This window comes from Notolepis coatsorum (assembly GCF_963971535.1).
Source record: "Notolepis coatsorum genome assembly, chromosome: 3".
In the NCBI taxonomy this organism is placed as follows: Eukaryota; Metazoa; Chordata; class Actinopteri; order Aulopiformes; family Paralepididae; genus Notolepis; species Notolepis coatsorum.
The window spans coordinates 163,913,806-164,052,448 of NC_140167.1; positions in this window are offsets into that span (position 1 = coordinate 163,913,806).

The following is a 138,643-nucleotide window of genomic DNA, read 5'->3' on the forward strand; positions in this document are numbered from 1 at the left end:
GCCTGGTTTACCCCGAGCCTGGTTTACCCCCCGAGTCTGGTTTACCCCGGAGTCTGGTTTACCCCCGAGCCTGGTTTACCACGAGCCTGGTTTACCCCCCGAGTCTGGTTTACCCCCGAGCCTGGTTTACCCCGAGTCTGGTTTACCCTGAGCCTAGTTTACCCCGAGTCTGGTTTACCCAGAGCCTGTTTTACCCCCCGAGTCTGGTTTACCCCGAGCCTGGTTTATCCCGAGCCTGGTTTACCCCCGAGCCTGGTTTACCCCCGAGCCTGGTTTACCCCGAGCCTGGTTTACCCCGAGCCTGGTTTACCCCCGAGCCTGGTTTACCCCGAGTCTGGTTTACCCCCCGAGCCTGGTTTACCCTGAGTCTGGTTTACCCCCCGAGTCTGGTTTACCCCCGAGCCTGGTTTACCCCCAAGCCTGGTTTACCCCCCGAGCCTGGTTTACCCCGAGCCTGGTTTACCCGCCGAGTCCGGTTTACCCCCGAGCCTGGTTTACTCCTCGAGCCTGGTTTACCCCGAGTCTGGTTTACCCCGAGTCTGGTTTACCCTGAGCCTAGTTTACCCCGAGTCTGGTTTACCCCGAGCCTGGTTTACCCCGAGCCTGGTTTACCCCAAGCCTGGTTTAGCCCGAGCCTGGTTTACCCCTGAGCCTGGTTTACCCCCGAGCCTGGTTTACCCCCGAGCCTGGTTTACCCCGAGTCTGGTTTACCCCGAGCCTGGTTTACCCCCGAGCCTGGTTTACCCCGAGCCTGGTTTACCCCGAGCCTGGTTTACCCCGAGTCTGGTTTACCCTGAGTCTGGTTTACCCTGAGCCTAGTTTACCCCGAGTCTGGTTTACCCCGAGCCTGGTTTACCCCCCGAGCCTGGTTTACCCCCCGAGTCTGGTTTACCCCAAGCCTGGTTTACCCCCCGAGCCTGGTTTACCCCGAGCCTGGTTTACCCCAAGCCTGGTTTACCTCCCGGGTCTGGTTTACCCCGAGCCTGGTTTACCCCCTGAGTCTGGTTTACCCCCCGAGCCTAGTTTACCCCGAGCCTGGTTTACCCCGAGCCTGGTTTACCCCAAACCTGGTTTACCCCCCGAGTCTGGTTTACCCCCCGAGTCTGGTTTACCCCGAGCCTGGTTTATCCCGAGCCTGGTTTACCCCCGAGCCTGGTTTACCCCGAGCCTGGTTTACCCCAAGCCTGGTTTACCCCCGAGCCTGGTTTACCCCGAGTCTGGTTTACCCCCCGAGTCTGGTTTACCCCAAGCCTGGTTTACCCCCCGAGCCTGGTTTACCCCGAGCCTGGTTTACCCCAAGCCTGGTTTACCTCCCGGGTCTGGTTTACCCCGAGCCTGGTTTACCCCCTGAGTCTGGTTTACCCCCCGAGCCTAGTTTACCCCGAGCCTGGTTTACCCCGAGCCTGGTTTACCCCAAACCTGGTTTACCCCCCGAGTCTGGTTTACCCCGAGCCTGGTTTATCCCGAGCCTGGTTTACCCCCGAGCCTGGTTTACCCCCGAGCCTGGTTTACCCCGAGCCTGGTTTACCCCAAGCCTGGTTTACCCCCGAGCCTGGTTTACCCCGAGTCTGGTTTAACCCCCGAGCCTGGTTTACCCTGAGTCTGGTTTACCCCCCGAGTCTGGTTTACCCCCGAGCCTGGTTTACCCCCAAGCCTGGTTTACCCCCCGAGCCTGGTTTACCCCGAGCCTGGTTTACCCGCCGAGTCCGGTTTACCCCCGAGCCTGGTTTACTCCTCGAGCCTGGTTTACCCCGAGTCTGGTTTACCCCGAGTCTGGTTTACCCTGAGCCTAGTTTACCCCGAGTCTGGTTTACCCCGAGCCTGGTTTACCCAAGCCTGGTTTACCCCCGAGCCTGGTTTACCCCCAAGCCTGGTTTACCCCCGAGCCTGGTTTACCCAAGCCTGGTTTACCCCCGAGCCTGGTTTACCCCGAGCCTGGTTTACCCCCCGAGTCTGGTTTACCCCGAGTCTGGTTTACCCCCCGAGCCTGGTTTACCCCGAGCCTGGTTTACCCCCCCGAGTCTGGTTTACCCCGAGCCTGGTTTACCCCCCGAGCCTGGTTTACCCCGAGCCTGGTTTACCCCGAGCCTGGTTTACCCCCCGAGTCTGGTTTACCCCGGAGTCTGGTTTACCCCCGAGCCTGGTTTACCACGAGCCTGGTTTACCCCCCGAGTCTGGTTTACCCCCGAGCCTGGTTTACCCCGAGTCTGGTTTACCCTGAGCCTAGTTTACCCCGAGTCTGGTTTACCCAGAGCCTGTTTTACCCCCCGAGTCTGGTTTACCCCGAGCCTGGTTTATCCCGAGCCTGGTTTACCCCCGAGCCTGGTTTACCCCCGAGCCTGGTTTACCCCGAGCCTGGTTTACCCCGAGCCTGGTTTACCCCCGAGCCTGGTTTACCCCGAGTCTGGTTTACCCCCCGAGCCTGGTTTACCCTGAGTCTGGTTTACCCCCCGAGTCTGGTTTACCCCCGAGCCTGGTTTACCCCCAAGCCTGGTTTACCCCCCGAGCCTGGTTTACCCCGAGCCTGGTTTACCCGCCGAGTCCGGTTTACCCCCGAGCCTGGTTTACTCCTCGAGCCTGGTTTACCCCGAGTCTGGTTTACCCCGAGTCTGGTTTACCCTGAGCCTAGTTTACCCCGAGTCTGGTTTACCCCGAGCCTGGTTTACCCCGAGCCTGGTTTACCCCAAGCCTGGTTTAGCCCGAGCCTGGTTTACCCCTGAGCCTGGTTTACCCCCGAGCCTGGTTTACCCCCGAGCCTGGTTTACCCCGAGTCTGGTTTACCCCGAGCCTGGTTTACCCCCGAGCCTGGTTTACCCCGAGCCTGGTTTACCCCGAGCCTGGTTTACCCCGAGTCTGGTTTACCCTGAGTCTGGTTTACCCTGAGCCTAGTTTACCCCGAGTCTGGTTTACCCCGAGCCTGGTTTACCCCCCGAGCCTGGTTTACCCCCCGAGTCTGGTTTACCCCAAGCCTGGTTTCCCCCCGAGCCTGGTTTACCCCGAGCCTGGTTTACCCCGAGCCTGGTTTACCCCCGAGCCTGGTTTACCCCCAAGCCTGGTTTACCCCCGAGCCTGGTTTACCCAAGCCTGGTTTACCCCCCGAGCCTGGTTTACCCCCGAGCCTGGTTTACCCCGAGCCTGGTTTACCCCGAGTCTGGTTTAACCCCCGAGCCTGGTTTACCCTCAGTCTGGTTTACCCCCGAGCCTGGTTTACCCCCCGAGCCTGGTTTACCCCGAGCCTGGTTTACCCGCCGAGTCCGGTTTACCCCCGAGCCTGGTTTACTCCTCGAGCCTGGTTTACCCCGAGTCTGGTTTAACCCCCGAGCCTGGTTTACCCTGAGTCTGGTTTACCCCCCGAGTCTGGTTTACCCCCGAGCCTGGTTTACCCCGAGCCTGGTTTACCCCGAGCCTGGTTTACCCCCCGAGTCTGGTTTACCCCAAGCCTGGTTTACCCCCCGAGCCTGGTTTACCCCGAGCCTGGTTTACCCCAAGCCTGGTTTACCCCCTGAGTCTGGTTTACCCCCCGAGCCTGGTTTACCCCCAAGCCTGGTTTACCCCGAGCCTGGTTTACCCCAAACCTGGTTTACCCGCCGAGTCCGGTTTACCCCCGAGCCTGGTTTACTCCTCGAGCCTGGTTTACCCCGAGTCTGGTTTACCCCGAGTCTGGTTTACCCTGAGCCTAGTTTACCCCGAGTCTGGTTTACCCCGAGCCTGGTTTACCCCGAGCCTGGTTTACCCCAAGCCTGGTTTAGCCCGAGCCTGGTTTACCCCTGAGCCTGGTTTACCCCCGAGCCTGGTTTACCCCCGAGCCTGGTTTACCCCGAGTCTGGTTTACCCCGAGCCTGGTTTACCCCCGAGCCTGGTTTACCCCGAGCCTGGTTTACCCCGAGCCTGGTTTACCCCGAGTCTGGTTTACCCTGAGTCTGGTTTACCCTGAGCCTAGTTTACCCCGAGTCTGGTTTACCCCGAGCCTGGTTTACCCCCCGAGCCTGGTTTACCCCCCGAGTCTGGTTTACCCCAAGCCTGGTTTCCCCCCGAGCCTGGTTTACCCCGAGCCTGGTTTACCCCGAGCCTGGTTTACCCCCGAGCCTGGTTTACCCCCAAGCCTGGTTTACCCCCGAGCCTGGTTTACCTGGTTTACCCTGAGTCTGGTTTACCCCCCGAGTCTGGTTTACCCCCGAGCCTGGTTTACCCCCCGAGCCTGGTTTACCCCGAGCCTGGTTTACCCGCCGAGTCCGGTTTACCCCCGAGCCTGGTTTACTCCTCGAGCCTGGTTTACCCCGAGTCTGGTTTAACCCCCGAGCCTGGTTTACCCTGAGTCTGGTTTACCCCCCGAGTCTGGTTTACCCCCGAGCCTGGTTTACCCCGAGCCTGGTTTACCCCGAGCCTGGTTTACCCCCCGAGTCTGGTTTACCCCAAGCCTGGTTTACCCCCCGAGCCTGGTTTACCCCGAGCCTGGTTTACCCCAAGCCTGGTTTACCTCCCGGGTCTGGTTTACCCCGAGCCTGGTTTACCCCCTGAGTCTGGTTTACCCCCCGAGCCTAGTTTACCCCGAGCCTGGTTTACCCCGAGCCTGGTTTACCCCAAACCTGGTTTACCCCCCGAGTCTGGTTTACCCCCCGAGTCTGGTTTACCCCGAGCCTGGTTTATCCCGAGCCTGGTTTACCCCCGAGCCTGGTTTACCCCGAGCCTGGTTTACCCCGAGCCTGGTTTACCCCCGAGCCTGGTTTACCCCCAAGCCTGGTTTACCCCCGAGCCTGGTTTACCCAAGCCTGGTTTACCCCCCGAGCCTGGTTTACCCCCGAGCCTGGTTTACCCCGAGCCTGGTTTACCCCCCGAGTCTGGTTTACCCCGAGTCTGGTTTACCCCCCGAGCCTGGTTTACCCCGAGCCTGGTTTACCCCCCCAAGTCTGGTTTACCCCGAGCCTGGTTTACCCCCCGAGCCTGGTTTACCCCGAGCCTGGTTTACCCCGAGCCTGGTTTACCCCCCGAGTCTGGTTTACCCCGGAGTCTGGTTTACCCCCGAGCCTGGTTTACCACGAGCCTGGTTTACCCCCCGAGTCTGGTTTACCCCCGAGCCTGGTTTACCCCGAGTCTGGTTTACCCTGAGCCTAGTTTACCCCGAGTCTGGTTTACCCAGAGCCTGTTTTACCCCCCGAGTCTGGTTTACCCCGAGCCTGGTTTATCCCGAGCCTGGTTTACCCCCGAGCCTGGTTTACCCCCGAGCCTGGTTTACCCCGAGCCTGGTTTACCCCCGAGCCTGGTTTACCCCGAGTCTGGTTTACCCCCCGAGCCTGGTTTACCCCGAGCCTGGTTTACCCCCGAGCCTGGTTTACCCCGAGTCTGGTTTACCCCCCGAGTCTGGTTTACCCCCGAGCCTGGTTTACCCCCAAGCCTGGTTTACCCCCCGAGCCTGGTTTACCCCGAGCCTGGTTTACCCGCCGAGTCCGGTTTACCCCCGAGCCTGGTTTACTCCTCGAGCCTGGTTTACCCCGAGTCTGGTTTACCCCGAGTCTGGTTTACCCTGAGCCTAGTTTACCCCGAGTCTGGTTTACCCCGAGCCTGGTTTACCCCGAGCCTGGTTTACCCCAAGCCTGGTTTACCCCGAGCCTGGTTTACCCCTGAGCCTGGTTTACCCCCGAGCCTGGTTTACCCCCGAGCCTGGTTTACCCCGAGTCTGGTTTACCCCGAGCCTGGTTTACCCCCGAGCCTGGTTTACCCCGAGCCTGGTTTACCCCGAGCCTGGTTTACCCCGAGTCTGGTTTACCCTGAGTCTGGTTTACCCTGAGCCTAGTTTACCCCGAGTCTGGTTTACCCCGAGCCTGGTTTACCCCCCGAGCCTGGTTTACCCCCAGAGTCTGGTTTACCCCGGAGTCTGGTTTACCCCCCGAGCCTGGTTTACCCCGAGCCTGGTTTATCCCGAGCCTGGTTTACCCCCGAGCCTGGTTTACCCCGAGCCTGGTTTACCCCAAGCCTGGTTTACCCCCGAGCCTGGTTTACCCCGAGTCTGGTTTACCCCCCGAGTCTGGTTTACCCCAAGCCTGGTTTACCCCCCGAGCCTGGTTTACCCCGAGCCTGGTTTACCCCAAGCCTGGTTTACCTCCCGGGTCTGGTTTACCCCGAGCCTGGTTTACCCCCTGAGTCTGGTTTACCCCCCGAGCCTAGTTTACCCCGAGCCTGGTTTACCCCGAGCCTGGTTTACCCCAAACCTGGTTTACCCCCCGAGTCTGGTTTACCCCGAGCCTGGTTTATCCCGAGCCTGGTTTACCCCCGAGCCTGGTTTACCCCCGAGCCTGGTTTACCCCGAGCCTGGTTTACCCCAAGCCTGGTTTACCCCCGAGCCTGGTTTACCCCGAGTCTGGTTTAACCCCCGAGCCTGGTTTACCCTGAGTCTGGTTTACCCCCCGAGTCTGGTTTACCCCCGAGCCTGGTTTACCCCCAAGCCTGGTTTACCCCCCGAGCCTGGTTTACCCCGAGCCTGGTTTACCCGCCGAGTCCGGTTTACCCCCGAGCCTGGTTTACTCCTCGAGCCTGGTTTACCCCGAGTCTGGTTTACCCCGAGTCTGGTTTACCCTGAGCCTAGTTTACCCCGAGTCTGGTTTACCCCGAGCCTGGTTTACCCAAGCCTGGTTTACCCCCGAGCCTGGTTTACCCCCAAGCCTGGTTTACCCCCGAGCCTGGTTTACCCAAGCCTGGTTTACCCCCGAGCCTGGTTTACCCCGAGCCTGGTTTACCCCCCGAGTCTGGTTTACCCCGAGTCTGGTTTACCCCCCGAGCCTGGTTTACCCCGAGCCTGGTTTACCCCCCCGAGTCTGGTTTACCCCGAGCCTGGTTTACCCCCCGAGCCTGGTTTACCCCGAGCCTGGTTTACCCCGAGCCTGGTTTACCCCCCGAGTCTGGTTTACCCCGGAGTCTGGTTTACCCCCGAGCCTGGTTTACCACGAGCCTGGTTTACCCCCCGAGTCTGGTTTACCCCCGAGCCTGGTTTACCCCGAGTCTGGTTTACCCTGAGCCTAGTTTACCCCGAGTCTGGTTTACCCAGAGCCTGTTTTACCCCCCGAGTCTGGTTTACCCCGAGCCTGGTTTATCCCGAGCCTGGTTTACCCCCGAGCCTGGTTTACCCCCGAGCCTGGTTTACCCCGAGCCTGGTTTACCCCGAGCCTGGTTTACCCCCGAGCCTGGTTTACCCCGAGTCTGGTTTACCCCCCGAGCCTGGTTTACCCTGAGTCTGGTTTACCCCCCGAGTCTGGTTTACCCCCGAGCCTGGTTTACCCCCAAGCCTGGTTTACCCCCCGAGCCTGGTTTACCCCGAGCCTGGTTTACCCGCCGAGTCCGGTTTACCCCCGAGCCTGGTTTACTCCTCGAGCCTGGTTTACCCCGAGTCTGGTTTACCCCGAGTCTGGTTTACCCTGAGCCTAGTTTACCCCGAGTCTGGTTTACCCCGAGCCTGGTTTACCCCGAGCCTGGTTTACCCCAAGCCTGGTTTAGCCCGAGCCTGGTTTACCCCTGAGCCTGGTTTACCCCCGAGCCTGGTTTACCCCCGAGCCTGGTTTACCCCGAGTCTGGTTTACCCCGAGCCTGGTTTACCCCCGAGCCTGGTTTACCCCGAGCCTGGTTTACCCCGAGCCTGGTTTACCCCGAGTCTGGTTTACCCTGAGTCTGGTTTACCCTGAGCCTAGTTTACCCCGAGTCTGGTTTACCCCGAGCCTGGTTTACCCCCCGAGCCTGGTTTACCCCCCGAGTCTGGTTTACCCCAAGCCTGGTTTCCCCCCGAGCCTGGTTTACCCCGAGCCTGGTTTACCCCGAGCCTGGTTTCCCCCCGAGCCTGGTTTACCCCCAAGCCTGGTTTACCCCCGAGCCTGGTTTACCCAAGCCTGGTTTACCCCCCGAGCCTGGTTTACCCCCGAGCCTGGTTTACCCCGAGCCTGGTTTACCCCGAGTCTGGTTTAACCCCCGAGCCTGGTTTACCCTCAGTCTGGTTTACCCCCGAGCCTGGTTTACCCCCCGAGCCTGGTTTACCCCGAGCCTGGTTTACCCGCCGAGTCCGGTTTACCCCCGAGCCTGGTTTACTCCTCGAGCCTGGTTTACCCCGAGTCTGGTTTAACCCCCGAGCCTGGTTTACCCTGAGTCTGGTTTACCCCCCGAGTCTGGTTTACCCCCGAGCCTGGTTTACCCCGAGCCTGGTTTACCCCGAGCCTGGTTTACCCCCCGAGTCTGGTTTACCCCAAGCCTGGTTTACCCCCCGAGCCTGGTTTACCCCGAGCCTGGTTTACCCCAAGCCTGGTTTACCCCCTGAGTCTGGTTTACCCCCCGAGCCTGGTTTACCCCCAAGCCTGGTTTACCCCGAGCCTGGTTTACCCCAAACCTGGTTTACCCGCCGAGTCCGGTTTACCCCCGAGCCTGGTTTACTCCTCGAGCCTGGTTTACCCCGAGTCTGGTTTACCCCGAGTCTGGTTTACCCTGAGCCTAGTTTACCCCGAGTCTGGTTTACCCCGAGCCTGGTTTACCCCGAGCCTGGTTTACCCCAAGCCTGGTTTAGCCCGAGCCTGGTTTACCCCTGAGCCTGGTTTACCCCCGAGCCTGGTTTACCCCCGAGCCTGGTTTACCCCGAGTCTGGTTTACCCCGAGCCTGGTTTACCCCCGAGCCTGGTTTACCCCGAGCCTGGTTTACCCCGAGCCTGGTTTACCCCGAGTCTGGTTTACCCTGAGTCTGGTTTACCCTGAGCCTAGTTTACCCCGAGTCTGGTTTACCCCGAGCCTGGTTTACCCCCCGAGCCTGGTTTACCCCCCGAGTCTGGTTTACCCCAAGCCTGGTTTCCCCCCGAGTCTGGTTTACCCCCGAGCCTGGTTTACCCCCCGAGCCTGGTTTACCCCGAGCCTGGTTTACCCGCCGAGTCCGGTTTACCCCCGAGCCTGGTTTACTCCTCGAGCCTGGTTTACCCCGAGTCTGGTTTAACCCCCGAGCCTGGTTTACCCTGAGTCTGGTTTACCCCCCGAGTCTGGTTTACCCCCGAGCCTGGTTTACCCCGAGCCTGGTTTACCCCGAGCCTGGTTTACCCCCCGAGTCTGGTTTACCCCAAGCCTGGTTTACCCCCCGAGCCTGGTTTACCCCGAGCCTGGTTTACCCCAAGCCTGGTTTACCTCCCGGGTCTGGTTTACCCCGAGCCTGGTTTACCCCCTGAGTCTGGTTTACCCCCCGAGCCTAGTTTACCCCGAGCCTGGTTTACCCCGAGCCTGGTTTACCCCAAACCTGGTTTACCCCCCGAGTCTGGTTTACCCCCCGAGTCTGGTTTACCCCGAGCCTGGTTTATCCCGAGCCTGGTTTACCCCCGAGCCTGGTTTACCCCGAGCCTGGTTTACCCCGAGCCTGGTTTACCCCCGAGCCTGGTTTACCCCCAAGCCTGGTTTACCCCCGAGCCTGGTTTACCCAAGCCTGGTTTACCCCCCGAGCCTGGTTTACCCCCGAGCCTGGTTTACCCCGAGCCTGGTTTACCCCCCGAGTCTGGTTTACCCCGAGTCTGGTTTACCCCCCGAGCCTGGTTTACCCCGAGCCTGGTTTACCCCCCCAAGTCTGGTTTACCCCGAGCCTGGTTTACCCCCCGAGCCTGGTTTACCCCGAGCCTGGTTTACCCCGAGCCTGGTTTACCCCCCGAGTCTGGTTTACCCCGGAGTCTGGTTTACCCCCGAGCCTGGTTTACCACGAGCCTGGTTTACCCCCCGAGTCTGGTTTACCCCCGAGCCTGGTTTACCCCGAGTCTGGTTTACCCTGAGCCTAGTTTACCCCGAGTCTGGTTTACCCAGAGCCTGTTTTACCCCCCGAGTCTGGTTTACCCCGAGCCTGGTTTATCCCGAGCCTGGTTTACCCCCGAGCCTGGTTTACCCCCGAGCCTGGTTTACCCCGAGCCTGGTTTACCCCCGAGCCTGGTTTACCCCGAGTCTGGTTTACCCCCCGAGCCTGGTTTACCCCGAGCCTGGTTTACCCCCGAGCCTGGTTTACCCCGAGTCTGGTTTACCCCCCGAGTCTGGTTTACCCCCGAGCCTGGTTTACCCCCAAGCCTGGTTTACCCCCCGAGCCTGGTTTACCCCGAGCCTGGTTTACCCGCCGAGTCCGGTTTACCCCCGAGCCTGGTTTACTCCTCGAGCCTGGTTTACCCCGAGTCTGGTTTACCCCGAGTCTGGTTTACCCTGAGCCTAGTTTACCCCGAGTCTGGTTTACCCCGAGCCTGGTTTACCCCGAGCCTGGTTTACCCCAAGCCTGGTTTACCCCGAGCCTGGTTTACCCCTGAGCCTGGTTTACCCCCGAGCCTGGTTTACCCCCGAGCCTGGTTTACCCCGAGTCTGGTTTACCCCGAGCCTGGTTTACCCCCGAGCCTGGTTTACCCCGAGCCTGGTTTACCCCGAGCCTGGTTTACCCCGAGTCTGGTTTACCCTGAGTCTGGTTTACCCTGAGCCTAGTTTACCCCGAGTCTGGTTTACCCCGAGCCTGGTTTACCCCCCGAGCCTGGTTTACCCCCAGAGTCTGGTTTACCCCGGAGTCTGGTTTACCCCCCGAGCCTGGTTTACCCCGAGCCTGGTTTACCCCGAGCCTGGTTTACCCCCGAGCCTGGTTTACCCCAAGCCTGGTTTCCCCCCGAGCCTGGTTTACCCCGAGCCTGGTTTACCCCGAGCCTGGTTTACCCCCGAGCCTGGTTTACCGCCAAGCCTGGTTTACCCCCGAGCCTGGTTTACCCAAGCCTGGTTTACCCCCCGAGCCTGGTTTACCCCCGATCCTGGTTTACCCCCGAGCCTGGTTTACCCCCGAGCCTGGTTTACCCCCGAGCCTGGTTTACCCCCCGAGTCTGGTTTACCCCGAGTCTGGTTTACCCCGAGCCTGGTTTACCCCCCGAGTCTGGTTTACCCCCGAGCCTGGTTTACCCCCAAGCCTGGTTTACCCCCCAAGCCTGGTTTACCCCGAGCCTGGTTTACCCCGAGTCTGGTTTACCCTGAGTCTGGTTTACCCTGAGCCTAGTTTACCCCGAGTCTGGTTTACACCGAGCCTGGTTTACCCCCCGAGCCTGGTTTACCCCCCGAGCCTGGTTTACCCCCGAGCCTGGTTTACCCCCGAGCCTGGTTTACCCCCGAGCCTGGTTTACCCCCGAGCCTGGTTTACCCCCCGAGTCTGGTTTACCCCGAGTCTGGTTTACCCCGAGCCTGGTTTACCCCCCGAGTCTGGTTTACCCCAAGCCTGGTTTACCCCCCGAGCCTGGTTTACCCCGAGCCTGGTTTACCCCAAGCCTGGTTTACCTCCCGGGTCTGGTTTACCCCAAGCCTGGTTTACCCCCTGAGTCTGGTTTACCCCCCGAGCCTAGTTTACCCCGAGCCTGGTTTACCCCGAGCCTGGTTTACCCCAAACCTGGTTTACCCCCCGAGTCTGGTTTACCCCCCGAGTCTGGTTTACCCCGAGCCTGGTTTATCCCGAGCCTGGTTTACCCCCGAGTCTGGTTTAACCCCCGAGCCTGGTTTACCCTGAGTCTGGTTTACCCCCCGAGTCTGGTTTACCCCCGAGCCTGGTTTACCCCCAAGCCTGGTTTACCCCCCGAGCCTGGTTTACTCCTCGAGCCTGGTTTACCCCGAGTCTGGTTTAACCCCCGAGCCTGGTTTACCCTGAGTCTGGTTTACCCCCCGAGTCTGGTTTACCCCCGAGCCTGGTTTACCCCGAGCCTGGTTTACCCCGAGCCTGGTTTACCCCCCGAGTCTGGTTTACCCCAAGCCTGGTTTACCCCCCGAGCCTGGTTTACCCCGAGCCTGGTTTACCCCAAGCCTGGTTTACCTCCCGGGTCTGGTTTACCCCAAGCCTGGTTTACCCCCTGAGTCTGGTTTACCCCCCGAGCCTAGTTTACCCCGAGCCTGGTTTACCCCGAGCCTGGTTTACCCCAAACCTGGTTTACCCCCCGAGTCTGGTTTACCCCCCGAGTCTGGTTTACCCCGAGCCTGGTTTATCCCGAGCCTGGTTTACCCCCGAGCCTGGTTTACCCCCGAGCCTGGTTTACCCCGAGCCTGGTTTACCCCAAGCCTGGTAAACCCCGAGCCTGGTTTACCCGCCGAGTCCGGTTTACCCCCGAGCCTGGTTTACTCCTTGAGCCTGGTTTACCCCGAGCCTGGTTTACCCCGAGCCTGGTTTACCCCGAGTCTGGTTTACCCTGAGTCTGGTTTACCCTGAGCCTAGTTTACCCCGAGTCTGGTTTACCCCGAGCCTGGTTTACCCCCCGAGCCTGGTTTACCCCCGGAGTCTGGTTTACCCCGGAGTCTGGTTTACCCCCCGAGCCTGGTTTACCCCGAGCCTGGTTTACCCCGAGCCTGGTTTACCCCGAGCCTGGTTTACCCCGAGCCTGGTTTCCCCCCGAGCCTGGTTTACCCCGAGCCTGGTTTACCCCGAGCCTGGTTTACCCCGAGCCTGGTTTACCCCCGAGCCTGGTTTACCGCCAAGCCTGGTTTACCCCCGAGCCTGGTTTACTCCTCGAGCCTGGTTTACCCCGAGTCTGGTTTACCCCGAGCCTGGTTTACCCCGAGCCTGGTTTACCCCAAGCCTGGTTTAGCCCGAGCCTGGTTTACCCCTGAGCCTGGTTTACCCCCGAGCCTGGTTTACCCCCGAGCCTGGTTTACCCCGAGTCTGGTTTACCCCGAGCCTGGTTTACCCCCGAGCCTGGTTTACCCCGAGCCTGGTTTACCCCGAGCCTGGTTTACCCCGAGTCTGGTTTACCCTGAGTCTGGTTTACCCTGAGCCTAGTTTACCCCGAGTCTGGTTTGCCCCGAGCCTGGTTTACCCCCCGAGCCTGGTTTACCCCCCGAGTCTGGTTTACCCCAAGCCTGGTTTCCCCCCGAGCCTGGTTTACCCCGAGCCTGGTTTACCCCGAGCCTGGTTTACCCCCGAGCCTGGTTTACCCCCAAGCCTGGTTTACCCCCGAGCCTGGTTTACCCAAGCCTGGTTTACCCCCCGAGCCTGGTTTACCCCCGAGCCTGGTTTACCCCGAGCCTGGTTTACCCCGAGTCTGGTTTAACCCCCGAGCCTGGTTTACCCTGAGTCTGGTTTACCCCCCGAGTCTGGTTTACCCCCGAGCCTGGTTTACCCCCCGAGCCTGGTTTACCCCGAGCCTGGTTTACCCGCCGAGTCCGGTTTACCCCCGAGCCTGGTTTACTCCTCGAGCCTGGTTTACCCGGAGTCTGGTTTAACCCCCGAGCCTGGTTTACCCTGAGTCTGGTTTACCCCCCGAGTCTGGTTTACCCCCGAGCCTGGTTTACCCCGAGCCTGGTTTACCCCGAGCCTGGTTTACCCCCCGAGTCTGGTTTACCCCAAGCCTGGTTTACCCCCCGAGCCTGGTTTACCCCAAGCCTGGTTTACCCCAAGCCTGGTTTACCTCCCGGGTCTGGTTTACCCCGAGCCTGGTTTACCCCCTGAGTCTGGTTTACCCCCCGAGCCTAGTTTACCCCGAGCCTGGTTTACCCCGAGCCTGGTTTACCCCAAACCTGGTTTACCCCCCGAGTCTGGTTTACCCCCCGAGTCTGGTTTACCCCGAGCCTGGTTTATCCCGAGCCTGGTTTACCCCCGAGTCTGGTTTAACCCCCGAGCCTGGTTTACCCTGAGTCTGGTTTACCCCCCGAGTCTGGTTTACCCCCGAGCCTGGTTTACCCCCAAGCCTGGTTTACCCCCCGAGCCTGGTTTACCCCGAGCCTGGTTTACCCGCCGAGTCCGGTTTACCCCCGAGCCTGGTTTACTCCCCGAGTCTGGTTTACCCTGAGCCTAGTTTACCCCGAGTCTGGTTTACCCCGAGCCTGGTTTACCCCGAGCCTGGTTTACCCCAAGCCTGGTTTACCCCCCGAGCCTGGTTTACCCCGAGCCTGGTTTACCCGCCGAGTCCGGTTTACCCCCGAGCCTGGTTTACTCCTCGAGCCTGGTTTACCCCGAGTCTGGTTTACCCCGAGTCTGGTTTACCCTGAGCCTAGTTTACCCCGAGTCTGGTTTACCCCGAGCCTGGTTTACCCCGAGCCTGGTTTACCCCAAGCCTGGTTTACCCCGAGCCTGGTTTACCCCCGAGCCTGGTTTACCCCCAAGCCTGGTTTACCCCCGAGCCTGGTTTACCCAAGCCTGGTTTACCCCCCGAGCCTGGTTTACCCCCGAGCCTGGTTTACCCCGAGCCTGGTTTACCCCCCGAGTCTGGTTTACCCCGAGTCTGGTTTACCCCCCGAGCCTGGTTTACCCCGAGCCTGGTTTACCCCCCCAAGTCTGGTTTACCCCGAGCCTGGTTTACCCCCCGAGCCTGGTTTACCCCGAGCCTGGTTTACCCCGAGCCTGGTTTACCCCCCGAGTCTGGTTTACCCCGGAGTCTGGTTTACCCCCGAGCCTGGTTTACCACGAGCCTGGTTTACCCCCCGAGCCTGGTTTACCCCCGAGCCTGGTTTACCCCGAGCCTGGTTTACCCCGAGCCTGGTTTACCCCGAGTCTGGTTTACCCTGAGTCTGGTTTACCCTGAGCCTAGTTTACCCCGAGTCTGGTTTACCCCGAGCCTGGTTTACCCCCCGAGCCTGGTTTACCCCCCGAGTCTGGTTTACCCCAAGCCTGGTTTCCCCCCGAGCCTGGTTTACCCCGAGCCTGGTTTACCCCGAGCCTGGTTTACCCCCGAGCCTGGTTTACCCCCAAGCCTGGTTTACCCCCGAGCCTGGTTTACCCAAGCCTGGTTTACCCCCCGAGCCTGGTTTACCCCCGAGCCTGGTTTACCCCGAGCCTGGTTTACCCCGAGTCTGGTTTAACCCCCGAGCCTGGTTTACCCTGAGTCTGGTTTACCCCCCGAGTCTGGTTTACCCCCGAGCCTGGTTTACCCCCCGAGCCTGGTTTACCCCGAGCCTGGTTTACCCGCCGAGTCCGGTTTACCCCCGAGCCTGGTTTACTCCTCGAGCCTGGTTTACCCCGAGTCTGGTTTAACCCCCGAGCCTGGTTTACCCTGAGTCTGGTTTACCCCCCGAGCCTGGTTTACCCTGAGTCTGGTTTACCCCCCGAGTCTGGTTTACCCCCGAGCCTGGTTTACCCCCAAGCCTGGTTTACCCCCCGAGCCTGGTTTACCCCGAGCCTGGTTTACCCGCCGAGTCCGGTTTACCCCCGAGCCTGGTTTACTCCTCGAGCCTGGTTTACCCCGAGTCTGGTTTACCCCGAGTCTGGTTTACCCTGAGCCTAGTTTACCCCGAGTCTGGTTTACCCCGAGCCTGGTTTACCCCGAGCCTGGTTTACCCCAAGCCTGGTTTACCCCGAGCCTGGTTTACCCCCGAGCCTGGTTTACCCCCAAGCCTGGTTTACCCCCGAGCCTGGTTTACCCAAGCCTGGTTTACCCCCCGAGCCTGGTTTACCCCCGAGCCTGGTTTACCCCGAGCCTGGTTTACCCCCCGAGTCTGGTTTACCCCGAGTCTGGTTTACCCCCCGAGCCTGGTTTACCCCGAGCCTGGTTTACCCCCCCAAGTCTGGTTTACCCCGAGCCTGGTTTACCCCCCGAGCCTGGTTTACCCCGAGCCTGGTTTACCCCGAGCCTGGTTTACCCCCCGAGTCTGGTTTACCCCGGAGTCTGGTTTACCCCCGAGCCTGGTTTACCACGAGCCTGGTTTACCCCCCGAGCCTGGTTTACCCCCGAGCCTGGTTTACCCCGAGCCTGGTTTACCCCGAGCCTGGTTTACCCCGAGTCTGGTTTACCCTGAGTCTGGTTTACCCTGAGCCTAGTTTACCCCGAGTCTGGTTTACCCCGAGCCTGGTTTACCCCCCGAGCCTGGTTTACCCCCCGAGTCTGGTTTACCCCAAGCCTGGTTTCCCCCCGAGCCTGGTTTACCCCGAGCCTGGTTTACCCCGAGCCTGGTTTACCCCCGAGCCTGGTTTACCCCCAAGCCTGGTTTACCCCCGAGCCTGGTTTACCCAAGCCTGGTTTACCCCCCGAGCCTGGTTTACCCCCAAGCCTGGTTTACCCCGAGCCTGGTTTACCCCGAGTCTGGTTTAACCCCCGAGCCTGGTTTACCCTGAGTCTGGTTTACCCCCCGAGTCTGGTTTACCCCCGAGCCTGGTTTACCCCCCGAGCCTGGTTTACCCCGAGCCTGGTTTACCCGCCGAGTCCGGTTTACCCCCGAGCCTGGTTTACTCCTCGAGCCTGGTTTACCCCGAGTCTGGTTTAACCCCCGAGCCTGGTTTACCCTGAGTCTGGTTTACCCCCCGAGTCTGGTTTACCCCCCGAGTCTGGTTTACCCCGAGCCTGGTTTACCCCCCGAGTCTGGTTTACCCCGGAGTCTGGTTTACCCCCGAGCCTGGTTTACCACGAGCCTGGTTTACCCCCCGAGTCTGGTTTACCCCCGAGCCTGGTTTACCCCGAGTCTGGTTTACCCTGAGCCTAGTTTACCCCGAGTCTGGTTTACCCAGAGCCTGTTTTACCCCCCGAGTCTGGTTTACCCCGAGCCTGGTTTATCCCGAGCCTGGTTTACCCCCGAGCCTGGTTTACCCCCGAGCCTGGTTTACCCCGAGCCTGGTTTACCCCGAGCCTGGTTTACCCCCGAGCCTGGTTTACCCCGAGTCTGGTTTACCCCCCGAGCCTGGTTTACCCTGAGTCTGGTTTACCCCCCGAGTCTGGTTTACCCCCGAGCCTGGTTTACCCCCAAGCCTGGTTTACCCCCCGAGCCTGGTTTACCCCGAGCCTGGTTTACCCGCCGAGTCCGGTTTACCCCCGAGCCTGGTTTACTCCTCGAGCCTGGTTTACCCCGAGTCTGGTTTACCCCGAGTCTGGTTTACCCTGAGCCTAGTTTACCCCGAGTCTGGTTTACCCCGAGCCTGGTTTACCCCGAGCCTGGTTTACCCCAAGCCTGGTTTACCCGCCGAGTCCGGTTTACCCCCGAGCCTGGTTTACTCCTCGAGCCTGGTTTACCCCGAGTCTGGTTTAACCCCCGAGCCTGGTTTACCCTGAGTCTGGTTTACCCCCCGAGTCTGGTTTACCCCCGAGCCTGGTTTACCCCGAGCCTGGTTTACCCCGAGCCTGGTTTACCCCCCGAGTCTGGTTTACCCCAAGCCTGGTTTACCCCCCGAGCCTGGTTTACCCCGAGCCTGGTTTACCCCAAGCCTGGTTTACCCCCTGAGTCTGGTTTACCCCCCGAGCCTGGTTTACCCCCAAGCCTGGTTTACCCCGAGCCTGGTTTACCCCAAACCTGGTTTACCCGCCGAGTCCGGTTTACCCCCGAGCCTGGTTTACTCCTCGAGCCTGGTTTACCCCGAGTCTGGTTTACCCCGAGTCTGGTTTACCCTGAGCCTAGTTTACCCCGAGTCTGGTTTACCCCGAGCCTGGTTTACCCCGAGCCTGGTTTACCCCAAGCCTGGTTTAGCCCGAGCCTGGTTTACCCCTGAGCCTGGTTTACCCCCGAGCCTGGTTTACCCCCGAGCCTGGTTTACCCCGAGTCTGGTTTACCCCGAGCCTGGTTTACCCCCGAGCCTGGTTTACCCCGAGCCTGGTTTACCCCGAGCCTGGTTTACCCCGAGTCTGGTTTACCCTGAGTCTGGTTTACCCTGAGCCTAGTTTACCCCGAGTCTGGTTTACCCCGAGCCTGGTTTACCCCCGAGCCTGGTTTACCCCCCGAGTCTGGTTTACCCCAAGCCTGGTTTCCCCCCGAGCCTGGTTTACCCCGAGCCTGGTTTACCCCGAGCCTGGTTTACCCCCGAGCCTGGTTTACCCCCAAGCCTGGTTTACCCCCGAGCCTGGTTTACCCAAGCCTGGTTTACCCCCCGAGCCTGGTTTACCCCCGAGTCTGGTTTACCCCCGAGCCTGGTTTACCCCCAAGCCTGGTTTACCCCCCGAGCCTGGTTTACCCCGAGCCTGGTTTACCCGCCGAGTCCGGTTTACCCCCGAGCCTGGTTTACTCCTCGAGCCTGGTTTACCCCGAGTCTGGTTTACCCCGAGTCTGGTTTACCCTGAGCCTAGTTTACCCCGAGTCTGGTTTACCCCGAGCCTGGTTTACCCCGAGCCTGGTTTACCCCAAGCCTGGTTTACCCCGAGCCTGGTTTACCCCCGAGCCTGGTTTACCCCCAAGCCTGGTTTACCCCCGAGCCTGGTTTACCCAAGCCTGGTTTACCCCCCGAGCCTGGTTTACCCCCGAGCCTGGTTTACCCCGAGCCTGGTTTACCCCCCGAGTCTGGTTTACCCCGAGTCTGGTTTACCCCCCGAGCCTGGTTTACCCCGAGCCTGGTTTACCCCCCCAAGTCTGGTTTACCCCGAGCCTGGTTTACCCCCCGAGCCTGGTTTACCCCGAGCCTGGTTTACCCCGAGCCTGGTTTACCCCCCGAGTCTGGTTTACCCCGGAGTCTGGTTTACCCCCGAGCCTGGTTTACCACGAGCCTGGTTTACCCCCCGAGCCTGGTTTACCCCCGAGCCTGGTTTACCCCGAGCCTGGTTTACCCCGAGCCTGGTTTACCCCGAGTCTGGTTTACCCTGAGTCTGGTTTACCCTGAGCCTAGTTTACCCCGAGTCTGGTTTACCCCGAGCCTGGTTTACCCCCCGAGCCTGGTTTACCCCCCGAGTCTGGTTTACCCCAAGCCTGGTTTCCCCCCGAGCCTGGTTTACCCCGAGCCTGGTTTACCCCGAGCCTGGTTTACCCCCGAGCCTGGTTTACCCCCAAGCCTGGTTTACCCCCGAGCCTGGTTTACCCAAGCCTGGTTTACCCCCCGAGCCTGGTTTACCCCCGAGCCTGGTTTACCCCGAGCCTGGTTTACCCCGAGTCTGGTTTAACCCCCGAGCCTGGTTTACCCTGAGTCTGGTTTACCCCCCGAGTCTGGTTTACCCCCGAGCCTGGTTTACCCCCCGAGCCTGGTTTACCCCGAGCCTGGTTTACCCGCCGAGTCCGGTTTACCCCCGAGCCTGGTTTACTCCTCGAGCCTGGTTTACCCCGAGTCTGGTTTAACCCCCGAGCCTGGTTTACCCTGAGTCTGGTTTACCCCCCGAGCCTGGTTTACCCTGAGTCTGGTTTACCCCCCGAGTCTGGTTTACCCCCGAGCCTGGTTTACCCCCAAGCCTGGTTTACCCCCCGAGCCTGGTTTACCCCGAGCCTGGTTTACCCGCCGAGTCCGGTTTACCCCCGAGCCTGGTTTACTCCTCGAGCCTGGTTTACCCCGAGTCTGGTTTACCCCGAGTCTGGTTTACCCTGAGCCTAGTTTACCCCGAGTCTGGTTTACCCCGAGCCTGGTTTACCCCGAGCCTGGTTTACCCCAAGCCTGGTTTACCCCGAGCCTGGTTTACCCCCGAGCCTGGTTTACCCCCAAGCCTGGTTTACCCCCGAGCCTGGTTTACCCAAGCCTGGTTTACCCCCCGAGCCTGGTTTACCCCCGAGCCTGGTTTACCCCGAGCCTGGTTTACCCCCCGAGTCTGGTTTACCCCGAGTCTGGTTTACCCCCCGAGCCTGGTTTACCCCGAGCCTGGTTTACCCCCCCAAGTCTGGTTTACCCCGAGCCTGGTTTACCCCCCGAGCCTGGTTTACCCCGAGCCTGGTTTACCCCGAGCCTGGTTTACCCCCCGAGTCTGGTTTACCCCGGAGTCTGGTTTACCCCCGAGCCTGGTTTACCACGAGCCTGGTTTACCCCCCGAGCCTGGTTTACCCCCGAGCCTGGTTTACCCCGAGCCTGGTTTACCCCGAGCCTGGTTTACCCCGAGTCTGGTTTACCCTGAGTCTGGTTTACCCTGAGCCTAGTTTACCCCGAGTCTGGTTTACCCCGAGCCTGGTTTACCCCCCGAGCCTGGTTTACCCCCCGAGTCTGGTTTACCCCAAGCCTGGTTTCCCCCCGAGCCTGGTTTACCCCGAGCCTGGTTTACCCCGAGCCTGGTTTACCCCCGAGCCTGGTTTACCCCCAAGCCTGGTTTACCCCCGAGCCTGGTTTACCCAAGCCTGGTTTACCCCCCGAGCCTGGTTTACCCCCAAGCCTGGTTTACCCCGAGCCTGGTTTACCCCGAGTCTGGTTTAACCCCCGAGCCTGGTTTACCCTGAGTCTGGTTTACCCCCCGAGTCTGGTTTACCCCCGAGCCTGGTTTACCCCCCGAGCCTGGTTTACCCCGAGCCTGGTTTACCCGCCGAGTCCGGTTTACCCCCGAGCCTGGTTTACTCCTCGAGCCTGGTTTACCCCGAGTCTGGTTTAACCCCCGAGCCTGGTTTACCCCGAGCCTGGTTTACCCCCCGAGTCTGGTTTACCCCGAGTCTGGTTTACCCCCCGAGCCTGGTTTACCCCGAGCCTGGTTTACCCCCCCAAGTCTGGTTTACCCCGAGCCTGGTTTACCCCCCGAGCCTGGTTTACCCCGAGCCTGGTTTACCCCGAGCCTGGTTTACCCCCCGAGTCTGGTTTACCCCGGAGTCTGGTTTACCCCCGAGCCTGGTTTACCACGAGCCTGGTTTACCCCCCGAGCCTGGTTTACCCCCGAGCCTGGTTTACCCCGAGCCTGGTTTACCCCGAGCCTGGTTTACCCCGAGTCTGGTTTACCCTGAGTCTGGTTTACCCTGAGCCTAGTTTACCCCGAGTCTGGTTTACCCCGAGCCTGGTTTACCCCCCGAGCCTGGTTTACCCCCCGAGTCTGGTTTACCCCAAGCCTGGTTTCCCCCCGAGCCTGGTTTACCCCGAGCCTGGTTTACCCCGAGCCTGGTTTACCCCCGAGCCTGGTTTACCCCCAAGCCTGGTTTACCCCCGAGCCTGGTTTACCCAAGCCTGGTTTACCCCCCGAGCCTGGTTTACCCCCAAGCCTGGTTTACCCCGAGCCTGGTTTACCCCGAGTCTGGTTTAACCCCCGAGCCTGGTTTACCCTGAGTCTGGTTTACCCCCCGAGTCTGGTTTACCCCCGAGCCTGGTTTACCCCCCGAGCCTGGTTTACCCCGAGCCTGGTTTACCCGCCGAGTCCGGTTTACCCCCGAGCCTGGTTTACTCCTCGAGCCTGGTTTACCCCGAGTCTGGTTTAACCCCCGAGCCTGGTTTACCCTGAGTCTGGTTTACCCCCCGAGTCTGGTTTACCCCCGAGCCTGGTTTACCCCGAGCCTGGTTTACCCCGAGCCTGGTTTACCCCCCGAGTCTGGTTTACCCCAAGCCTGGTTTACCCCCCGAGCCTGGTTTACCCCGAGCCTGGTTTACCCCAAGCCTGGTTTACCTCCCGGGTCTGGTTTACCCCGAGCCTGGTTTACCCCCTGAGTCTGGTTTACCCCCCGAGCCTAGTTTACCCCGAGCCTGGTTTACCCCGAGCCTGGTTTACCCCAAACCTGGTTTACCCCCCGAGTCTGGTTTACCCCCCGAGTCTGGTTTACCCCGAGCCTGGTTTATCCCGAGCCTGGTTTACCCCCGAGCCTGGTTTACCCCGAGCCTGGTTTACCCCAAGCCTGGTTTACCCCCGAGCCTGGTTTACCCCGAGTCTGGTTTACCCCCCGAGTCTGGTTTACCCCAAGCCTGGTTTACCCCCCGAGCCTGGTTTACCCCGAGCCTGGTTTACCCCAAGCCTGGTTTACCTCCCGGGTCTGGTTTACCCCGAGCCTGGTTTACCCCCTGAGTCTGGTTTACCCCCCGAGCCTAGTTTACCCCGAGCCTGGTTTACCCCGAGCCTGGTTTACCCCAAACCTGGTTTACCCCCCGAGTCTGGTTTACCCCGAGCCTGGTTTATCCCGAGCCTGGTTTACCCCGAGCCTGGTTTACCCCGAGCCTGGTTTACCCCCGAGCCTGGTTTACCGCCAAGCCTGGTTTACCCCCGAGCCTGGTTTACCCAAGCCTGGTTTACCCCCCGAGCCTGGTTTACCCCGAGCCTGGTTTACCCCCGAGCCTGGTTTACCCCAAGCCTGGTTTACCTCCCGAGTCTGGTTTACCCTGAGTCTGGTTTACCCTGAGCCTAGTTTACCCTGAGTCTGGTTTACCCCGAGCCTGGTTTACCCCGAGCCTGGTTTACCCCCCGAGTCTGGTTTACCCCCGAGCCTGGTTTACCCCCAAGCCTGGTTTACCCCCCGAGCCTGGTTTACCCCGAGCCTGGTTTACCCGCCGAGTCCGGTTTACCCCGAGCCTGGTTTACTCCTCGAGCCTGGTTTACCCCGAGTCTGGTTTACCCCGAGTCTGGTTTACCCTGAGCCTAGTTTACCCCGAGTCTGGTTTACCCCGAGCCTGGTTTACCCCGAGCCTGGTTTACCCCAAGCCTGGTTTACCCCGAGCCTGGTTTACCCCCGAGCCTGGTTTACCCCCGAGCCTGGTTTACCCCCGAGCCTGGTTTACCCCCGAGCCTGGTTTACCCCCCGAGTCTGGTTTACCCCGAGTCTGGTTTACCCCGAGCCTGGTTTACCCCCCGAGCCTGGTTTACCCCGAGCCTGGTTTACCCCGAGCCTGGTTTACCCCGAGTCTGGTTTACCCTGAGTCTGGTTTACCCTGAGCCTAGTTTACCCCGAGTCTGGTTTACACCGAGCCTGGTTTACCCCCCGAGCCTGGTTTACCCCCCGAGCCTGGTTTACCCCCGAGCCTGGTTTACCCCCGAGCCTGGTTTACCCCCGAGCCTGGTTTACCCCCGAGCCTGGTTTACCCCCCGAGTCTGGTTTACCCCGAGTCTGGTTTACCCCGAGCCTGGTTTACCCCCCGAGTCTGGTTTACCCCCGAGCCTGGTTTACCCCCAAGCCTGGTTTACCCCCCGAGCCTGGTTTACCCGCCGAGTCCGGTTTACCCCCGAGCCTGGTTTACTCCTCGAGCCTGGTTTACCCCGAGTCTGGTTTACCCCGAGTCTGGTTTACCCTGAGCCTAGTTTACCCCGAGTCTGGTTTACCCCGAGCCTGGTTTACCCCGAGCCTGGTTTACCCCAAGCCTGGTTTACCCCGAGCCTGGTTTACCCCCCGAGTCTGGTTTACCCCCGAGCCTGGTTTACCCCGAGCCTGGTTTACCCCCCGAGCCTGGTTTACCCCGAGCCTGGTTTACCCCGAGCCTGGTTTACCCCGAGTCTGGTTTACCCTGAGTCTGGTTTACCCTGAGCCTAGTTTACCCCGAGTCTGGTTTACACCGAGCCTGGTTTACCCCCCGAGCCTGGTTTACCCCCCGAGTCTGGTTTACCCCGGAGTCTGGTTTACCCCCCGAGCCTGGTTTACCCCGAGCCTGGTTTACCCCGAGCCTGGTTTACCCCCGAGCCTGGTTTACCCCCCGAGTCTGGTTTACCCCGGAGTCTGGTTTACCCCCCGAGCCTGGTTTACCCCGAGCCTGGTTTACCCCGAGCCTGGTTTACCCCCGAGCCTGGTTTACCCCAAGCCTGGTTTACCTCCCGAGTCTGGTTTACCCCGAGCCTGGTTTACCCCCTGAGTCTGGTTTACCCCCCGAGCTTAGTTTACCCCGAGCCTGGTTTACCCCGAGCCTGGTTTACCCCAAACCTGGTTTACCCCCGGAGTCTGGTTTACCCCCCGAGTCTGGTTTATCCCGAGCCTGGTTTACCCCCGAGCCTGGTTTACCCCCGAGCCTGGTTTACCCCGAGCCTGGTTTACCCCAAGCCTGGTTTACCCCCGAGCCTGGTTTACCCCGAGTCTGGTTTAACCCCCGAGCCTGGTTTACCCTGAGTCTGGTTTACCCCCCGAGTCTGGTTTACCCCCGAGCCTGGTTTACCCCCAAGCCTGGTTTACCCCCCGAGCCTGGTTTACCCCGAGCCTGGTTTACCCCCCGAGTCTGGTTTACCCCGAGTCTGGTTTACCCCGAGCCTGGTTTACCCCCCGAGCCTGGTTTACCCCGAGCCTGGTTTACCCCGAGCCTGGTTTACCCCGAGTCTGGTTTACCCTGAGTCTGGTTTACCCTGAGCCTAGTTTACCCCGAGTCTGGTTTACACCGAGCCTGGTTTACCCCCCGAGCCTGGTTTACCCCCCGAGCCTGGTTTACCCCGAGCCTGGTTTACCCCGAGTCTGGTTTACCCTGAGTCTGGTTTACCCTGAGCCTAGTTTACCCCGAGTCTGGTTTACACCGAGCCTGGTTTACCCCCCGAGCCTGGTTTACCCCCCGAGCCTGGTTTACCCCCGAGCCTGGTTTACCCCCCGAGTCTGGTTTACCCCGAGTCTGGTTTACCCCGAGCCTGGTTTACCCCCCGAGTCTGGTTTACCCCCGAGCCTGGTTTACCCCCAAGCCTGGTTTACCCCGAGCCTGGTTTACCCCGAGCCTGGTTTACCCCAAGCCTGGTTTACCCCGAGCCTGGTTTACCCCCGAGCCTGGTTTACCCCCGAGCCTGGTTTACCCCCGAGCCTGGTTTACCCCCGAGCCTGGTTTACCCCCGAGCCTGGTTTACCCCCCGAGTCTGGTTTACCCCGAGTCTGGTTTACCCCGAGCCTGGTTTACCCCCCGAGCCTGGTTTACCCCGAGCCTGGTTTACCCCAAGCCTGGTTTACCCCGAGCCTGGTTTACCCCCGAGCCTGGTTTACCCCCGAGCCTGGTTTACCCCCGAGCCTGGTTTACCCCCGAGCCTGGTTTACCCCCGAGCCTGGTTTACCCCCCGAGTCTGGTTTACCCCGAGTCTGGTTTACCCCGAGCCTGGTTTACCCCCCGAGCCTGGTTTACCCCGAGCCTGGTTTACCCCGAGCCTGGTTTACCCCGAGTCTGGTTTACCCTGAGTCTGGTTTACCCTGAGCCTAGTTTACCCCGAGTCTGGTTTACACCGAGCCTGGTTTACCCCCCGAGCCTGGTTTACCCCCCGAGTCTGGTTTACCCCGGAGTCTGGTTTACCCCCCGAGCCTGGTTTACCCCGAGCCTGGTTTACCCCGAGCCTGGTTTACCCCCGAGCCTGGTTTACCCCCCGAGTCTGGTTTACCCCGGAGTCTGGTTTACCCCCCGAGCCTGGTTTACCCCGAGCCTGGTTTACCCCGAGCCTGGTTTACCCCCGAGCCTGGTTTACCCCAAGCCTGGTTTACCTCCCGAGTCTGGTTTACCCCGAGCCTGGTTTACCCCCTGAGTCTGGTTTACCCCCCGAGCTTAGTTTACCCCGAGCCTGGTTTACCCCGAGCCTGGTTTACCCCAAACCTGGTTTACCCCCGGAGTCTGGTTTACCCCCCGAGTCTGGTTTATCCCGAGCCTGGTTTACCCCCGAGCCTGGTTTACCCCCGAGCCTGGTTTACCCCAAGCCTGGTTTACCCCCCAGAGCCTGTTTTACCCCCCGAGTCTGGTTTACCCCGAACCTGGTTTACCCCGAGCCTGGTTTACCCCGAGCCTGGTTTACCCTGAGCCTAGTTTACCCCGAGTCTGGTTTACACCGAGCCTGGTTTACCCCCCGAGCCTGGTTTACCCCCCGAGCCTGGTTTACCCCGAGCCTGGTTTACCCCCCGAGCCTGGTTTACCCCGAGCCTGGTTTACCCCGAGCCTGGTTTACCCCCGAGCCTGGTTTACCCCCGAGTCTGGTTTACCCCGGAGTCTGGTTTACCCCCCGAGCCTGGTTTACCCCCGAGTCTGGTTTACCCCGAGCCTGGTTTAGCCCGAGCCTGGTTTACCCTCGAGGCTGGTTTACCCCGAGCCTGGTTTACCCCCGAGCCTGGTTTACCCTCGAGGCTGGTTTACCCCGAGCCTGGTTTACCCCCGAGCCTGGTTTACCCCCGAGCCTGGTTTACCCCGAGTCTGGTTTACCCCGAGTCTGGTTTACCCTGAGCCTAGTTTACCCCGAGTCTGGTTTACCCCGAGCCTGGTTTACCCCGAGCCTGGTTTACCCCAAGCCTGGTTTACCCCGAGCCTGGTTTACCCCTGAGCCTGGTTTACCCCCGAGCCTGGTTTACCCCCGAGCCTGGTTTACCCCGAGTCTGGTTTACCCCGAGCCTGGTTTACCCCCGAGCCTGGTTTACCCCGAGCCTGGTTTACCCCGAGCCTGGTTTACCCCGAGTCTGGTTTACCCTGAGTCTGGTTTACCCTGAGCCTAGTTTACCCCGAGTCTGGTTTCCGAGCCTGGTTTACCCCGAGCCTGGTTTACCCCCGAGCCTGGTTTACCCCCGAGCCTAGTTTACCCCGAGCCTGGTATTACCCCCCGAGCCTGGTTTACCCCGAGCCTGGTTTACCCCCGAGCCTGGTTTACCCCCCGAGTCTGGTTTACCCCCCGAGTCTGGTTCACCCCAGAGTCTGGTTTACCCCCCGAGCCTGGTTTACCCCCCGAGCCTGGTTTACTCCAAGTCTGGTTTACCCCGAGTCTGGTTTACCCCCGAGTCTGGTTTACCCAGAGCCTGGTTTACCCCAAGTCTGGTTTACCCCGAGTCTGGTTTACCCCCGAGCCTGGTTTACCCCCCGAGCCTGGTTTACCCCGAGCCTGGTTTACCCCGAGCCTGGTTTACCCCCCGAGCCTGGTTTACCCCGGAGTCTGGTTTACCCCCCGAGCCTGGTTTACCCCCCGAGCCTGGTTTACCCCCCGCGCCTGGTTTACCCCAAGTCTGGTTTACCCCGAGTCTGGTTTACCCCCGAGTCTGGTTTACCCAGAGCCTGGTTTACCCCAAGTCTGGTTTACCCCGAGTCTGGTTTACCCCGAGCCTGGTTTACCCCGAGCCTGGTTTACCCCCGAGCCTGGTTTACCCCCCGAGTCTGGTTTACCCCCCGAGCCTGGTTTACCCCGAGCCTGGTTTAGCCCGAGCCTGGTTTACCCTCGAGGCTGGTTTACCCCGAGCCTGGTTTACCCCCGAGCTTGGTTTACCCTCGAGGCTGGTTTACCCCGAGCCTGGTTTACCCCCGAGCCTGGTTTACCCCCGAGCCTGGTTTACCCCGAGCCTGGTTTACCCCCGAGTCTGGTTTACCCCCCAAGTCTGGTTTACCCCGGAGTCTGGTTTACCCCGAGCCTGGTTTACCCCCTGAGTCTGGTTACCCCGAGCCTGGTTTACCCCGAACCTGGTTTACCCCGAGCCTGGTTTACCCCGAGCCTGGTTTACCCTGAGCCTAGTTTACCCCGAGTCTGGTTTACACCGAGCCTGGTTTACCCCCCGAGCCTGGTTTACCCCCCGAGCCTGGTTTACCCCGAGCCTGGTTTACCCCCCGAGCCTGGTTTACCCCGAGCCTGGTTTACCCCCCGAGCCTGGTTTACCCCCAGAGTCTGGTTTACCCCGGAGTCTGGTTTACCCCCCGAGCCTGGTTTACCCCGAGCCTGGTTTATCCCGAGCCTGGTTTACCCCCGAGCCTGGTTTACCCCGAGCCTGGTTTACCCCAAGCCTGGTTTACCCCCGAGCCTGGTTTACCCCGAGTCTGGTTTACCCCCCGAGTCTGGTTTACCCCAAGCCTGGTTTACCCCCCGAGCCTGGTTTACCCCGAGCCTGGTTTACCCCAAGCCTGGTTTACCTCCCGGGTCTGGTTTACCCCGAGCCTGGTTTACCCCCTGAGTCTGGTTTACCCCCCGAGCCTAGTTTACCCCGAGCCTGGTTTACCCCGAGCCTGGTTTACCCCAAACCTGGTTTACCCCCCGAGTCTGGTTTACCCCGAGCCTGGTTTATCCCGAGCCTGGTTTACCCCCGAGCCTGGTTTACCCCCGAGCCTGGTTTACCCCGAGCCTGGTTTACCCCAAGCCTGGTTTACCCCCGAGCCTGGTTTACCCCGAGTCTGGTTTAACCCCCGAGCCTGGTTTACCCTGAGTCTGGTTTACCCCCCGAGTCTGGTTTACCCCCGAGCCTGGTTTACCCCCAAGCCTGGTTTACCCCCCGAGCCTGGTTTACCCCGAGCCTGGTTTACCCGCCGAGTCCGGTTTACCCCCGAGCCTGGTTTACTCCTCGAGCCTGGTTTACCCCGAGTCTGGTTTACCCCGAGTCTGGTTTACCCTGAGCCTAGTTTACCCCGAGTCTGGTTTACCCCGAGCCTGGTTTACCCAAGCCTGGTTTACCCCCGAGCCTGGTTTACCCCCAAGCCTGGTTTACCCCCGAGCCTGGTTTACCCAAGCCTGGTTTACCCCCGAGCCTGGTTTACCCCGAGCCTGGTTTACCCCCCGAGTCTGGTTTACCCCGAGTCTGGTTTACCCCCCGAGCCTGGTTTACCCCGAGCCTGGTTTACCCCCCCGAGTCTGGTTTACCCCGAGCCTGGTTTACCCCCCGAGCCTGGTTTACCCCGAGCCTGGTTTACCCCGAGCCTGGTTTACCCCCCGAGTCTGGTTTACCCCGGAGTCTGGTTTACCCCCGAGCCTGGTTTACCACGAGCCTGGTTTACCCCCCGAGTCTGGTTTACCCCCGAGCCTGGTTTACCCCGAGTCTGGTTTACCCTGAGCCTAGTTTACCCCGAGTCTGGTTTACCCAGAGCCTGTTTTACCCCCCGAGTCTGGTTTACCCCGAGCCTGGTTTATCCCGAGCCTGGTTTACCCCCGAGCCTGGTTTACCCCCGAGCCTGGTTTACCCCGAGCCTGGTTTACCCCGAGCCTGGTTTACCCCCGAGCCTGGTTTACCCCGAGTCTGGTTTACCCCCCGAGCCTGGTTTACCCTGAGTCTGGTTTACCCCCCGAGTCTGGTTTACCCCCGAGCCTGGTTTACCCCCAAGCCTGGTTTACCCCCCGAGCCTGGTTTACCCCGAGCCTGGTTTACCCGCCGAGTCCGGTTTACCCCCGAGCCTGGTTTACTCCTCGAGCCTGGTTTACCCCGAGTCTGGTTTACCCCGAGTCTGGTTTACCCTGAGCCTAGTTTACCCCGAGTCTGGTTTACCCCGAGCCTGGTTTACCCCGAGCCTGGTTTACCCCAAGCCTGGTTTAGCCCGAGCCTGGTTTACCCCTGAGCCTGGTTTACCCCCGAGCCTGGTTTACCCCCGAGCCTGGTTTACCCCGAGTCTGGTTTACCCCGAGCCTGGTTTACCCCCGAGCCTGGTTTACCCCGAGCCTGGTTTACCCCGAGCCTGGTTTACCCCGAGTCTGGTTTACCCTGAGTCTGGTTTACCCTGAGCCTAGTTTACCCCGAGTCTGGTTTACCCCGAGCCTGGTTTACCCCCCGAGCCTGGTTTACCCCCCGAGTCTGGTTTACCCCAAGCCTGGTTTCCCCCCGAGCCTGGTTTACCCCGAGCCTGGTTTACCCCGAGCCTGGTTTCCCCCCGAGCCTGGTTTACCCCCAAGCCTGGTTTACCCCCGAGCCTGGTTTACCCAAGCCTGGTTTACCCCCCGAGCCTGGTTTACCCCCGAGCCTGGTTTACCCCGAGCCTGGTTTACCCCGAGTCTGGTTTAACCCCCGAGCCTGGTTTACCCTCAGTCTGGTTTACCCCCGAGCCTGGTTTACCCCCCGAGCCTGGTTTACCCCGAGCCTGGTTTACCCGCCGAGTCCGGTTTACCCCCGAGCCTGGTTTACTCCTCGAGCCTGGTTTACCCCGAGTCTGGTTTAACCCCCGAGCCTGGTTTACCCTGAGTCTGGTTTACCCCCCGAGTCTGGTTTACCCCCGAGCCTGGTTTACCCCGAGCCTGGTTTACCCCGAGCCTGGTTTACCCCCCGAGTCTGGTTTACCCCAAGCCTGGTTTACCCCCCGAGCCTGGTTTACCCCGAGCCTGGTTTACCCCAAGCCTGGTTTACCCCCTGAGTCTGGTTTACCCCCCGAGCCTGGTTTACCCCCAAGCCTGGTTTACCCCGAGCCTGGTTTACCCCAAACCTGGTTTACCCGCCGAGTCCGGTTTACCCCCGAGCCTGGTTTACTCCTCGAGCCTGGTTTACCCCGAGTCTGGTTTACCCCGAGTCTGGTTTACCCTGAGCCTAGTTTACCCCGAGTCTGGTTTACCCCGAGCCTGGTTTACCCCGAGCCTGGTTTACCCCAAGCCTGGTTTAGCCCGAGCCTGGTTTACCCCTGAGCCTGGTTTACCCCCGAGCCTGGTTTACCCCCGAGCCTGGTTTACCCCGAGTCTGGTTTACCCCGAGCCTGGTTTACCCCCGAGCCTGGTTTACCCCGAGCCTGGTTTACCCCGAGCCTGGTTTACCCCGAGTCTGGTTTACCCTGAGTCTGGTTTACCCTGAGCCTAGTTTACCCCGAGTCTGGTTTACCCCGAGCCTGGTTTACCCCCCGAGCCTGGTTTACCCCCCGAGTCTGGTTTACCCCAAGCCTGGTTTCCCCCCGAGTCTGGTTTACCCCCGAGCCTGGTTTACCCCCCGAGCCTGGTTTACCCCGAGCCTGGTTTACCCGCCGAGTCCGGTTTACCCCCGAGCCTGGTTTACTCCTCGAGCCTGGTTTACCCCGAGTCTGGTTTAACCCCCGAGCCTGGTTTACCCTGAGTCTGGTTTACCCCCCGAGTCTGGTTTACCCCCGAGCCTGGTTTACCCCGAGCCTGGTTTACCCCGAGCCTGGTTTACCCCCCGAGTCTGGTTTACCCCAAGCCTGGTTTACCCCCCGAGCCTGGTTTACCCCGAGCCTGGTTTACCCCAAGCCTGGTTTACCTCCCGGGTCTGGTTTACCCCGAGCCTGGTTTACCCCCTGAGTCTGGTTTACCCCCCGAGCCTAGTTTACCCCGAGCCTGGTTTACCCCGAGCCTGGTTTACCCCAAACCTGGTTTACCCCCCGAGTCTGGTTTACCCCCCGAGTCTGGTTTACCCCGAGCCTGGTTTATCCCGAGCCTGGTTTACCCCCGAGCCTGGTTTACCCCGAGCCTGGTTTACCCCGAGCCTGGTTTACCCCCGAGCCTGGTTTACCCCCAAGCCTGGTTTACCCCCGAGCCTGGTTTACCCAAGCCTGGTTTACCCCCCGAGCCTGGTTTACCCCCGAGCCTGGTTTACCCCGAGCCTGGTTTACCCCCCGAGTCTGGTTTACCCCGAGTCTGGTTTACCCCCCGAGCCTGGTTTACCCCGAGCCTGGTTTACCCCCCCAAGTCTGGTTTACCCCGAGCCTGGTTTACCCCCCGAGCCTGGTTTACCCCGAGCCTGGTTTACCCCGAGCCTGGTTTACCCCCCGAGTCTGGTTTACCCCGGAGTCTGGTTTACCCCCGAGCCTGGTTTACCACGAGCCTGGTTTACCCCCCGAGTCTGGTTTACCCCCGAGCCTGGTTTACCCCGAGTCTGGTTTACCCTGAGCCTAGTTTACCCCGAGTCTGGTTTACCCAGAGCCTGTTTTACCCCCCGAGTCTGGTTTACCCCGAGCCTGGTTTATCCCGAGCCTGGTTTACCCCCGAGCCTGGTTTACCCCCGAGCCTGGTTTACCCCGAGCCTGGTTTACCCCCGAGCCTGGTTTACCCCGAGTCTGGTTTACCCCCCGAGCCTGGTTTACCCCGAGCCTGGTTTACCCCCGAGCCTGGTTTACCCCGAGTCTGGTTTACCCCCCGAGTCTGGTTTACCCCCGAGCCTGGTTTACCCCCAAGCCTGGTTTACCCCCCGAGCCTGGTTTACCCCGAGCCTGGTTTACCCGCCGAGTCCGGTTTACCCCCGAGCCTGGTTTACTCCTCGAGCCTGGTTTACCCCGAGTCTGGTTTACCCCGAGTCTGGTTTACCCTGAGCCTAGTTTACCCCGAGTCTGGTTTACCCCGAGCCTGGTTTACCCCGAGCCTGGTTTACCCCAAGCCTGGTTTACCCCGAGCCTGGTTTACCCCTGAGCCTGGTTTACCCCCGAGCCTGGTTTACCCCCGAGCCTGGTTTACCCCGAGTCTGGTTTACCCCGAGCCTGGTTTACCCCCGAGCCTGGTTTACCCCGAGCCTGGTTTACCCCGAGCCTGGTTTACCCCGAGTCTGGTTTACCCTGAGTCTGGTTTACCCTGAGCCTAGTTTACCCCGAGTCTGGTTTACCCCGAGCCTGGTTTACCCCCCGAGCCTGGTTTACCCCCAGAGTCTGGTTTACCCCGGAGTCTGGTTTACCCCCCGAGCCTGGTTTACCCCGAGCCTGGTTTACCCCGAGCCTGGTTTACCCCCGAGCCTGGTTTACCCCAAGCCTGGTTTCCCCCCGAGCCTGGTTTACCCCGAGCCTGGTTTACCCCGAGCCTGGTTTACCCCCGAGCCTGGTTTACCGCCAAGCCTGGTTTACCCCCGAGCCTGGTTTACCCAAGCCTGGTTTACCCCCCGAGCCTGGTTTACCCCCGAGCCTGGTTTACCCCCGAGCCTGGTTTACCCCCGAGCCTGGTTTACCCCCGAGCCTGGTTTACCCCCCGAGTCTGGTTTACCCCGAGTCTGGTTTACCCCGAGCCTGGTTTACCCCCCGAGTCTGGTTTACCCCCGAGCCTGGTTTACCCCCAAGCCTGGTTTACCCCCCAAGCCTGGTTTACCCCGAGCCTGGTTTACCCCGAGTCTGGTTTACCCTGAGTCTGGTTTACCCTGAGCCTAGTTTACCCCGAGTCTGGTTTACACCGAGCCTGGTTTACCCCCCGAGCCTGGTTTACCCCCCGAGCCTGGTTTACCCCCGAGCCTGGTTTACCCCCGAGCCTGGTTTACCCCCGAGCCTGGTTTACCCCCGAGCCTGGTTTACCCCCCGAGTCTGGTTTACCCCGAGTCTGGTTTACCCCGAGCCTGGTTTACCCCCCGAGTCTGGTTTACCCCAAGCCTGGTTTACCCCCCGAGCCTGGTTTACCCCGAGCCTGGTTTACCCCAAGCCTGGTTTACCTCCCGGGTCTGGTTTACCCCAAGCCTGGTTTACCCCCTGAGTCTGGTTTACCCCCCGAGCCTAGTTTACCCCGAGCCTGGTTTACCCCGAGCCTGGTTTACCCCAAACCTGGTTTACCCCCCGAGTCTGGTTTACCCCCCGAGTCTGGTTTACCCCGAGCCTGGTTTATCCCGAGCCTGGTTTACCCCCGAGTCTGGTTTAACCCCCGAGCCTGGTTTACCCTGAGTCTGGTTTACCCCCCGAGTCTGGTTTACCCCCGAGCCTGGTTTACCCCCAAGCCTGGTTTACCCCCCGAGCCTGGTTTACTCCTCGAGCCTGGTTTACCCCGAGTCTGGTTTAACCCCCGAGCCTGGTTTACCCTGAGTCTGGTTTACCCCCCGAGTCTGGTTTACCCCCGAGCCTGGTTTACCCCGAGCCTGGTTTACCCCGAGCCTGGTTTACCCCCCGAGTCTGGTTTACCCCAAGCCTGGTTTACCCCCCGAGCCTGGTTTACCCCGAGCCTGGTTTACCCCAAGCCTGGTTTACCTCCCGGGTCTGGTTTACCCCAAGCCTGGTTTACCCCCTGAGTCTGGTTTACCCCCCGAGCCTAGTTTACCCCGAGCCTGGTTTACCCCGAGCCTGGTTTACCCCAAACCTGGTTTACCCCCCGAGTCTGGTTTACCCCCCGAGTCTGGTTTACCCCGAGCCTGGTTTATCCCGAGCCTGGTTTACCCCCGAGCCTGGTTTACCCCCGAGCCTGGTTTACCCCGAGCCTGGTTTACCCCAAGCCTGGTAAACCCCGAGCCTGGTTTACCCGCCGAGTCCGGTTTACCCCCGAGCCTGGTTTACTCCTTGAGCCTGGTTTACCCCGAGCCTGGTTTACCCCGAGCCTGGTTTACCCCGAGTCTGGTTTACCCTGAGTCTGGTTTACCCTGAGCCTAGTTTACCCCGAGTCTGGTTTACCCCGAGCCTGGTTTACCCCCCGAGCCTGGTTTACCCCCGGAGTCTGGTTTACCCCGGAGTCTGGTTTACCCCCCGAGCCTGGTTTACCCCGAGCCTGGTTTACCCCGAGCCTGGTTTACCCCGAGCCTGGTTTACCCCGAGCCTGGTTTCCCCCCGAGCCTGGTTTACCCCGAGCCTGGTTTACCCCGAGCCTGGTTTACCCCGAGCCTGGTTTACCCCCGAGCCTGGTTTACCGCCAAGCCTGGTTTACCCCCGAGCCTGGTTTACTCCTCGAGCCTGGTTTACCCCGAGTCTGGTTTACCCCGAGCCTGGTTTACCCCGAGCCTGGTTTACCCCAAGCCTGGTTTAGCCCGAGCCTGGTTTACCCCTGAGCCTGGTTTACCCCCGAGCCTGGTTTACCCCCGAGCCTGGTTTACCCCGAGTCTGGTTTACCCCGAGCCTGGTTTACCCCCGAGCCTGGTTTACCCCGAGCCTGGTTTACCCCGAGCCTGGTTTACCCCGAGTCTGGTTTACCCTGAGTCTGGTTTACCCTGAGCCTAGTTTACCCCGAGTCTGGTTTGCCCCGAGCCTGGTTTACCCCCCGAGCCTGGTTTACCCCCCGAGTCTGGTTTACCCCAAGCCTGGTTTCCCCCCGAGCCTGGTTTACCCCGAGCCTGGTTTACCCCGAGCCTGGTTTACCCCCGAGCCTGGTTTACCCCCAAGCCTGGTTTACCCCCGAGCCTGGTTTACCCAAGCCTGGTTTACCCCCCGAGCCTGGTTTACCCCCGAGCCTGGTTTACCCCGAGCCTGGTTTACCCCGAGTCTGGTTTAACCCCCGAGCCTGGTTTACCCTGAGTCTGGTTTACCCCCCGAGTCTGGTTTACCCCCGAGCCTGGTTTACCCCCCGAGCCTGGTTTACCCCGAGCCTGGTTTACCCGCCGAGTCCGGTTTACCCCCGAGCCTGGTTTACTCCTCGAGCCTGGTTTACCCGGAGTCTGGTTTAACCCCCGAGCCTGGTTTACCCTGAGTCTGGTTTACCCCCCGAGTCTGGTTTACCCCCGAGCCTGGTTTACCCCGAGCCTGGTTTACCCCGAGCCTGGTTTACCCCCCGAGTCTGGTTTACCCCAAGCCTGGTTTACCCCCCGAGCCTGGTTTACCCCAAGCCTGGTTTACCCCAAGCCTGGTTTACCTCCCGGGTCTGGTTTACCCCGAGCCTGGTTTACCCCCTGAGTCTGGTTTACCCCCCGAGCCTAGTTTACCCCGAGCCTGGTTTACCCCGAGCCTGGTTTACCCCAAACCTGGTTTACCCCCCGAGTCTGGTTTACCCCCCGAGTCTGGTTTACCCCGAGCCTGGTTTATCCCGAGCCTGGTTTACCCCCGAGTCTGGTTTAACCCCCGAGCCTGGTTTACCCTGAGTCTGGTTTACCCCCCGAGTCTGGTTTACCCCCGAGCCTGGTTTACCCCCAAGCCTGGTTTACCCCCCGAGCCTGGTTTACCCCGAGCCTGGTTTACCCGCCGAGTCCGGTTTACCCCCGAGCCTGGTTTACTCCCCGAGTCTGGTTTACCCTGAGCCTAGTTTACCCCGAGTCTGGTTTACCCCGAGCCTGGTTTACCCCGAGCCTGGTTTACCCCAAGCCTGGTTTACCCCCCGAGCCTGGTTTACCCCGAGCCTGGTTTACCCGCCGAGTCCGGTTTACCCCCGAGCCTGGTTTACTCCTCGAGCCTGGTTTACCCCGAGTCTGGTTTACCCCGAGTCTGGTTTACCCTGAGCCTAGTTTACCCCGAGTCTGGTTTACCCCGAGCCTGGTTTACCCCGAGCCTGGTTTACCCCAAGCCTGGTTTACCCCGAGCCTGGTTTACCCCCGAGCCTGGTTTACCCCCAAGCCTGGTTTACCCCCGAGCCTGGTTTACCCAAGCCTGGTTTACCCCCCGAGCCTGGTTTACCCCCGAGCCTGGTTTACCCCGAGCCTGGTTTACCCCCCGAGTCTGGTTTACCCCGAGTCTGGTTTACCCCCCGAGCCTGGTTTACCCCGAGCCTGGTTTACCCCCCCAAGTCTGGTTTACCCCGAGCCTGGTTTACCCCCCGAGCCTGGTTTACCCCGAGCCTGGTTTACCCCGAGCCTGGTTTACCCCCCGAGTCTGGTTTACCCCGGAGTCTGGTTTACCCCCGAGCCTGGTTTACCACGAGCCTGGTTTACCCCCCGAGCCTGGTTTACCCCCGAGCCTGGTTTACCCCGAGCCTGGTTTACCCCGAGCCTGGTTTACCCCGAGTCTGGTTTACCCTGAGTCTGGTTTACCCTGAGCCTAGTTTACCCCGAGTCTGGTTTACCCCGAGCCTGGTTTACCCCCCGAGCCTGGTTTACCCCCCGAGTCTGGTTTACCCCAAGCCTGGTTTCCCCCCGAGCCTGGTTTACCCCGAGCCTGGTTTACCCCGAGCCTGGTTTACCCCCGAGCCTGGTTTACCCCCAAGCCTGGTTTACCCCCGAGCCTGGTTTACCCAAGCCTGGTTTACCCCCCGAGCCTGGTTTACCCCCGAGCCTGGTTTACCCCGAGCCTGGTTTACCCCGAGTCTGGTTTAACCCCCGAGCCTGGTTTACCCTGAGTCTGGTTTACCCCCCGAGTCTGGTTTACCCCCGAGCCTGGTTTACCCCCCGAGCCTGGTTTACCCCGAGCCTGGTTTACCCGCCGAGTCCGGTTTACCCCCGAGCCTGGTTTACTCCTCGAGCCTGGTTTACCCCGAGTCTGGTTTAACCCCCGAGCCTGGTTTACCCTGAGTCTGGTTTACCCCCCGAGCCTGGTTTACCCTGAGTCTGGTTTACCCCCCGAGTCTGGTTTACCCCCGAGCCTGGTTTACCCCCAAGCCTGGTTTACCCCCCGAGCCTGGTTTACCCCGAGCCTGGTTTACCCGCCGAGTCCGGTTTACCCCCGAGCCTGGTTTACTCCTCGAGCCTGGTTTACCCCGAGTCTGGTTTACCCCGAGTCTGGTTTACCCTGAGCCTAGTTTACCCCGAGTCTGGTTTACCCCGAGCCTGGTTTACCCCGAGCCTGGTTTACCCCAAGCCTGGTTTACCCCGAGCCTGGTTTACCCCCGAGCCTGGTTTACCCCCAAGCCTGGTTTACCCCCGAGCCTGGTTTACCCAAGCCTGGTTTACCCCCCGAGCCTGGTTTACCCCCGAGCCTGGTTTACCCCGAGCCTGGTTTACCCCCCGAGTCTGGTTTACCCCGAGTCTGGTTTACCCCCCGAGCCTGGTTTACCCCGAGCCTGGTTTACCCCCCCAAGTCTGGTTTACCCCGAGCCTGGTTTACCCCCCGAGCCTGGTTTACCCCGAGCCTGGTTTACCCCGAGCCTGGTTTACCCCCCGAGTCTGGTTTACCCCGGAGTCTGGTTTACCCCCGAGCCTGGTTTACCACGAGCCTGGTTTACCCCCCGAGCCTGGTTTACCCCCGAGCCTGGTTTACCCCGAGCCTGGTTTACCCCGAGCCTGGTTTACCCCGAGTCTGGTTTACCCTGAGTCTGGTTTACCCTGAGCCTAGTTTACCCCGAGTCTGGTTTACCCCGAGCCTGGTTTACCCCCCGAGCCTGGTTTACCCCCCGAGTCTGGTTTACCCCAAGCCTGGTTTCCCCCCGAGCCTGGTTTACCCCGAGCCTGGTTTACCCCGAGCCTGGTTTACCCCCGAGCCTGGTTTACCCCCAAGCCTGGTTTACCCCCGAGCCTGGTTTACCCAAGCCTGGTTTACCCCCCGAGCCTGGTTTACCCCCAAGCCTGGTTTACCCCGAGCCTGGTTTACCCCGAGTCTGGTTTAACCCCCGAGCCTGGTTTACCCTGAGTCTGGTTTACCCCCCGAGTCTGGTTTACCCCCGAGCCTGGTTTACCCCCCGAGCCTGGTTTACCCCGAGCCTGGTTTACCCGCCGAGTCCGGTTTACCCCCGAGCCTGGTTTACTCCTCGAGCCTGGTTTACCCCGAGTCTGGTTTAACCCCCGAGCCTGGTTTACCCTGAGTCTGGTTTACCCCCCGAGTCTGGTTTACCCCCGAGCCTGGTTTACCCCGAGCCTGGTTTACCCCGAGCCTGGTTTACCCCCCGAGTCTGGTTTACCCCAAGCCTGGTTTACCCCCCGAGCCTGGTTTACCCCGAGCCTGGTTTACCCCAAGCCTGGTTTACCTCCCGGGTCTGGTTTACCCCGAGCCTGGTTTACCCCCTGAGTCTGGTTTACCCCCCGAGCCTAGTTTACCCCGAGCCTGGTTTACCCCGAGCCTGGTTTACCCCAAACCTGGTTTACCCCCCGAGTCTGGTTTACCCCCCGAGTCTGGTTTACCCCGAGCCTGGTTTATCCCGAGCCTGGTTTACCCCCGAGCCTGGTTTACCCCGAGCCTGGTTTACCCCAAGCCTGGTTTACCCCCGAGCCTGGTTTACCCCGAGTCTGGTTTACCCCCCGAGTCTGGTTTACCCCAAGCCTGGTTTACCCCCCGAGCCTGGTTTACCCCGAGCCTGGTTTACCCCAAGCCTGGTTTACCTCCCGGGTCTGGTTTACCCCGAGCCTGGTTTACCCCCTGAGTCTGGTTTACCCCCCGAGCCTAGTTTACCCCGAGCCTGGTTTACCCCGAGCCTGGTTTACCCCAAACCTGGTTTACCCCCCGAGTCTGGTTTACCCCGAGCCTGGTTTATCCCGAGCCTGGTTTACCCCCGAGCCTGGTTTACCCCCGAGCCTGGTTTACCCCGAGCCTGGTTTACCCCAAGCCTGGTTTACCCCCGAGCCTGGTTTACCCCGAGTCTGGTTTAACCCCCGAGCCTGGTTTACCCTGAGTCTGGTTTACCCCCCGAGTCTGGTTTACCCCCGAGCCTGGTTTACCCCCAAGCCTGGTTTACCCCCCGAGCCTGGTTTACCCCGAGCCTGGTTTACCCGCCGAGTCCGGTTTACCCCCGAGCCTGGTTTACTCCTCGAGCCTGGTTTACCCCGAGTCTGGTTTACCCCGAGTCTGGTTTACCCTGAGCCTAGTTTACCCCGAGTCTGGTTTACCCCGAGCCTGGTTTACCCAAGCCTGGTTTACCCCCGAGCCTGGTTTACCCCCAAGCCTGGTTTACCCCCGAGCCTGGTTTACCCAAGCCTGGTTTACCCCCGAGCCTGGTTTACCCCGAGCCTGGTTTACCCCCCGAGTCTGGTTTACCCCGAGTCTGGTTTACCCCCCGAGCCTGGTTTACCCCGAGCCTGGTTTACCCCCCCGAGTCTGGTTTACCCCGAGCCTGGTTTACCCCCCGAGCCTGGTTTACCCCGAGCCTGGTTTACCCCGAGCCTGGTTTACCCCCCGAGTCTGGTTTACCCCGGAGTCTGGTTTACCCCCGAGCCTGGTTTACCACGAGCCTGGTTTACCCCCCGAGTCTGGTTTACCCCCGAGCCTGGTTTACCCCGAGTCTGGTTTACCCTGAGCCTAGTTTACCCCGAGTCTGGTTTACCCAGAGCCTGTTTTACCCCCCGAGTCTGGTTTACCCCGAGCCTGGTTTATCCCGAGCCTGGTTTACCCCCGAGCCTGGTTTACCCCCGAGCCTGGTTTACCCCGAGCCTGGTTTACCCCGAGCCTGGTTTACCCCCGAGCCTGGTTTACCCCGAGTCTGGTTTACCCCCCGAGCCTGGTTTACCCTGAGTCTGGTTTACCCCCCGAGTCTGGTTTACCCCCGAGCCTGGTTTACCCCCAAGCCTGGTTTACCCCCCGAGCCTGGTTTACCCCGAGCCTGGTTTACCCGCCGAGTCCGGTTTACCCCCGAGCCTGGTTTACTCCTCGAGCCTGGTTTACCCCGAGTCTGGTTTACCCCGAGTCTGGTTTACCCTGAGCCTAGTTTACCCCGAGTCTGGTTTACCCCGAGCCTGGTTTACCCCGAGCCTGGTTTACCCCAAGCCTGGTTTACCCGCCGAGTCCGGTTTACCCCCGAGCCTGGTTTACTCCTCGAGCCTGGTTTACCCCGAGTCTGGTTTAACCCCCGAGCCTGGTTTACCCTGAGTCTGGTTTACCCCCCGAGTCTGGTTTACCCCCGAGCCTGGTTTACCCCGAGCCTGGTTTACCCCGAGCCTGGTTTACCCCCCGAGTCTGGTTTACCCCAAGCCTGGTTTACCCCCCGAGCCTGGTTTACCCCGAGCCTGGTTTACCCCAAGCCTGGTTTACCCCCTGAGTCTGGTTTACCCCCCGAGCCTGGTTTACCCCCAAGCCTGGTTTACCCCGAGCCTGGTTTACCCCAAACCTGGTTTACCCGCCGAGTCCGGTTTACCCCCGAGCCTGGTTTACTCCTCGAGCCTGGTTTACCCCGAGTCTGGTTTACCCCGAGCCTGGTTTACCCCGAGCCTGGTTTACCCCAAGCCTGGTTTAGCCCGAGCCTGGTTTACCCCTGAGCCTGGTTTACCCCCGAGCCTGGTTTACCCCCGAGCCTGGTTTACCCCGAGTCTGGTTTACCCCGAGCCTGGTTTACCCCCGAGCCTGGTTTACCCCGAGCCTGGTTTACCCCGAGCCTGGTTTACCCCGAGTCTGGTTTACCCTGAGTCTGGTTTACCCTGAGCCTAGTTTACCCCGAGTCTGGTTTACCCCGAGCCTGGTTTACCCCCGAGCCTGGTTTACCCCCCGAGTCTGGTTTACCCCAAGCCTGGTTTCCCCCCGAGCCTGGTTTACCCCGAGCCTGGTTTACCCCGAGCCTGGTTTACCCCCGAGCCTGGTTTACCCCCAAGCCTGGTTTACCCCCGAGCCTGGTTTACCCAAGCCTGGTTTACCCCCCGAGCCTGGTTTACCCCCGAGTCTGGTTTACCCCCGAGCCTGGTTTACCCCCAAGCCTGGTTTACCCCCCGAGCCTGGTTTACCCCGAGCCTGGTTTACCCGCCGAGTCCGGTTTACCCCCGAGCCTGGTTTACTCCTCGAGCCTGGTTTACCCCGAGTCTGGTTTACCCCGAGTCTGGTTTACCCTGAGCCTAGTTTACCCCGAGTCTGGTTTACCCCGAGCCTGGTTTACCCCGAGCCTGGTTTACCCCAAGCCTGGTTTACCCCGAGCCTGGTTTACCCCCGAGCCTGGTTTACCCCCAAGCCTGGTTTATCCCCGAGCCTGGTTTACCCAAGCCTGGTTTACCCCCCGAGCCTGGTTTACCCCCGAGCCTGGTTTACCCCGAGCCTGGTTTACCCCCCGAGTCTGGTTTACCCCGAGTCTGGTTTACCCCCCGAGCCTGGTTTACCCCGAGCCTGGTTTACCCCCCCAAGTCTGGTTTACCCCGAGCCTGGTTTACCCCCCGAGCCTGGTTTACCCCGAGCCTGGTTTACCCCGAGCCTGGTTTACCCCCCGAGTCTGGTTTACCCCGGAGTCTGGTTTACCCCCGAGCCTGGTTTACCACGAGCCTGGTTTACCCCCCGAGCCTGGTTTACCCCCGAGCCTGGTTTACCCCGAGCCTGGTTTACCCCGAGCCTGGTTTACCCCGAGTCTGGTTTACCCTGAGTCTGGTTTACCCTGAGCCTAGTTTACCCCGAGTCTGGTTTACCCCGAGCCTGGTTTACCCCCCGAGCCTGGTTTACCCCCCGAGTCTGGTTTACCCCAAGCCTGGTTTCCCCCCGAGCCTGGTTTACCCCGAGCCTGGTTTACCCCGAGCCTGGTTTACCCCCGAGCCTGGTTTACCCCCAAGCCTGGTTTACCCCCGAGCCTGGTTTACCCAAGCCTGGTTTACCCCCCGAGCCTGGTTTACCCCCGAGCCTGGTTTACCCCGAGCCTGGTTTACCCCGAGTCTGGTTTAACCCCCGAGCCTGGTTTACCCTGAGTCTGGTTTACCCCCCGAGTCTGGTTTACCCCCGAGCCTGGTTTACCCCCCGAGCCTGGTTTACCCCGAGCCTGGTTTACCCGCCGAGTCCGGTTTACCCCCGAGCCTGGTTTACTCCTCGAGCCTGGTTTACCCCGAGTCTGGTTTAACCCCCGAGCCTGGTTTACCCTGAGTCTGGTTTACCCCCCGAGCCTGGTTTACCCTGAGTCTGGTTTACCCCCCGAGTCTGGTTTACCCCCGAGCCTGGTTTACCCCCAAGCCTGGTTTACCCCCCGAGCCTGGTTTACCCCGAGCCTGGTTTACCCGCCGAGTCCGGTTTACCCCCGAGCCTGGTTTACTCCTCGAGCCTGGTTTACCCCGAGTCTGGTTTACCCCGAGTCTGGTTTACCCTGAGCCTAGTTTACCCCGAGTCTGGTTTACCCCGAGCCTGGTTTACCCCGAGCCTGGTTTACCCCAAGCCTGGTTTACCCCGAGCCTGGTTTACCCCCGAGCCTGGTTTACCCCCAAGCCTGGTTTACCCCCGAGCCTGGTTTACCCAAGCCTGGTTTACCCCCCGAGCCTGGTTTACCCCCGAGCCTGGTTTACCCCGAGCCTGGTTTACCCCCCGAGTCTGGTTTACCCCGAGTCTGGTTTACCCCCCGAGCCTGGTTTACCCCGAGCCTGGTTTACCCCCCCAAGTCTGGTTTACCCCGAGCCTGGTTTACCCCCCGAGCCTGGTTTACCCCGAGCCTGGTTTACCCCGAGCCTGGTTTACCCCCCGAGTCTGGTTTACCCCGGAGTCTGGTTTACCCCCGAGCCTGGTTTACCACGAGCCTGGTTTACCCCCCGAGCCTGGTTTACCCCCGAGCCTGGTTTACCCCGAGCCTGGTTTACCCCGAGCCTGGTTTACCCCGAGTCTGGTTTACCCTGAGTCTGGTTTACCCTGAGCCTAGTTTACCCCGAGTCTGGTTTACCCCGAGCCTGGTTTACCCCCCGAGCCTGGTTTACCCCCCGAGTCTGGTTTACCCCAAGCCTGGTTTCCCCCCGAGCCTGGTTTACCCCGAGCCTGGTTTACCCCGAGCCTGGTTTACCCCCGAGCCTGGTTTACCCCCAAGCCTGGTTTACCCCCGAGCCTGGTTTACCCAAGCCTGGTTTACCCCCCGAGCCTGGTTTACCCCCAAGCCTGGTTTACCCCGAGCCTGGTTTACCCCGAGTCTGGTTTAACCCCCGAGCCTGGTTTACCCTGAGTCTGGTTTACCCCCCGAGTCTGGTTTACCCCCGAGCCTGGTTTACCCCCCGAGCCTGGTTTACCCCGAGCCTGGTTTACCCGCCGAGTCCGGTTTACCCCCGAGCCTGGTTTACTCCTCGAGCCTGGTTTACCCCGAGTCTGGTTTAACCCCCGAGCCTGGTTTACCCCGAGCCTGGTTTACCCCCCGAGTCTGGTTTACCCCGAGTCTGGTTTACCCCCCGAGCCTGGTTTACCCCGAGCCTGGTTTACCCCCCCAAGTCTGGTTTACCCCGAGCCTGGTTTACCCCCCGAGCCTGGTTTACCCCGAGCCTGGTTTACCCCGAGCCTGGTTTACCCCCCGAGTCTGGTTTACCCCGGAGTCTGGTTTACCCCCGAGCCTGGTTTACCACGAGCCTGGTTTACCCCCCGAGCCTGGTTTACCCCCGAGCCTGGTTTACCCCGAGCCTGGTTTACCCCGAGCCTGGTTTACCCCGAGTCTGGTTTACCCTGAGTCTGGTTTACCCTGAGCCTAGTTTACCCCGAGTCTGGTTTACCCCGAGCCTGGTTTACCCCCCGAGCCTGGTTTACCCCCCGAGTCTGGTTTACCCCAAGCCTGGTTTCCCCCCGAGCCTGGTTTACCCCGAGCCTGGTTTACCCCGAGCCTGGTTTACCCCCGAGCCTGGTTTACCCCCAAGCCTGGTTTACCCCCGAGCCTGGTTTACCCAAGCCTGGTTTACCCCCCGAGCCTGGTTTACCCCCAAGCCTGGTTTACCCCGAGCCTGGTTTACCCCGAGTCTGGTTTAACCCCCGAGCCTGGTTTACCCTGAGTCTGGTTTACCCCCCGAGTCTGGTTTACCCCCGAGCCTGGTTTACCCCCCGAGCCTGGTTTACCCCGAGCCTGGTTTACCCGCCGAGTCCGGTTTACCCCCGAGCCTGGTTTACTCCTCGAGCCTGGTTTACCCCGAGTCTGGTTTAACCCCCGAGCCTGGTTTACCCTGAGTCTGGTTTACCCCCCGAGTCTGGTTTACCCCCGAGCCTGGTTTACCCCGAGCCTGGTTTACCCCGAGCCTGGTTTACCCCCCGAGTCTGGTTTACCCCAAGCCTGGTTTACCCCCCGAGCCTGGTTTACCCCGAGCCTGGTTTACCCCAAGCCTGGTTTACCTCCCGGGTCTGGTTTACCCCGAGCCTGGTTTACCCCCTGAGTCTGGTTTACCCCCCGAGCCTAGTTTACCCCGAGCCTGGTTTACCCCGAGCCTGGTTTACCCCAAACCTGGTTTACCCCCCGAGTCTGGTTTACCCCCCGAGTCTGGTTTACCCCGAGCCTGGTTTATCCCGAGCCTGGTTTACCCCCGAGCCTGGTTTACCCCGAGCCTGGTTTACCCCAAGCCTGGTTTACCCCCGAGCCTGGTTTACCCCGAGTCTGGTTTACCCCCCGAGTCTGGTTTACCCCAAGCCTGGTTTACCCCCCGAGCCTGGTTTACCCCGAGCCTGGTTTACCCCAAGCCTGGTTTACCTCCCGGGTCTGGTTTACCCCGAGCCTGGTTTACCCCCTGAGTCTGGTTTACCCCCCGAGCCTAGTTTACCCCGAGCCTGGTTTACCCCGAGCCTGGTTTACCCCAAACCTGGTTTACCCCCCGAGTCTGGTTTACCCCGAGCCTGGTTTATCCCGAGCCTGGTTTACCCCGAGCCTGGTTTACCCCGAGCCTGGTTTACCCCCGAGCCTGGTTTACCGCCAAGCCTGGTTTACCCCCGAGCCTGGTTTACCCAAGCCTGGTTTACCCCCCGAGCCTGGTTTACCCCGAGCCTGGTTTACCCCCGAGCCTGGTTTACCCCAAGCCTGGTTTACCTCCCGAGTCTGGTTTACCCTGAGTCTGGTTTACCCTGAGCCTAGTTTACCCTGAGTCTGGTTTACCCCGAGCCTGGTTTACCCCGAGCCTGGTTTACCCCCCGAGTCTGGTTTACCCCCGAGCCTGGTTTACCCCCAAGCCTGGTTTACCCCCCGAGCCTGGTTTACCCCGAGCCTGGTTTACCCGCCGAGTCCGGTTTACCCCGAGCCTGGTTTACTCCTCGAGCCTGGTTTACCCCGAGTCTGGTTTACCCCGAGTCTGGTTTACCCTGAGCCTAGTTTACCCCGAGTCTGGTTTACCCCGAGCCTGGTTTACCCCGAGCCTGGTTTACCCCAAGCCTGGTTTACCCCGAGCCTGGTTTACCCCCGAGCCTGGTTTACCCCCGAGCCTGGTTTACCCCCGAGCCTGGTTTACCCCCGAGCCTGGTTTACCCCCCGAGTCTGGTTTACCCCGAGTCTGGTTTACCCCGAGCCTGGTTTACCCCCCGAGCCTGGTTTACCCCGAGCCTGGTTTACCCCGAGCCTGGTTTACCCCGAGTCTGGTTTACCCTGAGTCTGGTTTACCCTGAGCCTAGTTTACCCCGAGTCTGGTTTACACCGAGCCTGGTTTACCCCCCGAGCCTGGTTTACCCCCCGAGCCTGGTTTACCCCCGAGCCTGGTTTACCCCCGAGCCTGGTTTACCCCCGAGCCTGGTTTACCCCCGAGCCTGGTTTACCCCCCGAGTCTGGTTTACCCCGAGTCTGGTTTACCCCGAGCCTGGTTTACCCCCCGAGTCTGGTTTACCCCCGAGCCTGGTTTACCCCCAAGCCTGGTTTACCCCCCGAGCCTGGTTTACCCGCCGAGTCCGGTTTACCCCCGAGCCTGGTTTACTCCTCGAGCCTGGTTTACCCCGAGTCTGGTTTACCCCGAGTCTGGTTTACCCTGAGCCTAGTTTACCCCGAGTCTGGTTTACCCCGAGCCTGGTTTACCCCGAGCCTGGTTTACCCCAAGCCTGGTTTACCCCGAGCCTGGTTTACCCCCCGAGTCTGGTTTACCCCCGAGCCTGGTTTACCCCGAGCCTGGTTTACCCCCCGAGCCTGGTTTACCCCGAGCCTGGTTTACCCCGAGCCTGGTTTACCCCGAGTCTGGTTTACCCTGAGTCTGGTTTACCCTGAGCCTAGTTTACCCCGAGTCTGGTTTACACCGAGCCTGGTTTACCCCCCGAGCCTGGTTTACCCCCCGAGTCTGGTTTACCCCGGAGTCTGGTTTACCCCCCGAGCCTGGTTTACCCCGAGCCTGGTTTACCCCGAGCCTGGTTTACCCCCGAGCCTGGTTTACCCCCCGAGTCTGGTTTACCCCGGAGTCTGGTTTACCCCCCGAGCCTGGTTTACCCCGAGCCTGGTTTACCCCGAGCCTGGTTTACCCCCGAGCCTGGTTTACCCCAAGCCTGGTTTACCTCCCGAGTCTGGTTTACCCCGAGCCTGGTTTACCCCCTGAGTCTGGTTTACCCCCCGAGCTTAGTTTACCCCGAGCCTGGTTTACCCCGAGCCTGGTTTACCCCAAACCTGGTTTACCCCCGGAGTCTGGTTTACCCCCCGAGTCTGGTTTATCCCGAGCCTGGTTTACCCCCGAGCCTGGTTTACCCCCGAGCCTGGTTTACCCCGAGCCTGGTTTACCCCAAGCCTGGTTTACCCCCGAGCCTGGTTTACCCCGAGTCTGGTTTAACCCCCGAGCCTGGTTTACCCTGAGTCTGGTTTACCCCCCGAGTCTGGTTTACCCCCGAGCCTGGTTTACCCCCAAGCCTGGTTTACCCCCCGAGCCTGGTTTACCCCGAGCCTGGTTTACCCCCCGAGTCTGGTTTACCCCGAGTCTGGTTTACCCCGAGCCTGGTTTACCCCCCGAGCCTGGTTTACCCCGAGCCTGGTTTACCCCGAGCCTGGTTTACCCCGAGTCTGGTTTACCCTGAGTCTGGTTTACCCTGAGCCTAGTTTACCCCGAGTCTGGTTTACACCGAGCCTGGTTTACCCCCCGAGCCTGGTTTACCCCCCGAGCCTGGTTTACCCCGAGCCTGGTTTACCCCGAGTCTGGTTTACCCTGAGTCTGGTTTACCCTGAGCCTAGTTTACCCCGAGTCTGGTTTACACCGAGCCTGGTTTACCCCCCGAGCCTGGTTTACCCCCCGAGCCTGGTTTACCCCCGAGCCTGGTTTACCCCCCGAGTCTGGTTTACCCCGAGTCTGGTTTACCCCGAGCCTGGTTTACCCCCCGAGTCTGGTTTACCCCCGAGCCTGGTTTACCCCCAAGCCTGGTTTACCCCGAGCCTGGTTTACCCCGAGCCTGGTTTACCCCAAGCCTGGTTTACCCCGAGCCTGGTTTACCCCCGAGCCTGGTTTACCCCCGAGCCTGGTTTACCCCCGAGCCTGGTTTACCCCCGAGCCTGGTTTACCCCCGAGCCTGGTTTACCCCCCGAGTCTGGTTTACCCCGAGTCTGGTTTACCCCGAGCCTGGTTTACCCCCCGAGCCTGGTTTACCCCGAGCCTGGTTTACCCCAAGCCTGGTTTACCCCGAGCCTGGTTTACCCCCGAGCCTGGTTTACCCCCGAGCCTGGTTTACCCCCGAGCCTGGTTTACCCCCGAGCCTGGTTTACCCCCGAGCCTGGTTTACCCCCCGAGTCTGGTTTACCCCGAGTCTGGTTTACCCCGAGCCTGGTTTACCCCCCGAGCCTGGTTTACCCCGAGCCTGGTTTACCCCGAGCCTGGTTTACCCCGAGTCTGGTTTACCCTGAGTCTGGTTTACCCTGAGCCTAGTTTACCCCGAGTCTGGTTTACACCGAGCCTGGTTTACCCCCCGAGCCTGGTTTACCCCCCGAGTCTGGTTTACCCCGGAGTCTGGTTTACCCCCCGAGCCTGGTTTACCCCGAGCCTGGTTTACCCCGAGCCTGGTTTACCCCCGAGCCTGGTTTACCCCCCGAGTCTGGTTTACCCCGGAGTCTGGTTTACCCCCCGAGCCTGGTTTACCCCGAGCCTGGTTTACCCCGAGCCTGGTTTACCCCCGAGCCTGGTTTACCCCAAGCCTGGTTTACCTCCCGAGTCTGGTTTACCCCGAGCCTGGTTTACCCCCTGAGTCTGGTTTACCCCCCGAGCTTAGTTTACCCCGAGCCTGGTTTACCCCGAGCCTGGTTTACCCCAAACCTGGTTTACCCCCGGAGTCTGGTTTACCCCCCGAGTCTGGTTTATCCCGAGCCTGGTTTACCCCCGAGCCTGGTTTACCCCCGAGCCTGGTTTACCCCAAGCCTGGTTTACCCCCCAGAGCCTGTTTTACCCCCCGAGTCTGGTTTACCCCGAACCTGGTTTACCCCGAGCCTGGTTTACCCCGAGCCTGGTTTACCCTGAGCCTAGTTTACCCCGAGTCTGGTTTACACCGAGCCTGGTTTACCCCCCGAGCCTGGTTTACCCCCCGAGCCTGGTTTACCCCGAGCCTGGTTTACCCCCCGAGCCTGGTTTACCCCGAGCCTGGTTTACCCCGAGCCTGGTTTACCCCCGAGCCTGGTTTACCCCCGAGTCTGGTTTACCCCGGAGTCTGGTTTACCCCCCGAGCCTGGTTTACCCCCGAGTCTGGTTTACCCCGAGCCTGGTTTAGCCCGAGCCTGGTTTACCCTCGAGGCTGGTTTACCCCGAGCCTGGTTTACCCCCGAGCCTGGTTTACCCTCGAGGCTGGTTTACCCCGAGCCTGGTTTACCCCCGAGCCTGGTTTACCCCCGAGCCTGGTTTACCCCGAGTCTGGTTTACCCCGAGTCTGGTTTACCCTGAGCCTAGTTTACCCCGAGTCTGGTTTACCCCGAGCCTGGTTTACCCCGAGCCTGGTTTACCCCAAGCCTGGTTTACCCCGAGCCTGGTTTACCCCTGAGCCTGGTTTACCCCCGAGCCTGGTTTACCCCCGAGCCTGGTTTACCCCGAGTCTGGTTTACCCCGAGCCTGGTTTACCCCCGAGCCTGGTTTACCCCGAGCCTGGTTTACCCCGAGCCTGGTTTACCCCGAGTCTGGTTTACCCTGAGTCTGGTTTACCCTGAGCCTAGTTTACCCCGAGTCTGGTTTCCGAGCCTGGTTTACCCCGAGCCTGGTTTACCCCCGAGCCTGGTTTACCCCCGAGCCTAGTTTACCCCGAGCCTGGTATTACCCCCCGAGCCTGGTTTACCCCGAGCCTGGTTTACCCCCGAGCCTGGTTTACCCCCCGAGTCTGGTTTACCCCCCGAGTCTGGTTCACCCCAGAGTCTGGTTTACCCCCCGAGCCTGGTTTACCCCCCGAGCCTGGTTTACTCCAAGTCTGGTTTACCCCGAGTCTGGTTTACCCCCGAGTCTGGTTTACCCAGAGCCTGGTTTACCCCAAGTCTGGTTTACCCCGAGTCTGGTTTACCCCCGAGCCTGGTTTACCCCCCGAGCCTGGTTTACCCCGAGCCTGGTTTACCCCGAGCCTGGTTTACCCCCCGAGCCTGGTTTACCCCGGAGTCTGGTTTACCCCCCGAGCCTGGTTTACCCCCCGAGCCTGGTTTACCCCCCGCGCCTGGTTTACCCCAAGTCTGGTTTACCCCGAGTCTGGTTTACCCCCGAGTCTGGTTTACCCAGAGCCTGGTTTACCCCAAGTCTGGTTTACCCCGAGTCTGGTTTACCCCGAGCCTGGTTTACCCCGAGCCTGGTTTACCCCCGAGCCTGGTTTACCCCCCGAGTCTGGTTTACCCCCCGAGCCTGGTTTACCCCGAGCCTGGTTTAGCCCGAGCCTGGTTTACCCTCGAGGCTGGTTTACCCCGAGCCTGGTTTACCCCCGAGCTTGGTTTACCCTCGAGGCTGGTTTACCCCGAGCCTGGTTTACCCCCGAGCCTGGTTTACCCCCGAGCCTGGTTTACCCCGAGCCTGGTTTACCCCCGAGTCTGGTTTACCCCCCAAGTCTGGTTTACCCCGGAGTCTGGTTTACCCCGAGCCTGGTTTACCCCCTGAGTCTGGTTACCCCGAGCCTGGTTTACCCCGAACCTGGTTTACCCCGAGCCTGGTTTACCCCGAGCCTGGTTTACCCTGAGCCTAGTTTACCCCGAGTCTGGTTTACACCGAGCCTGGTTTACCCCCCGAGCCTGGTTTACCCCCCGAGCCTGGTTTACCCCGAGCCTGGTTTACCCCCCGAGCCTGGTTTACCCCGAGCCTGGTTTACCCCGAGCCTGGTTTACCCCCGAGCCTGGTTTACCCCCGAGTCTGGTTTACCCCGGAGTCTGGTTTACCCCCCGAGCCTGGTTTACCCCCGAGTCTGGTTTACCCCGAGCCTGGTTTAGCCCGAGCCTGGTTTACCCTCGAGGCTGGTTTACCCCGAGCCTGGTTTACCCCCGAGCCTGGTTTACCCTCGAGGCTGGTTTACCCCGAGCCTGGTTTACCCCCGAGCCTGGTTTACCCCCGAGCCTGGTTTACCCCGAGCCTGGTTTACCCCGAGCCTGGTTTACCCCCCTAGTCTGGTTTACCCCGGAGTCTGGTTTACCCCGAGCCTGGTTTACCCCGAGCCTGGTTTACCCCGGAGTCTGGTTTACCCCCCGAGCCTGGTTTACCCCGAGCCTGGTTTACCCCCGAGGCTGGTTTACCCCCGAGCCTAGTTTACCACGAGACTGGTTTACCCCCAGAGCCTGGTTTACCCCGAGCCTGGTTTACCCCCGAGCCTGGTTTACCCCCCCGAGTCTGGTTTACCCCCCGAGCCTGGTTTACCCCGGAGTCTGGTTTACCCCCGAGCCTGGTTTACCCCCCGAGCCTGGTTTACCCCCCGAGCCTGGTTTACCCTGAGCCTGGTTTACCCCAAGTCTGGTTTACCCCGAGTCTGGTTTACCCCCGTGTCTGATTTACCCAGAGCCTGGTTTACCCCAAGTCTGGTTTACCCCGAGTCTGGTTTACCCCCGAGCCTGGTTTACCCCCCGAGCCTGGTTTACCCCGAATCTGGTTTACCCTTGAGCCTGGTTTACCCAGAGTCTGGTTTACCCCGAGTCTGGTTTACCCCGAGCCTGGTTTACCCCCTGAGCCTGGTTTACCCTCAGCCTGGTTTACCCCCCGAGTCTGGTTTACCCCCGAGCCTAGTTTACCCCGAGCCTGGTTTACCCCCCGAGCCTGGTTTACCCCCCGAGTCTGGTTTACCCCCTGAGCCTGGTTTACCCTGAGCCTGGTTTACCCCCCGAGTCTGGTTTACCCCCCGAGCCTGGTTTACCCCGAGCCTGGTTTACCCCGAGTCTGGTTTACCCCGAGCCTGGTTTACCCCGAGCCTGGTTTACCCCCCGAGTCTGGTTTACCCCGAGCCTGGTTTACCCCCCAAGTCTGGTTTACCCCGGAGTCTGGTTTACCCCGAGCCTGGTTTACCCCCTGAGTCTGGTTACCCCGAGCCTGGTTTACCCCGAACCTGGTTTACCCCGAGCCTGGTTTACCCCGAGCCTGGTTTACCCCCGAGCCTGGTTTACCCCCCCGAGTCTGGTTTACCCCCCGAGCCTGGTTTACCCCGGAGTCTGGTTTACCCCCGAGCCTGGTTTACCCCCCGAGCCTGGTTTACCCCCCGAGCCTGGTTTACCCTGAGCCTGGTTTACCCCAAGTCTGGTTTACCCCGAGTCTGGTTTACCCCCGTGTCTGATTTACCCAGAGCCTGGTTTACCCCAAGTCTGGTTTACCCCGAGTCTGGTTTACCCCCGAGCCTGGTTTACCCCCCGAGCCTGGTTTACCCCGAATCTGGTTTACCCTTGAGCCTGGTTTACCCAGAGTCTGGTTTACCCCGAGTCTGGTTTACCCCGAGCCTGGTTTACCCCCTGAGCCTGGTTTACCCTCAGCCTGGTTTACCCCCCGAGTCTGGTTTACCCCCGAGCCTAGTTTACCCCGAGCCTGGTTTACCCCCCGAGCCTGGTTTACCCCCCGAGTCTGGTTTACCCCCTGAGCCTGGTTTACCCTGAGCCTGGTTTACCCCCCGAGTCTGGTTTACCCCCCGAGCCTGGTTTACCCCGAGCCTGGTTTACCCCGAGTCTGGTTTACCCCGAGCCTGGTTTACCCCGAGCCTGGTTTACCCCCCGAGTCTGGTTTACCCCGAGCCTGGTTTACCCCCCAAGTCTGGTTTACCCCGGAGTCTGGTTTACCCCGAGCCTGGTTTACCCCCTGAGTCTGGTTACCCCGAGCCTGGTTTACCCCGAACCTGGTTTACCCCGAGCCTGGTTTACCCCGAGCCTGGTTTACCCTGAGTCTGGTTTACCCCGAGCCTGGTTTACCCTGAGTCTGGTTTACCGCGAGTCTGGTTTACCCTGAGTCTGGTTTACCCTGAGCCTAGTTTACCCCGAGTCTGGTTTACCCCGATCCTGGTTTACCCTGAGCCTGGTTTACCCCCCGAGCCTGGTTTACCCCCCGAGTCTGGTTTACCCCCAAGCCTGGTTTACCCCGGAGTCTGGTTTACCCCGAGCCTGGTTTACCCCCGAGCCTGGTTTACCCCCCGAGTCTGGTTTACCCCGAGCCTGGTTTACCCCGAACCTGGTTTACCCTGAGCCTGGTTTACCCCTTGAGTCTGGTTTACCCCGAGCCTGGTTCACCCCCGAGCCTGGTTTACCCTGAGTCTGGTTTACCCTGAGCCTAGTTTACCCCGAGTCTGGTTTACCCCGATCCTGGTTTACCCTGAGCCTGGTTTACCCCCCGAGCCTGGTTTACCCCCCGAGTCTGGTTTACCCCCAAGCCTGGTTTACCCCGGAGTCTGGTTTACCCCGAGCCTGGTTTACCCCCGAGCCTGGTTTACCCCCCGAGTCTGGTTTACCCCGAGCCTGGTTTACCCCGAACCTGGTTTACCCTGAGCCTGGTTTACCCCTTGAGTCTGGTTTACCCCGAGCCTGGTTCACCCCCGAGCCTGGTTTACCCTGAGTCTGGTTTACCCCAGGAGCCTGCTTTACCCCGAGCCTGGTTTACCCCGAGTCTGGTTTACCCCAGGAGCCTGCTTTACCCCGAGCCTGGTTTACCCCAGGAGCCTGCTTTACCCCGAGTCTGGTTTACCCCGAGCCTGGTTTACCCTGAGCCTGGTTTACCCCAAGTCTGGTTTACCCCGAGTCTGGTTTACCCCCGTGTCTGATTTACCCAGAGCCTGGTTTACCCCAAGTCTGGTTTACCCCGAGTCTGGTTTACCCCCGAGCCTGGTTTACCCCCCGAGCCTGGTTTACCCCGAATCTGGTTTACCCTTGAGCCTGGTTTACCCAGAGTCTGGTTTACCCCGAGTCTGGTTTACCCCGAGCCTGGTTTACCCCCTGAGCCTGGTTTACCCTCAGCCTGGTTTACCCCCCGAGTCTGGTTTACCCCCGAGCCTAGTTTACCCCGAGCCTGGTTTACCCCCCGAGCCTGGTTTACCCCCCGAGTCTGGTTTACCCCCTGAGCCTGGTTTACCCTGAGCCTGGTTTACCCCCCGAGTCTGGTTTACCCCCCGAGCCTGGTTTACCCCGAGCCTGGTTTACCCCGAGTCTGGTTTACCCCGAGCCTGGTTTACCCCCGAGCCTGGTTTACCCCCCGAGTCTGGTTTACCCCGAGTCTGGTTTACCCCGAGCCTGGTTTACCCCCCGAGCCTGGTTTACCCCGAGCCTGGTTTACCCCGAGTCTGGTTTACCCTGAGTCTGGTTTACCCTGAGCCTAGTTTACCCCGAGTCTGGTTTACACCGAGTCTGGTTTACCCCCGAGCCTGGTTTACCACGAGCCTGGTTTACCCCCCGAGTCTGGTTTACCCCCGAGCCTGGTTTACCCCGAGTCTGGTTTACCCTGAGCCTAGTTTACCCCGGGTCTGGTTTACCCAGAGCCTGTTTTACCCCCCGAGTCTGGTTTACCCCGAGCCTGGTTTATCCCGAGCCTGGTTTACCCCCGAGCCTGGTTTACCCCCGAGCCTGGTTTACCCCGAGCCTGGTTTACCCCGAGCCTGGTTTACCCCCGAGCCTGGTTTACCCCGAGTCTGGTTTACCCCCCGAGCCTGGTTTACCCTGAGTCTGGTTTACCCCCCGAGTCTGGTTTACCCCCGAGCCTGGTTTACCCCCAAGCCTGGTTTACCCCCCGAGCCTGGTTTACCCCGAGCCTGGTTTACCCGCCGAGTCCGGTTTACCCCCGAGCCTGGTTTACTCCTCGAGCCTGGTTTACCCCGAGTCTGGTTTACCCCGAGTCTGGTTTACCCTGAGCCTAGTTTACCCCGAGTCTGGTTTACCCCAAGCCTGGTTTACCCCGAGCCTGGTTTACCCCTGAGCCTGGTTTACCCCCGAGCCTGGTTTACCCCCGAGCCTGGTTTACCCCGAGTCTGGTTTACCCCGAGCCTGGTTTACCCCCGAGCCTGGTTTACCCCGAGCCTGGTTTACCCCGAGCCTGGTTTACCCCGAGTCTGGTTTACCCTGAGTCTGGTTTACCCTGAGCCTAGTTTACCCCGAGTCTGGTTTCCGAGCCTGGTTTACCCCGAGCCTGGTTTACCCCCGAGCCTGGTTTACCCCCGAGCCTAGTTTACCCCGAGCCTGGTATTACCCCCCGAGCCTGGTTTACCCCGAGCCTGGTTTACCCCCGAGCCTGGTTTACCCCCCGAGTCTGGTTTACCCCCCGAGTCTGGTTTACCCCAGAGTCTGGTTTACCCCCCGAGCCTGGTTTACCCCCCGAGCCTGGTTTACTCCAAGTCTGGTTTACCCCGAGTCTGGTTTACCCCTGAGTCTGGTTTACCCAGAGCCTGGTTTACCCCAAGTCTGGTTTACCCCGAGTCTGGTTTACCCCCGAGCCTGGTTTACCCCCCGAGCCTGGTTTACCCCGAGCCTGGTTTACCCCCCGAGTCTGGTTTACCCCCCGAGCCTGGTTTACCCCGAGCCTGGTTTAGCCCGAGCCTGGTTTACCCTCGAGGCTGGTTTACCCCGAGCCTGGTTTACCCCCGAGCCTGGTTTACCCTCGAGGCTGGTTTACCCCGAGCCTGGTTTACACCCGAGCCTGGTTTACCCCGAGCCTGGTTTACCACCGAGCCTGGTTTACCCCGAGCCTGGTTTACCCCGAGCCTGGTTTACCCCGAGCCTGGTTTACCACCGAGCCTGGTTTACCCCGAGCCTGGTTTACCCCCGAGCCTGGTTTACCCCCGAGCCTAGTTTACCCCGAGCCTGGTTTACCCCCCGAGCCTGGTTTACCCCGGAGTCTGGTTTACCCCCCGAGCCTGGTTTACCCCCCGAGCCTGGTTTACCCCCCGCGCCTGGTTTACCCCAAGTCTGGTTTACCCCGAGTCTGGTTTACCCCCGAGTCTGGTTTACCCAGAGCCTGGTTTACCCCAAGTCTGGTTTACCCCGAGTCTGGTTTACCCCCGAGCCTGGTTTACCCCGAGCCTGGTTTACCCCCGAGCCTGGTTTACCCCCCGAGTCTGGTTTACCCCCCGAGCCTGGTTTACCCCGAGCCTGGTTTAGCCCGAGCCTGGTTTACCCTCGAGGCTGGTTTACCCCGAGCCTGGTTTACCCCCGAGCTTGGTTTACCCTCGAGGCTGGTTTACCCCGAGCCTGGTTTACCCCCGAGCCTGGTTTACCCCCGAGCCTGGTTTACCCCGAGCCTGGTTTACCCCCGAGTCTGGTTTACCCCGAGCCTGGTTTACCCCCGAGCCTGGTTTACCCCCGAGCCTAGTTTACCCCGAGCCTGGTTTACCCCCCGAGCCTGGTTTACCCCGAGCCTGGTTTACCCCCGAGCCTGGTTTACCCCCCGAGTCTGGTTTCCCCCGAGCCTGGTTTACCCCCCGAGCCTGGTTTACCCCGAGCCTGGTTTACCCCCCGAGCCTGGTTTACCCCCGAGTCTGGTTTACCCCCCGAGCCTGGTTTACCCCGAGCCTGGTTTAGCCCGAGCCTGGTTTACCCTCGAGGCTGGTTTACCCCGAGCCTGGTTTACCCCCGAGCCTGGTTTACCCTCGAGGCTGGTTTACCCCGAGCCTGGTTTACCCCCGAGCCTGGTTTACCCCCGAGCCTGGTTTACCCCGAGCCTGGTTTACCCCGAGCCTGGTTTACCCCCCTAGTCTGGTTTACCCCGGAGTCTGGTTTACCCCGAGCCTGGTTTACCCCGAGCCTGGTTTACCCCGGAGTCTGGTTTACCCCCCGAGCCTGGTTTACCCCGAGCCTGGTTTACCCCCGAGGCTGGTTTACCCCCGAGCCTAGTTTACCACGAGCCTGGTTTACCCCCAGAGCCTGGTTTACCCCGAGCCTGGTTTACCCCCGAGCCTGGTTTACCCCCCCGAGTCTGGTTTACCCCCCGAGCCTGGTTTACCCCGGAGTCTGGTTTACCCCCGAGCCTGGTTTACCCCCCGAGCCTGGTTTACCCCCCGAGCCTGGTTTACCCTGAGCCTGGTTTACCCCAAGTCTGGTTTACCCCGAGTCTGGTTTACCCCCGTGTCTGATTTACCCAGAGCCTGGTTTACCCCAAGTCTGGTTTACCCCGAGTCTGGTTTACCCCCGAGCCTGGTTTACCCCCCGAGCCTGGTTTACCCCGAATCTGGTTTACCCTTGAGCCTGGTTTACCCAGAGTCTGGTTTACCCCGAGTCTGGTTTACCCCGAGCCTGGTTTACCCCCTGAGCCTGGTTTACCCTCAGCCTGGTTTACCCCCCGAGTCTGGTTTACCCAGAGCCTGGTTTACCCCAAGTCTGGTTTACCCCGAGTCTGGTTTACCCCCGAGCCTGGTTTACCCCGAGCCTGGTTTACCCCCGAGCCTGGTTTACCCCCCGAGTCTGGTTTACCCCCCGAGCCTGGTTTACCCCGAGCCTGGTTTAGCCCGAGCCTGGTTTACCCTCGAGGCTGGTTTACCCCAAGCCTGGTTTACCCCCGAGCTTGGTTTACCCTCGAGGCTGGTTTACCCCGAGCCTGGTTTACCCCCGAGCCTGGTTTACCCCCGAGCCTGGTTTACCCCGAGCCTGGTTTACCCCCGAGTCTGGTTTACCCCGAGCCTGGTTTACCCCCGAGCCTGGTTTACCCCCGAGCCTAGTTTACCCCGAGCCTGGTTTACCCCCCGAGCCTGGTTTACCCCGAGCCTGGTTTACCCCCGAGCCTGGTTTACCCCCCGAGTCTGGTTTCCCCCGAGCCTGGTTTACCCCCCGAGCCTGGTTTACCCCGAGCCTGGTTTACCCCCCGAGCCTGGTTTACCCCCGAGTCTGGTTTACCCCCCGAGCCTGGTTTACCCCGAGCCTGGTTTAGCCCGAGCCTGGTTTACCCTCGAGGCTGGTTTACCCCGAGCCTGGTTTACCCCCGAGCCTGGTTTACCCTCGAGGCTGGTTTACCCCGAGCCTGGTTTACCCCCGAGCCTGGTTTACCCCCGAGCCTGGTTTACCCCGAGCCTGGTTTACCCCGAGCCTGGTTTACCCCCCTAGTCTGGTTTACCCCGGAGTCTGGTTTACCCCGAGCCTGGTTTACCCCGAGCCTGGTTTACCCCGGAGTCTGGTTTACCCCCCGAGCCTGGTTTACCCCGAGCCTGGTTTACCCCCGAGGCTGGTTTACCCCCGAGCCTAGTTTACCACGAGCCTGGTTTACCCCCAGAGCCTGGTTTACCCCGAGCCTGGTTTACCCCCGAGCCTGGTTTACCCCCCCGAGTCTGGTTTACCCCCCGAGCCTGGTTTACCCCGGAGTCTGGTTTACCCCCGAGCCTGGTTTACCCCCCGAGCCTGGTTTACCCCCCGAGCCTGGTTTACCCTGAGCCTGGTTTACCCCAAGTCTGGTTTACCCCGAGTCTGGTTTACCCCCGTGTCTGATTTACCCAGAGCCTGGTTTACCCCAAGTCTGGTTTACCCCGAGTCTGGTTTACCCCCGAGCCTGGTTTACCCCCCGAGCCTGGTTTACCCCGAATCTGGTTTACCCTTGAGCCTGGTTTACCCAGAGTCTGGTTTACCCCGAGTCTGGTTTACCCCGAGCCTGGTTTACCCCCTGAGCCTGGTTTACCCTCAGCCTGGTTTACCCCCCGAGTCTGGTTTACCCCCGAGCCTAGTTTACCCCGAGCCTGGTTTACCCCCCGAGCCTGATTTACCCCCCGAGTCTGGTTTACCCCCTGAGCCTGGTTTACCCTGAGCCTGGTTTACCCCCCGAGTCTGGTTTACCCCCCGAGCCTGGTTTACCCCGAGCCTGGTTTACCCCGAGTCTGGTTTACCCCGAGCCTGGTTTACCCCGAGCCTGGTTTACCCCCCGAGTCTGGTTTACCCCGAGCCTGGTTTACCCCCCAAGTCTGGTTTACCCCGGAGTCTGGTTTACCCCGAGCCTGGTTTACCCCCTGAGTCTGGTTACCCCGAGCCTGGTTTACCCCGAACCTGGTTTACCCCCCGAGTCTGGTTTACCCCGAGCCTGGTTTACCCCCCGAGCCTGGTTTACCCCGAGCCTGGTTTACCCCCGAGCCTGGTTTACCCCCCGAGTCTGGTTTACCCCCGAGCCTGGTTTACCCCGAGCCTGGTTTAGCCCGAGCCTGGTTTACCCTCGAGGCTGGTTTACCCCGAGCCTGGTTTACCCCCGAGCCTGGTTTACCCTCGAGGCTGGTTTACCCCGAGCCTGGTTTACCCCCGAGCCTGGTTTACCCCCGAGCCTGGTTTACCCCGAGCCTGGTTTACCCCCCGAGTCTGGTTTACCCCGAGCGTGATTTACCCCCCGAGTCTGGTTTACCCCGAGCCTGGTTTACCCCCCAAGACTGGTTTACCCCGGAGTCTGGTTTACCCCCCGAGCCTGGTTTACCCTCCTAGTCTGGTTTACCCCGGAGTCTTGTTTACCCCGAGCCTGGTTTACCCCCCGAGTCCGGTTTACCCCCGAGCCTGGTTTACCAGCCGAGCCTGGTTTACCCCGAGTCTGGTTTACCCCAAGCCTGGTTTACCCCGGAGTCTGGTTTACCCCCCGAGCCTGGTTTACCCCCTGAGTCTGGTTTACCCCGAGCCTGGTTTACCCCGAGCCTGGTTTACCCCGAGCCTGGTTTACCACCGAGCCTGGTTTACCCCGAGCCTGGTTTACCCCCGAGCCTGGTTTACCCCCGAGCCTAGTTTACCCCGAGCCTGGTATTACCCCCCGAGCCTGGTTTACCCCGAGCCTGGTTTACCCCCGAGCCTGGTTTACCCCCCGAGTCTGGTTTACCCCCCGAGTCTGGTTTACCCCAGAGTCTGGTTTACCCCCCGAGCCTGGTTTACCCCCCGAGCCTGGTTTACTCCAAGTCTGGTTTACCCCGAGTCTGGTTTACCCCCGAGTCTGGTTTACCCAGAGCCTGGTTTACCCCAAGTCTGGTTTACCCCGAGTCTGGTTTACCCCCGAGCCTGGTTTACCCCCCGAGCCTGGTTTACCCCGAGCCTGGTTTACCCCCCGAGTCTGGTTTACCCCCCGAGCCTGGTTTACCCCGAGCCTGGTTTAGCCCGAGCCTGGTTTACCCCCGAGCCTGGTTTACCCTCGAGGCTGGTTTACCCCGAGCCTGGTTTACACCCGAGCCTGGTTTACCCCGAGCCTGGTTTACCACCGAGCCTGGTTTACCCCGAGCCTGGTTTACCCCGAGCCTGGTTTACCACCGAGCCTGGTTTACACCGAGCCTGGTTTACCCCCGAGCCTGGTTTACCCCCGAGCCTAGTTTACCCCGAGCCTGGTTTACCCCCCGAGCCTGGTTTACCCCGGAGTCTGGTTTACCCCCCGAGCCTGGTTTACCCCCCGAGCCTGGTTTACCCCCCGCGCCTGGTTTACCCCAAGTCTGGTTTACCCCGAGTCTGGTTTACCCCCGAGTCTGGTTTACCCAGAGCCTGGTTTACCCCAAGTCTGGTTTACCCCGAGTCTGGTTTACCCCCGAGCCTGGTTTACCCCGAGCCTGGTTTACCCCCGAGCCTGGTTTACCCCCCGAGTCTGGTTTACCCCCCGAGCCTGGTTTACCCCGAGCCTGGTTTAGCCCGAGCCTGGTTTACCCTCGAGGCTGGTTTACCCCGAGCCTGGTTTACCCCCGAGCTTGGTTTACCCTCGAGGCTGGTTTACCCCGAGCCTGGTTTACCCCCGAGCCTGGTTTACCCCCGAGCCTGGTTTACCCCGAGCCTGGTTTACCCCCGAGTCTGGTTTACCCCGAGCCTGGTTTACCCCCGAGCCTGGTTTACCCCCGAGCCTAGTTTACCCCGAGCCTGGTTTACCCCCCGAGCCTGGTTTACCCCCGAGCCTGGTTTACCCCGAGCCTGGTTTACCCCCGAGTCTGGTTTACCCCGAGCCTGGTTTACCCCCGAGCCTGGTTTACCCCCGAGCCTAGTTTACCCCGAGCCTGGTTTACCCTCCGAGCCTGGTTTACCCCGAGCCTGGTTTACCCCCGAGCCTGGTTTACCCCCCGAGTCTGGTTTCCCCCGAGCCTGGTTTACCCCCCGAGCCTGGTTTACCCCGAGCCTGGTTTACCCCCCGAGCCTGGTTTACCCCCGAGTCTGGTTTACCCCCCGAGCCTGGTTTACCCCGAGCCTGGTTTAGCCCGAGCCTGGTTTACCCTCGAGGCTGGTTTACCCCGAGCCTGGTTTACCCCCGAGCCTGGTTTACCCTCGAGGCTGGTTTACCCCGAGCCTGGTTTACCCCCGAGCCTGGTTTACCCCCGAGCCTGGTTTACCCCGAGCCTGGTTTACCCCGAGCCTGGTTTACCCCCCTAGTCTGGTTTACCCCGGAGTCTGGTTTACCCCGAGCCTGGTTTACCCCGAGCCTGGTTTACCCCGGAGTCTGGTTTACCCCCCGAGCCTGGTTTACCCCGAGCCTGGTTTACCCCCGAGGCTGGTTTACCCCCGAGCCTAGTTTACCACGAGCCTGGTTTACCCCCAGAGCCTGGTTTACCCCGAGCCTGGTTTACCCCCGAGCCTGGTTTACCCCCCCGAGTCTGGTTTACCCCCCGAGCCTGGTTTACCCCGGAGTCTGGTTTACCCCCGAGCCTGGTTTACCCCCCGAGCCTGGTTTACCCCCCGAGCCTGGTTTACCCTGAGCCTGGTTTACCCCAAGTCTGGTTTACCCCGAGTCTGGTTTACCCCCGTGTCTGATTTACCCAGAGCCTGGTTTACCCCAAGTCTGGTTTACCCCGAGTCTGGTTTACCCCCGAGCCTGGTTTACCCCCCGAGCCTGGTTTACCCCGAATCTGGTTTACCCTTGAGCCTGGTTTACCCAGAGTCTGGTTTACCCCGAGTCTGGTTTACCCCGAGCCTGGTTTACCCCCTGAGCCTGGTTTACCCTCAGCCTGGTTTACCCCCCGAGTCTGGTTTACCCCCGAGCCTAGTTTACCCCGAGCCTGGTTTACCCCCCGAGCCTGGTTTACCCCCCGAGTCTGGTTTACCCCCTGAGCCTGGTTTACCCCGAGCCTGGTTTACCCCCCAAGTCTGGTTTACCCCGGAGTCTGGTTTACCCCGAGCCTGGTTTACCCCCTGAGTCTGGTTACCCCGAGCCTGGTTTACCCCGAACCTGGTTTACCCCGAGCCTGGTTTACCCCGAGCCTGGTTTACCCTGAGTCTGGTTTACCCCGAGCCTGGTTTACCCTGAGTCTGGTTTACCGCAAGTCTGGTTTACCCTGAGTCTGGTTTACCCTGAGCCTAGTTTACCCCGAGTCTGGTTTACCCCGATCCTGGTTTACCCTGAGCCTGGTTTACCCCCCGAGCCTGGTTTACCCCCCGAGTCTGGTTTACCCCCAAGCCTGGTTTACCCCGGAGTCTGGTTTACCCCGAGCCTGGTTTACCCCCGAGCCTGGTTTACCCCCCGAGTCTGGTTTACCCCGAGCCTGGTTTACCCCGAACCTGGTTTACCCTGAGCCTGGTTTACCCCTTGAGTCTGGTTTACCCCGAGCCTGGTTCACCCCCGAGCCTGGTTTACCCTGAGTCTGGTTTACCCCAGGAGCCTGCTTTACCCCGAGCCTGGTTTACCCCGAGTCTGGTTTACCCCAGGAGCCTGCTTTACCCCGAGCCTGGTTTACCCCAGGAGCCTGCTTTACCCCGAGTCTGGTTTACCCCGAGCCTGGTTTACCCTGAGCCTGGTTTACCCCAAGTCTGGTTTACCCCGAGTCTGGTTTACCCCCGTGTCTGATTTACCCAGAGCCTGGTTTACCCCAAGTCTGGTTTACCCCGAGTCTGGTTTACCCCCGAGCCTGGTTTACCCCCCGAGCCTGGTTTACCCCGAATCTGGTTTACCCTTGAGCCTGGTTTACCCAGAGTCTGGTTTACCCCGAGTCTGGTTTACCCCGAGCCTGGTTTACCCCCTGAGCCTGGTTTACCCTCAGCCTGGTTTACCCCCCGAGTCTGGTTTACCCCCGAGCCTAGTTTACCCCGAGCCTGGTTTACCCCCCGAGCCTGGTTTACCCCCCGAGTCTGGTTTACCCCCTGAGCCTGGTTTACCCTGAGCCTGGTTTACCCCCCGAGTCTGGTTTACCCCCCGAGCCTGGTTTACCCCGAGCCTGGTTTACCCCGAGTCTGGTTTACCCCGAGCCTGGTTTACCCTGAGTCTGGTTTACCCCGAGCCTGGTTTACCCTGAGTCTGGTTTACCCCCGAGCCTGGTTTACCCCCGAGTCTGGTTTACCCCCCCGAGTCTGGTTTACCCCGGAGTCTGGTTTACCCCCCGAGCCTGGTTTACCCCCCGAGCCTGGTTTACCCCCCGTGCCTGGTTTACCCCAAGTCTGGTTTACCCCGAGTCTGGTTTACCCCCGAGTCTGGTTTACCCAGAGCCTGGTTTACCCCAAGTCTGGTTTACCCCGAGTCTGGTTTACCCCCGAGCCTGGTTTACCCCGAGCCTGGTTTACCCCCGAGCCTGGTTTACCCCCCGAGTCTGGTTTACCCCCCGAGCCTGGTTTACCCCGAGCCTGGTTTAGCCCGAGCCTGGTTTACCCTCGAGGCTGGTTTACCCCGAGCCTGGTTTACCCCCGAGCCTGGTTTACCCTCGAGGCTGGTTTACCCCGAGCCTGGTTTACCCCCGAGCCTGGTTTACCCCCGAGCCTGGTTTACCCCGAGCCTGATTTACCCCCGAGTCTGGTTTACCCCGAGCCTGGTTTACCCCCGAGCCTGGTTTACCCCCGAGCCTAGTTTACCCCGAGCCTGGTTTACCCCCCGAGCCTGGTTTACCCCGAGCCTGGTTTACCCCCGAGCCTGGTTTACCCCCCGAGTCTGGTTTCCCCCGAGCCTGGTTTACCCCCCGAGCCTGGTTTCCCCCGAGCCTGGTTTACCCCCCGAGCCTGGTTTACCCCCGAGTCTGGTTTACCCCCCGAGCCTGGTTTACCCCGAGCCTGGTTTAGCCCGAGCCTGGTTTACCCTCGAGGCTGGTTTACCCCGAGCCTGGTTTACCCCCGAGCCTGGTTTACCCTCGAGGCTGGTTTACCCCGAGCCTGGTTTACCCCCGAGCCTGGTTTACCCCCGAGCCTGGTTTACCCCGAGCCTGGTTTACCCCCCGAGTCTGGTTTACCCCGAGCCTGGTTTACCCCCCGAGTCTGGTTTACCCCGAGCCTGGTTTACCCCCCAAGTCTGGTTTACCCCGGAGTCTGGTTTACCCCCCGAGCCTGGTTTACCCCGAGCCTGGTTTACCCCCCTAGTCTGGTTTACCCCGGAGTCTGGTTTACCCCGAGCCTGGTTTACCCCGAGCCTGGTTTACCCCGGAGTCTGGTTTACCCCCCGAGCCTGGTTTACCCCCTGAGTCTGGTTTACCCCGAGCCTGGTTTACCCCCGAGCCTGGTTTACCCCGGAGTCTGGTTTACCCCCCGAGCCTGGTTTACCCCGAGCCTGGTTTACCCCGAGCCTGGTTTACCCCCGAGCCTGGTTTACCCCGAGCCTGGTTTACCCCCGAGCCTGGTTTACCCCCGAGCCTAGTTTACCACAAGCCTGGTTTACCCCCGAGCCTGGTTTACCCCCCCGAGTCTGGTTTACCCCCCGAGTCTGGTTTACCCCGGAGTCTGGTTTACCCCCGAGCCTGGTTTACCCCCCGAGCCTGGTTTACCCCCCGAGCCTGGTTTACCCTGAGCCTGGTTTACCCCAAGTCTGGTTTACCCCGAGTCTGGTTTACCCCCGTGTCTGATTTACCCAGAGCCTGGTTTACCCCAAGTCTGGTTTACCCCGAGTCTGGTTTACCCCCGAGCCTGGTTTACCCCCCGAGCCTGGTTTACCCCGAATCTGGTTTACCCTTGAGCCTGGTTTACCCAGAGTCTGGTTTACCCCGAGTCTGGTTTACCCCGAGCCTGGTTTACCCCCTGAGCCTGGTTTACCCTCAGCCTGGTTTACCCCCCGAGTCTGGTTTACCCCCCGAGTCTGGTTTACCCCCTGAGCCTGGTTTACCCTGAGCCTGGTTTACCCCCCGAGTCTGGTTTACCCCCCGAGCCTGGTTTACCCCGAGCCTGGTTTACCCCCCGAGCCTGGTTTACCCCGAGCCTGGTTTACCCCCGAGCCTGGTTTACCCCCGAGTCTGGTTTACCCCCCCGAGTCTGGTTTACCCCGGAGTCTGGTTTACCCTGAGCCTGGTTTACCCCCCGAGTCTGGTTTACCCCCCGAGCCTGGTTTACACCGGAGTCTGGTTTACCCCCGAGCCTGGTTCACCCCCCGAGCCTGGTTTACCCCCCGAGCCTGGTTTACCCTGAGCCTGGTTTACCCCAAGTCTGGTTTACCCCGAGTCTGGTTTACCCCCGTGTCTGATTTACCCAGAGCCTGGTTTACCCCAAGTCTGGTTTACCCCGAGTCTGGTTTACCCCCGAGCCTGGTTTACCCCCCGAGCCTGGTTTACCCCGAATCTGGTTTACCCTTGAGCCTGGTTTACCCAGAGTCTGGTTTACCCCGAGTCTGGTTTACCCCGAGCCTGGTTTACCCCCTGAGCCTGGTTTACCCTCAGCCTGGTTTACCCCCCGAGTCTGGTTTACCCCCCGAGTCTGGTTTACCCCCTGAGCCTGGTTTACCCTGAGCCTGGTTTACCCCCCGAGTCTGGTTTACCCCCCGAGCCTGGTTTACCCCGAGCCTGGTTTACCCCCCGAGCCTGGTTTACCCCGAGCCTGGTTTACCCCCGAGCCTGGTTTACCCCCGAGTCTGGTTTACCCCCCCGAGTCTGGTTTACCCCGGAGTCTGGTTTACCCTGAGCCTGGTTTACCCCCCGAGTCTGGTTTACCCCCCGAGCCTGGTTTACACCGAGCCTGGTTTACCCCGAGTCTGGTTTACCCCGAGCCTGGTTTACCACCGAGCCTGGTTTACCCCGAGCCTGGTTTACCCCCGAGCCTGGTTTACCCCCGAGCCTAGTTTACCCCGAGCCTGGTATTACCCCCCGAGCCTGGTTTACCCCGAGCCTGGTTTACCCCCGAGCCTGGTTTACCCCCCGAGTCTGGTTTACCCCCCGAGTCTGGTTTACCCCAGAGTCTGGTTTACCCCCCGAGCCTGGTTTACCCCCCGAGCCTGGTTTACTCCAAGTCTGGTTTACCCCGAGTCTGGTTTACCCCCGAGTCTGGTTTACCCAGAGCCTGGTTTACCCCAAGTCTGGTTTACCCCGAGTCTGGTTTACCCTCGAGGCTGGTTTACCCTGAGCCTGGTTTACCCCCGAGCCTGGTTTACCCTCGAGGCTGGTTTACCCCGAGCCTGGTTTACCCCCGAGCCTGGTTTACCCCCGAGCCTGGTTTACCCCCCGAGTCTGGTTTACCCCGAGCCTGGTTTACCCCCCAAGTCTGGTTTACCCCGGAGTCTGGTTTACCCCCGAGCCTGGTTTACCCCGAGCCTGGTTTACCCCCCTAGTCTGGTTTACCCCGGAGTCTGGTTTACCCCGAGCCTGGTTTACCCCCTGAGTCCGGTTTACCCCCGAGCCTGGTTTACCCGCCGAGCCTGGTTTACCCCGAGTCTGGTTTACCCCGAGCCTGGTTTACCCCGGAGTCTGGTTTACCCCCCGAGCCTGGTTTACCCCCTGAGTCTGGTTTACCCCGAGCCTGGTATTACCCCCCGAGCCTGGTTTACCCCGAGCCTGGTTTACCCCCGAGCCTGGTTTACCCCCCGAGTCTGGTTTACCCCCCGAGTCTGGTTTACCCCAGAGTCTGGTTTACCCCCCAAGCCTGGTTTACCCCGGAGTCTGGTTTACCCCGAGCCTGGTTTACCCCCGAGCCTGGTTTACCCCCCGAGTCTGGTTTACCCCGAGCCTGGTTTACCCCGAACCTGGTTTACCCTGAGCCTGGTTTACCCCTTGAGTCTGGTTTACCCCGAGCCTGGTTCACCCCCGAGCCTGGTTTACCCTGAGTCTGGTTTACCCCAGGAGCCTGCTTTACCCCGAGCCTGGTTTACCCCGAGTCTGGTTTACCCCAGGAGCCTGCTTTACCCCGAGCCTGGTTTACCCCAGGAGCCTGCTTTACCCCGAGTCTGGTTTACCCCGAGCCTGGTTTACCCTGAGCCTGGTTTACCCCAAGTCTGGTTTACCCCGAGTCTGGTTTACCCCCGTGTCTGATTTACCCAGAGCCTGGTTTACCCCAAGTCTGGTTTACCCCGAGTCTGGTTTACCCCCGAGCCTGGTTTACCCCCCGAGCCTGGTTTACCCCGAATCTGGTTTACCCTTGAGCCTGGTTTACCCAGAGTCTGGTTTACCCCGAGTCTGGTTTACCCCGAGCCTGGTTTACCCCCTGAGCCTGGTTTACCCTCAGCCTGGTTTACCCCCCGAGTCTGGTTTACCCCCGAGCCTAGTTTACCCCGAGCCTGGTTTACCCCCCGAGCCTGGTTTACCCCCCGAGTCTGGTTTACCCCCTGAGCCTGGTTTACCCTGAGCCTGGTTTACCCCCCGAGTCTGGTTTACCCCCCGAGCCTGGTTTACCCCGAGCCTGGTTTACCCCGAGTCTGGTTTACCCCGAGCCTGGTTTACCCTGAGTCTGGTTTACCCCGAGCCTGGTTTACCCTGAGTCTGGTTTACCCCCGAGCCTGGTTTACCCCCGAGTCTGGTTTACCCCCCCGAGTCTGGTTTACCCCGGAGTCTGGTTTACCCCCCGAGCCTGGTTTACCCCCCGAGCCTGGTTTACCCCCCGTGCCTGGTTTACCCCAAGTCTGGTTTACCCCGAGTCTGGTTTACCCCCGAGTCTGGTTTACCCAGAGCCTGGTTTACCCCAAGTCTGGTTTACCCCGAGTCTGGTTTACCCCCGAGCCTGGTTTACCCCGAGCCTGGTTTACCCCCGAGCCTGGTTTACCCCCCGAGTCTGGTTTACCCCCCGAGCCTGGTTTACCCCGAGCCTGGTTTAGCCCGAGCCTGGTTTACCCTCGAGGCTGGTTTACCCCGAGCCTGGTTTACCCCCGAGCCTGGTTTACCCTCGAGGCTGGTTTACCCCGAGCCTGGTTTACCCCCGAGCCTGGTTTACCCCCGAGCCTGGTTTACCCCGAGCCTGATTTACCCCCGAGTCTGGTTTACCCCGAGCCTGGTTTACCCCCGAGCCTGGTTTACCCCCGAGCCTAGTTTACCCCGAGCCTGGTTTACCCCCCGAGCCTGGTTTACCCCGAGCCTGGTTTACCCCCGAGCCTGGTTTACCCCCCGAGTCTGGTTTCCCCCGAGCCTGGTTTACCCCCCGAGCCTGGTTTCCCCCGAGCCTGGTTTACCCCCCGAGCCTGGTTTACCCCCGAGTCTGGTTTACCCCCCGAGCCTGGTTTACCCCGAGCCTGGTTTAGCCCGAGCCTGGTTTACCCTCGAGGCTGGTTTACCCCGAGCCTGGTTTACCCCCGAGCCTGGTTTACCCTCGAGGCTGGTTTACCCCGAGCCTGGTTTACCCCCGAGCCTGGTTTACCCCCGAGCCTGGTTTACCCCGAGCCTGGTTTACCCCCCGAGTCTGGTTTACCCCGAGCCTGGTTTACCCCCCGAGTCTGGTTTACCCCGAGCCTGGTTTACCCCCCAAGTCTGGTTTACCCCGGAGTCTGGTTTACCCCCCGAGCCTGGTTTACCCCGAGCCTGGTTTACCCCCCTAGTCTGGTTTACCCCGGAGTCTGGTTTACCCCGAGCCTGGTTTACCCCGAGCCTGGTTTACCCCGGAGTCTGGTTTACCCCCCGAGCCTGGTTTACCCCCTGAGTCTGGTTTACCCCGAGCCTGGTTTACCCCCGAGCCTGGTTTACCCCGGAGTCTGGTTTACCCCCCGAGCCTGGTTTACCCCGAGCCTGGTTTACCCCGAGCCTGGTTTACCCCCGAGCCTGGTTTACCCCGAGCCTGGTTTACCCCCGAGCCTGGTTTACCCCCGAGCCTAGTTTACCACAAGCCTGGTTTACCCCCGAGCCTGGTTTACCCCCCCGAGTCTGGTTTACCCCCCGAGTCTGGTTTACCCCGGAGTCTGGTTTACCCCCGAGCCTGGTTTACCCCCCGAGCCTGGTTTACCCCCCGAGCCTGGTTTACCCTGAGCCTGGTTTACCCCAAGTCTGGTTTACCCCGAGTCTGGTTTACCCCCGTGTCTGATTTACCCAGAGCCTGGTTTACCCCAAGTCTGGTTTACCCCGAGTCTGGTTTACCCCCGAGCCTGGTTTACCCCCCGAGCCTGGTTTACCCCGAATCTGGTTTACCCTTGAGCCTGGTTTACCCAGAGTCTGGTTTACCCCGAGTCTGGTTTACCCCGAGCCTGGTTTACCCCCTGAGCCTGGTTTACCCTCAGCCTGGTTTACCCCCCGAGTCTGGTTTACCCCCCGAGTCTGGTTTACCCCCTGAGCCTGGTTTACCCTGAGCCTGGTTTACCCCCCGAGTCTGGTTTACCCCCCGAGCCTGGTTTACCCCGAGCCTGGTTTACCCCCCGAGCCTGGTTTACCCCGAGCCTGGTTTACCCCCGAGCCTGGTTTACCCCCGAGTCTGGTTTACCCCCCCGAGTCTGGTTTACCCCGGAGTCTGGTTTACCCTGAGCCTGGTTTACCCCCCGAGTCTGGTTTACCCCCCGAGCCTGGTTTACACCGGAGTCTGGTTTACCCCCGAGCCTGGTTCACCCCCCGAGCCTGGTTTACCCCCCGAGCCTGGTTTACCCTGAGCCTGGTTTACCCCAAGTCTGGTTTACCCCGAGTCTGGTTTACCCCCGTGTCTGATTTACCCAGAGCCTGGTTTACCCCAAGTCTGGTTTACCCCGAGTCTGGTTTACCCCCGAGCCTGGTTTACCCTCCGAGCCTGGTTTACCCCGAATCTGGTTTACCCTTGAGCCTGGTTTACCCAGAGTCTGGTTTACCCCGAGTCTGGTTTACCCCGAGCCTGGTTTACCCCCTGAGCCTGGTTTACCCTCAGCCTGGTTTACCCCCCGAGTCTGGTTTACCCCCCGAGTCTGGTTTACCCCCTGAGCCTGGTTTACCCTGAGCCTGGTTTACCCCCCGAGTCTGGTTTACCCCCCGAGCCTGGTTTACCCCGAGCCTGGTTTACCCCCCGAGCCTGGTTTACCCCGAGCCTGGTTTACCCCCGAGCCTGGTTTACCCCCGAGTCTGGTTTACCCCCCCGAGTCTGGTTTACCCCGGAGTCTGGTTTACCCTGAGCCTGGTTTACCCCCCGAGTCTGGTTTACCCCCCGAGCCTGGTTTACACCGAGCCTGGTTTACCCCGAGTCTGGTTTACCCCGAGCCTGGTTTACCACCGAGCCTGGTTTACCCCGAGCCTGGTTTACCCCCGAGCCTGGTTTACCCCCGAGCCTAGTTTACCCCGAGCCTGGTATTACCCCCCGAGCCTGGTTTACCCCGAGCCTGGTTTACCCCCGAGCCTGGTTTACCCCCCGAGTCTGGTTTACCCCCCGAGTCTGGTTTACCCCAGAGTCTGGTTTACCCCCCGAGCCTGGTTTACCCCCCGAGCCTGGTTTACTCCAAGTCTGGTTTACCCCGAGTCTGGTTTACCCCCGAGTCTGGTTTACCCAGAGCCTGGTTTACCCCAAGTCTGGTTTACCCCGAGTCTGGTTTACCCTCGAGGCTGGTTTACCCTGAGCCTGGTTTACCCCCGAGCCTGGTTTACCCTCGAGGCTGGTTTACCCCGAGCCTGGTTTACCCCCGAGCCTGGTTTACCCCCGAGCCTGGTTTACCCCCCGAGTCTGGTTTACCCCGAGCCTGGTTTACCCCCCAAGTCTGGTTTACCCCGGAGTCTGGTTTACCCCCGAGCCTGGTTTACCCCGAGCCTGGTTTACCCCCCTAGTCTGGTTTACCCCGGAGTCTGGTTTACCCCGAGCCTGGTTTACCCCCTGAGTCCGGTTTACCCCCGAGCCTGGTTTACCCGCCGAGCCTGGTTTACCCCGAGTCTGGTTTACCCCGAGCCTGGTTTACCCCGGAGTCTGGTTTACCCCCCGAGCCTGGTTTACCCCCTGAGTCTGGTTTACCCCGAGCCTGGTTTACCCCCAAGCCTGGTTTACCCCGGAGTCTGGTTTACCCCCCGAGCCTGGTTTACCCCGAGCCTGGTTTACCCCGAGCCGGGTTTACCTCCGAGCCTGGTTTACCCCCGAGCCTGGTTTACCCCCGAGCCTAGTTTACCCCGAGCCTGGTTTACCCCCGAGCCTGGTTTACCCCGAGCCTGGTTTACCCCCGAGCCTGGTTTACCCCCCGAGTCTGGTTTACCCCGGAGTCTGGTTTACCCCCGAGCCTGGTTTACCCCCCGAGTCTGGTTTACCCCGAGCCTGGTTTACCCCCCGAGCCTGGTTTACCCCGAGCCTGGTTTACCCCCCGAGCCTGGTTTACCCCCCGAGTCTGGTTTACCCCCGAGCCTGGTTTACCCCGAGCCTGGTTTAGCCCGAGCCTGGTTTACCCTCGAGGCTGGTTTACCCCGAGCCTGGTTTACCCCCGAGCCTGGTTTACCCTCGAGGCTGGTTTACCCCGAGCCTGGTTTACCCCCGAGCCTGGTTTACCCCCGAGCCTGGTTTACCCCGAGCCTGGTTTACCCCCCGAGTCTGGTTTACCCCGAGCGTGATTTACCCCCCGAGTCTGGTTTACCCCGAGCCTGGTTTACCCCCCAAGACTGGTTTACCCCAGAGTCTGGTTTACCCCCCGAGCCTGGTTTACCCCCCGAGCCTGGTTTACCCCCCGAGCCTGGTTTACTCCAAGTCTGGTTTACCCCGAGTCTGGTTTACCCCCGAGTCTGGTTTACCCAGAGCCTGGTTTACCCCAAGTCTGGTTTACCCCGAGTCTGGTTTACCCCCGAGCCTGGTTTACCCCCCGAGCCTGGTTTACCCCGAGCCTGGTTTACCCCCCGAGTCTGGTTTACCCCCCGAGCCTGGTTTACCCCGAGCCTGGTTTAGCCCGAGCCTGGTTTACCCTCGAGGCTGGTTTACCCCGAGCCTGGTTTACCCCCGAGCCTGGTTTACCCTCGAGGCTGGTTTACCCCGAGCCTGGTTTACACCCGAGCCTGGTTTACCCCGAGCCTGGTTTACCACCGAGCCTGGTTTACCCCGAGCCTGGTTTACCCCGAGCCTGGTTTACCACCGAGCCTGGTTTACCCCGAGCCTGGTTTACCCCCGAGCCTGGTTTACCCCCAAGCCTAGTTTACCCCGAGCCTGGTTTACCCCCCGAGCCTGGTTTACCCCGGAGTCTGGTTTACCCCCCGAGCCTGGTTTACCCCCCGAGCCTGGTTTACCCCCCGCGCCTGGTTTACCCCAAGTCTGGTTTACCCCGAGTCTGGTTTACCCCCGAGTCTGGTTTACCCAGAGCCTGGTTTACCCCAAGTCTGGTTTACCCCGAGTCTGGTTTACCCCCGAGCCTGGTTTACCCCGAGCCTGGTTTACCCCCGAGTCTGGTTTCCCCCGAGCCTGGTTTACCCCCCGAGCCTGGTTTACCCCGAGCCTGGTTTACCCCCCGAGCCTGGTTTACCCCCGAGTCTGGTTTACCCCCCGAGCCTGGTTTACCCCGAGCCTGGTTTAGCCCGAGCCTGGTTTACCCTCGAGGCTGGTTTACCCCGAGCCTGGTTTACCCCCGAGCCTGGTTTACCCTCGAGGCTGGTTTACCCCGAGCCTGGTTTACCCCCGAGCCTGGTTTACCCCCGAGCCTGGTTTACCCCGAGCCTGGTTTACCCCGAGCCTGGTTTACCCCCCTAGTCTGGTTTACCCCGGAGTCTGGTTTACCCCGAGCCTGGTTTACCCCGAGCCTGGTTTACCCCGGAGTCTGGTTTACCCCCCGAGCCTGGTTTACCCCGAGCCTGGTTTACCCCCGAGGCTGGTTTACCCCCGAGCCTAGTTTACCACGAGCCTGGTTTACCCCCAGAGCCTGGTTTACCCCGAGCCTGGTTTACCCCCGAGCCTGGTTTACCCCCCCGAGTCTGGTTTACCCCCCGAGCCTGGTTTACCCCGGAGTCTGGTTTACCCCCGAGCCTGGTTTACCCCCCGAGCCTGGTTTACCCCCCGAGCCTGGTTTACCCTGAGCCTGGTTTACCCCAAGTCTGGTTTACCCCGAGTCTGGTTTACCCCCGTGTCTGATTTACCCAGAGCCTGGTTTACCCCAAGTCTGGTTTACCCCGAGTCTGGTTTACCCCCGAGCCTGGTTTACCCCCCGAGCCTGGTTTACCCCGAATCTGGTTTACCCTTGAGCCTGGTTTACCCAGAGTCTGGTTTACCCCGAGTCTGGTTTACCCCGAGCCTGGTTTACCCCCTGAGCCTGGTTTACCCTCAGCCTGGTTCACCCCCCGAGTCTGGTTTACCCCCGAGCCTAGTTTACCCCGAGCCTGGTTTACCCCCCGAGCCTGGTTTACCCCCCGAGTCTGGTTTACCCCCTGAGCCTGGTTTACCCCGAGCCTGGTTTACCCCCCAAGTCTGGTTTACCCCGGAGTCTGGTTTACCCCGAGCCTGGTTTACCCCCTGAGTCTGGTTACCCCGAGCCTGGTTTACCCCGAACCTGGTTTACCCCGAGCCTGGTTTACCCCGAGCCTGGTTTACCCTGAGTCTGGTTTACCCCGAGCCTGGTTTACCCTGAGTCTGGTTTACCGCAAGTCTGGTTTACCCTGAGTCTGGTTTACCCTGAGCCTAGTTTACCCCGAGTCTGGTTTACCCCGATCCTGGTTTACCCTGAGCCTGGTTTACCCCCCGAGCCTGGTTTACCCCCCGAGTCTGGTTTACCCCCAAGCCTGGTTTACCCCGGAGTCTGGTTTACCCCGAGCCTGGTTTACCCCCGAGCCTGGTTTACCCCCCGAGTCTGGTTTACCCCGAGCCTGGTTTACCCCGAACCTGGTTTACCCTGAGCCTGGTTTACCCCTTGAGTCTGGTTTACCCCGAGCCTGGTTCACCCCCGAGCCTGGTTTACCCTGAGTCTGGTTTACCCCAGGAGCCTGCTTTACCCCGAGCCTGGTTTACCCCGAGTCTGGTTTACCCCAGGAGCCTGCTTTACCCCGAGCCTGGTTTACCCCAGGAGCCTGCTTTACCCCGAGTCTGGTTTACCCCGAGCCTGGTTTACCCTGAGCCTGGTTTACCCCAAGTCTGGTTTACCCCGAGTCTGGTTTACCCCCGTGTCTGATTTACCCAGAGCCTGGTTTACCCCAAGTCTGGTTTACCCCGAGTCTGGTTTACCCCCGAGCCTGGTTTACCCCCCGAGCCTGGTTTACCCCGAATCTGGTTTACCCTTGAGCCTGGTTTACCCAGAGTCTGGTTTACCCCGAGTCTGGTTTACCCCGAGCCTGGTTTACCCCCTGAGCCTGGTTTACCCTCAGCCTGGTTTACCCCCCGAGTCTGGTTTACCCCCGAGCCTAGTTTACCCCGAGCCTGGTTTACCCCCCGAGCCTGGTTTACCCCCCGAGTCTGGTTTACCCCCTGAGCCTGGTTTACCCTGAGCCTGGTTTACCCCCCGAGTCTGGTTTACCCCCCGAGCCTGGTTTACCCCGAGCCTGGTTTACCCCCCGAGCCTGGTTTACCCCCGAGTCTGGTTTACCCCCCGAGCCTGGTTTACCCCGAGCCTGGTTTAGCCCGAGCCTGGTTTACCCTCGAGGCTGGTTTACCCCGAGCCTGGTTTACCCCCGAGCCTGGTTTACCCTCGAGGCTGGTTTACCCCGAGCCTGGTTTACCCCCGAGCCTGGTTTACCCCCGAGCCTGGTTTACCCCGAGCCTGGTTTACCCCGAGCCTGGTTTACCCCCCTAGTCTGGTTTACCCCGGAGTCTGGTTTACCCCGAGCCTGGTTTACCCCGAGCCTGGTTTACCCCGGAGTCTGGTTTACCCCCCGAGCCTGGTTTACCCCGAGCCTGGTTTACCCCCGAGGCTGGTTTACCCCCGAGCCTAGTTTACCACGAGCCTGGTTTACCCCCAGAGCCTGGTTTACCCCGAGCCTGGTTTACCCCCGAGCCTGGTTTACCCCCCCGAGTCTGGTTTACCCCCCGAGCCTGGTTTACCCCGGAGTCTGGTTTACCCCCGAGCCTGGTTTACCCCCCGAGCCTGGTTTACCCCCCGAGCCTGGTTTACCCTGAGCCTGGTTTACCCCAAGTCTGTTTTACCCCGAGTCTGGTTTACCCCCGTGTCTGATTTACCCAGAGCCTGGTTTACCCCAAGTCTGGTTTACCCCGAGTCTGGTTTACCCCCGAGCCTGGTTTACCCCCCGAGCCTGGTTTACCCCGAATCTGGTTTACCCTTGAGCCTGGTTTACCCAGAGTCTGGTTTACCCCGAGTCTGGTTTACCCCGAGCCTGGTTTACCCCCTGTGCCTGGTTTACCCTCAGCCTGGTTCACCCCCCGAGTCTGGTTTACCGCAAGTCTGGTTTACCCTGAGTCTGGTTTACCCTGAGCCTAGTTTACCCCGAGTCTGGTTTACCCCGATCCTGGTTTACCCTGAGCCTGGTTTACCCCCCGAGCCTGGTTTACCCCCCGAGTCTGGTTTACCCCCAAGCCTGGTTTACCCCGGAGTCTGGTTTACCCCGAGCCTGGTTTACCCCCGAGCCTGGTTTACCCCCCGAGTCTGGTTTACCCCGAGCCTGGTTTACCCCGAACCTGGTTTACCCTGAGCCTGGTTTACCCCTTGAGTCTGGTTTACCCCGAGCCTGGTTCACCCCCGAGCCTGGTTTACCCTGAGTCTGGTTTACCCCAGGAGCCTGCTTTACCCCGAGCCTGGTTTACCCCGAGTCTGGTTTACCCCAGGAGCCTGCTTTACCCCGAGCCTGGTTTACCCCAGGAGCCTGCTTTACCCCGAGTCTGGTTTACCCCGAGCCTGGTTTACCCTGAGCCTGGTTTACCCCAAGTCTGGTTTACCCCGAGTCTGGTTTACCCCCGTGTCTGATTTACCCAGAGCCTGGTTTACCCCAAGTCTGGTTTACCCCGAGTCTGGTTTACCCCCGAGCCTGGTTTACCCCCCGAGCCTGGTTTACCCCGAATCTGGTTTACCCTTGAGCCTGGTTTACCCAGAGTCTGGTTTACCCCGAGTCTGGTTTACCCCGAGCCTGGTTTACCCCCTGAGCCTGGTTTACCCTCAGCCTGGTTTACCCCCCGAGTCTGGTTTACCCCCGAGCCTAGTTTACCCCGAGCCTGGTTTACCCCCCGAGCCTGGTTTACCCCCCGAGTCTGGTTTACCCCCTGAGCCTGGTTTACCCTGAGCCTGGTTTACCCCCCGAGTCTGGTTTACCCCCCGAGCCTGGTTTACCCCGAGCCTGGTTTACCCCCCGAGCCTGGTTTACCCCCGAGTCTGGTTTACCCCCCGAGCCTGGTTTACCCCGAGCCTGGTTTAGCCCGAGCCTGGTTTACCCTCGAGGCTGGTTTACCCCGAGCCTGGTTTACCCCCGAGCCTGGTTTACCCTCGAGGCTGGTTTACCCCGAGCCTGGTTTACCCCCGAGCCTGGTTTACCCCCGAGCCTGGTTTACCCCGAGCCTGGTTTACCCCGAGCCTGGTTTACCCCCCTAGTCTGGTTTACCCCGGAGTCTGGTTTACCCCGAGCCTGGTTTACCCCGAGCCTGGTTTACCCCGGAGTCTGGTTTACCCCCCGAGCCTGGTTTACCCCGAGCCTGGTTTACCCCCGAGGCTGGTTTACCCCCGAGCCTAGTTTACCACGAGCCTGGTTTACCCCCAGAGCCTGGTTTACCCCGAGCCTGGTTTACCCCCGAGCCTGGTTTACCCCCCCGAGTCTGGTTTACCCCCCGAGCCTGGTTTACCCCGGAGTCTGGTTTACCCCCGAGCCTGGTTTACCCCCCGAGCCTGGTTTACCCCCCGAGCCTGGTTTACCCTGAGCCTGGTTTACCCCAAGTCTGGTTTACCCCGAGTCTGGTTTACCCCCGTGTCTGATTTACCCAGAGCCTGGTTTACCCCAAGTCTGGTTTACCCCGAGTCTGGTTTACCCCCGAGCCTGGTTTACCCCCCGAGCCTGGTTTACCCCGAATCTGGTTTACCCTTGAGCCTGGTTTACCCAGAGTCTGGTTTACCCCGAGTCTGGTTTACCCCGAGCCTGGTTTACCCCCTGAGCCTGGTTTACCCTCAGCCTGGTTCACCCCCCGAGTCTGGTTTACCCCCGAGCCTAGTTTACCCCGAGCCTGGTTTACCCCCCGAGCCTGGTTTACCCCCCGAGTCTGGTTTACCCCCTGAGCCTGGTTTACCCCGAGCCTGGTTTACCCCCCAAGTCTGGTTTACCCCGGAGTCTGGTTTACCCCGAGCCTGGTTTACCCCCTGAGTCTGGTTACCCCGAGCCTGGTTTACCCCGAACCTGGTTTACCCCGAGCCTGGTTTACCCCGAGCCTGGTTTACCCTGAGTCTGGTTTACCCCGAGCCTGGTTTACCCTGAGTCTGGTTTACCGCAAGTCTGGTTTACCCTGAGTCTGGTTTACCCTGAGCCTAGTTTACCCCGAGTCTGGTTTACCCCGATCCTGGTTTACCCTGAGCCTGGTTTACCCCCCGAGCCTGGTTTACCCCCCGAGTCTGGTTTACCCCCAAGCCTGGTTTACCCCGGAGTCTGGTTTACCCCGAGCCTGGTTTACCCCCGAGCCTGGTTTACCCCCCGAGTCTGGTTTACCCCGAGCCTGGTTTACCCCGAACCTGGTTTACCCTGAGCCTGGTTTACCCCTTGAGTCTGGTTTACCCCGAGCCTGGTTCACCCCCGAGCCTGGTTTACCCTGAGTCTGGTTTACCCCAGGAGCCTGCTTTACCCCGAGCCTGGTTTACCCCGAGTCTGGTTTACCCCAGGAGCCTGCTTTACCCCGAGCCTGGTTTACCCCAGGAGCCTGCTTTACCCCGAGTCTGGTTTACCCCGAGCCTGGTTTACCCTGAGCCTGGTTTACCCCAAGTCTGGTTTACCCCGAGTCTGGTTTACCCCCGTGTCTGATTTACCCAGAGCCTGGTTTACCCCAAGTCTGGTTTACCCCGAGTCTGGTTTACCCCGAGCCTGGTTTACCCCGAACCTGGTTTACCCTGAGCCTGGTTTACCCCTTGAGTCTGGTTTACCCCGAGCCTGGTTCACCCCCGAGCCTGGTTTACCCTGAGTCTGGTTTACCCCAGGAGCCTGCTTTACCCCGAGCCTGGTTTACCCCGAGTCTGGTTTACCCCAGGAGCCTGCTTTACCCCGAGCCTGGTTTACCCCAGGAGCCTGCTTTACCCCGAGTCTGGTTTACCCCGAGCCTGGTTTACCCTGAGCCTGGTTTACCCCAAGTCTGGTTTACCCCGAGTCTGGTTTACCCCCGTGTCTGATTTACCCAGAGCCTGGTTTACCCCAAGTCTGGTTTACCCCGAGTCTGGTTTACCCCCGAGCCTGGTTTACCCCCCGAGCCTGGTTTACCCCGAATCTGGTTTACCCTTGAGCCTGGTTTACCCAGAGTCTGGTTTACCCCGAGTCTGGTTTACCCCGAGCCTGGTTTACCCCCTGAGCCTGGTTTACCCTCAGCCTGGTTTACCCCCCGAGTCTGGTTTACCCCCGAGCCTAGTTTACCCCGAGCCTGGTTTACCCCCCGAGCCTGGTTTACCCCCCGAGTCTGGTTTACCCCCTGAGCCTGGTTTACCCTGAGCCTGGTTTACCCCCCGAGTCTGGTTTACCCCCCGAGCCTGGTTTACCCCGAGCCTGGTTTACCCCCCGAGCCTGGTTTACCCCCGAGTCTGGTTTACCCCCCGAGCCTGGTTTACCCCGAGCCTGGTTTAGCCCGAGCCTGGTTTACCCTCGAGGCTGGTTTACCCCGAGCCTGGTTTACCCCCGAGCCTGGTTTACCCTCGAGGCTGGTTTACCCCGAGCCTGGTTTACCCCCGAGCCTGGTTTACCCCCGAGCCTGGTTTACCCCGAGCCTGGTTTACCCCGAGCCTGGTTTACCCCCCTAGTCTGGTTTACCCCGGAGTCTGGTTTACCCCGAGCCTGGTTTACCCCGAGCCTGGTTTACCCCGGAGTCTGGTTTACCCCCCGAGCCTGGTTTACCCCGAGCCTGGTTTACCCCCGAGGCTGGTTTACCCCCGAGCCTAGTTTACCACGAGCCTGGTTTACCCCCAGAGCCTGGTTTACCCCGAGCCTGGTTTACCCCCGAGCCTGGTTTACCCCCCCGAGTCTGGTTTACCCCCCGAGCCTGGTTTACCCCGGAGTCTGGTTTACCCCCGAGCCTGGTTTACCCCCCGAGCCTGGTTTACCCCCCGAGCCTGGTTTACCCTGAGCCTGGTTTACCCCAAGTCTGGTTTACCCCGAGTCTGGTTTACCCCCGTGTCTGATTTACCCAGAGCCTGGTTTACCCCAAGTCTGGTTTACCCCGAGTCTGGTTTACCCCCGAGCCTGGTTTACCCCCCGAGCCTGGTTTACCCCGAATCTGGTTTACCCTTGAGCCTGGTTTACCCAGAGTCTGGTTTACCCCGAGTCTGGTTTACCCCGAGCCTGGTTTACCCCCTGAGCCTGGTTTACCCTCAGCCTGGTTCACCCCCCGAGTCTGGTTTACCCCCGAGCCTAGTTTACCCCGAGCCTGGTTTACCCCCCGAGCCTGGTTTACCCCCCGAGTCTGGTTTACCCCCTGAGCCTGGTTTACCCCGAGCCTGGTTTACCCCCCAAGTCTGGTTTACCCCGGAGTCTGGTTTACCCCGAGCCTGGTTTACCCCCTGAGTCTGGTTACCCCGAGCCTGGTTTACCCCGAACCTGGTTTACCCCGAGCCTGGTTTACCCCGAGCCTGGTTTACCCTGAGTCTGGTTTACCCCGAGCCTGGTTTACCCTGAGTCTGGTTTACCGCAAGTCTGGTTTACCCTGAGTCTGGTTTACCCTGAGCCTAGTTTACCCCGAGTCTGGTTTACCCCGATCCTGGTTTACCCTGAGCCTGGTTTACCCCCCGAGCCTGGTTTACCCCCCGAGTCTGGTTTACCCCCAAGCCTGGTTTACCCCGGAGTCTGGTTTACCCCGAGCCTGGTTTACCCCCGAGCCTGGTTTACCCCCCGAGTCTGGTTTACCCCGAGCCTGGTTTACCCCGAACCTGGTTTACCCTGAGCCTGGTTTACCCCTTGAGTCTGGTTTACCCCGAGCCTGGTTCACCCCCGAGCCTGGTTTACCCTGAGTCTGGTTTACCCCAGGAGCCTGCTTTACCCCGAGCCTGGTTTACCCCGAGTCTGGTTTACCCCAGGAGCCTGCTTTACCCCGAGCCTGGTTTACCCCAGGAGCCTGCTTTACCCCGAGTCTGGTTTACCCCGAGCCTGGTTTACCCTGAGCCTGGTTTACCCCAAGTCTGGTTTACCCCGAGTCTGGTTTACCCCCGTGTCTGATTTACCCAGAGCCTGGTTTACCCCAAGTCTGGTTTACCCCGAGTCTGGTTTACCCCCGAGCCTGGTTTACCCCCCGAGCCTGGTTTACCCCGAATCTGGTTTACCCTTGAGCCTGGTTTACCCAGAGTCTGGTTTACCCCGAGTCTGGTTTACCCCGAGCCTGGTTTACCCCCTGAGCCTGGTTTACCCTCAGCCTGGTTTACCCCCCGAGTCTGGTTTACCCCCGAGCCTAGTTTACCCCGAGCCTGGTTTACCCCCCGAGCCTGGTTTACCCCCCGAGTCTGGTTTACCCCCTGAGCCTGGTTTACCCTGAGCCTGGTTTACCCCCCGAGTCTGGTTTACCCCCCGAGCCTGGTTTACCCCGAGCCTGGTTTACCCCGAGTCTGGTTTACCCCGAGCCTGGTTTACCCTGAGTCTGGTTTACCCCGAGCCTGGTTTACCCTGAGTCTGGTTTACCCCCGAGCCTGGTTTACCCCCGAGTCTGGTTTACCCCCCCGAGTCTGGTTTACCCCGGAGTCTGGTTTACCCCCCGAGCCTGGTTTACCCCCCGAGCCTGGTTTACCCCCCGTGCCTGGTTTACCCCAAGTCTGGTTTACCCCGAGTCTGGTTTACCCCCGAGTCTGGTTTACCCAGAGCCTGGTTTACCCCAAGTCTGGTTTACCCCGAGTCTGGTTTACCCCCGAGCCTGGTTTACCCCGAGCCTGGTTTACCCCCGAGCCTGGTTTACCCCCCGAGTCTGGTTTACCCCCCGAGCCTGGTTTACCCCGAGCCTGGTTTAGCCCGAGCCTGGTTTACCCTCGAGGCTGGTTTACCCCGAGCCTGGTTTACCCCCGAGCCTGGTTTACCCTCGAGGCTGGTTTACCCCGAGCCTGGTTTACCCCCGAGCCTGGTTTACCCCCGAGCCTGGTTTACCCCGAGCCTGATTTACCCCCGAGTCTGGTTTACCCCGAGCCTGGTTTACCCCCGAGCCTGGTTTACCCCCGAGCCTAGTTTACCCCGAGCCTGGTTTACCCCCCGAGCCTGGTTTACCCCGAGCCTGGTTTACCCCCGAGCCTGGTTTACCCCCCGAGTCTGGTTTCCCCCGAGCCTGGTTTACCCCCCGAGCCTGGTTTCCCCCGAGCCTGGTTTACCCCCCGAGCCTGGTTTACCCCCGAGTCTGGTTTACCCCCCGAGCCTGGTTTACCCCGAGCCTGGTTTAGCCCGAGCCTGGTTTACCCTCGAGGCTGGTTTACCCCGAGCCTGGTTTACCCCCGAGCCTGGTTTACCCTCGAGGCTGGTTTACCCCGAGCCTGGTTTACCCCCGAGCCTGGTTTACCCCCGAGCCTGGTTTACCCCGAGCCTGGTTTACCCCCCGAGTCTGGTTTACCCCGAGCCTGGTTTACCCCCCGAGTCTGGTTTACCCCGAGCCTGGTTTACCCCCCAAGTCTGGTTTACCCCGGAGTCTGGTTTACCCCCCGAGCCTGGTTTACCCCGAGCCTGGTTTACCCCCCTAGTCTGGTTTACCCCGGAGTCTGGTTTACCCCGAGCCTGGTTTACCCCGAGCCTGGTTTACCCCGGAGTCTGGTTTACCCCCCGAGCCTGGTTTACCCCCTGAGTCTGGTTTACCCCGAGCCTGGTTTACCCCCGAGCCTGGTTTACCCCGGAGTCTGGTTTACCCCCCGAGCCTGGTTTACCCCGAGCCTGGTTTACCCCGAGCCTGGTTTACCCCCGAGCCTGGTTTACCCCGAGCCTGGTTTACCCCCGAGCCTGGTTTACCCCCGAGCCTAGTTTACCACAAGCCTGGTTTACCCCCGAGCCTGGTTTACCCCCCCGAGTCTGGTTTACCCCCCGAGTCTGGTTTACCCCGGAGTCTGGTTTACCCCCGAGCCTGGTTTACCCCCCGAGCCTGGTTTACCCCCCGAGCCTGGTTTACCCTGAGCCTGGTTTACCCCAAGTCTGGTTTACCCCGAGTCTGGTTTACCCCCGTGTCTGATTTACCCAGAGCCTGGTTTACCCCAAGTCTGGTTTACCCCGAGTCTGGTTTACCCCCGAGCCTGGTTTACCCCCCGAGCCTGGTTTACCCCGAATCTGGTTTACCCTTGAGCCTGGTTTACCCAGAGTCTGGTTTACCCCGAGTCTGGTTTACCCCGAGCCTGGTTTACCCCCTGAGCCTGGTTTACCCTCAGCCTGGTTTACCCCCCGAGTCTGGTTTACCCCCCGAGTCTGGTTTACCCCCTGAGCCTGGTTTACCCTGAGCCTGGTTTACCCCCCGAGTCTGGTTTACCCCCCGAGCCTGGTTTACCCCGAGCCTGGTTTACCCCCCGAGCCTGGTTTACCCCGAGCCTGGTTTACCCCCGAGCCTGGTTTACCCCCGAGTCTGGTTTACCCCCCCGAGTCTGGTTTACCCCGGAGTCTGGTTTACCCTGAGCCTGGTTTACCCCCCGAGTCTGGTTTACCCCCCGAGCCTGGTTTACACCGGAGTCTGGTTTACCCCCGAGCCTGGTTCACCCCCCGAGCCTGGTTTACCCCCCGAGCCTGGTTTACCCTGAGCCTGGTTTACCCCAAGTCTGGTTTACCCCGAGTCTGGTTTACCCCCGTGTCTGATTTACCCAGAGCCTGGTTTACCCCAAGTCTGGTTTACCCCGAGTCTGGTTTACCCCCGAGCCTGGTTTACCCCCCGAGCCTGGTTTACCCCGAATCTGGTTTACCCTTGAGCCTGGTTTACCCAGAGTCTGGTTTACCCCGAGTCTGGTTTACCCCGAGCCTGGTTTACCCCCTGAGCCTGGTTTACCCTCAGCCTGGTTTACCCCCCGAGTCTGGTTTACCCCCCGAGTCTGGTTTACCCCCTGAGCCTGGTTTACCCTGAGCCTGGTTTACCCCCCGAGTCTGGTTTACCCCCCGAGCCTGGTTTACCCCGAGCCTGGTTTACCCCCCGAGCCTGGTTTACCCCGAGCCTGGTTTACCCCCGAGCCTGGTTTACCCCCGAGTCTGGTTTACCCCCCCGAGTCTGGTTTACCCCGGAGTCTGGTTTACCCTGAGCCTGGTTTACCCCCCGAGTCTGGTTTACCCCCCGAGCCTGGTTTACACCGAGCCTGGTTTACCCCGAGTCTGGTTTACCCCGAGCCTGGTTTACCACCGAGCCTGGTTTACCCCGAGCCTGGTTTACCCCCGAGCCTGGTTTACCCCCGAGCCTAGTTTACCCCGAGCCTGGTATTACCCCCCGAGCCTGGTTTACCCCGAGCCTGGTTTACCCCCGAGCCTGGTTTACCCCCCGAGTCTGGTTTACCCCCCGAGTCTGGTTTACCCCAGAGTCTGGTTTACCCCCCGAGCCTGGTTTACCCCCCGAGCCTGGTTTACTCCAAGTCTGGTTTACCCCGAGTCTGGTTTACCCCCGAGTCTGGTTTACCCAGAGCCTGGTTTACCCCAAGTCTGGTTTACCCCGAGTCTGGTTTACCCTCGAGGCTGGTTTACCCTGAGCCTGGTTTACCCCCGAGCCTGGTTTACCCTCGAGGCTGGTTTACCCCGAGCCTGGTTTACCCCCGAGCCTGGTTTACCCCCGAGCCTGGTTTACCCCCCGAGTCTGGTTTACCCCGAGCCTGGTTTACCCCCCAAGTCTGGTTTACCCCGGAGTCTGGTTTACCCCCGAGCCTGGTTTACCCCGAGCCTGGTTTACCCCCCTAGTCTGGTTTACCCCGGAGTCTGGTTTACCCCGAGCCTGGTTTACCCCCTGAGTCCGGTTTACCCCCGAGCCTGGTTTACCCGCCGAGCCTGGTTTACCCCGAGTCTGGTTTACCCCGAGCCTGGTTTACCCCGGAGTCTGGTTTACCCCCCGAGCCTGGTTTACCCCCTGAGTCTGGTTTACCCCGAGCCTGGTTTACCCCCAAGCCTGGTTTACCCCGGAGTCTGGTTTACCCCCCGAGCCTGGTTTACCCCGAGCCTGGTTTACCCCGAGCCGGGTTTACCTCCGAGCCTGGTTTACCCCCGAGCCTGGTTTACCCCCGAGCCTAGTTTACCCCGAGCCTGGTTTACCCCCGAGCCTGGTTTACCCCGAGCCTGGTTTACCCCCGAGCCTGGTTTACCCCCCGAGTCTGGTTTACCCCGGAGTCTGGTTTACCCCCGAGCCTGGTTTACCCCCCGAGTCTGGTTTACCCCGAGCCTGGTTTACCCCCCGAGCCTGGTTTACCCCGAGCCTGGTTTACCCCCCGAGCCTGGTTTACCCCCCGAGTCTGGTTTACCCCCGAGCCTGGTTTACCCCGAGCCTGGTTTAGCCCGAGCCTGGTTTACCCTCGAGGCTGGTTTACCCCGAGCCTGGTTTACCCCCGAGCCTGGTTTACCCTCGAGGCTGGTTTACCCCGAGCCTGGTTTACCCCCGAGCCTGGTTTACCCCCGAGCCTGGTTTACCCCGAGCCTGGTTTACCCCCCGAGTCTGGTTTACCCCGAGCGTGATTTACCCCCCGAGTCTGGTTTACCCCGAGCCTGGTTTACCCCCCAAGACTGGTTTACCCCAGAGTCTGGTTTACCCCCCGAGCCTGGTTTACCCTCCTAGTCTGGTTTACCCCGGAGTCTGGTTTACCCCGAGCCTGGTTTACCCCCCGAGTCCGGTTTACCCCCGAGCCTGGTTTACCAGCCGAGCCTGGTTTACCCCGAGTCTGGTTTACCCCAAGCCTGGTTTACCCCGGAGTCTGGTTTACCCCCCGAGCCTGGTTTACCCCCTGAGTCTGGTTTACCCCGAGCCTGGTTTACCCCGAGCCTGGTTTACCCCGAGCCTGGTTTACCACCGAGCCTGGTTTACCCCGAGCCTGGTTTACCCCCGAGCCTGGTTTACCCCCGAGCCTAGTTTACCCCGAGCCTGGTATTACCCCCCGAGCCTGGTTTACCCCGAGCCTGGTTTACCCCCGAGCCTGGTTTACCCCCCGAGCCTGGTTTACCCCCCGAGCCTGGTTTACTCCAAGTCTGGTTTACCCCGAGTCTGGTTTACCCCCGAGTCTGGTTTACCCAGAGCCTGGTTTACCCCAAGTCTGGTTTACCCCGAGTCTGGTTTACCCCCGAGCCTGGTTTACCCCCCGAGCCTGGTTTACCCCGAGCCTGGTTTACCCCCCGAGTCTGGTTTACCCCCCGAGCCTGGTTTACCCCGAGCCTGGTTTAGCCCGAGCCTGGTTTACCCTCGAGGCTGGTTTACCCCGAGCCTGGTTTACCCCCGAGCCTGGTTCACCCTCGAGGCTGGTTTACCCCGAGCCTGGTTTACACCCGAGCCTGGTTTACCCCGAGCCTGGTTTACCACCGAGCCTGGTTTACCCCGAGCCTGGTTTACCCCGAGCCTGGTTTACCACCGAGCCTGGTTTACCCCGAGCCTGGTTTACCCCCGAGCCTGGTTTACCCCCAAGCCTAGTTTACCCCGAGCCTGGTTTACCCCCCGAGCCTGGTTTACCCCGGAGTCTGGTTTACCCCCCGAGCCTGGTTTACCCCCCGAGCCTGGTTTACCCCCCGCGCCTGGTTTACCCCAAGTCTGGTTTACCCCGAGTCTGGTTTACCCCCGAGTCTGGTTTACCCAGAGCCTGGTTTACCCCAAGTCTGGTTTACCCCGAGTCTGGTTTACCCCCGAGCCTGGTTTACCCCGAGCCTGGTTTACCCCCGAGTCTGGTTTCCCCCGAGCCTGGTTTACCCCCCGAGCCTGGTTTACCCCGAGCCTGGTTTACCCCCCGAGCCTGGTTTACCCCCGAGTCTGGTTTACCCCCCGAGCCTGGTTTACCCCGAGCCTGGTTTAGCCCGAGCCTGGTTTACCCTCGAGGCTGGTTTACCCCGAGCCTGGTTTACCCCCGAGCCTGGTTTACCCTCGAGGCTGGTTTACCCCGAGCCTGGTTTACCCCCGAGCCTGGTTTACCCCCGAGCCTGGTTTACCCCGAGCCTGGTTTACCCCGAGCCTGGTTTACCCCCCTAGTCTGGTTTACCCCGGAGTCTGGTTTACCCCGAGCCTGGTTTACCCCGAGCCTGGTTTACCCCGGAGTCTGGTTTACCCCGAGCCTGGTTTACCCCCGAGGCTGGTTTACCCCCGAGCCTAGTTTACCACGAGCCTGGTTTACCCCCAGAGCCTGGTTTACCCCGAGCCTGGTTTACCCCCGAGCCTGGTTTACCCCCCCGAGTCTGGTTTACCCCCCGAGCCTGGTTTACCCCGGAGTCTGGTTTACCCCCGAGCCTGGTTTACCCCCCGAGCCTGGTTTACCCCCCGAGCCTGGTTTACCCTGAGCCTGGTTTACCCCAAGTCTGGTTTACCCCGAGTCTGGTTTACCCCCGTGTCTGATTTACCCAGAGCCTGGTTTACCCCAAGTCTGGTTTACCCCGAGTCTGGTTTACCCCCGAGCCTGGTTTACCCCCCGAGCCTGGTTTACCCCGAATCTGGTTTACCCTTGAGCCTGGTTTACCCAGAGTCTGGTTTACCCCGAGTCTGGTTTACCCCGAGCCTGGTTTACCCCCTGAGCCTGGTTTACCCTCAGCCTGGTTCACCCCCCGAGTCTGGTTTACCCCCGAGCCTAGTTTACCCCGAGCCTGGTTTACCCCCCGAGCCTGGTTTACCCCCCGAGTCTGGTTTACCCCCTGAGCCTGGTTTACCCCGAGCCTGGTTTACCCCCCAAGTCTGGTTTACCCCGGAGTCTGGTTTACCCCGAGCCTGGTTTACCCCCTGAGTCTGGTTACCCCGAGCCTGGTTTACCCCGAACCTGGTTTACCCCGAGCCTGGTTTACCCCGAGCCTGGTTTACCCTGAGTCTGGTTTACCCCGAGCCTGGTTTACCCTGAGTCTGGTTTACCGCAAGTCTGGTTTACCCTGAGTCTGGTTTACCCTGAGCCTAGTTTACCCCGAGTCTGGTTTACCCCGATCCTGGTTTACCCTGAGCCTGGTTTACCCCCCGAGCCTGGTTTACCCCCCGAGTCTGGTTTACCCCCAAGCCTGGTTTACCCCGGAGTCTGGTTTACCCCGAGCCTGGTTTACCCCCGAGCCTGGTTTACCCCCCGAGTCTGGTTTACCCCGAGCCTGGTTTACCCCGAACCTGGTTTACCCTGAGCCTGGTTTACCCCTTGAGTCTGGTTTACCCCGAGCCTGGTTCACCCCCGAGCCTGGTTTACCCTGAGTCTGGTTTACCCCAGGAGCCTGCTTTACCCCGAGCCTGGTTTACCCCGAGTCTGGTTTACCCCAGGAGCCTGCTTTACCCCGAGCCTGGTTTACCCCAGGAGCCTGCTTTACCCCGAGTCTGGTTTACCCCGAGCCTGGTTTACCCTGAGCCTGGTTTACCCCAAGTCTGGTTTACCCCGAGTCTGGTTTACCCCCGTGTCTGATTTACCCAGAGCCTGGTTTACCCCAAGTCTGGTTTACCCCGAGTCTGGTTTACCCCCGAGGCTGGTTTACCCCCGAGCCTAGTTTACCACGAGCCTGGTTTACCCCCAGAGCCTGGTTTACCCCGAGCCTGGTTTACCCCCGAGCCTGGTTTACCCCCCCGAGTCTGGTTTACCCCCCGAGCCTGGTTTACCCCGGAGTCTGGTTTACCCCCGAGCCTGGTTTACCCCCCGAGCCTGGTTTACCCCCCGAGCCTGGTTTACCCTGAGCCTGGTTTACCCCAAGTCTGGTTTACCCCGAGTCTGGTTTACCCCCGTGTCTGATTTACCCAGAGCCTGGTTTACCCCAAGTCTGGTTTACCCCGAGTCTGGTTTACCCCCGAGCCTGGTTTACCCCCCGAGCCTGGTTTACCCCGAATCTGGTTTACCCTTGAGCCTGGTTTACCCAGAGTCTGGTTTACCCCGAGTCTGGTTTACCCCGAGCCTGGTTTACCCCCTGAGCCTGGTTTACCCTCAGCCTGGTTCACCCCCCGAGTCTGGTTTACCCCCGAGCCTAGTTTACCCCGAGCCTGGTTTACCCCCCGAGCCTGGTTTACCCCCCGAGTCTGGTTTACCCCCTGAGCCTGGTTTACCCCGAGCCTGGTTTACCCCCCAAGTCTGGTTTACCCCGGAGTCTGGTTTACCCCGAGCCTGGTTTACCCCCTGAGTCTGGTTACCCCGAGCCTGGTTTACCCCGAACCTGGTTTACCCCGAGCCTGGTTTACCCCGAGCCTGGTTTACCCTGAGTCTGGTTTACCCCGAGCCTGGTTTACCCTGAGTCTGGTTTACCGCAAGTCTGGTTTACCCTGAGTCTGGTTTACCCTGAGCCTAGTTTACCCCGAGTCTGGTTTACCCCGATCCTGGTTTACCCTGAGCCTGGTTTACCCCCCGAGCCTGGTTTACCCCCCGAGTCTGGTTTACCCCCAAGCCTGGTTTACCCCGGAGTCTGGTTTACCCCGAGCCTGGTTTACCCCCGAGCCTGGTTTACCCCCCGAGTCTGGTTTACCCCGAGCCTGGTTTACCCCGAACCTGGTTTACCCTGAGCCTGGTTTACCCCTTGAGTCTGGTTTACCCCGAGCCTGGTTCACCCCCGAGCCTGGTTTACCCTGAGTCTGGTTTACCCCAGGAGCCTGCTTTACCCCGAGCCTGGTTTACCCCGAGTCTGGTTTACCCCAGGAGCCTGCTTTACCCCGAGCCTGGTTTACCCCAGGAGCCTGCTTTACCCCGAGTCTGGTTTACCCCGAGCCTGGTTTACCCTGAGCCTGGTTTACCCCAAGTCTGGTTTACCCCGAGTCTGGTTTACCCCCGTGTCTGATTTACCCAGAGCCTGGTTTACCCCAAGTCTGGTTTACCCCGAGTCTGGTTTACCCCCGAGCCTGGTTTACCCCCCGAGCCTGGTTTACCCCGAATCTGGTTTACCCTTGAGCCTGGTTTACCCAGAGTCTGGTTTACCCCGAGTCTGGTTTACCCCGAGCCTGGTTTACCCCCTGAGCCTGGTTTACCCTCAGCCTGGTTTACCCCCCGAGTCTGGTTTACCCCCGAGCCTAGTTTACCCCGAGCCTGGTTTACCCCCCGAGCCTGGTTTACCCCCCGAGTCTGGTTTACCCCCTGAGCCTGGTTTACCCTGAGCCTGGTTTACCCCCCGAGTCTGGTTTACCCCCCGAGCCTGGTTTACCCCGAGCCTGGTTTACCCCGAGTCTGGTTTACCCCGAGCCTGGTTTACCCTGAGTCTGGTTTACCCCGAGCCTGGTTTACCCTGAGTCTGGTTTACCCCCGAGCCTGGTTTACCCCCGAGTCTGGTTTACCCCCCCGAGTCTGGTTTACCCCGGAGTCTGGTTTACCCCCCGAGCCTGGTTTACCCCCCGAGCCTGGTTTACCCCCCGTGCCTGGTTTACCCCAAGTCTGGTTTACCCCGAGTCTGGTTTACCCCCGAGTCTGGTTTACCCAGAGCCTGGTTTACCCCAAGTCTGGTTTACCCCGAGTCTGGTTTACCCCCGAGCCTGGTTTACCCCGAGACTAGTTTACCCCGAGCCTGGTTTACCCCCCGAGCCTGGTTTACCCTCGAGGCTGGTTTACCCCGAGCCTGGTTTACCCCCGAGCCTGGTTTACCCTCGAGGCTGGTTTACCCCGAGCCTGGTTTACCCCCGAGCCTGGTTTACCCCCGAGCCTGGTTTACCCCGAGCCTGATTTACCCCCGAGTCTGGTTTACCCCGAGCCTGGTTTACCCCCGAGCCTGGTTTACCCCCGAGCCTAGTTTACCCCGAGCCTGGTTTACCCCCCGAGCCTGGTTTACCCCGAGCCTGGTTTACCCCCGAGCCTGGTTTACCCCCCGAGTCTGGTTTCCCCCGAGCCTGGTTTACCCCCCGAGCCTGGTTTCCCCCGAGCCTGGTTTACCCCCCGAGCCTGGTTTACCCCCGAGTCTGGTTTACCCCCCGAGCCTGGTTTACCCCGAGCCTGGTTTAGCCCGAGCCTGGTTTACCCTCGAGGCTGGTTTACCCCGAGCCTGGTTTACCCCCGAGCCTGGTTTACCCTCGAGGCTGGTTTACCCCGAGCCTGGTTTACCCCCGAGCCTGGTTTACCCCCGAGCCTGGTTTACCCCGAGCCTGGTTTACCCCCCGAGTCTGGTTTACCCCGAGCCTGGTTTACCCCCCGAGTCTGGTTTACCCCGAGCCTGGTTTACCCCCCAAGTCTGGTTTACCCCGGAGTCTGGTTTACCCCCCGAGCCTGGTTTACCCCGAGCCTGGTTTACCCCCCTAGTCTGGTTTACCCCGGAGTCTGGTTTACCCCGAGCCTGGTTTACCCCGAGCCTGGTTTACCCCGGAGTCTGGTTTACCCCCCGAGCCTGGTTTACCCCCTGAGTCTGGTTTACCCCGAGCCTGGTTTACCCCCGAGCCTGGTTTACCCCGGAGTCTGGTTTACCCCCCGAGCCTGGTTTACCCCGAGCCTGGTTTACCCCGAGCCTGGTTTACCCCCGAGCCTGGTTTACCCCGAGCCTGGTTTACCCCCGAGCCTGGTTTACCCCCGAGCCTAGTTTACCACAAGCCTGGTTTACCCCCGAGCCTGGTTTACCCCCCCGAGTCTGGTTTACCCCCCGAGTCTGGTTTACCCCGGAGTCTGGTTTACCCCCGAGCCTGGTTTACCCCCCGAGCCTGGTTTACCCCCCGAGCCTGGTTTACCCTGAGCCTGGTTTACCCCAAGTCTGGTTTACCCCGAGTCTGGTTTACCCCCGTGTCTGATTTACCCAGAGCCTGGTTTACCCCAAGTCTGGTTTACCCCGAGTCTGGTTTACCCCCGAGCCTGGTTTACCCCCCGAGCCTGGTTTACCCCGAATCTGGTTTACCCTTGAGCCTGGTTTACCCAGAGTCTGGTTTACCCCGAGTCTGGTTTACCCCGAGCCTGGTTTACCCCCTGAGCCTGGTTTACCCTCAGCCTGGTTTACCCCCCGAGTCTGGTTTACCCCCCGAGTCTGGTTTACCCCCTGAGCCTGGTTTACCCTGAGCCTGGTTTACCCCCCGAGTCTGGTTTACCCCCCGAGCCTGGTTTACCCCGAGCCTGGTTTACCCCCCGAGCCTGGTTTACCCCGAGCCTGGTTTACCCCCGAGCCTGGTTTACCCCCGAGTCTGGTTTACCCCCCCGAGTCTGGTTTACCCCGGAGTCTGGTTTACCCTGAGCCTGGTTTACCCCCCGAGTCTGGTTTACCCCCCGAGCCTGGTTTACACCGGAGTCTGGTTTACCCCCGAGCCTGGTTCACCCCCCGAGCCTGGTTTACCCCCCGAGCCTGGTTTACCCTGAGCCTGGTTTACCCCAAGTCTGGTTTACCCCGAGTCTGGTTTACCCCCGTGTCTGATTTACCCAGAGCCTGGTTTACCCCAAGTCTGGTTTACCCCGAGTCTGGTTTACCCCCGAGCCTGGTTTACCCCCCGAGCCTGGTTTACCCCGAATCTGGTTTACCCTTGAGCCTGGTTTACCCAGAGTCTGGTTTACCCCGAGTCTGGTTTACCCCGAGCCTGGTTTACCCCCTGAGCCTGGTTTACCCTCAGCCTGGTTTACCCCCCGAGTCTGGTTTACCCCCCGAGTCTGGTTTACCCCCTGAGCCTGGTTTACCCTGAGCCTGGTTTACCCCCCGAGTCTGGTTTACCCCCCGAGCCTGGTTTACCCCGAGCCTGGTTTACCCCCCGAGCCTGGTTTACCCCGAGCCTGGTTTACCCCCGAGCCTGGTTTACCCCCGAGTCTGGTTTACCCCCCCGAGTCTGGTTTACCCCGGAGTCTGGTTTACCCTGAGCCTGGTTTACCCCCCGAGTCTGGTTTACCCCCCGAGCCTGGTTTACACCGAGCCTGGTTTACCCCGAGTCTGGTTTACCCCGAGCCTGGTTTACCACCGAGCCTGGTTTACCCCGAGCCTGGTTTACCCCCGAGCCTGGTTTACCCCCGAGCCTAGTTTACCCCGAGCCTGGTATTACCCCCCGAGCCTGGTTTACCCCGAGCCTGGTTTACCCCCGAGCCTGGTTTACCCCCCGAGTCTGGTTTACCCCCCGAGTCTGGTTTACCCCAGAGTCTGGTTTACCCCCCGAGCCTGGTTTACCCCCCGAGCCTGGTTTACTCCAAGTCTGGTTTACCCCGAGTCTGGTTTACCCCCGAGTCTGGTTTACCCAGAGCCTGGTTTACCCCAAGTCTGGTTTACCCCGAGTCTGGTTTACCCTCGAGGCTGGTTTACCCTGAGCCTGGTTTACCCCCGAGCCTGGTTTACCCTCGAGGCTGGTTTACCCCGAGCCTGGTTTACCCCCGAGCCTGGTTTACCCCCGAGCCTGGTTTACCCCCCGAGTCTGGTTTACCCCGAGCCTGGTTTACCCCCCAAGTCTGGTTTACCCCGGAGTCTGGTTTACCCCCGAGCCTGGTTTACCCCGAGCCTGGTTTACCCCCCTAGTCTGGTTTACCCCGGAGTCTGGTTTACCCCGAGCCTGGTTTACCCCCTGAGTCCGGTTTACCCCCGAGCCTGGTTTACCCGCCGAGCCTGGTTTACCCCGAGTCTGGTTTACCCCGAGCCTGGTTTACCCCGGAGTCTGGTTTACCCCCCGAGCCTGGTTTACCCCCTGAGTCTGGTTTACCCCGAGCCTGGTTTACCCCCAAGCCTGGTTTACCCCGGAGTCTGGTTTACCCCCCGAGCCTGGTTTACCCCGAGCCTGGTTTACCCCGAGCCGGGTTTACCTCCGAGCCTGGTTTACCCCCGAGCCTGGTTTACCCCCGAGCCTAGTTTACCCCGAGCCTGGTTTACCCCCGAGCCTGGTTTACCCCGAGCCTGGTTTACCCCCGAGCCTGGTTTACCCCCCGAGTCTGGTTTACCCCGGAGTCTGGTTTACCCCCGAGCCTGGTTTACCCCCCGAGTCTGGTTTACCCCGAGCCTGGTTTACCCCCCGAGCCTGGTTTACCCCGAGCCTGGTTTACCCCCCGAGCCTGGTTTACCCCCCGAGTCTGGTTTACCCCCGAGCCTGGTTTACCCCGAGCCTGGTTTAGCCCGAGCCTGGTTTACCCTCGAGGCTGGTTTACCCCGAGCCTGGTTTACCCCCGAGCCTGGTTTACCCTCGAGGCTGGTTTACCCCGAGCCTGGTTTACCCCCGAGCCTGGTTTACCCCCGAGCCTGGTTTACCCCGAGCCTGGTTTACCCCCCGAGTCTGGTTTACCCCGAGCGTGATTTACCCCCCGAGTCTGGTTTACCCCGAGCCTGGTTTACCCCCCAAGACTGGTTTACCCCAGAGTCTGGTTTACCCCCCGAGCCTGGTTTACCCTCCTAGTCTGGTTTACCCCGGAGTCTGGTTTACCCCGAGCCTGGTTTACCCCCCGAGTCCGGTTTACCCCCGAGCCTGGTTTACCAGCCGAGCCTGGTTTACCCCGAGTCTGGTTTACCCCAAGCCTGGTTTACCCCGGAGTCTGGTTTACCCCCCGAGCCTGGTTTACCCCCTGAGTCTGGTTTACCCCGAGCCTGGTTTACCCCGAGCCTGGTTTACCCCGAGCCTGGTTTACCACCGAGCCTGGTTTACCCCGAGCCTGGTTTACCCCCGAGCCTGGTTTACCCCCGAGCCTAGTTTACCCCGAGCCTGGTATTACCCCCCGAGCCTGGTTTACCCCGAGCCTGGTTTACCCCCGAGCCTGGTTTACCCCCCGAGCCTGGTTTACCCCCCGAGCCTGGTTTACTCCAAGTCTGGTTTACCCCGAGTCTGGTTTACCCCCGAGTCTGGTTTACCCAGAGCCTGGTTTACCCCAAGTCTGGTTTACCCCGAGTCTGGTTTACCCCCGAGCCTGGTTTACCCCCCGAGCCTGGTTTACCCCGAGCCTGGTTTACCCCCCGAGTCTGGTTTACCCCCCGAGCCTGGTTTACCCCGAGCCTGGTTTAGCCCGAGCCTGGTTTACCCTCGAGGCTGGTTTACCCCGAGCCTGGTTTACCCCCGAGCCTGGTTTACCCTCGAGGCTGGTTTACCCCGAGCCTGGTTTACACCCGAGCCTGGTTTACCCCGAGCCTGGTTTACCACCGAGCCTGGTTTACCCCGAGCCTGGTTTACCCCGAGCCTGGTTTACCACCGAGCCTGGTTTACCCCGAGCCTGGTTTACCCCCGAGCCTGGTTTACCCCCAAGCCTAGTTTACCCCGAGCCTGGTTTACCCCCCGAGCCTGGTTTACCCCGGAGTCTGGTTTACCCCCCGAGCCTGGTTTACCCCCCGAGCCTGGTTTACCCCCCGCGCCTGGTTTACCCCAAGTCTGGTTTACCCCGAGTCTGGTTTACCCCCGAGTCTGGTTTACCCAGAGCCTGGTTTACCCCAAGTCTGGTTTACCCCGAGTCTGGTTTACCCCCGAGCCTGGTTTACCCCGAGCCTGGTTTACCCCCGAGCCTGGTTTACCCCCCGAGTCTGGTTTACCCCCCGAGCCTGGTTTACCCCGAGCCTGGTTTAGCCTGAGCCTGGTTTACCCTCGAGGCTGGTTTACCCCGAGCCTGGTTTACCCCCGAGCTTGGTTTACCCTCGAGGCTGGTTTACCCCGAGCCTGGTTTACCCCCGAGCCTGGTTTACCCCCGAGCCTGGTTTACCCCGAGCCTGGTTTACCCCCGAGTCTGGTTTACCCCGAGCCTGGTTTACCCCCGAGCCTGGTTTACCCCCGAGCCTAGTTTACCCCGAGCCTGGTTTACCCCCCGAGCCTGGTTTACCCCGAGCCTGGTTTACCCCCGAGCCTGGTTTACCCCCCGAGTCTGGTTTCCCCCGAGCCTGGTTTACCCCCCGAGCCTGGTTTACCCCGAGCCTGGTTTACCCCCCGAGCCTGGTTTACCCCCGAGTCTGGTTTACCCCCCGAGCCTGGTTTACCCCAAGCCTGGTTTAGCCCGAGCCTGGTTTACCCTCGAGGCTGGTTTACCCCGAGCCTGGTTTACCCCCGAGCCTGGTTTACCCTCGAGGCTGGTTTACCCCGAGCCTGGTTTACCCCCGAGCCTGGTTTACCCCCGAGCCTGGTTTACCCCGAGCCTGGTTTACCCCGAGCCTGGTTTACCCCCCTAGTCTGGTTTACCCCGGAGTCTGGTTTACCCCGAGCCTGGTTTACCCCGAGCCTGGTTTACCCCGGAGTCTGGTTTACCCCCCGAGCCTGGTTTACCCCCTGAGTCTGGTTTACCCCGAGCCTGGTTTACCCCCGAGCCTGGTTTACCCCGGAGTCTGGTTTACCCCCCGAGCCTGGTTTACCCCGAGCCTGGTTTACCCCGAGCCTGGTTTACCCCCGAGTCTGGTTTACCCCGAGCCTGGTTTACCCCCGAGGCTGGTTTACCCCCGAGCCTAGTTTACCACGAGCCTGGTTTACCCCCAGAGCCTGGTTTACCCCGAGCCTGGTTTACCCCCGAGCCTGGTTTACCCCCCCGAGTCTGGTTTACCCCCCGAGCCTGGTTTACCCCGGAGTCTGGTTTACCCCCGAGCCTGGTTTACCCCCCGAGCCTGGTTTACCCCCCGAGCCTGGTTTACCCTGAGCCTGGTTTACCCCAAGTCTGGTTTACCCCGAGTCTGGTTTACCCCCGTGTCTGATTTACCCAGAGCCTGGTTTACCCCAAGTCTGGTTTACCCCGAGTCTGGTTTACCCCCGAGCCTGGTTTACCCCCCGAGCCTGGTTTACCCCGAATCTGGTTTACCCTTGAGCCTGGTTTACCCAGAGTCTGGTTTACCCCGAGTCTGGTTTACCCCGAGCCTGGTTTACCCCCTGAGCCTGGTTTACCCTCAGCCTGGTTTACCCCCCGAGTCTGGTTTACCCCCGAGCCTAGTTTACCCCGAGCCTGCTTTACCCCGAGTCTGGTTTACCCCGAGCCTGGTTTACCCTGAGCCTAGTTTACCCCGAGTCTGGTTTACCCAGAGCCTGGTTTACCCCGAGTCTGGTTTATCCTGAGCCTAGTTTACCCCGAGTCTGCTTTACCCAGAGCCTGGTTTACCCCGAGTCTGGTTTACCCCCGAGCCTGGTTTACCCCCCGAGTCTGGTTTACCTCCGAGCCTGGTTTACCCCCGATCCTGGTTTACCCCGAGCCTGGTTTACCGCAAGCCTGGTTTACCCCGAACCTGGTTTACCCCAGAGTCTGGTTTACCCCCTGAGCCTGGTTTACCCCCTGAGCCTGGTTTAACCCCCGAGCCTGGTTTACCCCGAGTCTGGTTTACCCCGAGCCTGGTTTACCCTGAGCCTAGTTTACCCCGAGTCTGGTTTACCCAGAGCCTGGTTTACCCCGAGTCTGGTTTACCCCCCGAGCCTGGTTTACCCCCCGCGCCTGGTTTACCCCAAGTCTGGTTTACCCCGAGTCTGGTTTACCCCCGAGTCTGGTTTACCCAGAGCCTGGTTTACCCCAAGTCTGGTTTACCCCGAGTCTGGTTTACCCCCGAGCCTGGTTTACCCCGAGCCTGGTTTACCCCCGAGCCTGGTTTACCCCCCGAGTCTGGTTTACCCCCCGAGCCTGGTTTACCCCGAGCCTGGTTTAGCCCGAGCCTGGTTTACCCTCGAGGCTGGTTTACCCCGAGCCTGGTTTACCCCCGAGCCTGGTTTACCCTCGAGGCTGGTTTACCCCGAGCCTGGTTTACCCCCGAGCCTGGTTTACCCCCGAGCCTGGTTTACCCCGAGCCTGGTTTACCCCCGAGTCTGGTTTACCCCGAGCCTGGTTTACCCCCGAGCCTGGTTTACCCCCGAGCCTAGTTTACCCCGAGCCTGGTTTACCCCCCGAGCCTGGTTTACCCCGAGCCTGGTTTACCCCCGAGCCTGGTTTACCCCCCGAATCTGGTTTCCCCCGAGCCTGGTTTACCCCCCGAGCCTGGTTTACCCCGAGCCTGGTTTACCCCCCGAGCCTGGTTTACCCCTGAGTCTGGTTTACCCCCCGAGCCTGGTTTACCCCGAGCCTGGTTTAGCCCGAGCCTGGTTTACCCTCGAGGCTGGTTTACCCCGAGCCTGGTTTACCCCCGAGCCTGGTTTACCCTCGAGGCTGGTTTACCCCGAGCCTGGTTTACCCCCGAGCCTGGTTTACCCCCGAGCCTGGTTTACCCCGAGCCTGGTTTACCCCGAGCCTGGTTTACCCCCCTAGTCTGGTTTACCCCGGAGTCTGCTTTACCCCGAGCCTGGTTTACCCCGAGCCTGGTTTACCCCGGAGTCTGGTTTACCCCCCGAGCCTGGTTTACCCCGAGCCTGGTTTACCCCCGAGCCTGGTTTACCCCGGAGTCTGGTTTACCCCCCGAGCCTGGTTTACCCCGAGCCTGGTTTACCCCGAGCCTGGTTTACCCCCGAGCCTGGTTTACCCCGAGCCTGGTTTACCCCCGAGCCTGGTTTACCCCCGAGCCTAGTTTACCACGAGCCTGGTTTACCCCCAGAGCCTGGTTTACCCCGAGCCTGGTTTACCCCCGAGCCTGGTTTACTCTGGGGTAAACCAGGTTCGGGGTAAACCAGGCTCTGGGTAAACCAGACTCGGGGTAAACTAGGCTCAGGGTAAACCAGGCTCGGGGTAAACCAGACTCGGGGTAAACCAGGCTCGGGGGTTAAACCAGGCTCAGGGGGTAAACCAGGCTCAGGGGGTAAACCAGACTCTGGGGTGTCTGATTTACCCAGAGCCTGGTTTACCCCAAGTCTGGTTTACCCCGAGTCTGGTTTACCCCCGAGCCTGGTTTACCCCCCGAGCCTGGTTTACCCCGAATCTGGTTTACCCTTGAGCCTGGTTTACCCAGAGTCTGGTTTACCCCGAGTCTGGTTTACCCCGAGCCTGGTTTACCCCCTGAGCCTGGTTTACCCTCAACCTGGTTTACCCCCCGAGTCTGGTTTACCCCCGAGCCTAGTTTACCCCGAGCCTGGTTTACCCCCCGAGCCTGGTTTACCCCCCGAGTCTGGTTTACCCCCTGAGCCTGGTTTACCCTGAGCCTGGTTTACCCCCCGAGTCTGGTTTACCCCCCGAGCCTGGTTTACCCCGAGCCTGGTTTACCCCGAGTCTGGTTTACCCCGAGCCTGGTTTACCCCGAGCCTGGTTTACCCCGAGCCTGGTTTACCCTGAGCCTGGTTTACACCCCGAGCCTGGTTTACCCCGAGCCTGGTTTACCCCCGAGCCTGGTTTACCCCGAGCCTGGTTTACCCCCGAGCCTGGTTTACCCCCCGAGTCTGGTTTACCCCGAGTCTGGTTTACCCCGAGCCTGGTTTACCCCCCGAGCCTGGTTTACCCCGAGCCTGGTTTACCCCCCGAGCCTGGTTTACCCCCCGAGTCTGGTTTACCCCCCGAGCCTGGTTTACCCCGAGCCTGGTTTACCCCCGAGTCTGGTTTACCCCGAGCCTGGTTTACCCCCGAGCCTGGTTTACCCCCGAGCCTGGTTTACCCCGATCCTGGTTTACCCACCCGAGTCTGGTTTACCCCGAGCCTGGTTTACCCCCCGAGTCTGGTTTACCCCGAGCCTGGTTTACCCCGAGCCTGGTTTACCCCCGAGCCTGGTTTACCCCAAGTCTGGTTTACCCCGGAGTCTGGTTTACCCCGAGCCTGGTTTACCCCCTGAGTCTGGTTACCCCGAGCCTGGTTTACCCCGAACCTGGTTTACCCCGAGCCTGGTTTACCCCGAGCCTGGTTTACCCTGAGTCTGGTTTACCCCGAGCCTGGTTTACCCTGAGTCTGGTTTACCGCGAGTCTGGTTTACCCTGAGTCTGGTTTACCCTGAGCCTAGTTTACCCCGAGTCTGGTTTACCCCGATCCTGGTTTACCCTGAGCCTGGTTTACCCCCCGAGCCTGGTTTACCCCCCGAGTCTGGTTTACCCCCAAGCCTGGTTTACCCCGGAGTCTGGTTTACCCCGAGCCTGGTTTACCCCCGAGCCTGGTTTACCCCCCGAGTCTGGTTTACCCCGAGCCTGGTTTACCCCGAACCTGGTTTACCCTGAGCCTGGTTTACCCCTTGAGTCTGGTTTACCCCGAGCCTGGTTCACCCCCGAGCCTGGTTTACCCTGAGTCTGGTTTACCCCAGGAGCCTGCTTTACCCCGAGCCTGGTTTACCCCGAGTCTGGTTTACCCCAGGAGCCTGCTATACCCCGAGCCTGGTTTACCCCAGGAGCCTGCTTTACCCCGAGTCTGGTTTACCCCGAGCCTGGTTTACCCTGAGCCTAGTTTACCCCGAGTCTGCTTTACCCAGAGCCTGGTTTACCCCGAGTCTGGTTTACCCCCGAGCCTGGTTTACCCCCCGAGTCTGGTTTACCTCCGAGCCTGGTTTACCCCCGATCCTGGTTTACCCCGAGCCTGGTTTACCCCGAGCCTGGTTTACCCCGAACCTGGTTTACCCCAGAGTCTGGTTTACCCCCTGAGCCTGGTTTACCCCCTGAGCCTGGTTTAACCCCCGAGCCTGGTTTACCCCGAGTCTGGTTTACCCCGAGCCTGGTTTACCCTGAGCCTAGTTTACCCCGAGTCTGGTTTACCCAGAGCCTGGTTTACCCCGAACCTGGTTTACCCCAGAGTCTGGTTTACCCCCTGAGCCTGGTTTACCCCCTGAGCCTGGTTTAACCCCCGAGCCTGGTTTACCCCGAGTCTGGTTTACCCCGAGCCTGGTTTACCCTGAGCCTAGTTTACCCCGAGTCTGGTTTACCCAGAGCCTGGTTTACCCCGAGTCTGGTTTACCCCCAAGCCTGGTTTAACCCCCGAGTCTGGTTTACCTCCGAGCCTGGTTTACCCCCGAGCCTGGTTTACCCCGAGCCTGGTTTACCCCGAATCTGGTTTACCCCCGAGCCTGGTTTACCCCCCGAGCCTGGTTTACCCCGAGTCTGGTTTACCCCGAGCCTGGTTTACCCTGAGCCTAGTTTACCCCGAGTCTGGTTTACCACCGAGCCTGGTTTACCCCCTGAGTCTGGTTTACCTCCGAGCCTGGTTTACCCCGAGCCTGGTTTACCCCGAGCCTGGTTTACCCTGAGTCTGGTTTACCCCGAGCCTGGTTTACCCCGAGCCTGGTTTACCCCGAGCCTGGTTTACCCCCCGAGTCTGGTTTACCCCGAGCCTGGTTTACCCCGAACCTGGTTTACCCTGAGCCTGGTTTACCCCTTGAGTCTGGTTTACCCCGAGCCTGGTTCACCCCCGAGCCTGGTTTACCCTGAGTCTGGTTTACCCCAGGAGCCTGCTTTACCCCGAGCCTGGTTTACCCCGAGTCTGGTTTACCCCAGGAGCCTGCTTTACCCCGAGCCTGGTTTACCCCAGGAGCCTGCTTTACCCCGAGTCTGGTTTACCCCGAGCCTGGTTTACCCTGAGCCTAGTTTACCCCGAGTCTGGTTTACCCAGAGCCTGGTTTACCCCGAGTCTGGTTTACCCCCGAGCCTGGTTTACCCCCCGAGTCTGGTTTACCCCCTGAGCCTGGTTTACCCCGAGTCTGGTTTACCCCAGGAGCCTGCTTTACCCCGAGTCTGGTTTACCCCGAGCCTGGTTTACCCTGAGCCTAGTTTACCCCGAGTCTGCTTTACCCAGAGCCTGGTTTACCCCGAGTCTGGTTTACCCCCGAGCCTGGTTTACCCCCCGAGTCTGGTTTACCTCCGAGCCTGGTTTACCCCCGATCCTGGTTTACCCCGAGCCTGGTTTACCCCGAGCCTGGTTTACCCCGAACCTGGTTTACCCCAGAGTCTGATTTACCCCCTGAGCCTGGTTTACCCCCTGAGCCTGGTTTAACCCCCGAGCCTGGTTTACCCCGAGTCTGGTTTACCCCGAGCCTGGTTTACCCTGAGCCTAGTTTACCCCGAGTCTGGTTTACCCAGAGCCTGGTTTACCCCGAGTCTGGTTTACCCCCCGAGCCTGGTTTACCCCCCGCGCCTGGTTTACCCCAAGTCTGGTTTACCCCGAGTCTGGTTTACCCCCGAGTCTGGTTTACCCAGAGCCTGGTTTACCCCAAGTCTGGTTTACCCCGAGCCTGGTTTACCCCCGAGCCTGGTTTACCCCCGAGCCTAGTTTACCCCGAGCCTGGTTTACCCCCCGAGCCTGGTTTACCCCGAGCCTGGTTTACCCCCGAGCCTGGTTTACCCCCCGAGTCTGGTTTCCCCCGAGCCTGGTTTACCCCCCGAGCCTGGTTTACCCCGAGCCTGGTTTACCCCCCGAGCCTGGTTTACCCCCGAGTCTGGTTTACCCCCCGAGCCTGGTTTACCCCGAGCCTGGTTTAGCCCGAGCCTGGTTTACCCTCGAGGCTGGTTTACCCCGAGCCTGGTTTACCCTCGAGGCTGGTTTACCCCGAGCCTGGTTTACCCCCGAGCCTGGTTTACCCCCGAGCCTGGTTTACCCCGAGCCTGGTTTACCCCGAGCCTGGTTTACCCCCCTAGTCTGGTTTACCCCGGAGTCTGGTTTACCCCGAGCCTGGTTTACCCCGAGCCTGGTTTACCCCGGAGTCTGGTTTACCCCCCGAGCCTGGTTTACCCCCTGAGTCTGGTTTACCCCGAGCCTGGTTTACCCCCGAGCCTGGTTTACCCCGGAGTCTGGTTTACCCCACGAGCCTGGTTTACCCCGAGCCTGGTTTACCCCGAGCCTGGTTTACCCCCGAGCCTGGTTTACCCCGAGCCTGGTTTACCCCCGAGCCTGGTTTACCCCCGAGCCTAGTTTACCACGAGCCTGGTTTACCCCCAGAGCCTGGTTTACCCCGAGCCTGGTTTACCCCCGAGCCTGGTTTACCCCCCCGAGTCTGGTTTACCCCCCGAGCCTGGTTTACCCCGGAGTCTGGTTTACCCCCGAGCCTGGTTTACCCCCCGAGCCTGGTTTACCCCCCGAGCCTGGTTTACCCTGAGCCTGGTTTACCCCAAGTCTGGTTTACCCCGAGTCTGGTTTACCCCCGTGTCTGATTTACCCAGAGCCTGGTTTACCCCAAGTCTGGTTTACCCCGAGTCTGGTTTACCCCCGAGCCTGGTTTACCCCCCGAGCCTGGTTTACCCCGAATCTGGTTTACCCTTGAGCCTGGTTTACCCAGAGTCTGGTTTACCCCGAGTCTGGTTTACCCCGAGCCTGGTTTACCCCCTGAGCCTGGTTTACCCTCAGCCTGGTTTACCCCCCGAGTCTGGTTTACCCCCGAGCCTAGTTTACCCCGAGCCTGGTTTACCCCCCGAGCCTGGTTTACCCCCGGAGTCTGGTTTACCCCCTGAGCCTGGTTTACCCTGAGCCTGGTTTACCCCCCGAGTCTGGTTTACCCCCCGAGCCTGGTTTACCCCGAGCCTGGTTTACCCCGAGTCTGGTTTACCCCGAGCCTGGTTTACCCCGAGCCTGGTTTACCCCGAGCCTGGTTTACCCTGAGCCTGGTTTACACCCCGAGCCTGGTTTACCCCGAGCCTGGTTTACCCCCGAGCCTGGTTTACCCCGAGCCTGGTTTACCCCCGAGCCTGGTTTACCCCCCGAGTCTGGTTTACCCCGAGTCTGGTTTACCCCGAGCCTGGTTTACCCCCCGAGCCTGGTTTACCCCGAGCCTGGTTTACCCCCCAAGCCTGGTTTACCCCCCGAGTCTGGTTTACCCCCCGAGCCTGGTTTACCCCGAGCCTGGTTTACCCCCGAGTCTGGTTTACCCCGAGCCTGGTTTACCCCCGAGCCTGGTTTACCCCCGAGCCTGGTTTACCCCGATCCTGGTTTACCCCCCGAGTCTGGTTTACCCCGAGCCTGGTTTACCCCCCGAGTCTGGTTTACCCCGAGCCTGGTTTACCCCCCAAGTCTGGTTTACCCCGGAGTCTGGTTTACCCCGAGCCTGGTTTACCCCCTGAGTCTGGTTACCCCGAGCCTGGTTTACCCCGAACCTGGTTTACCCCGAGCCTGGTTTACCCCGAGCCTGGTTTACCCTGAGTCTGGTTTACCCCGAGCCTGGTTTACCCTGAGTCTGGTTTACCGCGAGTCTGGTTTACCCTGAGTCTGGTTTACCCTGAGCCTAGTTTACCCCGAGTCTGGTTTACCCCGATCCTGGTTTACCCTGAGCCTGGTTTACCCCCCGAGCCTGGTTTACCCCCCGAGTCTGGTTTACCCCCAAGCCTGGTTTACCCCGGAGTCTGGTTTACCCCGAGCCTGGTTTACCCCCGAGCCTGGTTTACCCCCCGAGTCTGGTTTACCCCGAGCCTGGTTTACCCCGAACCTGGTTTACCCTGAGCCTGGTTTACCCCTTGAGTCTGGTTTACCCCGAGCCTGGTTCACCCCCGAGCCTGGTTTACCCTGAGTCTGGTTTACCCCAGGAGCCTGCTTTACCCCGAGCCTGGTTTACCCCGAGTCTGGTTTACCCCAGGAGCCTGCTTTACCCCGAGCCTGGTTTACCTCAGGAGCCTGCTTTACCCCGAGTCTGGTTTACCCCGAGCCTGGTTTACCCTGAGCCTAGTTTACCCCGAGTCTGGTTTACCCAGAGCCTGGTTTACCCCGAGTCTGGTTTACCCCCGAGCCTGGTTTACCCCCCGAGTCTGGTTTACCCCCTGAGCCTGGTTTACCCCGAGTCTGGTTTACCCCAGGAGCCTGCTTTACCCCGAGTCTGGTTTACCCCGAGCCTGGTTTACCCTGAGCCTAGTTTACCCCGAGTCTGCTTTACCCAGAGCCTGGTTTACCCCGAGTCTGGTTTACCCCCGAGCCTGGTTTACCCCCCGAGTCTGGTTTACCTCCGAGCCTGGTTTACCCCCGATCCTGGTTTACCCCGAGCCTGGTTTACCCCGAGCCTGGTTTACCCCGAACCTGGTTTACCCCAGAGTCTGGTTTACCCCCTGAGCCTGGTTTACCCCCTGAGCCTGGTTTAACCCCCGAGCCTGGTTTACCCCGAGTCTGGTTTACCCCGAGCCTGGTTTACCCTGAGCCTAGTTTACCCCGAGTCTGGTTTACCCAGAGCCTGGTTTACCCCGAGTCTGGTTTACCCCCAAGCCTGGTTTAACCCCCGAGTCTGGTTTACCTCCGAGCCTGGTTTACCCCCGAGCCTGGTTTACCCCGAGCCTGGTTTACCCAGAGCCTGGTTTACCCCGAATCTGGTTTACCCCCGAGCCTGGTTTACCCCCCGAGCCTGGTTTACCCTGAGTCTGGTTTACCCCGAGCCTGGTTTACCCTGAGCCTAGTTTACCCCGAGTCTGGTTTACCACCGAGCCTGGTTTACCCCCTGAGTCTGGTTTACCTCCGAGCCTGGTTTACCCCGAGCCTGGTTTACCCCGAGCCTGGTTTACCCTGAGTCTGGTTTACCCCGAGCCTGGTTTACCCCGAGCCTGGTTTACCCCGAGCCTGGTTTACCCCGAGCCTGGTTTACCCCGAGCCTGGTTTAACCTGAGTCTGGTTTACCCCGAGCCTGGTTTACCCAGAGCCTGGTTTACCCTGAGTCTGGTTTACCAAGTCTGGTTTACCCTGAGTCTGGTTTACCCTGAGCCTAGTTTACCCCGAGTCTGGTTTATCCCGACCCTGGTTTACCCTGAGCCTGGTTTACCCCCCGAGCCTGGTTTACCCCCCGAGTCTGGTTTACCCCCAAGCCTGGTTTACCCCGAGCCTGGTTTACCCCGAGCCTGGTTTACCCCCGAGCCTGGTTTACCCCGAGCCTGGTTTACCCCCGAGCTTGGTTTACCCCCAAGCCTGGTTTACCCCCGAGCCCGGTTTACCCCCGAGCCTGGTTTTCCCCCAGAGTCTGGTTTACCCCGAGTCTGGTTTACCCCGAGTCTGGTTTACCCCGGAGTCTGGTTTACCCCCCGAGCCTGGTTTACCCTCCTAGTCTGGTTTACCCCGGAGTCTGGTTTACCCCGAGCCTGGTTTACCCCCCGAGTCCGGTTTACCCCCGAGCCTGGTTTACCAGCCGAGCCTGGTTTACCCCGAGTCTGGTTTACCCCGAGCCTGGTTCACCCCCGAGCCTGGTTTACCCTGAGTCTGGTTTACCCCAGGAGCCTGCTTTACCCCGAGCCTGGTTTACCCCGAGTCTGGTTTACCCCAGGAGCCTGCTTTACCCCGAGCCTGGTTTACCCCAGGAGCCTGCTTTACCCCGAGCCTGGTTTACCCCGAGTCTGGTTTACCCCAGGAGCCTGCTTTACCCCGAGTCTGGTTTACCCCAGGAGCCTGCTTTACCCCGAGCCTGGTTTACCCCCTGAGTCTGGTTTACCCCGAGCCTGGTTTACCCCCAAGCCTGGTTTACCCCGGAGTCTGGTTTACCCCCCGAGCCTGGTTTACCCCGAGCCTGGTTTACCCCGAGCCGGGTTTACCCCCGAGCCTGGTTTACCCCCGAGCCTGGTTTACCCCCGAGCCTAGTTTACCCCGAGCCTGGTTTACCCCCGAGCCTGGTTTACCCCGAGCCTGGTTTACCCCCGAGCCTGGTTTACCCCCCGAGTCTGGTTTACCCCCCGAGTCTGGTTTACCCCGGAGTCTGGTTTACCCCCGAGCCTGGTTTACCCCCCAAGTCTGGTTTACCCCAAGCCTGGTTTACCCCCCGAGCCTGGTTTACCCCGAGCCTGGTTTACCCCCCGAGCCTGGTTTACCCCCCGAGTCTGGTTTACCCCCGAGCCTGGTTTACCCCGAGCCTGGTTTAGCCCGAGCCTGGTTTACCCTCGAGGCTGGTTTACCCCGAGCCTGGTTTACACCCGAGCCTGGTTTACCCTCGAGGCTGGTTTACCCCGAGCCTGGTTTACCCCCGAGCCTGGTTTACCCCCGAGCCTGGTTTACCCCGAGCCTGGTTTACCCCCCGAGTCTGGTTTACCCCGAGCCTGGTTTACCCCCCGAGTCTGGTTTACCCCGAGCCTGGTTTACCCCCCAAGACTGGTTTACCCCGGAGTCTGGTTTACCCCCCGAGCCTGGTTTACCCTCCTAGTCTGGTTTACCCCGGAGTCTGGTTTACCCCGAGCCTGGTTTACCCCCCGAGTCCGGTTTACCCCCGAGCCTGGTTTACCAGCCGAGCCTGGTTTACCCCGAGTCTGGTTTACCCCGAGCCTGGTTTACCCCGGAGTCTGGTTTACCCCCCGAGCCTGGTTTACCCCCTGAGTCTGGTTTACCCCGAGCCTGGTTTACCCCGAGCCTGGTTTACCCCGAGCCTGGTTTACCACCGAGCCTGGTTTTTATTCCGAGCCTGGTTTACCCCCGAGCCTGGTTTACCCCCGAGCCTAGTTTACCCCGAGCCTGGTATTACCCCCCGAGCCTGGTTTACCCCGAGCCTGGTTTACCCCCGAGCCTGGTTTACCCCCCGAGTCTGGTTTACCCCCCGAGTCTGGTTTACCCCAGAGTCTGGTTTACCCCCCGAGCCTGGTTTACCCCCCGAGCCTGGTTTACTCCAAGTCTGGTTTACCCCGAGTCTGGTTTACCCCCGAGTCTGGTTTACCCAGAGCCTGGTTTACCCCAAGTCTGGTTTACCCCAAGTCTGGTTTACCCCCGAGCCTGGTTTACCCCCCGAGCCTGGTTTACCCCGAGCCTGGTTTACCCCCCGAGCCTGGTTTACCCCCCGAGTCTGGTTTACCCCCCGAGCCTGGTTTACCCCGAGCCTGGTTTAGCCCGAGCCTGGTTTACCCTCGAGGCTGGTTTACCCCGAGCCTGGTTTACCCCCGAGCCTGGTTTACCCTCGAGGCTGGTTTACCCCGAGTCTGGTTTACCCCAGGAGCCTGCTTTACCTCGAGCCTGGTTTACCCCAGGAGCCTGCTTTACCCCGAGTCTGGTTTACCCCGAGCCTGGTTTACCCTGAGCCTAGTTTAACCCGAGTCTGGTTTACCCAGAGCCTGGTTTACCCTGAGTCTGGTTCACCCCCGAGCCTGGTTTACCCCCCGAGTCTGGTTTACCCCCTGAGCCTGGTTTACCCCGAGTCTGGTTTACCCCAGGAGCCTGCTTTACCCCGAGTCTGGTTTACCCCGAGCCTGGTTTACCCTGAGCCTAGTTTACCCCGAGTCTGCTTTACCCAGAGCCTGGTTTACCCCGAGTCTGGTTTACCCCCGAGCCTGGTTTACCCCCCGAGTCTGGTTTACCTCCGAGCCTGGTTTACCCCCGATCCTGGTTTACCCCGAGCCTGGTTTACCCCGAGCCTGGTTTACCCCGAACCTGGTTTACCCCAGAGTCTGGTTTACCCCCTGAGCCTGGTTTACCCCCTGAGCCTGGTTTAACCCCCGAGCCTGGTTTACCCCGAGTCTGGTTTACCCCGAGCCTGGTTTACCCTGAGCCTAGTTTACCCCGAGTCTGGTTTACCCAGAGCCTTGTTTACCCCGAGTCTGGTTTACCCCCAAGCCTGGTTTAACCCCCGAGTCTGGTTTACCTCCGAGCCTGGTTTACCCCCGAGCCTGGTTTACCCCGAGCCTGGTTTACCCAGAGCCTGGTTTACCCCGAATCTGGTTTACCCCCGAGCCTGGTTTACCCCCCGAGCCTGGTTTACCCCGAGTCTGGTTTACCCCGAGCCTGGTTTACCCTGAGCCTAGTTTACCCCGAGTCTGGTTTACCACCGAGCCTGGTTTACCCCCTGAGTCTGGTTTACCTCCGAGCCTGGTTTACCCCGAGCCTGGTTTACCCCGAGCCTGGTTTACCCTGAGTCTGGTTTACCCCGAGCCTGGTTTACCCCGAGCCTGGTTTACCCCAAGCCTGGTTTACCCCGAGCCTGGTTTACCCCGAGCCTGGTTTAACCTGAGTCTGGTTTACCCCGAGCCTGGTTTACCCAGAGCCTGGTTTACCCTGAGTCTGGTTTACCGCAAGTCTGGTTTACCCTGAGTCTGGTTTACCCTGAGCCTAGTTTACCCCGAGTCTGGTTTATCCCGACCCTGGTTTACCCTGAGCCTGGTTTACCCCCCGAGCCTGGTTTACCCCCCGAGTCTGGTTTACCCCCAAGCCTGGTTTACCCCGGAGTCTGGTTTACCCCGAGCCTGGTTTACCCCGAGCCTGGTTTACCCCCGAGCCTGGTTTACCCCGAGCCTGGTTTACCCCCGAGCTTGGTTTACCCCCAAGCCTGGTTTACCCCCGAGCCCGGTTTACCCCCGAGCCTGGTTTTCCCCCAGAGTCTGGTTTACCCCGAGTCTGGTTTACCCCGAGTCTGGTTTACCCCGAGCCTGGTTTACCCCCCGAGCCTGGTTTACCCCGAGCCTGGTTTACCCCGAGCCTGGTTTACCCCCCGAGTCTGGTTTACCCCAAGCCTGGTTTACCCCGAACCTGGTTTACCCTGAGCCTGGTTTACCCCTTGAGTCTGGTTTACCCCGAGCCTGGTTCACCCCCGAGCCTGGTTTACCCTGAGTCTGGTTTACCCCAGGAGCCTGCTTTACCCCGAGCCTGGTTTACCCCGAGTCTGGTTTACCCCAGGAGCCTGCTTTACCCCGAGCCTGGTTTACCCCAGGAGCCTGCTTTACCCCGAGCCTGGTTTACCCCGAGTCTGGTTTACCCCAGGAGCCTGCTTTACCCCGAGTCTGGTTTACCCCAGAGTCTGGTTTACCCCCCGAGCCTGGTTTACCCCCCGAGCCTGGTTTACTCCAAGTCTGGTTTACCCCGAGTCTGGTTTACCCCCGAGTCTGGTTTACCCAGAGCCTGGTTTACCCCAAGTCTGGTTTACCCCGAGTCTGGTTTACCCCCGAGCCTGGTTTACCCCCGAGCCTGGTTTACCCCGAGCCTGGTTTACCCCCGAGCCTGGTTTACCCCCCGAGTCTGGTTTACCCCCCGAGCCTGGTTTACCCCGAGCCTGGTTTAGCCCGAGCCTGGTTTACCCTCGAGGCTGGTTTACCCCGAGCCTGGTTTACCCCCGAGCCTGGTTTACCCTCGAGGCTGGTTTACCCCGAGCCTGGTTTACCCCCGAGCCTGGTTTACCCCGGAGTCTGGTTTACCCCCCGAGCCTGGTTTACCCCGAGCCTGGTTTACCCCGAGCCTGGTTTACCACCGAGCCTGGTTTACCCCGAGCCTGGTTTACCCCCGAGCCTGGTTTACCCCCGAGCCTAGTTTACCCCGAGCCTGGTTTACCCCCGAGCCTGGTTTACCCCCGAGTCTGGTTTACCCCCCCGAGTCTGGTTTACCCCCGAGTCTGGTTTACCCCCCCGAGTCTGGTTTACCCCGGAGTCTGGTTTACCCCCCGAGCCTGGTTTACCCCCCGAGCCTGGTTTACCCCCCGCGCCTGGTTTACCCCAAGTCTGGTTTACCCCGAGTCTGGTTTACCCCCGAGTCTGGTTTACCCAGAGCCTGGTTTACCCCAAGTCTGGTTTACCCCGAGTCTGGTTTACCCCCGAGCCTGGTTTACCCCAAGCCTGGTTTACCCCCGAGCCTGGTTTACCCCCCGAGTCTGGTTTACCCCCCGAGCCTGGTTTACCCCGAGCCTGGTTTAGCCCGAGCCTGGTTTACCCTCGAGGCTGGTTTACCCCGAGCCTGGTTTACCCCCGAGCCTGGTTTACCCTCGAGGCTGGTTTACCCCGAGCCTGGTTTACCCCCGAGCCTGGTTTACCCCCGAGCCTGGTTTACCCCGAGCCTGGTTTACCCCCGAGTCTGGTTTACCCCGAGCCTGGTTTACCCCCGAGCCTGGTTTACCCCCGAGCCTAGTTTACCCCGAGCCTGGTTTACCCCCCGAGCCTGGTTTACCCCGAGCCTGGTTTACCCCCGAGCCTGGTTTACCCCCCGAGTCTGGTTTCCCCCGAGCCTGGTTTACCCCCCGAGCCTGGTTTACCCCGAGCCTGGTTTACCCCCCGAGCCTGGTTTACCCCCGAGTCTGGTTTACCCCCCGAGCCTGGTTTACCCCGAGCCTGGTTTAGCCCAAGCCTGGTTTACCCTCGAGGCTGGTTTACCCCGAGCCTGGTTTACCCCCGAGCCTGGTTTACCCTCGAGGCTGGTTTACCCCGAGCCTGGTTTACCCCCGAGCCTGGTTTACCCCCGAGCCTGGTTTACCCCGAGCCTGGTTTACCCCGAGCCTGGTTTACCCCCCTAGTCTGGTTTACCCCGGAGTCTGGTTTACCCCGAGCCTGGTTTACCCCGAGCCTGGTTTACCCCGGAGTCTGATTTATCCCCCGAGCCTGGTTTACCCCCTGAGTCTGGTTTACCCCGAGCCTGGTTTACCCCCGAGCCTGGTTTACCCCGGAGTCTGGTTTACCCCCCGAGCCTGGTTTACCCCGAGCCTGGTTTACCCCGAGCCTGGTTTACCCCCGAGCCTGGTTTACCCCGAGCCTGGTTTACCCCCGAGCCTGGTTTACCCCCGAGCCTAGTTTACCACAAGCCTGGTTTACCCCCAGAGCCTGGTTTACCCCGAGCCTGGTTTACCCCCGAGCCTGGTTTACCCCCCCGAGTCTGGTTTACCCCCCGAGCCTGGTTTACCCCGGAGTCTGGTTTACCCCCGAGCCTGGTTTACCCCCCGAGCCTGGTTTACCCCCCGAGCCTGGTTTACCCTGAGCCTGGTTTACCCCAAGTCTGGTTTACCCCGAGTCTGGTTTACCCCCGTGTCTGATTTACCCAGAGCCTGGTTTACCCCAAGTCTGGTTTACCCCGAGTCTGGTTTACCCCCGAGCCTGGTTTACCCCCCGAGCCTGGTTTACCCCGAATCTGGTTTACCCTTGAGCCTGGTTTACCCAGAGTCTGGTTTACCCCGAGTCTGGTTTACCCCGAGCCTGGTTTACCCCCTGAGCCTGGTTTACCCTCAGCCTGGTTTACCCCCCGAGTCTGGTTTACCCCCGAGCCTAGTTTACCCCGAGCCTGGTTTACCCCCCGAGCCTGGTTTACCCCCCGAGTCTGGTTTACCCCCTGAGCCTGGTTTACCCTGAGCCTGGTTTACCCCCCGAGTCTGGTTTACCCCCCGAGCCTGGTTTACCCCGAGCCTGGTTTACCCCGAGTCTGGTTTACCCCGAGCCTGGTTTACCCCGAGCCTGGTTTACCCCGAGCCTGGTTTACCCTGAGCCTGGTTTACACCCCGAGCCTGGTTTACCCCGAGCCTGGTTTACCCCCGAGCCTGGTTTACCCCAAGCCTGGTTTACCCCCGAGCCTGGTTTACCCCCCGAGTCTGGTTTACCCCGAGTCTGGTTTACCCCGAGCCTGGTTTACCCCCCGAGCCTGGTTTACCCCGAGCCTGGTTTACCCCCCGAGCCTGGTTTACCCCCCGAGTCTGGTTTACCCCCCGAGCCTGGTTTACCCCGAGCCTGGTTTACCCCCGAGTCTGGTTTACCCCGAGCCTGGTTTACCCCCGAGCCTGGTTTACCCCCGAGCCTGGTTTACCCCGAGCCTGGTTTACCCCCCGAGTCTGGTTTACCCCGAGCCTGGTTTACCCCCCAAGTCTGGTTTACCCCGGAGTCTGGTTTACCCCCCGAGCCTGGTTTACCCCGAGCCTGGTTTACCCCCGAGTCTGGTTTACCCCGGAGTGTGGTTTACCCCCGAGCCTGGTTTACCCCGAGCCTGGTTTACCCCCGAGTCTGGTTTACCCCGAGCCTGGTTTACCCCCGAGCCTGGTTTACCCCCGAGCCTGGTTTACCCCGAGCCTGGTTTACCCCCGAGCCTGGTTTACCCCGAGTCTGGTTTACCCCGAGCCTGGTTTACCCCGGAGTCTGGTTTACCCCCCGAGCCTGGTTTACCCCCTGAGTCTGGTTTACCCCGAGCCTGGTTTACCCCCGAGCCTGGTTTACCCCGGAGTCTGGTTTACCCCCCGAGCCTGGTTTACCCCGAGCCTGGTTTACCCCGAGCCTGGTTTACCCCCGAGCCTGGTTTACGCCCCAAGTCTGGTTTACCCCCGAGCCTGGTTTACCCCGAGCCTGGTTTACCCCTGAGCCTGGTTTACCCCCCGAGTCTGGTTTACCCCGAGTCTGGTTTACCGCCCCAGTCTGGTTTACCCCGAGTCTGGTTTACCCCCCGAGCCTGGTTTACCCCGAGCCTGGTTTACCCCCCGAGCCTGGTTTACCCCGAGCCTGGTTTACCCCGAGCCTGGTTTACCCCCTGAGTCTGGTTACCCCGAGCCTGGTTTACCCCGAACCTGGTTTACCCCGAGCCTGGTTTACCCCGAGCCTGGTTTACCCTGAGTCTGGTTTACCCCGAGCCTGGTTTACCCTGAGTCTGGTTTACCGCGAGTCTGGTTTACCCTGAGTCTGGTTTACCCTGAGCCTAGTTTACCCTGAGTCTGGTTTACCCCGATCCTGGTTTACCCTGAGCCTGGTTTACCCCCCGAGCCTGGTTTACCCCCCGAGTCTGGTTTACCCCCAAGCCTGGTTTACCCCGGAGTCTGGTTTACCCCGAGCCTGGTTTACCCCCGAGCCTGGTTTACCCCGAGCCTGGTTTACCCCCGAGCTTGGTTTACCCCCAAGCCTGGTTTACCCCCGAGCCTGGTTTACCCCCGAGCCTGGTTTACCCCCAGAGTCTGGTTTACCCCGAGCCTGGTTTACCCCGAGCCTGGTTTACCCCCCGAGTCTGGTTTACCCTGAGCCTGGTTTACCCCGAACCTGGTTTACCCTGAGCCTGGTTTACCCCTTGAGTCTGGTTTACCCCGAGCCTGGTTCACCCCCGAGCCTGGTTTACCCTGAGTCTGGTTTACCCCAGGAGCCTGCTTTACCCCGAGCCTGGTTTACCCCGAGTCTGGTTTACCCCAGGAGCCTGCTTTACCCCGAGCCTGGTTTACCCCAGGAGCCTGCTTTACCCCGAGTCTGGTTTACCCCGAGCCTGGTTTACCCTGAGCCTAGTTTACCCCGAGTCTGGTTTACCCAGAGCCTGGTTTACCCCGAGTCTGGTTTACCCCCGAGCCTGGTTTACCCCCCGAGTCTGGTTTACCCCCTGAGCCTGGTTTACCCCGAGTCTGGTTTACCCCAGGAGCCTGCTTTACCCCGAGTCTGGTTTACCCCGAGCCTGGTTTACCCTGAGCCTAGTTTACCCCGAGTCTGCTTTACCCAGAGCCTGGTTTACCCCGAGTCTGGTTTACCCCCGAGCCTGGTTTACCCCCCGAGTCTGGTTTACCTCCGAGCCTGGTTTACCCCCGATCCTGGTTTACCCCGAGCCTGGTTTACCCCGAGCCTGGTGAAGTGGATTCCCAGGCTGTTTCGGTTCTGCTCTGCTTCAGAACCTGTTGGCTAGTACTTGGCGTTGTGTCTCAATACTTTAAAGCTGGGAATCACTTCTCTTCAAAACTGACTAAGCAGGCAGAAAGGCATCAGGAATTAGGGAGGAAAGATAGTTTAACAGTTGTTTAATCAAAGTCTGAGAGTGTATACAAATTACAATAAGAAGATGCTATGGTTGTTGATCACAAACACTATGCCGTAAGATGATAACAACCAGCTAATATTACAGTATAAAGATAAATTGTTGCTGGTCTTTGTTGTCCTGGCTGACAAAACAAAGCAGTCTGTTTTCAGTATATAGCTGGTCTTTGTTGTCCTGGCTGACAAAACAAAGCAGTCTGTTTTCAGTATAAAGCTGGTCTTTGTTGTCCTGGCTGACAAAACAAAGAAGTTGGTTTTCCCTCCAAAAAGTCCTTTTGTTCTCGTTCTGCCTTGGCCTCCTTGGGGTTGATGGTGGAGATGGTGAGAGAGGTCTTGTCCTGTGTGGGTTGGTTGGTGGTTCAGAGTGTTCTTCTGTTGTTTCTTCGGTCCCTGTCCCCACATCCCACACCCATCTTATAGCCCAGGCCAGTGTCCCCGAGTTGATGACATCATCACATTAGTTCCTCCAATCACAGGACTGCTTAAGCTGGCATTTGAAAATAGGGGTTTGGCTTATAGGCCAAACCCTTTTCACATTACTAACAGAGAATATTTTCCTTATATTTTTACTTAAACATTACCTGACTTGTTAATACTTTGATGAATCAAAGTTTATATTGATTACCTAAACACAGATATATTTCTTTATTACTAAGTCTGTTTGACTTTCAGAACATATATCTAACAAATCTAATCTTTCTGTTAGCTTAATAGAATACATTTTAATACCATATAGAACATTGCTTAACAGATTGCAGAATGTGTAACAATCAATTAATCATACTGAACATTAATTGAAAATAGCACAGACACATTAACTAATTGTAGACATTTTAGTATGACCAAACACTAATTATATTTTAACTTACTTATTCAAATTACTATTTTAACAATATACCAGGAAATAGTTAGTTTGGAGATCTCCTGTGTGTGTGTGTGTGTGTGTGTGAATGTGTATGTGTGTGTGTGAATGTGTGTGTGTGTGTGTGTGTGTGTGAGTGTGTGTGTGTGTGTGTGTGTGTGTGTGTGTGTGAATGTGTGTGTGTGTGTGTGTGTGTGAGTGTGTGTGTGTGTGTGTGGATGTGTATGTATGTGTGAGTGTGTGTGTGTGTGACTATGTGTGTGTGAGTGTGTGTGTGTGGCTATGTGTGTGTCTCTGTGTGTGTGAGTGTGTGTGTGTGGATGTGTATTCGAAAATGTGTGTCTGTCTGTGTCCTCAGGCCGTAAGCAGATAACACTTCATGGGCGCTTTGATCACTGTGTGTGTGTGTGGATGTGTATGTGTGTGTGTGAGTATGTGAGTGTCTGTGTGTGTGACAGGATACTCCAGCGAGACATGACCTTTTGTCTTTGTTTGATCTTTACAGAGCCCATTGTCCCCGGCCATAGCAGATGGTCCTTGGGTTGCGGTCATAGATAGAATCTTTTGACCACTCAGTTCATGTGTAAATCGACCTGTGTGGCCTACAATGGCAATCACTTCTATGTAACCACACACACATTCATATTTCTTATTGTTTTGAGGCCTAAATATTTCCACACATTAGTTAATCATGAGTCTATGTTTGGGAATTTACTACAGTTCCCCACTCGGATAGTTTACCTATCCTTAATATGTCAAACATAGATATCAATCTCTACACACTACTATCTAGATAACACTTAAGACATTTTAAATCATATTTAGGATAAAATATATATCTGATTTGTCACACTCAGATCCTAAAATTCAAATTAGCCATTTCAGTTTTTGTGATCATGTGCAGTCTTTAATACTTGTTCTCGTACCAAGATCAATAGAGCATTTGAGGAGGGGGGTCATGTTTTCTAGATTTGACCCTGCCTCCTCTTTATTGCTCAGAGCTGGTGCAATATCACGACTGCTGGGTGCAACTCAGAAAGCAAATTGCCTTTCTAATACACCCCATCTTTTGTCAAGCACATCTTGACTCGTGGAGATCCTCTCTTAGGGGGTAGAGCCCCCTGCTGTAGTATCTTCTATTCTTCACAGCGATGGGGAGGTCGTTGCTGGCTGCTCGACCCCTTCGCTGGTTGACCCTCGGATCAGTGGAAGAGGTTTGTGTCTCCTCCCCTCCGCCTGGTCGTCGATAGGGGCGATAGCAGCTCCCCCCCTTCGCTTGTTGACCCCCTGGTCAATAGTTGAGGCCTTGTTTCTGTTGACAGCCGGAGTTGTTGCTGAGGCCTAGTTGCCTGTCTCCTCGTTGGTTGTCTGTCGTTCCCCTCTGAAGCCTCAAGACTCGGTCACTGCGTTGGCCAAGACTCTCCCGACCCGAGGTAGGCGTCTCCTGGTTCTCCGCAGTGTTGTGGTTCCCCATGGAACCGCTGGGTAGACACTAGCCAGTGTCCTCTCCCATCCGTATCCTGCAGTGAATACATCGCTTCGGGGGACAGTGGGGATCACTTCTACCACAACAATTGATTGAGAATCCATAATTTCCATCCCTCAGACTCTCTTTACTGGTCTGAGCTTTTGACAACTTTCTTTTCCAAATCATTTATCTATATATTTCATGGCTTCTAGATCATTAAATTTCAAAATTCTGAAAAATTCACATGGCTCTCATTATATTATGCTGTCAAAACAGTATACTCTCCACCTCTCGATGTGAAATACACATGAAAACATCGTTACCGTCTTCCTCTGCTTTTGGACAGCTGCATCCCGGACCGGACGTTCAGCACTGACACATCCATTCTCCCAGTAACCTGTGTGTACAAGTCACAGACCGCCTTAAACACACATCTTCTACATCACAAGCCAATTATCAACTGCACATGTTCACACCCTACACAAGACTAATTTGGCCAATAGCGACCAAACCTATTGAGCTTCATTAATGTACAGAGAATCATGCTTCCCAACACTATTACCAACCACGACACACCCCCAGCCCCTAAAACTGGGTATTCAAATGGGCGGAGAACAAAAATCCATAACTAGCTCATGTTCCTTCATTTTGTTCCCAGTCCATTTTACAGACACATACTACCCCGTCCTGATGTGTCGAGATCACTCCCAGCTTGCCAGGTATCTTAAGAAAAAACACACAGAAAGAAAGAAAACAGAAAACAAAACACAAAGAAAACGCTGCCAAATCAATAAATGAAAAAATAAACCCAACTTGTGAGCTTTCTAGCTCATTTTTAACTAAGAAATAAAAAGGGAAATCAAATGAATAAACGAAATGTACACTCCCGGCCTAAGTCAGGAATTGCTCATATCACACTAGAAAAGAGAAGTAAAAATAAAAGTAAACAAACACCTATCCTATTGCTCATAACTGTTAATATGCTTCTATCAATACTATAAAATACTAGAAACAACTATGAGTCTTTTCAATTTCTTAATCATGCAGTCCACCTCTTGCTCAATCTGAATGTTGACCGAGCATGGATAATTTACTGATCACTAGCTGCCGCAGTGTCACATCATCACACTGTCTAATATCGATTAACTGTTTAACATAATTTGACCTCTTGTTAGTCTGATTAGTTCATGCATTTGTCAGTCACCCATACATTCGTTTTTAGTAACTTTCATTCATAATCTAATCAGGAGCATATTTTATCATTCAATATATCCCACCTCTACCCTAGTCAGTTGCATATATTTTTATTCTGCCGGTGGCCTCTGCAGACATGACCCTTGAAAATGACCTCTCACTCCACAGCTCCAACAACACTGGCGGTCTCCCCCGGGTTGTGGGACCCGGTGGGTCAGTTACCTGTGACCGGATGACCCTGGGGTCATCGGGCCCAGTACACGTCCTGGTGGTGTGCCATCATCGCCATGGTTCCCTGGAGCCTGTTCGGAGGAGAAAGCCACGTACCTATTTGGTCCAGTCACAGTTCCTTGAGAGGGGCCCGTGGTTGGGAGGGGCCCGCCACCTGTTCCTGCACAAACACGCCCTGTTGGGGACATATGGTCCTGCTCTGCACAGTTCCGAGCAATGTGTCCGAGGGTCCCACACGTCCAACAGTGCACCTGCCGCACACGGTAGCCAATCGGATTCCTGCCTTTGCCTACACCTTTTCCTCGTGGTTGCCACCTCGTGGGTGGTCCTATTGGGGTTAGTTGTTGTCCCGGCACGGGACCCCCTTGTGGCCCCAACTGGGCCTGTCTCTGGCCATCTGGTTCTCCAGAGGGAGAGGGAGAGAGGCGATTGGAACCCGTCTCCCCTCTGGGCTGTGTGGGCTGGAGTAGGCCTTGGAGATAGTCCACTACCCGTCTAGCCTCGGCTAGCTGTTCTTCGAGAGGGAGGCACGTCTGTAACTGGCAGTCATCTGCAACGGACAGTTCAGCTTGGATTGACTCGGGTAATACAGCTGTCTCTGGGTCGCTTGCTGCAACAACTCCCTGTGGCGGAGTAAAAGACATTATTTCCAGTCCCTCCGTCTCACTGGACACTAGAGGGGAGTCGATCAAATTCCAGTCAATCAAGTCAACGTCCAATTCGGTCAATGTAATGTCTGCAGAGGTTATCGGCATTATCTTGATTTGGGTACGCATTCTACACCGGCCTCCTTTAACTACAAGGTTCTGTAATGGCCTGAATATCTTTGGCCATCTTTTCGTCACTTTTATTGTGACATCTCCAGTCGTTGAAATAGACAGATTGTCCACCCTTTCTATGGTCAGTGCATCTAACCCTCCGGTTGCCCCTATCTGTGTATTTTCCATTCTCACCTTTCCTTCAATCACTCGTAACGTCACCGTTTGGAAAGCAAGTTTCTCTGTACTCAAACTATTTTTACCAAACTTGAGTTAATTTCACTCACACTTTTATATTGGTGTAAACAGGAATTGATAATCTCGGTCTTGTGATACTATACCCCCTGACTGTCAACAGTCTCTTCGACTTCCCTGTTGGGGTTCGGAATTGTCAGCGCCGGCCATCCGTCCTGGAGCAGCTGTGAAAAGAGAGAAGCAAAAAATACACTTAATTATCAGTGACATTTGCCATTCACAATCCATCATTTGTCTTTAAGCATGGAATGTCGGGCATCTCCTAGACTATGATCATATGAGAGCATTTGTGCAATTTTCGTTTTTGATTTATCAATGACACCGCCTTAATCTTTTTTCCAGTTGTCTCCATTGGAAACCCAGATTCTCAATCCTGTTGTCAAGATCCTCCTTTACCACTCCGGGGAACTTATTTTCCATCAGCTGTTTCCTGAGATGGTGGTCAATCAGAAATCCGTTATTTACAGCCTATCATTTCTAAACATCTGTATCGGACATTGTAATTTAGGTGAATAATCTCACTTTTACTCTAATTTGCAAATGACTATGTGTATGTGTAACTATATTTATTTCTGTCCGTGAAAGCCTAGTATGTATTTCGCTCATATTACATTACACATATCAGTAACACACATATCTTCCATTCACAATCTCTCACACAGTTATTATATATCCCCCGTAACACCTAACCCTTTAGGTGTTATCATAACGCTCTTCCCACGGGAACAGAAATCAATTTTCAGTGCCTTATGTCACTGAAGTCCCCGTGCATTTAGAACAGTGTCACACAACCCGTTCATAACCACAGGTGGCGACACCATCCCCATATTGAAAATCCTGCCGACCAATGAGATTCCACTGGCCAACTCGTCCTGTGGCCCACGGCATCACCCCCAGTTTCGAACCTGGAACATGACACCCCGGGCCCCTACTCAAGGATATTCAAAAATTATTCCACTCACAACCCATACACTCACATACAGCACCTCTGACCCCACCGTAACCAATCACACAAATATCCACACACAATATAATCCGACGCGCGTAGTGTGGCAGCGAGCCTTTGACGAGTGCACGCTTAGCGCACCCCGTTAATGCGCGGTGGCAGACAGCGAGCCCACCCCCGCCACGACGTTTAGCAGTCCCCGTACCCCTGGTAAAATGAAAAAATGTGTGCAGTGTGACAACGAGCACCGACGAGTTGCACACAGCGCACAAAGCGTGGAGGCAGACAGTGAGCCACGACGAACTGTCTACCCACACCCCCACCGCAGGCGAGTAGAGTAATTATGCTCCAACTTACGGCCCACCAACATGAACTGGAACTGAGCCCCAGCCGGGGCCCGTCCAAATGTAAGGAAAGAAGTACGAGCAAAGCGTTTAGGTTGACATGGTAGCCTATACATTTCAGTGTGATTGCATGCAAAGTTTGTCATTTGAATATTTAGCTTCTTTTACTACCTCCTCGATGTCTTGATTGCAGTGTCTTGATTGCAGTGTTTTGTATTGAATTGTATAAAAGAATAAATGACTTGTCGAACAAAGCGTAGCGCCAACGCAGGCAATACCACTGCCAGCACTAGAAATTCCCTAAAAACAACAATAAAACTGAATATGGAACAACATACGCATAGTAAGTCCCAAACTCAGCCTACCGCCTTTGAAACCTTACAGTAAACAGCAATAAACAATATACCCAGCACTACACCGCGTTTGAAACCCATAAAAAACTCTATATACAGGCCCTAACCTAGGAGAGAAAGTGAAAGCGTTTCGGGGGGGCCGAGGGGGGGGGAAGTACATGGAAGAGAGGCGGTGTTGAAATGAGGGGAGCGAGCGAGAGGGGGGGGTAAGAGAGAGAGAGAGAGGGAGGGAGAGGGAAAGAGGGGGGGAGGTGAGAGGAAGAGAGGTAAAAGGGAGAGGGAGGGAGGAGGGTGAGAGGGGGGGGGAGAGAAGGAAAGAAAGAGAGGGGGGGTGTGAAAGAGAAAGAGAGAGGGGAGGCGAGAGGGAGGGGAGGCGAGAGGGAGAGAGAGAAAGAGAAAGAGAGAGAGAGAGAAAGAGAAAGGGAGAGAGAGAGAGAGAAAGAGAAAGAGAGAGAATAAGAGAGAGAGAGAGAAAGAGAGAGAGAGAGAGAGAGAGAGAGAAAGAGAAAGAGAGAGAGGGAGAGAGAGAGGGGGAGAAAGAGAGGGGGAGAAAGAGAGGAAGAGAGAGAGAGAAATAGAGAGAGAGAGAAAGAAAGAGGAAGAGAGAGAGAGAGAAAGAGGAAGAGAGAGAGAGAGAGAGAAAGAGAAAGAGAAAGAGAAAGAGAGAGAGAGAGAAAGAGAAAAAGAGAGAGAGAGAGAGAGAGAAAGAGAGAGAGAGAGAATAAGAGAGAGAGAGAAAGAGAAAGAGAAAGAGAAAGAGAGAGAGGGGGAGAAAGAGAGGGGGAGAAAGAGAGGAAGAGAGAGAGAGAGAAATAGAGAGAGAGAGAAAGAAAGAGGAAGAGAGAGAGAGAGAAAGAGGAAGAGAGAGAGAGAGAGAGAAAGAGAAAGAGAAAGAGAGAGAGAGAGAGAAAGAGAAAAAGAGAGAGAGAGAGAGAGAAAGAGAGAGAGAGAAAGAGAAAGAGAAAGAGAGAGAGAGAGAGAGAGAAAGAGAAGAGAGGGGGAGAAAGAGAAGAGAGGGGGAGAGAGAGTAAGAGAGAGAGAGAAAGAGAGGGGGAGAAAGAGAAAGGGAGCAAGATAAGAGAGGGGGAGAGAGAGTGTACAATGAAAACGTTCCGTGAGCAGAATCCAAACATATCCATCCTGTACACTTCTGCCCCCTACTGTATTCCCAATAAACTCCACCTTCCCCTTAACAATGGACGCTCGCCACCCCTACCAAGATGGACGCTCGGTACCCTCCCAAAATGGACGCCCGGCGCCCCTTCTAAGATGGACGCTCGGCGCCCCTTCTAAGATGGACGCCCCCTCGCGAGACATACCGAGAGTCCCGTCATGCCATGACGTCAGCACAGTTAGCTTAGCATGTTAGCTTAGCATATTAGCTTCGTTAGCTTCAACCTAGCGCGCGCTTACGACGTCACATCCGGCGACCGCTTTAGCCGTTAGCGCGGCTAAGTAGCATTAGCTTAGCTTCTCTTATGATCCCATAAAAACGTTCCCAACGACCCGTTCCGCCGCGCGGGCCGTCCCCTCGCAACGTTAATATAATACCACATACCCCACAACAGAATCCTATTTCCCTCAAAACGCCAGTGTAGTGATCTAATTAGAAATATAAAAACATAATATTAAAACACTAGTTGACCCCTCCGTCGTCATTTCCGGCGAGCTTAGAACGACTTCCGGGTCGGGTTTAGAAAATCCCGATCGCCTTAAACATTACATAACTATTTTATCCGCCACGAATATGAAAACTTTTAAGTGCATTACATATCCCCGTAATCTCAAGACACTATCGATCGACCTTACACATTTGAATTACGTCTACTTTTCGCTCCGCATGCTCCGGTGTCCAGAGGCTAATACCACAGCTAACGGCTGCTGCGTTCGACGGGCCTCGGAAAACCGGCGTTCTTCTTAAAATTCCCTACGGCCAATCGGTGCCCTAAATTACACAATAACATAACTATACTCTCACACGTCCCACCAATCACTCCTAACCATAAACATTCGCCAAACATACATTCATACACGCTTCCTAACACAATTAAAAAGTACACAATTAAAAAATACAAAATCCGCATTCACGCACATTTCCGCCTCTCGAACGCCGCACGCGGCGCGACCGGCAAACATTTCATTAAGCACTATTTTGTTACAGCACGCCCGCCCGCGCCCAAGGCTAAAACCAGACCTACTTGTGCTAACTCTTCTACTGTAGAGAATACTATGCATCGGCGTGCTTCAGTCACTACTCTAAGAGACATACTACGCACGGTGTCTATCCCGGCTTAACTCTGAGCACGAATCTAAGACATGTTCCTACCCCCTTACTTGTTCCGACTGGCAACGGCGCCCCGTTCATAGTGCTAACATTTTTACTATAAAATATACTACGCCGGTGATTACAGAGCCGCCCTCCCCAGCCAGAATATTCAATTTAATTTACCCTTACATCATGATTACATGAGGTTAAATTCTTTAGTTTCTTTCCCCAACCCCTTGTTGTTCGAACTGAGCAGCCCATTCTTCTTCCACACTCACCTCTCTGTAACTACTTCCAGTTACTTTGAAGACGATCGACCAGTTGTTCTCCTCGTCGACCGGCGTGTAGGCTGATGAGTGAAGGGAAAAAATCTCGTCCAGGGCCGCCACTTGTTCACGGGTAACACGGCACCAAAATGAAGTGGATTCCCAGGCTGTTTCGGTTCTGCTCTGCTTCAGAACCTGTTGGCTAGTACTTGGCGTTGTGTCTCAATACTTTAAAGCTGGGAATCACTTCTCTTCAAAACTGACTAAGCAGGCAGAAAGGCATCAGGAATTAGGGAGGAAAGATAGTTTAACAGTTGTTTAATCAAAGTCTGAGAGTGTATACAAATTACAATAAGAAGATGCTATGGTTGTTGATCACAAACACTATGCCGTAAGATGATAACAACCAGCTAATATTACAGTATAAAGATAAATTGTTGCTGGTCTTTGTTGTCCTGGCTGACAAAACAAAGCAGTCTGTTTTCAGTATATAGCTGGTCTTTGTTGTCCTGGCTGACAAAACAAAGCAGTCTGTTTTCAGTATAAAGCTGGTCTTTGTTGTCCTGGCTGACAAAACAAAGAAGTTGGTTTTCCCTCCAAAAAGTCCTTTTGTTCTCGTTCTGCCTTGGCCTCCTTGGGGTTGATGGTGGAGATGGTGAGAGAGGTCTTGTCCTGTGTGGGTTGGTTGGTGGTTCAGAGTGTTCTTCTGTTGTTTCTTCGGTCCCTGTCCCCACATCCCACACCCATCTTATAGCCCAGGCCAGTGTCCCCGAGTTGATGACATCATCACATTAGTTCCTCCAATCACAGGACTGCTTAAGCTGGCATTTGAAAATAGGGGTTTGGCTTATAGGCCAAACCCTTTTCACATTACTAACAGAGAATATTTTCCTTATATTTTTACTTAAACATTACCTGACTTGTTAATACTTTGATGAATCAAAGTTTATATTGATTACCTAAACACAGATATATTTCTTTATTACTAAGTCTGTTTGACTTTCAGAACATATATCTAACAAATCTAATCTTTCTGTTAGCTTAATAGAATACATTTTAATACCATATAGAACATTGCTTAACAGATTGCAGAATGTGTAACAATCAATTAATCATACTGAACATTAATTGAAAATAGCACAGACACATTAACTAATTGTAGACATTTTAGTATGACCAAACACTAATTATATTTTAACTTACTTATTCAAATTACTATTTTAACAATATACCAGGAAATAGTTAGTTTGGAGATCTCCTGTGTGTGTGTGTGTGTGTGTGTGAATGTGTATGTGTGTGTGTGAATGTGTGTGTGTGTGTGTGTGTGTGTGTGTGTGAGTGTGTGTGTGTGTGTGTGTGTGTGTGTGTGTGTGAATGTGTGTGTGTGTGTGTGTGTGTGAGTGTGTGTGTGTGTGTGTGGATGTGTATGTATGTGTGAGTGTGTGTGTGTGTGACTATGTGTGTGTGAGTGTGTGTGTGTGGCTATGTGTGTGTCTCTGTGTGTGTGAGTGTGTGTGTGTGGATGTGTATTCGAAAATGTGTGTCTGTCTGTGTCCTCAGGCCGTAAGCAGATAACACTTCATGGGCGCTTTGATCACTGTGTGTGTGTGTGGATGTGTATGTGTGTGTGTGAGTATGTGAGTGTCTGTGTGTGTGACAGGATACTCCAGCGAGACATGACCTTTTGTCTTTGTTTGATCTTTACAGAGCCCATTGTCCCCGGCCATAGCAGATGGTCCTTGGGTTGCGGTCATAGATAGAATCTTTTGACCACTCAGTTCATGTGTAAATCGACCTGTGTGGCCTACAATGGCAATCACTTCTATGTAACCACACACACATTCATATTTCTTATTGTTTTGAGGCCTAAATATTTCCACACATTAGTTAATCATGAGTCTATGTTTGGGAATTTACTACACTGGTTTACCCCGAACCTGGTTTACCCCAGAGTCTGGTTTACCCCCTGAGCCTGGTTTACCCCCTGAGCCTGGTTTAACCCCCGAGCCTGGTTTACCCCGAGTCTGGTTTACCCCGAGCCTGGTTTACCCTGAGCCTAGTTTACCCCGAGTCTGGTTTACCCAGAGCCTGGTTTACCCCGAGTCTGGTTTACCCCCAAGCCTGGTTTAACCCCCGAGTCTGGTTTACCTCCGAGCCTGGTTTACCCCCGAGCCTGGTTTACCCCGAGCCTGGTTTACCCAGAGCCTGTTTTACCCCGAATCTGGTTTACCCCCGAGCCTGGTTTACCCCCCGAGCCTGGTTTACCCCGAGTCTGGTTTACCCCGAGCCTGGTTTACCCTGAGCCTAGTTTACCCCGAGTCTGGTTTACCACCGAGCCTGGTTTACCCCCTGAGTCTGGTTTACCTCCGAGCCTGGTTTACCCCGAGCCTGGTTTACCCCGAGCCTGGTTTACCCTGAGTCTGGTTTACCCCGAGCCTGGTTTACCCCGAGCCTGGTTTACCCCGAGCCTGGTTTACCCCGAGCCTGGTTTACCCCGAGCCTGGTGAGTCTGGTTTACCCCGAGCCTGGTTTACCCAGAGCCTGGTTTACCCTGAGTCTGGTTTACCGCAAGTCTGGTTTACCCTGAGTCTGGTTTACCCTGAGCCTAGTTTACCCCGAGTCTGGTTTATCCCGACCCTGGTTTACCCTGAGCCTGGTTTACCCCCCGAGCCTGGTTTACCCCCCGATTCTGGTTTACCCCCAAGCCTGGTTTACCCCGGAGTCTGGTTTACCCCGAGCCTGGTTTACCCCGAGCCTGGTTTACCCCCGAGCCTGGTTTACACCGAGCCTGGTTTACCCCCGAGCTTGGTTTACCCCCAAGCCTGGTTTACCCCCGAGCCCGGTTTACCCCCGAGCCTGGTTTTCCCCCAGAGTCTGGTTTACCCCGAGTCTGGTTTACCCCGAGTCTGGTTTACCCCGAGCCTGGTTTACCCCCCGAGCCTGGTTTACCCTGAGCCTGGTTTACCCCGAGCCTGGTTTACCCCCCGAGCCTGGTTTACCCCGAGCCTGGTTTACCCCGAGCCTGGTTTACCCCCTGAGTCTGGTTACCCCGAGCCTGGTTTACCCCGAACCTGGTTTACCCCGAGCCTGGTTTACCCCGAGCCTGGTTTACCCTGAGTCTGGTTTACCCCGAGCCTGGTTTACCCTGAGTCTGGTTTACCGCGAGTCTGGTTTACCCTGAGTCTGGTTTACCCTGAGCCTAGTTTACCCCGAGTCTGGTTTATCCCGACCCTGGTTTACCCTGAGCCTGGTTTACCCCCCGAGCCTGGTTTACCCCCCGAGTCTGGTTTACCCCCAAGCCTGGTTTACCCCGGAGTCTGGTTTACCCCGAGCCTGGTTTACCCCGAGCCTGGTTTACCCCCGAGCCTGGTTTACCCCGAGCCTGGTTTACCCCCGAGCTTGGTTTACCCCCAAGCCTGGTTTACCCCCGAGCCCGGTTTACCCCCGAGCCTGGTTTTCCCCCAGAGTCTGGTTTACCCCGAGTCTGGTTTACCCCGAGTCTGGTTTACCCCGAGCCTGGTTTACCCCCCGAGCCTGGTTTACCCTGAGCCTGGTTTACCCCGAGCCTGGTTTACCCCCCGAGTCTGGTTTACCCCAAGCCTGGTTTACCCCGAACCTGGTTTACCCTGAGCCTGGTTTACCCCTTGAGTCTGGTTTACCCCGAGCCTGGTTCACCCCCGAGCCTGGTTTACCCTGAGTCTAGTTTACCCCAGGAGCCTGCTTTACCCCGAGCCTGGTTTACCCCGAGTCTGGTTTACCCCGAGTCTGGTTTACCCCCGAGTCTGGTTTACCCAGAGCCTGGTTTACCCCAAGTCTGGTTTACCCCGAGTCTGGTTTACCCCCGAGCCTGGTTTACCCCCCGAGCCTGGTTTACCCCGAGCCTGGTTTACCCCCCGAGCCTGGTTTACCCCCCGAGTCTGGTTTACCCCCCGAGCCTGGTTTACCCCGAGCCTGGTTTAGCCCGAGCCTGGTTTACCCTTGAGGCTGGTTTACCCCGAGCCTGGTTTACCCCCGAGCCTGGTTTACCCTCGAGGCTGGTTTACCCCGAGCCTGGTTTACCCCCGAGCCTGGTTTACCCCGGAGTCTGGTTTACCCCCCGAGCCTGGTTTACCCCGAGCCTGGTTTACCCCGAGCCTGGTTTACCACCGAGCCTGGTTTACCCCGAGCCTGGTTTACCCCCGAGCCTGGTTTACCCCCGAGCCTAGTTTACCCCGAGCCTGGTTTACCCCCGAGCCTGGTTTACCCCCGAGTCTGGTTTACCCCCCCGAGTCTGGTTTACCCCCGAGCCTGGTTTACCCCCCGAGTCTGGTTTCCCCCGAGCCTGGTTTACCCCCCGAGCCTGGTTTACCCCGAGCCTGGTTTACCCCCCGAGCCTGGTTTACCCCCGTGTCTGGTTTACCCCCCGAGCCTGGTTTACCCCGAGCCTGGTTTAGCCCGAGCCTGGTTTACCCTCGAGGCTGGTTTACCCCGAGCCTGGTTTACCCCCGAGCCTGGTTTACCCTCGAGGCTGGTTTACCCCGAGCCTGGTTTACCCCCGAGCCTGGTTTACCCCCGAGCCTGGTTTACCCCGAGCCTGGTTTACCCCGAGCCTGGTTTACCCCCCTAGTCTGGTTTACCCCGGAGTCTGGTTTACCCCGAGCCTGGTTTACCCCGAGCCTGGTTTACCCCGGAGTCTGGTTTACCCCCCGAGCCTGGTTTACCCCCTGAGTCTGGTTTACCCCGAGCCTGGTTTACATCCGAGCCTGGTTTACCCCGGAGTCTGGTTTACCCCGACCCTGGTTTACCCTGAGCCTGGTTTACCCCCCGAGCCTGGTTTACCCCCCGAGTCTGGTTTACCCCCAAGCCTGGTTTACCCCGGAGTCTGGTTTACCCCGAGCCTGGTTTACCCCGAGCCTGGTTTACCCCCGAGCCTGGTTTACCCCGAGCCTGGTTTACCCCCGAGCTTGGTTTACCCCCAAGCCTGGTTTACCCCCGAGCCCGGTTTACCCCCGAGCCTGGTTTTCCCCCAGAGTCTGGTTTACCCCGAGTCTGGTTTACCCCGAGTCTGGTTTACCCCGAGCCTGGTTTACCCCCCGAGCCTGGTTTACCCTGAGCCTGGTTTACCCCGAGCCTGGTTTACCCCCCGAGTCTGGTTTACCCCAAGCCTGGTTTACCCCGAACCTGGTTTACCCTGAGCCTGGTTTACCCCTTGAGTCTGGTTTACCCCGAGCCTGGTTCACCCCCGAGCCTGGTTTACCCTGAGTCTAGTTTACCCCAGGAGCCTGCTTTACCCCGAGCCTGGTTTACCCCGAGTCTGGTTTACCCCGAGTCTGGTTTACCCCCGAGTCTGGTTTACCCAGAGCCTGGTTTACCCCAAGTCTGGTTTACCCCGAGTCTGGTTTACCCCCGAGCCTGGTTTACCCCCCGAGCCTGGTTTACCCCGAGCCTGGTTTACCCCCCGAGCCTGGTTTACCCCCCGAGTCTGGTTTACCCCCCGAGCCTGGTTTACCCCGAGCCTGGTTTAGCCCGAGCCTGGTTTACCCTTGAGGCTGGTTTACCCCGAGCCTGGTTTACCCCCGAGCCTGGTTTACCCTCGAGGCTGGTTTACCCCGAGCCTGGTTTACCCCCGAGCCTGGTTTACCCCGGAGTCTGGTTTACCCCCCGAGCCTGGTTTACCCCGAGCCTGGTTTACCCCGAGCCTGGTTTACCACCGAGCCTGGTTTACCCCGAGCCTGGTTTACCCCCGAGCCTGGTTTACCCCCGAGCCTAGTTTACCCCGAGCCTGGTTTACCCCCGAGCCTGGTTTACCCCCGAGTCTGGTTTACCCCCCCGAGTCTGGTTTACCCCCGAGCCTGGTTTACCCCCCGAGTCTGGTTTCCCCCGAGCCTGGTTTACCCCCCGAGCCTGGTTTACCCCGAGCCTGGTTTACCCCCCGAGCCTGGTTTACCCCCGTGTCTGGTTTACCCCCCGAGCCTGGTTTACCCCGAGCCTGGTTTAGCCCGAGCCTGGTTTACCCTCGAGGCTGGTTTACCCCGAGCCTGGTTTACCCCCGAGCCTGGTTTACCCTCGAGGCTGGTTTACCCCGAGCCTGGTTTACCCCCGAGCCTGGTTTACCCCCGAGCCTGGTTTACCCCGAGCCTGGTTTACCCCGAGCCTGGTTTACCCCCCTAGTCTGGTTTACCCCGGAGTCTGGTTTACCCCGAGCCTGGTTTACCCCGAGCCTGGTTTACCCCGGAGTCTGGTTTACCCCCCGAGCCTGGTTTACCCCCTGAGTCTGGTTTACCCCGAGCCTGGTTTACATCCGAGCCTGGTTTACCCCGGAGTCTGGTTTACCCCCCGAGCCTGGTTTACCCCGAGCCTGGTTTACCCCGAGCCTGGTTTACCCCCGAGCCTGGTTTACCCCGAGCCTGGTTTACCCCCGAGCCTGGTTTACCCCCGAGCCTAGTTTACCGCGAGCCTGGTTTACCCCCAGAGCCTGGTTTACCCCGAGCCTGGTTTACCCCCGAGCCTGGTTTACCCCCCCGAGTCTGGTTTACCCCCCGAGCCTGGTTTACCCCGGAGTCTGGTTTACCCCCGAGCCTGGTTTACCCCCCGAGCCTGGTTTACCCCCCGAGCCTGGTTTACCCTGAGCCTGGTTTACCCCAAGTCTGGTTTACCCCGAGTCTGGTTTACCCCCGTGTCTGATTTACCCAGAGCCTGGTTTACCCCAAGTCTGGTTTACCCCGAGTCTGGTTTACCCCCGAGCCTGGTTTACCCCCCGAGCCTGGTTTACCCCGAATCTGGTTTACCCTTGAGCCTGGTTTACCCAGAGTCTGGTTTACCCCGAGTCTGGTTTACCCCGAGCCTGGTTTACCCCCTGAGCCTGGTTTACCCTCAGCCTGGTTTACCCCCCGAGTCTGGTTTACCCCCGAGCCTAGTTTACCCCGAGCCTGGTTTACCCCCCGAGCCTGGTTTACCCCCCGAGTCTGGTTTACCCCCTGAGCCTGGTTTACCCTGAGCCTGGTTTACCCCCCGAGTCTGGTTTACCCCCCGAGCCTGGTTTACCCCGAGCCTGGTTTACCCCGAGTCTGGTTTACCCCGAGCCTGGTTTACCCCGAGCCTGGTTTACCCCGAGCCTGGTTTACCCTGAGCCTGGTTTACACCCCGAGCCTGGTTTACCCCGAGCCTGGTTTACCCCCGAGCCTGGTTTACCCCAAGCCTGGTTTACCCCCGAGCCTGGTTTACCCCCCGAGTCTGGTTTACCCCGAGTCTGGTTTACCCCGAGCCTGGTTTACCCCCCGAGCCTGGTTTACCCCGAGCCTGGTTTACCCCCCGAGCCTGGTTTACCCCCCGAGTCTGGTTTACCCCCCGAGCCTGGTTTACCCCGAGCCTGGTTTACCCCCGAGTCTGGTTTACCCCGAGCCTGGTTTACCCCCGAGCCTGGTTTACCCCCGAGCCTGGTTTACCCCGATCCTGGTTTACCCCCCGAGTCTGGTTTACCCCGAGCCTGGTTTACCCCCCGAGTCTGGTTTACCCCGAGCCTGGTTTACCCCCCAAGTCTGGTTTACCCCGGAGTCTGGTTTACCCCCCGAGCCTGGTTTACCCCGAGCCTGGTTTACCCCCGAGTCTGGTTTACCCCGGAGTGTGGTTTACCCCCGAGCCTGGTTTACCCCCCGAGTCCGGTTTACCCCCGAGCCTGGTTTACCCCCGAGCCTGGTTTACCCCGAGTCTGGTTTACCCCGAGCCTGGTTTACCCCGGAGTCTGGTTTACCCCCCGAGCCTGGTTTACCCCCTGAGTCTGGTTTACCCCGAGCCTGGTTTACCCCCGAGCCTGGTTTACCCCGGAGTCTGGTTTACCCCCCGAGCCTGGTTTACCCCGAGCCTGGTTTACCCCGAGCCTGGTTTACCCCCGAGCCTGGTTTACGCCCCAAGTCTGGTTTACCCCCGAGCCTGGTTTACCCCGAGCCTGGTTTACCCCTGAGCCTGGTTTACCCCCCGAGTCTGGTTTACCCCGAGTCTGGTTTACCGCCCCAGTCTGGTTTACCCCGAGTCTGGTTTACCCCCCGAGCCTGGTTTACCCCGAGCCTGGTTTACCCCCGAGTCTGGTTTACCCCCGAGCCTGGTTTACCCCGAGCCTGGTTTACCCCCCGAGCCTGGTTTACCCCGAGCCTGGTTTACCCCCTGAGTCTGGTTACCCCGAGCCTGGTTTACCCCGAACCTGGTTTACCCCGAGCCTGGTTTACCCCGAGCCTGGTTTACCCTGAGTCTGGTTTACCCCGAGTCTGGTTTACCGCGAGTCTGGTTTACCCTGAGTCTGGTTTACCCTGAGCCTAGTTTACCCCGAGTCTGGTTTACCCCGATCCTGGTTTACCCTGAGCCTGGTTTACCCCCCGAGCCTGGTTTACCCCCCGAGTCTGGTTTACCCCCAAGCCTGGTTTACCCCGGAGTCTGGTTTACCCCGAGCCTGGTTTACCCCCGAGCCTGGTTTACCCCGAGCCTGGTTTACCCCCGAGCTTGGTTTACCCCCAAGCCTGGTTTACCCCCGAGCCTGGTTTACCCCCGAGCCTGGTTTACCCCCAGAGTCTGGTTTACCCCGAGCCTGGTTTACCCCGAGCCTGGTTTACCCCCCGAGTCTGGTTTACCCCGAGCCTGGTTTACCCCGAACCTGGTTTACCCTGAGCCTGGTTTACCCCTTGAGTCTGGTTTACCCCAAGCCTGGTTCACCCCCGAGCCTGGTTTACCCTGAGTCTGGTTTACCCCAGGAGCCTGCTTTACCCCGAGCCTGGTTTACCCCGAGTCTGGTTTACCCCAGGAGCCTGCTTTACCCCGAGCCTGGTTTACCCCAGGAGCCTGCTTTACCCCGAGTCTGGTTTACCCCGAGCCTGGTTTACCCTGAGCCTAGTTTACCCCGTGTCTGGTTTACCCAGAGCCTGGTTTACCCCGAGTCTGGTTTACCCCCGAGCCTGGTTTACCCCCCGAGTCTGGTTTACCCCCTGAGCCTGGTTTACCCCGAGTCTGGTTTACCCCAGGAGCCTGCTTTACCCCGAGTCTGGTTTACCCCGAGCCTGGTTTACCGTGAGCCTAGTTTACCCCGAGTCTGCTTTACCCAGAGCCTGGTTTACCCCGAGTCTGGTTTACCCCCGAGCCTGGTTTACCCCCCGAGTCTGGTTTACCTCCGAGCCTGGTTTACCCCCGATCCTGGTTTACCCCGAGCCTGGTTTACCCCGAGCCTGGTTTACCCCGAACCTGGTTTACCCCAGAGTCTGGTTTACCCCCTGAGCCTGGTTTACCCCCTGAGCCTGGTTTAACCCCCAAGCCTGGTTTACCCCGAGTCTGGTTTACCCCGAGCCTGGTTTACCCTGAGCCTAGTTTACCCCGAGTCTGGTTTACCCAGAGCCTGGTTTACCCCGAGTCTGGTTTACCCCCAAGCCTGGTTTAACCCCCGAGTCTGGTTTACCTCCGAGCCTGGTTTACCCCCGAGCCTGGTTTACCCCGAGCCTGGTTTACCCAGAGCCTGGTTTACCCCGAATCTGGTTTACCCCCGAGCCTGGTTTACCCCCCGAGCCTGGTTTACCCCGAGTCTGGTTTACCCCGAGCCTGGTTTACCCTGAGCCTAGTTTACCCCGAGTCTGGTTTACCACCGAGCCTGGTTTACCCCCTGAGTCTGGTTTACCTCCGAGCCTGGTTTACCCCGAGCCTGGTTTACCCCGAGCCTGGTTTACCCTGAGTCTGGTTTACCCCGAGCCTGGTTTACCCCGAGCCTGGTTTACCCCGAGCCTGGTTTACCCCGAGCCTGGTTTACCCCGAGCCTGGTTTAACCTGAGTCTGGTTTAACCCGAGCCTGGTTTACCCAGAGCCTGGTTTACCCTGAGTCTGGTTTACCGCAAGTCTGGTTTACCCTGAGTCTGGTTCACCCTGAGCCTAGTTTACCCCGAGTCTGGTTTATCCCGACCCTGGTTTACCCTGAGCCTGGTTTACCCCCCGAGCCTGGTTTACCCCCCGAGTCTGGTTTACCCCCAAGCCTGGTTTACCCCGGAGTCTGGTTTACCCCCTGAGCCTGGTTTACCCCCTGAGCCTGGTTTAACCCCCGAGCCTGGTTTACCCCGAGTCTGGTTTACCCCGAGCCTGGTTTACCCTGAGCCTAGTTTACCCCGAGTCTGGTTTACCCAGAGCCTGGTTTACCCCGAGTCTGGTTTACCCCCAAGCCTGGTTTAACCCCCGAGTCTGGTTTACCTCCGAGCCTGGTTTACCCCCGAGCCTGGTTTACCCCGAGCCTGGTTTACCCAGAGCCTGTTTTACCCCGAATCTGGTTTACCCCCGAGCCTGGTTTACCCCCCGAGCCTGGTTTACCCCGAGTCTGGTTTACCCCGAGCCTGGTTTACCCTGAGCCTAGTTTACCCCGAGTCTGGTTTACCACCGAGCCTGGTTTACCCCCTGAGTCTGGTTTACCTCCGAGCCTGGTTTACCCCGAGCCTGGTTTACCCCGAGCCTGGTTTACCCTGAGTCTGGTTTACCCCGAGCCTGGTTTACCCCGAGCCTGGTTTACCCCGAGCCTGGTTTACCCCGAGCCTGGTCTACCCCGAGCCTGGTGAGTCTGGTTTACCCCGAGCCTGGTTTACCCAGAGCCTGGTTTACCCTGAGTCTGGTTTACCGCAAGTCTGGTTTACCCTGAGTCTGGTTTACCCTGAGCCTAGTTTACCCCGAGTCTGGTTTATCCCGACCCTGGTTTACCCTGAGCCTGGTTTACCCCCCGAGCCTGGTTTACCCCCCGATTCTGGTTTACCCCCAAGCCTGGTTTACCCCGGAGTCTGGTTTACCCCGAGCCTGGTTTACCCCGAGCCTGGTTTACCCCCGAGCCTGGTTTACCCCGAGCCTGGTTTACCCCCGAGCTTGGTTTACCCCCAAGCCTGGTTTACCCCCGAGCCCGGTTTACCCCCGAGCCTGGTTTTCCCCCAGAGTCTGGTTTACCCCGAGTCTGGTTTACCCCGAGTCTGGTTTACCCCGAGCCTGGTTTACCCCCCGAGCCTGGTTTACCCTGAGCCTGGTTTACCCCGAGCCTGGTTTACCCCCCGAGCCTGGTTTACCCCGAGCCTGGTTTACCCCGAGCCTGGTTTACCCCCTGAGTCTGGTTACCCCGAGCCTGGTTTACCCCGAACCTGGTTTACCCCGAGCCTGGTTTACCCCGAGCCTGGTTTACCCTGAGTCTGGTTTACCCCGAGCCTGGTTTACCCTGAGTCTGGTTTACCGCGAGTCTGGTTTACCCTGAGTCTGGTTTACCCTGAGCCTAGTTTACCCCGAGTCTGGTTAATCCCGACCCTGGTTTACCCTGAGCCTGGTTTACCCCCCGAGCCTGGTTTACCCCCCGAGTCTGGTTTACCCCCAAGCCTGGTTTACCCCGGAGTCTGGTTTACCCCGAGCCTGGTTTACCCCGAGCCTGGTTTACCCCCGAGCCTGGTTTACCCCGAGCCTGGTTTACCCCCGAGCTTGGTTTACCCCCAAGCCTGGTTTACCCCCGAGCCCGGTTTACCCCCGAGCCTGGTTTTCCCCCAGAGTCTGGTTTACCCCGAGTCTGGTTTACCCCGAGTCTGGTTTACCCCGAGCCTGGTTTACCCCCCGAGCCTGGTTTACCCTGAGCCTGGTTTACCCCGAGCCTGGTTTACCCCCCGAGTCTGGTTTACCCCAAGCCTGGTTTACCCCGAACCTGGTTTACCCTGAGCCTGGTTTACCCCTTGAGTCTGGTTTACCCCGAGCCTGGTTCACCCCCGAGCCTGGTTTACCCTGAGTCTAGTTTACCCCAGGAGCCTGCTTTACCCCGAGCCTGGTTTACCCCGAGTCTGGTTTACCCCGAGTCTGGTTTACCCCCGAGTCTGGTTTACCCAGAGCCTGGTTTACCCCAAGTCTGGTTTACCCCGAGTCTGGTTTACCCCCGAGCCTGGTTTACCCCCCGAGCCTGGTTTACCCCGAGCCTGGTTTACCCCCCGAGCCTGGTTTACCCCCCGAGTCTGGTTTACCCCCCGAGCCTGGTTTACCCCGAGCCTGGTTTAGCCCGAGCCTGGTTTACCCTTGAGGCTGGTTTACCCCGAGCCTGGTTTACCCCCGAGCCTGGTTTACCCTCGAGGCTGGTTTACCCCGAGCCTGGTTTACCCCCGAGCCTGGTTTACCCCGGAGTCTGGTTTACCCCCCGAGCCTGGTTTACCCCGAGCCTGGTTTACCCCGAGCCTGGTTTACCACCGAGCCTGGTTTACCCCGAGCCTGGTTTACCCCCGAGCCTGGTTTACCCCCGAGCCTAGTTTACCCCGAGCCTGGTTTACCCCCGAGCCTGGTTTACCCCCGAGTCTGGTTTACCCCCCCGAGTCTGGTTTACCCCCGAGCCTGGTTTACCCCCCGAGTCTGGTTTCCCCCGAGCCTGGTTTACCCCCCGAGCCTGGTTTACCCCGAGCCTGGTTTACCCCCCGAGCCTGGTTTACCCCCGTGTCTGGTTTACCCCCCGAGCCTGGTTTACCCCGAGCCTGGTTTAGCCCGAGCCTGGTTTACCCTCGAGGCTGGTTTACCCCGAGCCTGGTTTACCCCCGAGCCTGGTTTACCCTCGAGGCTGGTTTACCCCGAGCCTGGTTTACCCCCGAGCCTGGTTTACCCCCGAGCCTGGTTTACCCCGAGCCTGGTTTACCCCGAGCCTGGTTTACCCCCCTAGTCTGGTTTACCCCGGAGTCTGGTTTACCCCGAGCCTGGTTTACCCCGAGCCTGGTTTACCCCGGAGTCTGGTTTACCCCCCGAGCCTGGTTTACCCCCTGAGTCTGGTTTACCCCGAGCCTGGTTTACATCCGAGCCTGGTTTACCCCGGAGTCTGGTTTACCCCCCGAGCCTGGTTTACCCCGAGCCTGGTTTACCCCGAGCCTGGTTTACCCCCGAGCCTGGTTTACCCCGAGCCTGGTTTACCCCCGAGCCTGGTTTACCCCCGAGCCTAGTTTACCGCGAGCCTGGTTTACCCCCAGAGCCTGGTTTACCCCGAGCCTGGTTTACCCCCGAGCCTGGTTTACCCCCCCGAGTCTGGTTTACCCCCCGAGCCTGGTTTACCCCGGAGTCTGGTTTACCCCCGAGCCTGGTTTACCCCCCGAGCCTGGTTTACCCCCCGAGCCTGGTTTACCCTGAGCCTGGTTTACCCCAAGTCTGGTTTACCCCGAGTCTGGTTTACCCCCGTGTCTGATTTACCCAGAGCCTGGTTTACCCCAAGTCTGGTTTACCCCGAGTCTGGTTTACCCCCGAGCCTGGTTTACCCCCCGAGCCTGGTTTACCCCGAATCTGGTTTACCCTTGAGCCTGGTTTACCCAGAGTCTGGTTTACCCCGAGTCTGGTTTACCCCGAGCCTGGTTTACCCCCTGAGCCTGGTTTACCCTCAGCCTGGTTTACCCCCCGAGTCTGGTTTACCCCCGAGCCTAGTTTACCCCGAGCCTGGTTTACCCCCCGAGCCTGGTTTACCCCCCGAGTCTGGTTTACCCCCTGAGCCTGGTTTACCCTGAGCCTGGTTTACCCCCCGAGTCTGGTTTACCCCCCGAGCCTGGTTTACCCCGAGCCTGGTTTACCCCGAGTCTGGTTTACCCCGAGCCTGGTTTACCCCGAGCCTGGTTTACCCCGAGCCTGGTTTACCCTGAGCCTGGTTTACACCCCGAGCCTGGTTTACCCCGAGCCTGGTTTACCCCCGAGCCTGGTTTACCCCAAGCCTGGTTTACCCCCGAGCCTGGTTTACCCCCCGAGTCTGGTTTACCCCGAGTCTGGTTTACCCCGAGCCTGGTTTACCCCCCGAGCCTGGTTTACCCCGAGCCTGGTTTACCCCCCGAGCCTGGTTTACCCCCCGAGTCTGGTTTACCCCCCGAGCCTGGTTTACCCCGAGCCTGGTTTACCCCCGAGTCTGGTTTACCCCGAGCCTGGTTTACCCCCGAGCCTGGTTTACCCCCGAGCCTGGTTTACCCCGATCCTGGTTTACCCCCCGAGTCTGGTTTACCCCGAGCCTGGTTTACCCCCCGAGTCTGGTTTACCCCGAGCCTGGTTTACCCCCCAAGTCTGGTTTACCCCGGAGTCTGGTTTACCCCCCGAGCCTGGTTTACCCCGAGCCTGGTTTACCCCCGAGTCTGGTTTACCCCGGAGTGTGGTTTACCCCCGAGCCTGGTTTACCCCCCGAGTCCGGTTTACCCCCGAGCCTGGTTTACCCCCGAGCCTGGTTTACCCCGAGTCTGGTTTACCCCGAGCCTGGTTTACCCCGGAGTCTGGTTTACCCCCCGAGCCTGGTTTACCCCCTGAGTCTGGTTTACCCCGAGCCTGGTTTACCCCCGAGCCTGGTTTACCCCGGAGTCTGGTTTACCCCCCGAGCCTGGTTTACCCCGAGCCTGGTTTACCCCGAGCCTGGTTTACCCCCGAGCCTGGTTTACGCCCCAAGTCTGGTTTACCCCCGAGCCTGGTTTACCCCGAGCCTGGTTTACCCCTGAGCCTGGTTTACCCCCCGAGTCTGGTTTACCCCGAGTCTGGTTTACCGCCCCAGTCTGGTTTACCCCGAGTCTGGTTTACCCCCCGAGCCTGGTTTACCCCGAGCCTGGTTTACCCCCGAGTCTGGTTTACCCCCGAGCCTGGTTTACCCCGAGCCTGGTTTACCCCCCGAGCCTGGTTTACCCCGAGCCTGGTTTACCCCGAGCCTGGTTTACCCCCTGAGTCTGGTTACCCCGAGCCTGGTTTACCCCGAACCTGGTTTACCCCGAGCCTGGTTTACCCCGAGCCTGGTTTACCCTGAGTCTGGTTTACCCCGAGTCTGGTTTACCGCGAGTCTGGTTTACCCTGAGTCTGGTTTACCCTGAGCCTAGTTTACCCCGAGTCTGGTTTACCCCGATCCTGGTTTACCCTGAGCCTGGTTTACCCCCCGAGCCTGGTTTACCCCCCGAGTCTGGTTTACCCCCAAGCCTGGTTTACCCCGGAGTCTGGTTTACCCCGAGCCTGGTTTACCCCCGAGCCTGGTTTACCCCGAGCCTGGTTTACCCCCGAGCTTGGTTTACCCCCAAGCCTGGTTTACCCCCGAGCCTGGTTTACCCCCGAGCCTGGTTTACCCCCAGAGTCTGGTTTACCCCGAGCCTGGTTTACCCCGAGCCTGGTTTACCCCCCGAGTCTGGTTTACCCCGAGCCTGGTTTACCCCGAACCTGGTTTACCCTGAGCCTGGTTTACCCCTTGAGTCTGGTTTACCCCAAGCCTGGTTCACCCCCGAGCCTGGTTTACCCTGAGTCTGGTTTACCCCAGGAGCCTGCTTTACCCCGAGCCTGGTTTACCCCGAGTCTGGTTTACCCCAGGAGCCTGCTTTACCCCGAGCCTGGTTTACCCCAGGAGCCTGCTTTACCCCGAGTCTGGTTTACCCCGAGCCTGGTTTACCCTGAGCCTAGTTTACCCCGTGTCTGGTTTACCCAGAGCCTGGTTTACCCCGAGTCTGGTTTACCCCCGAGCCTGGTTTACCCCCCGAGTCTGGTTTACCCCCTGAGCCTGGTTTACCCCGAGTCTGGTTTACCCCAGGAGCCTGCTTTACCCCGAGTCTGGTTTACCCCGAGCCTGGTTTACCCTGAGCCTAGTTTACCCCGAGTCTGCTTTACCCAGAGCCTGGTTTACCCCGAGTCTGGTTTACCCCCGAGCCTGGTTTACCCCCCGAGTCTGGTTTACCTCCGAGCCTGGTTTACCCCCGATCCTGGTTTACCCCGAGCCTGGTTTACCCCGAGCCTGGTTTACCCCGAACCTGGTTTACCCCAGAGTCTGGTTTACCCCCTGAGCCTGGTTTACCCCCTGAGCCTGGTTTAACCCCCGAGCCTGGTTTACCCCGAGTCTGGTTTACCCCGAGCCTGGTTTACCCTGAGCCTAGTTTACCCCGAGTCTGGTTTACCCAGAGCCTGGTTTACCCCGAGTCTGGTTTACCCCCAAGCCTGGTTTAACCCCCGAGTCTGGTTTACCTCCGAGCCTGGTTTACCCCCGAGCCTGGTTTACCCCGAGCCTGGTTTACCCAGAGCCTGGTTTACCCCGAATCTGGTTTACCCCCGAGCCTGGTTTACCCCCCGAGCCTGGTTTACCCCGAGTCTGGTTTACCCCGAGCCTGGTTTACCCTGAGCCTAGTTTACCCCGAGTCTGGTTTACCACCGAGCCTGGTTTACCCCCTGAGTCTGGTTTACCTCCGAGCCTGGTTTACCCCGAGCCTGGTTTACCCCGAGCCTGGTTTACCCTGAGTCTGGTTTACCCCGAGCCTGGTTTACCCCGAGCCTGGTTTACCCCGAGCCTGGTTTACCCCGAGCCTGGTTTACCCCGAGCCTGGTTTAACCTGAGTCTGGTTTAACCCGAGCCTGGTTTACCCAGAGCCTGGTTTACCCTGAGTCTGGTTTACCGCAAGTCTGGTTTACCCTGAGTCTGGTTCACCCTGAGCCTAGTTTACCCCGAGTCTGGTTTATCCCGACCCTGGTTTACCCTGAGCCTGGTTTACCCCCCGAGCCTGGTTTACCCCCCGAGTCTGGTTTACCCCCAAGCCTGGTTTACCCCGGAGTCTGGTTTACCCCGAGCCTGGTTTACCCCGAGCCTGGTTTACCCCCGAGCCTGGTTTACCCCGAGCCTGGTTTACCCCTGAGCTTGGTTTACCCCCAAGCCTGGTTTACCCCCGAGCCCGGTTTACCCCCGAGCCTGGTTTTCCCCCAGAGTCTGGTTTACCCCGAGTCTGGTTTACCCCGAGTCTGGTTTACCCCGAGCCTGGTTTACCCCCCGAGCCTGGTTTACCCCGAGCCTGGTTTACCCCGAGCCTGGTTTACCCCCCGAGTCTGGTTTACCCCAAGCCTGGTTTACCCCGAACCTGGTTTACCCTGAGCCTGGTTTACCCCTTGAGTCTGGTTTACCCCGAGCCTGGTTCACCCCCGAGCCTGGTTTACCCTGAGTCTGGTTTACCCCAGGAGCCTGCTTTACCCCGAGCCTGGTTTACCCCAGGAGCCTGCTTTACCCCGAGCCTGGTTTACCCCGAGTCTGGTTTACCCCAGGAGCCTGCTTTACCCCGAGTCTGGTTTACCCCAGGAGCCTGCTTTACCCCGAGCCTGGTTTACCCCGAGTCTGGTTTACCCCAGGAGCCTGCTTTACCCCGAGCCTGGTTTACCCCAGGAGCCTGCTTTACCCCGAGCCTGGTTTACCCCAGGAGCCTGCTTTACCCCAGGAGCCTGCTTTACCCCAAGCCTGGTTTACCCCAGGAGCCTGCTTTACCCCAAGCCTTTGTCTCGACGTGGATCTCTCAACACATTTAGCTCATTGTTTATCGCCGTGGATAGTGAGAGATAACACTCTCCTGCCTGCTCTACGTGGAAGCTGTGAAAATGACACACCATATGTAATGCTCCTGCTCGCTGTTAGCCTCGCCAACTCCCTCAGGACCGGGCGTTCTCGTGCCAGCGTTCACACTCTCTCTTTGTCCTTGTGATTTGATTGAGCTGCCGGGATTGGACGGATCTTTCTCTTTCCCTTTTTTCCTTTCTCCTTCGTCTTTCCCCCGGGGTGCTTAGCCGTGGCCTGATTGGTGTGCGCCGGCGGCGTCCGGTCGAAATAACCACGTTTCTTATATTCTTTTTTAAACAACATACGTCTCTCAATCTCACTTCCGTGCCTGATTGTTTTGAGTCGTTATTTAGCTGATGCGGCCGACGGGGAAAAACAAAAACGAAAGCTCCGAACAGAACAACAAACCTAAAATAAAATCACACCTGCTTGTAGTAAACACATCAAAAGGAGAAAGCAGGCAGGATACGGATTCAGACTAACCCAGGAGCACCTTCCTCTCATCCTGCACGAGACAAATTGGATGCATATTTTTCTCACACCTCTTTCAACCTGGGGATAGCGAGCGCAATCCTCCCCCGTCGTACCTGTGACAACCACCTGCAAAGTGATCCCAGCGCCCTAATCTGCTGCTGCTGTGTGCAGCATGTTTTCTGTCCGTCTCTGCCATCCCTCCCTGTGGTTCTTCACATGGACACGCCCCAACAGAACCAACACAACACTGACACATCCCAACAGAACCAACACAACACAGACACGCCCCAACAGAACCAACACAACACTGACACATCCCAACAGAACCAACACAACACCGACACGCCCAACAAAACCAACACAACACTGACACGCCCCAACA